At 46.8% G+C, this 140,313-nt stretch overlaps 11 protein-coding genes across 14 annotated transcripts in view; 6 read left to right on the top strand and 5 right to left on the bottom strand.

The window, feature by feature from the left end:
• Positions 1-708, bottom strand: part of BCL2L11 (BCL2 like 11) — an 11,748-nt gene extending 11,040 nt beyond the window's left edge. The window contains exon 1 of the mRNA XM_075706744.1: positions 354-708. Within this exon, the coding sequence (XP_075562859.1) occupies positions 354-708 (355 nt within the window). The remainder of the gene's footprint in view (positions 1-353) is intronic.
• Positions 709-14,511: 13,803 nt separating this feature from the next.
• Positions 14,512-32,619, bottom strand: BUB1 (BUB1 mitotic checkpoint serine/threonine kinase). Its single transcript, XM_075706760.1, is given in 25 exon segments — positions 14,512-14,707; positions 15,151-15,257; positions 15,506-15,683; positions 15,778-15,935; positions 16,145-16,306; positions 17,671-17,786; positions 18,436-18,576; positions 19,099-19,322; positions 19,852-19,930; positions 20,496-20,676; positions 21,352-21,433; positions 21,837-21,927; positions 22,599-22,694; positions 24,382-24,519; positions 25,052-25,104; positions 25,989-26,179; positions 26,675-26,835; positions 28,251-28,441; positions 28,547-28,599; positions 30,028-30,134; positions 30,397-30,437; positions 31,436-31,632; positions 32,002-32,147; positions 32,150-32,283; positions 32,603-32,619. Coding segments are annotated over 25 exon segments (3,240 nt in total).
• An 853-nt stretch (positions 32,620-33,472) lies between these two features.
• LOC104026581 (two pore channel protein 2) lies at positions 33,473-49,140 on the bottom strand. The gene is made up of 19 exons (XM_075707253.1): positions 49,120-49,140; positions 48,261-48,343; positions 45,700-45,814; positions 44,930-45,058; positions 44,553-44,669; positions 43,295-43,413; positions 43,013-43,114; positions 41,913-42,039; positions 40,677-40,878; positions 39,856-40,000; positions 37,667-37,852; positions 37,155-37,219; positions 36,802-36,889; positions 36,408-36,477; positions 35,623-35,842; positions 35,317-35,407; positions 34,891-35,004; positions 34,391-34,509; positions 33,473-33,627 (listed from the first exon to the last, which is right to left on the bottom strand). The coding sequence occupies exons 1-19, from the start codon at positions 49,138-49,140 to the stop codon at positions 33,482-33,484; spliced, it is 2,259 nt and encodes a 752-aa protein (XP_075563368.1). The 3' UTR covers positions 33,473-33,481.
• A 115-nt stretch (positions 49,141-49,255) lies between these two features.
• Positions 49,256-49,432, top strand: MTLN (mitoregulin). Its single transcript, XM_075706762.1, has one exon. The coding sequence runs from the start codon at positions 49,256-49,258 to the stop codon at positions 49,430-49,432; it is 177 nt and encodes a 58-aa protein (XP_075562877.1).
• A 1,674-nt stretch (positions 49,433-51,106) lies between these two features.
• NPHP1 (nephrocystin 1) lies at positions 51,107-69,822 on the top strand. 3 transcript variants are annotated; one of them, XM_075708547.1, is made up of 20 exons: positions 51,107-51,175; positions 51,262-51,326; positions 51,984-52,044; positions 52,530-52,666; positions 53,118-53,322; positions 53,662-53,763; positions 54,563-54,654; positions 55,099-55,141; positions 55,670-55,754; positions 56,396-56,490; positions 57,152-57,280; positions 58,460-58,534; positions 59,228-59,338; positions 61,048-61,130; positions 62,439-62,515; positions 63,375-63,474; positions 63,886-63,998; positions 66,510-66,583; positions 67,341-67,385; positions 69,179-69,822. In XM_075708547.1, the coding sequence occupies exons 1-20, from the start codon at positions 51,107-51,109 to the stop codon at positions 69,455-69,457; spliced, it is 2,040 nt and encodes a 679-aa protein (XP_075564662.1). In that variant the 3' UTR covers positions 69,458-69,822. The 3 variants fall into 3 exon arrangements, with proteins under 3 accessions (XP_075564662.1, XP_075564663.1, XP_075564664.1); XM_075708548.1 differs by having other exon boundaries at positions 52,530-52,646; positions 53,125-53,322; XM_075708549.1 differs by lacking the exons at positions 51,107-51,175; positions 51,262-51,326 and adding an exon at positions 51,716-51,769.
• A 1,493-nt stretch (positions 69,823-71,315) lies between these two features.
• On the top strand, positions 71,316-74,350 carry MALL (mal, T cell differentiation protein like). Its single transcript, XM_009477591.2, has 4 exons — positions 71,316-71,417; positions 72,537-72,704; positions 73,056-73,184; positions 73,536-74,350. The coding sequence occupies exons 1-4, from the start codon at positions 71,316-71,318 to the stop codon at positions 73,596-73,598; spliced, it is 462 nt and encodes a 153-aa protein (XP_009475866.1). The 3' UTR covers positions 73,599-74,350.
• On the bottom strand, positions 74,349-88,039 carry ASB3 (ankyrin repeat and SOCS box containing 3). 2 transcript variants are annotated; one of them, XM_075708550.1, is made up of 10 exons: positions 87,844-88,039; positions 87,283-87,441; positions 85,647-85,759; positions 84,935-85,070; positions 83,976-84,153; positions 82,390-82,587; positions 80,624-80,629; positions 79,017-79,268; positions 76,546-76,679; positions 74,349-74,629 (listed from the first exon to the last, which is right to left on the bottom strand). In XM_075708550.1, the coding sequence occupies exons 1-10, from the start codon at positions 88,037-88,039 to the stop codon at positions 74,361-74,363; spliced, it is 1,641 nt and encodes a 546-aa protein (XP_075564665.1). In that variant the 3' UTR covers positions 74,349-74,360. The 2 variants fall into 2 exon arrangements, with proteins under 2 accessions (XP_075564665.1, XP_009475868.2); XM_009477593.2 differs by lacking the exon at positions 80,624-80,629.
• Positions 88,040-89,325: 1,286 nt separating this feature from the next.
• Positions 89,326-101,419, top strand: CHAC2 (ChaC glutathione specific gamma-glutamylcyclotransferase 2). The gene is made up of 3 exons (XM_075708212.1): positions 89,326-89,460; positions 97,638-97,673; positions 101,036-101,419. Exons 1-3 carry the CDS (start codon positions 89,326-89,328, stop codon positions 101,417-101,419), a joined length of 555 nt encoding a protein of 184 aa, XP_075564327.1.
• Positions 101,420-108,733: 7,314 nt separating this feature from the next.
• ERLEC1 (endoplasmic reticulum lectin 1) lies at positions 108,734-122,509 on the top strand. The gene is made up of 14 exons (XM_009481463.2): positions 108,734-108,892; positions 109,636-109,740; positions 110,888-110,968; positions 111,870-111,947; positions 112,100-112,163; positions 114,103-114,143; positions 116,532-116,755; positions 119,161-119,290; positions 119,727-119,888; positions 120,540-120,599; positions 121,093-121,217; positions 121,500-121,577; positions 121,778-121,853; positions 122,231-122,509. Exons 1-14 carry the CDS (start codon positions 108,734-108,736, stop codon positions 122,300-122,302), a joined length of 1,455 nt encoding a protein of 484 aa, XP_009479738.2. The 3' UTR covers positions 122,303-122,509.
• Positions 122,510-129,662: 7,153 nt separating this feature from the next.
• On the top strand, positions 129,663-132,290 carry LOC104024225 (toll-like receptor 2 type-1). The gene has a single exon (XM_009492835.2). It carries the CDS (start codon positions 129,663-129,665, stop codon positions 132,288-132,290), a length of 2,628 nt encoding a protein of 875 aa, XP_009491110.1.
• A 6,714-nt stretch (positions 132,291-139,004) lies between these two features.
• GPR75 (G protein-coupled receptor 75) overlaps positions 139,005-140,313 on the bottom strand; it is a 1,623-nt gene continuing 314 nt past the window's right edge. The window contains exon 1 of the mRNA XM_009492836.2: positions 139,005-140,313. This exon is cut by the window's right edge and continues 314 nt beyond it. Coding sequence (XP_009491111.2) covers positions 139,005-140,313 — 1,309 coding nt within the window.

Genomic DNA, 140,313 nt, shown 5'->3' on the forward strand with positions numbered 1-140,313 from the left:
CTCGCCCACCACCAGCATCCCCAAAAGGCGACGGGGTCCAGCACGGGGGGGTGCTCGCCCACCACCAGCATCCCCAAAAGGTGAGGGGGTCCGGCACGGGGGGGGGGGTGCTCGCCCGCCGCCAGCATCCCCAAAAGGCGACGGCGGGATGCGGGAAGCGCTGCCGCAGGTGCGCGGCGTCGCCGGGAGGACGAGGAAAAGCTGCGTTTTGCGCCTCGGGAAGGAAGGACAGGCAGGTGGAGGCGCGGGAGGCGTCGCCGGCGGGCGGGGGGCGACGGCGGGGGCGGTTTTGCGCGCTCGGGCGGGCGCAGCCCCCCACTTTACCCCCCTTCCCCCCCAAAAAAGCACCTTACCCATGGCGCTGAGGCAGTGGTTGACGGCCTGGCAGGGCGGGCTGGGGGTCTGCGTGGCCTTGTCGCAGCTGAGGGGCGCGGGGCTGCGCTCGGCGTCGAAGGAGAAGTAGCCGCTGGAGGAGCGCGACAGCAGCGGCGACCTCCGCAGGAAGATGAAGAAGGGCGAGCGGGTGGCGATGGGGCCGGGGCTGGCGGGCGGGCCCCGCGGCGGAGGCCCCGCCGTGGCGCTGGCGGCGGAGCCGGGCAGGGCGGCGGGAGCCCCGGGGCGCAGCTGCGCGGCCGGGCCCGGCCCCTCCGCCGCCGCCAGCCGCTCGCCGTCGCGTCGCGCCTTCGCCTCAGGGGGCTGCTTGGCCATGGGGGCTGCCTGCGGGCGGAGCGGGGCGGCCTGAGGGCAGGCGACGGGCGGCGGGGCCGCCGCCACCGGCCCGGCCCCCCCCCGCCCCCTCGGCCGGCCCCATTGTTCTGCCGAAAGTGCTGAGGCGGCAGCTCCGCGCCGCGCCGCCCCCCGCCGCCGTCCCCCGCCGCCCCGCCCGCCCCCCGCCGCCCCCCCCCCCCCCCCGTTCCCCCCGGTCCCCCCGCCTCTGCTCACGGTGCTCCCCGCCGGCGGCCGCTGCAGCGGAGCAGGGGCGCCCGGCCGCGGGCTGGCGGCGGTGTGCGGCGGCCCCTGCGCCTGCCCCGGGCCCTGCGCCGCCCCCGCCGCCGCCCCGCCCCGTGTTTACAGCGGCCGCCGCCGCGCCCCGCCCGCCCGGCCCGGCCCGCACCGCCCCCGGCCCCGGCCCCGGCCCCGGCCCCGCCGCTGCCCGCCCCGCCGAGCGGGGACCGCCCGCACCGGGCCCGGCCCCCCGGAGCGCCTGGCTCTGCCCCCCTGCGCTCTGCTCCCTGCGCTCTGCTCCCTGCACACGCACCTTTACACACCGCCTGCACTCGCACCTTTACACACCCCTGCTCCCTGCACACGCACCTTTACACACCGCCTGCACTCGCACCTTTACACACCCCTGCTCCCTGCACTCGCACCTTTACACACCGCCTGCACACGCACCTTTACACACCCCCTGTACCCTGCACGCCTGGCTCTGCACCCCCTGCACCCTGCACTCGCACCTTTACACACCGCCTGCACATGCACCTTTACACACCCCTGCACCCTGCACTCGCACCTTTACACCCCCCTGCACCCTGCACACGCACCTTTACACACCCCCTGCACCCGCACCTTTACACACCCCTGCTCCCTGCACTCGCACCTTTACACACCGCCTGCACTCGCACCTTTACACACCCCTGCACCCTGCACTCGCACCTTTACACACCGCCTGCACTCGCACCTTTACACACCCCTGCTCCCTGCACACGCACCTTTACACACCGCCTGCACTCGCACCTTTACACACCCCTGCTCCCTGCACTCGCACCTTTACACACCGCCTGCACTCGCACCTTTACACACCCCTGCTCCCTGCACTCGCACCTTTACACACCGCCTGCACATGCACCTTTACACACCCCTGCTCCCTGCACTCGCACCTTTACACACCCCTGCACCCTGCACACGCACCTTTACACACCCCTGCTCCCTGCACACACACCTTTACACACCCCTGCACCCTGCACTCGCACCTTTACACACCCCTGCTCCCTGCACTCGCACCTTTACACACCCCTGCACCCTGCACTCGCACCTTTACACACCCCTGCTCCCTGCACTCGCACCTTTACACACCGCCTGCACACGCACCTTTACACACCCCTGCACCCTGCACACGCACCTTTACACACCGCCTGCACACGCACCTTTACACACCCCCTGTACCCTGCACGCCTGGCTCTGCACCCCCTGCACCCTGCACTCGCACCTTTACACACCGCCTGCACATGCACCTTTACACACCCCTGCACCCTGCACTCGCACCTTTACACCCCCCTGCACCCTGCACACGCACCTTTACACACCCCCTGCACCCGCACCTTTACACACCCCTGTGCCCTGCACTCGCACCTTTACACACCCCTGCACCCTGCACACGCACCTTTACACACCGCCTGCACCCGCACCTTTACACACCCCTGTGCCCTGCACTCGCACCTTTACACACCCCTGCACACGCACCTTTACACACCCCCTGCACCCTGCACGCCTGGCTCTGCACCCCCTGCACCCTGCACTCGCACCTTTACACACCTCCTGCACCCTGCACATGCACCTTTACACACCCCTGCACCCTGCACTCGCACCTTTACACACCCTCTGCACCCTGCACATGCACCTTTACACACCCCTGCACTCTGCACATGCACCTTTACACACCCCTGCACCCTGCACATGCACCTTTACACACCCCCTGCACCCTGCACGCCTGGCTTTGCACCCCCTGCACCCTGCACTCGCACCTTTACACACCTCCTGCACCCTGCACATGCACCTTTACACACCCCTGCACCCTGCACTCGCACCTTTACACCCCCCCTGCACACGCACCTTTAAACACCCCCTGCACCCTGCACGCCTGGCTCTGCACCCCCTGCACACTCACCTTTACACCCCCCCTGCACCCTGCACGCCTGGCTCTGCACCCCCTGCACCCTGCACACGCACCTTTACACACCCCCTGCACCCTGCACTCACACCTTTACACACCCCCTGCACCCTGCACATGCACCTTTACACACCCCTGTGCCCTGCACTCGCACCTTTACACACCCCTGCTCCCTGCACATGCACCTTTACACACCCCCTGCACCCTGCACACCTGGCTCTGCACCCCCTGCACCCTGCACTCGCACCTTTACACACCTCCTGCACCCTGCACATGCACCTTTACACACCCCTGCGCCCTGCACTCGCACCTTTACACACCCCCTGCACCCTGCACATGCACCTTTACACACCCCTGCACTCTGCACTTGCACCTTTACACACCCCCTGCACCCTGCACGCCTGGCTCTGCACCCCCTGCACCCTGCACTCGCACTTTTACACACCTCCTGCACCCTGCACTTGCACCTTTACACACCCCCTGCACCCTGCACATGCACCTTTACACACCCCCTGCACATGCACCTTTACACACCCCCTGCACCCTGCACTCGCACCTTTACACACCCCTGCACCCTGCACATGCACCTTTACACATCCCCTGCATCCTGCACTCGCACCTTTACACAGCCCCCTGCACCGTGCACACCCATCTTTACACACCCCCTGCACCCTGCACACGTGCCTTTACACAACCCCCTGCACCCTGCACACACGCAACTTTACACACACCCTGCACATGTGGCTCTGCACCCCTCTTGCACCCTGCACCATGCCCACGTGGTTCTGCACCCTGCACATGCACCTTTACAAACCCCCCTTGCACCTTTACACCCCCCTGCACCCTGCACACACGCAACTTTACACGCACCCTGCACACGTGGCTCTGCACCCCTCTTGCACCCTGCACCCTGCACGCACACCTTTACACAAACCCCTGCACTTGCACCTTTACACACCCCCTGCACCCTGCATGTGTGGCTCTGCACCCCCCTGCACCCTGCACACACATCTTTACACACCCCCTGCACCCTGCACTTGCACCTTTACACACCCCCCTGCACCCTGCACATGTGGCTCTGCACCCCGCTGCACCCTGCACAGGCACCTTTACACACCACCCTGCACCCTGCACGTGTGGCTCTACACACCCCTGCACCCTGCACACCACCTTTACACACCCCCTGTACCCTGCACTTGCACCTTTACACGCACCCTGCACACGTGGCTCTGCACCCCTCTTGCACCCTGCACCCTGCACACGTGGCTCTGCGTCCCGTGCACAGGCACCTTTACACGGTCCCTGCACCCTGCACACGTGGCTCTGCACCCCCCTGCACCCTGCACATGCACCTTTACAAACCCCCCCTTGCACCTTTACACCCCCCCTGCACCCTGCACACACGCAACTTTACACACCCCCCTGCACCCTGCACACACGCCTTTCCACCCCCCCTGCACCCTGCACTCGCACCTTTACACACACACGCACCCTGCACACGTGGCTCTGCACGCCCCTGCACCCTGCACTTGCACCTTTACACACCCCCTGCACCCTGCACGCGTGGCTCTGCACCACCCTGCACCCTGCACTTGCACCTTTACACACCCCCCCTGCACCCTGCACGCGTGGCTCTGCACCCCCCTGCACCCTGCACTTGCACCTTTACACAGCCCCTGCACCCTGCACGCGTGGCTCTGCACCCCCCTGCACCCTGCACTTGCACCTTTACACACCCCCCCTGCACCCTGCACTTGCACCTTTACACCCCCCCGCACCCTGCACGCGTGGCTCTGCACCCCCCTGCACCCTGCACTTGCACCTTTACACACCCCCCCTGCACCCTGCACTTGCACCTTTACACCCCCCCGCACCCTGCACTTGCACCTTTCCACCCCCCCTTGCACCGTGCACACTCAACCTTTACATATCCCCCCTTGCACCGTGCACTCGCACTTTTCCACACCCCGCTTGCACCCTGCACTTGCACTTTTACACCCCCCCGCGCCTTTACACACACCTTACGCACCCCCCGCGCACCTTCTTCCACCCCCCCCCCCGTGGGCAGCCCACCCTGCCCGCACCGCGCGCTGCGCTCGCACCCCTCCCATCCACGCCCTTGCTCCGCACGCACACGCGATGCACGCGCCTGTGTGCACCCCCCTGCGCGCACGCTGCCCCGGGCACACGCACCCCTTGGGCTGCACGCACCCCGCCGCGCGCCCTTTACAGAGCACCCGTAGCACCCGTAGCACCGCCGTGCCCTCTCCCACGACGGCCCTCGCCCCGCGCACACGCGCGGGCGTGCACGCTCCTCTGCCACCCCCACCTCGGCGCGCGGCTGTGGGTGCACGGCGTCCGCCCCGGCTGCAGCGCGGTGCCGGCGTCGCGGGGCGATGAAGGGTGGCCACGCACCCCGGCAATCCGTGTCACCAGGCGGCACCCAATTTTACCGTGGAAGACAAGAAAAAAACAAAACAAAAAAAAACTAGAAGAAGAAGAAAAAAAAAAAAAAAAAAACCACCCAGCAGCCTCATTTACGATATGTTTTGCATGAACAATCACAATATTATTTTGCGGTGACTAACTCAAACCTGCGCCCTGGCAGCCGGGAGCTGCCAACCACAGCTTCCTCCAGCCCCATTGCCCGTGCCGGGGTGCGTGGCCGGGCGTCCCGCCGGCAGCCGGGGAGACCCGCGGCCTCGCCGCCCCCCGCGCCGGCCCGGGGGCTGCAGCCTCCAGCCCCCGACCCAAGAGCCGTGGGGGGAAGCTTGGGCGAGGTTGGGAGCCGCTGGCGGCCCTGCGGCCGGGGCTGGAGCGTGGGGGGACACGGCCGGGGGTGGTTTTAGGGCTGGGGTGGTGCTGGGAGGTGGCTGGGGGTGCACAGCACCGTCGCCCGCCTCTCGTCCCGCCGGCGCATTGCGTGGGGGCAAAGCTCCGAATAAAGGTGCTGGCTGGAGAGGGGGGCGGCGCGGGGGGAGCACCCCGGGGCACCCCAGCACGGCGCGGCGAACGGGAGCGGGTGCATCCCTTCGAGCGGCAGCGGCATCGCCAGCCGCTGGACGAACGCCCGACCGCGGCGCGGAGGGGAAGGAGCCGGCACGGCCGCCCCAAGGGCTGAGCTTTGCTGATGGAGCGGGTGCTGGGGCGGCCCCCCATCACCCGGACCCCCCATCCCGCCCAGCGGCCCCTCTCCCCGGCCACCAGCACTTCCCCAGCCCAAAACCAGGAGGACTTTTCTCTCCGGCCAACGCCTCGCCTTTCAACGCCTCGCCCCCGGCTCCTGTGCAAATGTTGACTCGCCGCGTGAAGCCCGAGGACAGCGCCGGCGCCCGCTTCGACGTCCAGCCCTTGGGTGAGTCAATAAACACCCGTACGAAAACACAGGTGCCCGAGGCTTTTGCTAACTCCGGGGGCGGCTGGTGCCATTCGCCTTCCTCCACTTGCAAGGGATGGAGCGCGAGCGGGGCGATGAAAATAAGCCCCGGCGAAACCCCGAGGAGCCCCGGCGAAGCAGCCGGGCTTGCGGCGGGCGAGCTGTGGCGGCCGAGATCTCGGCGAGCAGCCCGTGGCTCCTGGGGACATCTTGTCCCGCAGCTGCCGCCGTGAGGGTGTGCCTTTATCAGCCGAGGCCGGGGCTCCCCTGCCCTGCCGCCGCCGCGGCCACCGGCGCCGAGACGGGCTGCGGGGAACGGCCCCGCTGCAAACCTCCGGGGAAGCGGCTCGGGTGCCCGCCGGCCTCGGCAGGGCTCGCGAGCCCGAAGGCCTCCTCCTCCTCCTCCTCGCTGCTGACGGGGTCGCGCGCCGCCCGAGCGCCCGGATGATGAACGTGCTCCTGGCTTTCGGGGTGATGAAAGCTGCTCCGTCCGCTGGCGCTGGAACCTCTCTGCCGGCGGCGAGGGCTGGGCAGAGCGCTGGGATTTCTCCAGATGGATCGCAAAAGTGGTTCAGAGAGAGACGGGAAGGCGGCCCCGGCTCCCAAAACCTTGCAGCGGGGTCGTAAGCCATCCCTTGCAGGAGGTCGCGGGGCTGAAATCCCCTTGCCCAGCCCCACAAGCAGCCCCGCGCGTGGCCGATGCGCGAGGGCCCAGGGTGGTCGCACACACTGGTCGTGCCCACTGCCAGAGCATCCCTGGCCGCCCTCCCGGCAGCCGCCCCGGCTCCGGCGCCTCTGTTCCCATCCCCATCACAGGGGACGGGAAGGAAAAGGGCCTGCGGGTGTTTGTGCGGGAGAAAATAATTTGGGAAATCGATCAGGAAAACTCATCGGGGAAAAATTGGAAGGCGGGGACCGGCAGCAGAAGGGAAAGGCTCGAGGGTCCCTCCTGGCGCCTCGGCAATGCCGTCGCCTTTCCGCGCTGGGGTCCCACTGCCGAGGCAGAAGCAGGGCTGGAAATTAAGCTTGCGCCTCCTTTCCCGGCCCTCCGGCAGCAGGTACCCGCGGCACAGAGCCGGCGCGGCTCTGCGAGGGACCACCTGCTTCCCAACCCCTTCCCTTCGGATCCGGGAGCCGCCCGAGGCTTCGCCGCTCCGTCGGGAAGCGCGGAGCGTCCCGGGGGGCCCCCGGTGCTGTGCAGAGCGCGGGGGGGGGGGGTCGCTTGCAGGGGCACCGGGGCTGCCGGGGGGCACAGGGCCGGCAGGCAGATGCTGCAGCTATTTTCTCCTCCTCGTTCATTTTGGTTTCTGCGTGGGTGGTTCATGTGAACAGAAAGGTGATGGGGAAAGCGTCGTGCGAGAACAGCCCGTCCTTTCAAACACCTAAATTTAAGCCGGCGATTTGGGTGCGTTTGCAGGGCTCACGCGTGCCCGCCATTTTTTGGAGAGCCACGACAGCCGCCGGCTTCACCCCCTCTTTCTCCGAGCGCATTTTTCTCCGGTGAATCACAGCACCAGCCTCCTGGAACAAATCTGTTTCGACTTTGTCCTCGTCCCTATTGTTGTGAACCATCTCAGAGGTATTTGCACCAAAGCCACATCCTGAAGGTCATCGAATTTTTGGCAGTCCGGCGCGGCGCTCGTCGGTGGCCGTGGATGGAGAGAGGTGGAGGTTGCAAACCCTCCTCTCCCCGCCGCCTCGGCCCCTGCGGCACCCGTACCCCAGCCCCTCGGGGACGCGGCGTCGGGGATGCCGCACCTCAGCCCTGCGGCACGGCACGCGCTAACGCCCAATTTGCAAAGCTCCGCTCGGACCCGCCGGCGTTGGCGTCGCAGAGATGCCACCAGCCCTAGGGCTCCTTCTTGCCTCCCACGTGGAAATGAGAAGGGAGAAATTGGAGAAATTAGGTGGAGGGGGATGAATGATGAGGACGGTGGGGATCCCGTGCCGCCGCGGCATCCCGGTCCCCCGGCGATGGGCAGCGCTGGCTGGGCTGCGTCTCCCACCCAGCGCTGTCCCAGCAGACCGCCGCTGCCACCGGGAAGCGTGCGGGGAGGAGGGATGGAGGAAAGGAGACAGTGCCGGGCTGGGGAGGAAGGACCCCTGACGCTGCCGGCACAGCCCCGGCAAGCTGAAACCCCCCCGGGGTCACCAAAAAAACCAACCCCCAAAACCCACCCCCGGCACGCAGCTGCTCACCAAACCCGTTTTTAATCGTACAACACACCAACGGAAAAAAATGACTTCTTCTTCTTCTTCTCCTCCAGCCCATTGTGATAAATGTTATTTCACTCGGCGCTGGCAGATAAAATCAAGTTGAAGCCACATGCCTTAAGTACGAGGCTTTATCTGAGCTGGGTTTGGAGCCTGACCTTTACTGCGGCGCGGTGCCGCGCGCTCTGCTGGCGTTCGGCGCCGGGAGCGCGGGAGCAGGTGCAGCAGCTGAGGTGCCTCCAAGGCGGCCCGGGGGCCGCGGGAGAAGAGAGAGGAGGGAGAGGAGAAGGGTTTCCTGGCCGGGGGTGGGTGGGAGGGCTGGAGGGGCTCGGGGATGGACGTGCTGCCCGGCGGAGCGGGATGAGCAGGAGGCACACGTGGGTTACGGCAGCCTGCGCCCCGAGCAGGCAGCTGGGCACAGATGTGGTGAGAGCAGCCGTGGGACGTGCACCGAGCTGCCACCGGGCTCAGGCACCTGCGGGTGACGCCAGCAGCGCCCAAAAGCCCCGAACCCTGCCCACCCTGACCCCTCTCCCACCCAAAGGGTGACTCTGTGGCAGCGACCGGGCGCCGCCTTCCCCGCGCCTCGGGTCCACGTCCCCTGCGCCGGGCAGGGACCAAACCTGGGTCCTCCACGCCCCAGGTGAGCACCGAGCCACTGAATTTAAAAGAAAAAAACGAAACAAAATAGAGCCATTAGTCCTCTGTCAGCTTGCTCCGTGTCCCTAGCGGCTCCTATAAACACACAAACGTTACATATATAAAAATAGGTGTGTTTTTCAATATCTCTATGTATGTGTTTGTTACAGAAACATCTAAACCACCTCTACGCGGGATATGACTATTCTTCCCCCACCCGCAGCGGCGATGGTGACGTGGTGATGGACCCAGGGACGGTCCCGCAGCAGCAGCAGCCTCCTCCGGAGGCAGCGGTGGCTGAGAACGGTCCCGTCGTGACACGAGTGGTCCCTGGGCCGGGGCTGGGGCCTCCCCCGGCGGCTGTGGCTGAAATTCTCTGCTGGCCCGGGGTGATTTGCTACCCGGTTAATGGGTGTTTCAAGCTGGGTGAAGTTATTTGTCATCCCTGATGGGGCTGAGTGACATTGCCTTGGGTGACATTAATGCCTCACCTGCAGGCGAACCAGGACCGCTGCTTCGTCAGCGTGCGTCTAACTAATTAGTGAGGTGTCTGCAACTTTTAACAACCTCAATTTTTTTTTTTTTAATGCCTTAAATACTGCAATTAAGAAATTCGGCTTCTGCTGAGCGATGGGAGGGAGATGTTACCGGCAGCCGGGGCTTGGCCAGGGCTACTCGGGGCTGGGTGGCCACCAGCAAGCGGTGAAGGACCTGGGCGAGGGCAAGCGCCAGACCCCGGCTCGCCACCGAGTCACGGCATGATGGCAAAGGGCGAAAAGTGAGTAAACTTGGGTTTTCTGCAGAAGAAAAAGCGAGCCACCCACGCGCCAGGAAATCTCTCCTCTCCGTGTGGGTGGTGGAGGCCCCAAGATGAGTTATCTCTAAAGGGCGACTCTGGGGATACCTAGAGATCTTCATCAGCGTGGATTCGGCGCGCGCCGAGGAGGAAATATCAGCGTCGCCAGCTGGGGCTTTGGGTTTTTGTGTTGTTTTTTTCAAAGCTCTTTTTTAGCAGCTCATTTTAAACACCGGTTAGAACAGAGGAGCCTCCACCCCTCCAGGCTGTCTCTCTGCGGACACGTTCCCGTGGCCATCACGCCGACCGGCCCCTCCGGGGATGATTTTCCCCTTTATCGCTCCTGCTTCCCCACGGGATGCTCGTGCAAGGGGATGGCAGGAGCAGGTGCCTGGCTCGGGGGCTTCTCTTTAAGGCTAGTTGATGGCAAATAGCAGGGCACGGGCAGCCTGAACCCGACCCCACGCTGGCACGGGCAGGCAGCGTCTCTTTAGCCATCCCCAGCAGCTACCCCAGCTCAGACCTCCGCTCCTCACCGGGGCTCAGCTACCATCATTCACAGCAAACCGAAGAGCCCAGAATGATAAAATCAAGGCGATTTTGCAAGCAAAAATCCCAGCCGGTGCATCCCTGCAGGCATCCTCGGAGCTCACGCCCGTGCCCGGCTTCCCTGGGATGCTCTGTTAGGCAGGAGCAGTGCTTGCAGGCAGACGGGTGCTTGCCAAGCGAGGAGGGGTGCGCGGCGTGTTATAGCTAACGCCTATCTACCATATATAACGATGTGAAACTCCTACACCCACGCGAGCTCCTTCTCCACTCGCAGGGGGGCTGACATTTAAGCTGCAGAGGCTCCCGCCCGGCTGGTGGCACAGCTGGCGGGGACACACCTGTACCACAGCCGCTGCCGAAAAAAAAAAAAAATCACTACCCCGAGGTGGGGCAGGCAGAAATTAGCATTAATTAGGGGCAAACACGCAGGTAAAAACTCCATCGTGTTCATAATGCGGCGTCATACGCCCCTCCGAAAGGCGCTCCGTGCTTTTTGACGGAGCGACGCATGATGCTGCATTATGAGGAACTAAACCTGTATGTATTTACTATATAGATAAAAACTTGAGCCTGGCAGAGATTTTTGCCTGGACAGAGACCAGCTGGCTCCAGCTCAGCTTGTAAGAAAATTAAACAAAGGAGGAAGGGAAGGGAAAAAAAATAAAAGCACCCCCAGCACTGAATGTTTGTATTTCCACCAGCTCCAAGGCGGTTTCTCCAGCTGATCTGCCTCACCGTGCAACTCGCTACAGCTGACTTGTTAACCAGCTGCTTCGTATCAGACCCCAAGGCTTTTCCATATGCCCCAGGAAGCCTAACAAGAGGCAAAGCAGGCTGCCTTAAAGGGTAATCCGAGAGTTATTTGCCATCAAGGCAGGCAGAGGAGCCCCAGCTGCGGGGAGGTGCTCCCTGCTGCTGGAAGGAAACACCCCGCAGCGCTGCGTGACATGGAAAAGGTTTTCCCAAAGCCAGGAAGGAGCGGTGCTGCCAGGTCTCCCAAAACCGCAGGCAGGTGGACAGGCAGTTGCAGAGCCCGGGCGCGCAGCACCGCATCCTACGGGGAGGCATCGGTCCGGGGCAGGTTTGCTGCCGGCAGCGGGGGGAAGAGCAAGAGCCCGATGCGAGACCTGGGAGGAACAGAGAAAGCAGCAGCGTAGCAGTGAATTACCCAAAATGACACATTCAGGGGTCAGCGCCCCGCCCGCCGACACGGGCTTTTCTACGGTGCAGTTGGATTTATGAAAACAACCCAACGAGCGTTTCCAGTACCTCTGCGCGCAGGGCAGCCTCCGATTCCAGCTCGCCTTCCCCTCTGCGGCCCCCAGGCCAGGACAGCAAACCCTACGAAAACCATCCCGCCCGTCCCTGCTTGCGGCGGACTCGGCATCCCTGCCCTTCCTCAGCATCCAGGGCTGGATGGGCTCAGCTCACCTCCCCAGCCGCTGGACGGTTTTCAAATGGAACAATTTACGTAGCGAAAAATACCCCTGAAATGCAGCGAGAGGGAGGGAGAGTTATGGGTCTGTTGTTTGTCTCCCTCCTGTGGATAGATGCACAAATAAAATTAATGCCCTGACACCCCGCCCCGGGGCTCTGCTGACAAACCATCCTTGTTTCCATCCGTTTCACAGGGTGATAAACCAGGGCACCGCACGAACGCGACTGCGAGCAGCATCGGATAACTGTGTCCCACGGGCTGCGAGCTCCGCTGGAGCCCCTGCGAAGCGTGCCACCGCAAGAGCGCTCTCCAGCTTCTCGACTGATTGGGTCCGCGCATCGCTCGTACGCGGTTTGAGCAGGGGGGATTTGCAGGCAGCAAAGCCAGGCTGACAAAGTCCAAATGCCGTGTTTTGGCGTGCCACACACGCGCTGAGCACAAATTTCCCCGTGCAGCGCTGCTGGCTCTCCTCTCCCCCATATGTTATCTTTAGAAATCACTCCAGGTCCCAGAACTCCTGGTTACGGCTCCGCATTTTATCCATGGATGGGAAGGTCCTCAGCGAGCATCTCGGTGCTGGGATCATCCTACAATCCTGGCTTGCTGGCAGCACACCGCACCACCGGCCATCCGTTATTCAGTTTGTAAGGCATCAACATAAAGTCCCCTACGTATTTATTCCCCGAGATCAATCGGCAGCCTTCAAGCAAAGGCAGCGATAAGCTGCAGCGCGACTTTCGGGCAAGCAGCCCCAGGAGCACCGGCGGCAGGCAGCCCCAGCTCCCCGGCACGCGTGGCAGCTCCCCCGGAGACGGGGCAGCCGGGGGGATTTCGCCACCGCATGGGAATCCCAGAAGAGGAGGAGGAGGAGGAGGAAGGCAGGTCAGATCCAGCTAGGAAGCCCTCCAACATGAGCGTAGTTGTGGCTCCAGAGAAAGGCCACAGGGACTAGTTGTAGCAGCAAGTCTCACCTTAGCGATGCCAAAGGATGCGGAGAAACAACAGGAAAAGTCGCTCCGTGGCAAGGGGAGCTCGAGAGGTGCCAGCCATCCTTCGCAGCGCCTGTCAGCCACATCCAGCAATTCCTGGCATCCTTTTAAACGCTCGGCTGCAAGAACGAACACAGGGAACAAGTTTTGCTTTGAAGCAAGGCGAGAAAACCTCCACCCGAGACGTCTGCTTGCTGTGAGTCCACGCGGAGACGCTGCTCCAAAGCGGCAATGTCTGTTCTCACCCAAGAGCGCAGCCTTTGCTCCCAAGGAATCAGCCCAGCGCAGATGCCGCCGTGGAGCTGGTGTGTTCAAGGTGCCTGCTAGATTTCTCTGGGGTTTGTGTAATTCAGGTAATTCAAGTTATTTTGATGTTTGACATTTGACAAAAGAGCTATAAAGTCAAGCCAGCCTCAGGCAAACTCAAGTGAGCGACTCGTGTAGGGCAGCGACGATTCGGTGCGTTGGTGTACGGCCGCTGTAATTAAGAAACACGTAAAAATAGATGAAAAGGAACAGGGGGCACTTTTAAAGGAACACTTTCCTGGCCTTTTCGCAGAGTATTTCCACGACATTCTGCCACAGGAAGGGAAAACAAAACCTCGTAACAAACAGAAAATAACCCTTTTGATTCCAGTAAGGAGAGAGATTTACCTCCTGGTTCTCCCCCCGTCTCTAATAATTGTTGTGGCTGGTCAGAAGTGAATGTAGCAAAAGGGCAAGTGTGATTTCAGTCCTAGCTGATCTAAATCTAACCTGTGAACCTCGGCTTCTTTCAGCCTAGAAGCTCCGGAGAGAAAGGGTAGAGCAGGAAGGCCGTGAAGGTAGGAGCCCCGAACCTCAAAGAATTGCAATACCAGCACTCGGAGCGTTGTTGCTCGTCTGCGCATTTGTCTTGTCACCGACTCAAAACAGCGTTTCCTCCTATTCATTAATTATCTGCCGTGGCTTTTTTGGGAGAAGAGACCTACAGAAAACTTGTCCTCCTTACACCTACCGCCGATGGGTTTTTTCCCTGGTCAGGCGTAGAAAGCTCCATGAGTTCACGCTCTCGCAGCCCATGTCACGTGCTATTTCACTCCCAATTGCTGTCTTCGCTGCTCTTGGAAGAGATGCCGGAGTCTTCCACGACAGTAGGGTCTCAGTCTGGAATTACCTTCCCGTTTCCAACAACTCGCTCCTCCCCAAAGGCTCTGTTCACCGTTTCTTCATATTGGGAGTCCGAACTCAGCACTGACCTTGCTTTCAGGTCAGAGCAGCTGACTTCCCAAGGTCCTTTCAACAGAGAACGATTCAATGGGCTTTATAAAAAAAATCCCAGGGGAACTTGAAAGCAATTACTTCATCCGTACGCTACTTTTCACCAGCTTTTTTCCCCCTCTTAGAAATACACAATATTATGACAACTGTCCACAGTCTCCAGCATGCCCATGCCTCCCAAACTGAACAAGTTAAATGAACAAGTCATTTTAGCGTAATTTTTTTCCACAAAAGCATAGAAAGATGCAAGTTATCATTCTTGAAGTTAACCCGAAGAACATTTATTTTTAAAACAAGTTAGTACAAAAAGATTTCACATCAATAAAACGCCAGTCCTCGGTAACTGTGCAAACTAAACGCTTATTTTCGTGACCGCTTGTGTTCTATAAGCAACACAACAAGTCTGTTCCGAAGGAACTTTATTTCCTTTGCATACGACTTGCAAAATAAGTCCTTCAGCCTTTTGCGCAAAACTCCTAGAGAAGGCAGGCTGTGGCAACTGGGGATGTTTAGCATGCTCTCGAAGAACTCTTTCCACAGGTCAGCGTTGGGAAGCCTGCAAAGGAACAAGAATGCATCAGAAAACATTTCTAAATTCAAGCTGTTAAAATACTATTTCCCCTATTTGCCCTGCTCCCTCCCCAGTTAGAGGCTGGAGCAACAGCAGAAATCGCCGTAACACAACGCAGCTTCCGTTGTGGCACGCTGCTGAGCGAACCAGTGGGATTTTTCCTCGTTAGTTGTTGTTTCCTCCTTCCAGGCAGTAAGTAGCCGAGGATGCCGTGCAATTCGCCTCGTGCGCTGCTGAAACGCTTCCTGTGCTTAAGTCGGTGGATTCCGTGAAGCAGTTCCCACACACTGAACCAAGTTTTTAGGGCATCAAGAAGCGCATGCAAGCAACGCTGAAAGCTGTGACAGAAACTAACCTCAAACAGACCCGGTACTAATGACGCATCTTTCTAGACAAGGGAAGGTTTTGAAAAGATTTTTGACACCAACCTTCTGAAGGCTCCCTCAGGCTTCCAGGTACCGTTTTCATTCTTCACTTGCATGTAGGTACCAAAGAGCATGCAGTAGACCGTTGCTGCAATGCCAAAGTAGTCTGTCTAAAAAAAAAAAGTATAAACAAGTTTCATACTAAAAGTGTATCGAGACCACTAAAAATTAGCTGAAAAACACTCTGCGGAGCCAGCGGGGCGAGCTCTGTAATAAGAGGGTTCAGGACTGCGTTTTTAAAGCAACAAGCTGAAGCTACAACTCTAGTGCAAAAGTCTGACGTTTCTGTGCTCCGTTTATTCACGCCAGATGTATGCAGTAAGCTCCAAACGTTCAGGCTATCTATGCAATCTCATACCTGGTAGTTCCACGGTTTCTGCGTCAGCATTTCAATACACTGAAATCCAGACGTTTCACATTTTGCAGTAAATGCCGTTCCTTCAGGAAAGAGTTTCATGTCTATACTCTGGCCCAAGTCGATGAGCGTCAAGCCGTGAGAGAGACCATCTATGTCACACGTATCATTGTCCAGAAACCTTCAACCGTGACGACAAAAAGCGATCAACGTAAGTATCAAGGCTACGGTATCACGATATGCTGGCATCTCAGGCAGCAAAGGGCAATACTTGCCTTTCTCCAAGTATGAAATTGTCAGGTTTAATGTCACCATGAATGATTTTGCAGCTGTGGAGCTCTTCCACCATATAAAGAATTTTTACAGCAAAGTAGATGACAAGTGCTTGAGGCATCACCTTTTCAGGAAGTTTTTTGTAAATGTTTATGGCATTCTGTAAACAAAAAGACAGCAAAGAACCATCAGCTACACAGAAAAAACTTGATATGGATTACAGGTCCACATAATGCATATATGTAATAAAGAGTATGTTCACAATGAAGGTCCATGAAGCGGAGAGTAGAGGAGACATCTGATTATTGTAAAATAATAGCACTCCAGAAAGAACATAGGTGTTCCAGAGCATAAGCCAATTACACTTACTAGCAACGTTCCATAGTTGTAGAGCTCACCAACCAAAATGCTTCCATTTTGGAAGAAATGAGCAGAATAAAAGTGGATGTAGAGATGGCGTATGCTTGGATCGAGCCTTTCTACCAGTTGTGTTGCTATGTAGAACTCCCAAGGGTTGGCAGGCTTCTGGACCTGTAATCAAAAAGTTGATTTACTAGGAAAATCTATTAGCATTAACACAGAAGGTTCTTCTCAGGTTGGGGTTTTTTTTTTGTTTGTTTTTTAAATGCCAGACTAGGCATTTTTCCTCTTGACTGAATAAAATACTTATATCTACAGTAATTAACCTCAGGTCAACACACTCAATGATTAATCCTCCTGAATCAAGACTTCAATTACACACCACAATTTCATTCTGGCATATACACTCTTTTGTGTTATTTAAAGTGTCAGTCTTTCTGCTGCATTGATGTCTCTGCTGGCCACAGACGTTTTGTGTAAGAGAGAAGGCTTTTGAAGTCAAAACAGGAAAACCCTTCCAATTCCTTCCTCTACTATTTCCCCTGCTGCACTGAACACCTGATCCTCAAAAAAAACCCCTTAAGTCACCTTTACGCACTAGAGAGCTCTCCGTTAAGGTGTTACGCTAAAAAGATTTTTGCTGAAAGATTAAGTGTTGCAGAAGAGATCTACAAAAAGATTCCAAAAGTAGGAAAAAAAGATGCGGAGAGGCTAAGGGTGTGTGTGCGTGTGCCAATTCAATCACGTAACCACGTTTCAGCCAGACTGCAGTAACTGTACACGTGCCCCCTCAGCCAGCAGCCGATGCAGGGATGCGTGACCTCGTACAACCCTCCTGGGCTAAGCTGACCTCGCCGTTGCACAGACTTTCCTTTTGGCAGCAGTTCCGATGTAAACACATGCTATCATCTGTTGCTCATTCCTGTCCTGAAGCAGCCTGGAAGAAGGCAGGGCAGAGCAGGGAGGGGACTGCTCAATCTACAGTTGCCATCAAGACAAGTGTGTTTATTAATAAAACTGTACCGGAGAGTACTGTACCCGGTGAAGTCTACTTAACAGCCAGCTGCCACCAAACAGGCTGGCCGCACAAAGTGCAAAAATGCTTGTGGAAAGCTAGCGGGCATGTATCTGGAACAAAGAGTGGCCCTTTCCGTGTGACCTCGTAGCAAGAGCCATTTTATCATCAACCCACACACATTTTCATTTGCTGTGGACTAAGAGCGCTTGCACAAGTAGCCGCCTTTGTTCAGCTGAGAAAGATAGCCTGGATGTAATCCTTATTCCTTAGGATACTTGTGACTACTTTATAAAGAAAAGATGAAGAGGCAAGTCGAGTCAAGAGGATAAATAACTTCCCACGTAGAATGAATCAGATATCACAGCATTCAGTCTGAACAAGGCTTTGAGGGTAGACCAATATGCTTTACTTCATATTTATGAATAAGAAAACTCAGCAGAATCCACCCAGGGTAGGTGTCATTACTACAAGACTCCAGAATTTGCCAGCAGAGCTATTCTGAATCGCCACTACTTACCTTGAATATTACTTTCTCGTTGTTCCTTGGGTTACTTGCATCCAGAACGGAAGCCTGATAGACTTGAGCAAAAGCGCCCTCTCCAACCAAGCAGTCCACATGGAATGAGCTGGAACCTTGAAGGGATTAACAACATTACTTCCTGCTTACAAACTTCACAGAAGAGACATTACCACTTGGAGAAGGAGGGGGGGGAAAAAAAAGGGGGGGGGGGGGGGGGGAACCCACCCCAAAAAGCACCAGCCATATACAAGTTATTGCTAGTCTTTCTCTACAGGTCTCTTCTTGCTAGCCAGCCTTTCCGCTGTACCCACTCTTGAGAACAAGAGCGCTGCGAAGTGCCACATACTAAAAATCAGTGTTTCTATTTTAGTCCGACTCCCTGGAAGTAATCAAATTCCAAAGTGCATTCCTTAAAAAGTAAACACTAATGTTTAAGTCACACAAGTATGTTGCAATTACTGTCATACAGATTTTGTTGACACAGGACTGCTGCCGTTCTATACAAAGTTTGAGAGTTGTGTCACAGATTACTAGGAAAAGAAAACTAGGAAAATTTCCTACTCAGAATGCCTAATCAAAAATGCTTACGCTACAACAAAAGACAAACAAAAAAAACCCAGGTCTAATTTCACATCTGACGTTTAGATAATCTGGAAACTATCTGGATATACGTGCAAGAAAACTGAATTAGAAAAATACTTCAGAGGTTCCCAGAAAAACTTCAAGATATGCTTTAAAGTGAAAGTTTGAAGTAGCTCTTACCCAGTGGGAGTTCAGCCTTCAGTTTGATGGACGGAAGAGTAGATTTCCATTCAAAGTAGTTGGCGTAGGTGTGGAGTGGTTTAGGAAGCTCTGATAAGAATTTGCAAATCAATTCCGTATCCCAAGGATTCTCAACAAGGACTTCATGGAAAGAAGAAAAATATTTAAGCTATAAGAAAAGTGTCATTTCAAAGAGGTAACACAAGCTTATACTTGAATGAGTATCACTGATTTAAAAACAAAAACAAAACCAAACAAAAAACAACCAAACCAAAAAAATATCCCCACAAAAATCAAAGAGGGCAAAGTTAAGTATTCCTCAATTTTGACAATCCAGCTTTTATACCTCTGTCTTCCCTGTTAAAGTTGCCCAGAAAGACAGATGTTTCCGAAACGATGTTTAATTTCCAGCAACGAACCCTTAGGCACTCCTGAGTACTCCTGTGTTTCAGAATATCTTTGGCATCGTGTAATACAGGTACAACCCCCGCTTGTCCTTCCTTACATCACTCATACATACACAGCAATCTCCTCGCAGGAGCCACAAGAGAGTTTGCTCACTGCAGTGACCACCTTCATGTTGGAACAAAGCACTGCTGCAAGAACAGGACACTGCTCTAATCTTGGACTTGATGGAAGAAAACTGTAGGCAATGCTCTGTACCTGCAGCTCTACCACTCCGGGCTGTCCTGTCCTGCCCAGTTCCAGACAGCTTTTCATGGGAAATTTTGTCTGCCCCAGCAGACGAGGAATATTCAGCTCTGCTCGTGGCAGTCTGCTCATATAATCTTTGAGAAGCAGCCGTAGCAATTCCTTGAATTCCATTTCCTTGTTTCAAGACATTTCCTTGAAGCTCTCCTTGTTCTGCAATGTGTTCAAGAGCAGGGCTACATATTTAAAACAAAATATTATTAATTGACAGTACTGCCACGGTATTTTTGTATCTTCAGTAAGCAAAAACGTGTCAAGTGTCCACGCTTGCAACTTTGGCCATAACCAACATTAAGATCAATAAAATGGAATTTTCTTAAGAAAATAAGATCTGGTCATGTCGTGCTAGCCATAGTCTAATAACTTTCAAGTTCATTGGCCAGCAAGTTCAGCCAATATTGAACAGAAAGCAGCAGGTTTACACACACAGCCATTAAAACTTTCTGGACAGTTAACTTTTAATTTAAACGTGTCAGGAAACTTAAATCATAGGAGCATTTTCAGGGGCATAATCACTATATCCAGGTTCACGTAACTCTGCAAAGCGGCGAGACGTATGCTAAGCAGAGTCAGTCTGACACAAATACGTCAGCTCTAGATTACTCAGAAAACTTTAATCAAGAGCAGCATAGCAGACCTGCCTGCTCTGGCATAGATTTGCCTAGCACTCTCAAGCCTTGAAAATCTCAGCAAGTCATGACATACCTTAGCTTCTTAGTTTTTGTCTGCTTGTGCAGTTCTTCGGAAAACTCCAAATCCATTTGCGGCAAGTCATCCCCACAGGCTGAACAAAGGGAGTAGCAACAATAACAAATGTTTATTTTCCCAAAGGCAAGCACATTTAGAGTATTCTTACCAAGACAAGAAGTCACACTGCAGCTGTGAAAGTTGCTAAGGTATCACAAGAGCTAGAACCGAACAAGCCTATTTTAAAAATATATAAGGAAAGACAACGGCTTGATTTCTTTAGGGAGCATATTCCAAGACTAAAGAGGAGCAGACAAGCATGAAGGTGTCCCCAGAAGGTGGTGCTGGGACTTCAGTCAATTTTTTTTGACTATTTACAACCCCTTGGAACAGCTCAGAACAGCAGTTCTATAGCACAGTCAAAGTCTCTTGTCCCTCGCCACCTCCTCTTATTCCCCCAATTAAAAATTCTTGGAAAGCTTATGTGCTGGCCAGCCCATGCTCCCAGCTGCTGTTCTGCAAAGATTTGCATTCAGAAGTGGCAGCGCTGGGAGCCATACCTATACACTATTTGGCAAGGCCCGGGAGGTAACCAGGGCACAGAAACAGAGTTACGTAGTACTGAATTAGATGCTCTCAACCCGAAGTATTAATTACTTTACCTTTGTGCTCCAAAGCTTGTCGCGAATGTGCCGACAGGTAATTAAACGGTGTTGATACAAGCTGGGCAGCTCGTGCAAAGTCTCTTGTGTTGTTTGGACTGGGAGCTAACGTTTTATTACTACTTGGTACATTCCACACCGTATAATCATCCCTCAAGAACTCCGCTGTCCCTGTTTCTTCCTAGACAGGAAAAAATATTTAAAGATTTAAAACTAAGCCATCAAAACTATCCTGCCAGAGCTGCACCGTAACCTACTAGCAGCCTCTGCAGTCAGTTTCAATAATGTTGAGTCTGCCTGTGTCAACTCACAATATTAGAAAAACAAAGGAATGCCAATATAAGCTAAATCACAGGCTTACATAGTTTTGTATCGGACCTGAACGTTGGCAATAATCAATACCACAGCAAAATGCTAGGCAACAAAAAATTGCCCTAAGAGTCAGAAAAAGCCTCTCTCGTTACTTAGTGATCGCTTATGTCCAAGCAGCCTGAAGTTTTATGCATCTCCTTGGCTACGAAAACTGTTAGATGGTTATTACGGCACTGTCTCTTGCTCCCTGTCCTTCCTCCCCCAAACAGATGCCAAATCTACACATCGACTGCAGTCGGATTTGTTCTAGAGATGGACGTCTCCGCTGTCAAGCTCCTAGAAGTTCTGCAAAAATTAACAACTGAAAAAGTTCATCCCATTGGCAGGAAATGGGAAAGGGTTTCTAGACTTCAGCTAGGTATCATTCATAAGAATGCTGCAGGATTGGGATAGAACAAAGGTAAATACAACCAACCTCCAATATCCCCTATAGCTATGCAACCCACTTTCAAGGCTAATTCTTGCAATAAGACCAAGCACTCACTTCTGTACCCGCTGCACAGTCAGTCAAGGGACGTTCTCCAATAGTTCTGGGCTCTTCTGGCTTGTTTTTATGTTGTGGGATCCTGACGAAACAGGTAGTTTAGAATAGCTTTTCCCCTCCAAACTTTCCCAGGCAGACTGATCATAACAACAACTTGTTGTTCTTAATGTTTTTTTAATTATTTTTTTTTAACGAATCCCATTTGCAGATACCGAGAGAAGTTGCAGTAGCTCAAAGAAACAAGCTATCCACAGTTATCCAGAAAATTAAGCATCTCAAGCATGCTGTCCAAACAGGAAAGTTGCGCAATTCCACAGAGAAGCAGCTACAGCTTTCTCATGCCACTTCCACACAGCTGCTAGTAATTGTACGCAAGCCAATCCCGGTACTGCAAATACAGTCACAGCAAAATGATATGGAATAGAATCAATCCTATAGGTAATTCTTAACAAACTGAACTCGGCTGTTTCTTTTTCCCTCCTTACCCGCTGTTCTCTTTTTCATTCTCATCTTCAAAGATAGAAAATGCAGGCGCGACAGGGGCAACAACATTAGCTCTCAGACTTCCATCAGGCTCTTAAAAACAAAAGATAACTAATATTATCTTCACTCAACAAAGACTATACAGTCACATTTTCACCCCTAACCAGGCAACCAATGGTCATGGCTACATCCAGCTGGACCAGGAGCATCCTCAGAATTGCCACTCAATTCATCTCCCCTTATAAGCTCCTGGCAACGGGGAAGATTTTTCCATCTCAAAACCAAGACTGGCCAGGAGTACAGAAGCCTTCTTGGCTGCATCTGACCAGTTCTGAAATATCTCTGTGCTCACTCTTGTAAGCCACTGCTACCGCCTGGTTTTCAGACAATTTTAACTGTTATGGTAAGATGGCAATTCAGATACTAACACCCAGCCTGCAAAACGTTTTAGAAGCAGCTTTACTCATATGAAGTACCACCTGTGCCCTTTTCAAAGTTTAAATACCAGAGAAGTCTCTACAGAGAAGCCACGTGTTTAATACACACATTAACAGGCTTGCTAACAGTAAAGTGCTTCTGCTGTTCTCAGACTGTGCGCCAAAATTTAGAACCTGTCAGCAAACTAAATTCATTATCAGGAAAGAAGTGGTTTCTTCACTCCACACCTAATCAAACAACTACTTATTTCAAAATTAAGAGGACTGGTGGGAGGGGTAAACAGGAAATAGAGTGAAATATCATGAACTGAAATAAGTAATATGTACCACTTTTTCTGCAAAAGACTTCAAATTGCTCCTCACTTTCTTCAAGGGGAGATGGTTCAGGCAAGATGGGTGTTTGAAACATATCCATAAGAAATCCTAAAAAAAGAAATAAAACCCACAAGAATATAAGTTTTCAGAGGTTCTTCCATTGTGTAGTAGTCAAGTCAAATGCCAATAAATCATTATCCTGTGTCAAATGCCAATAACCAATTATTCCTCCATATCACCTTTAAACACTCCAGACAACTGAACAAATACAGGAAGATCCAGCCTGGCCAACACATACTTGCTGGCGCCATGGCCTTTTTTTTTTCCGCCCCCCCCTCTCCAAGATGAGATTTCAAGTTCTCCTAAAGGAGCAAATTCTCCTTTATCTCCTTAGATATTTGGAAGACTAATGATATCATGAGCTTTTTTTTTTTAATTATTTTTACAGATAATGTATTCAGCTGCAGCAGTTTGCTACAGGTTTGCAGTTAGCAGGTTTACTATCAAAACAGGAGAACACAGCAGAAGAGTACAAAAGGGATAAAAGAGTATCAGGATATCATTACTCCACATCTGACCTCAGAAATACAATTGCAGTTTTCCTTTTAAGATTTGAAAAAGCAATGTTTAGAATTGACAGCGTCCGTTAAATAATCTGACCTTTTCATAGAACAGAATCATAGAATGATTTAGGTTGGAAAAGGCCTTTAAGATCATCCAGCCCAACCATTAACCCAACACTACCAAGTCCACCACTAAACCACTTAAGGGGAGAGGAATAATTTCATGTTTCCTGGCTTGGTGGCCAGATTATTCTTTAATGAAAGTAAAAACTAGGAATCATTAAGGTTGGAAAGGCCCTCCAAGACCATCAGTCCAACCGTCACCCCAACACCCCCATGCCCACTAAACCATGTCCCAAAGTGCCACGTCTGCCCGTTTTTTGAACACTTCCAGGGATGGGGACTCCCCCACCTCTCTGGGCAGCCTGTTCCAATGCTTGACTACCCTTTCCGTGACGAAATTTTTCCTAATATCCAATCTAAACCTCCCCTGGCGCAGCTTGAGCCCATTTCCTCTTGTCCTATTGCTTGTTACTTGGGAGAAGAGACCAACACCCACCTCACTACAACCTCCTTTCAGGTAGTTGTAGAGAGCGATCAGGTCTCCCCTCAGCCTCCTCTTCACCAGACTAAACAACCCCAGTTTCCTCAGGTGCTCCTCCTAAGACTTGTTCTCTAGACCCTTCACCAGCTTTGTTGCCCTTCTTTGGACACGCTCCAGCACCTCAATGTCCTTCTTGTACTGAGTGGCCCAAAACTGGACACAGTATTCCAGGTGCGGCCTTACCAGTGCCATAAAAGTCACCCTTGTTTCAGCTTTGGGAGAAGCTCAACGTCAACCAGAGTTGAATTGTTAACTTCCTAACATCCTTCCACATTAGTCTGTTGTAAGTCATCATCTCAGAAACAGGAGTCCCTGCCAGTATTGACAAGAGCAGCTCAGAGAACGTGCTGCCCAAAGCAGCCTGCCAGATGTACCACCAGTGGCTTATCCAGCAGTTTACAGGATGCGGCTGCTGGGACGTTATTAAAGCATCTATTTCTGGTCAAAAGCTTTGGATCATCCAGACAATTGCAAAAGAAGAGTACCAATTTAATTTTACTTTCCTCTTTGACTGAATGGTACACACGCCCATCTCTAGATAGCCTCCTTGTATATTTGGCTCCACTAAAATTACCAGGCAAGATCCCATTAACTCCAGTGAAACGAGCATGTTATTCCGGACGCTTACCCAACGCTTCCTTTGTATGAACTGTAGGTGAAGGCTGCACTTTGAACGGTGTTGCCTGCATTGCTCCTCCCAGCGAGGTGTTTGGGGTAGCTTGAGAAGCATTGCCAGAAGCAAAGGAAGAATTTCCAACTCTAGATGCTAGAAACAAGAACAGCGAAATCATTTTTGACATAGCCTAGGATTGTTTATTAACATTTGAGTAGCTAGCAAAACGTTAGTAAGAGAAGTAAACAAGATGAGTAGTGGAATGACAGCCCAGAATTTTGGGAAAGCAGATTTTGGCTTGTTCAGAGATCTGCTTGGCACATTCCCAAGGGAGACTGCCCTGAAGGGCAAGAGGGACCTTGCGCAGCTGGGTGGCCTCTGCGGTCTCTGTCTTCAATTCACACAAATGATCCATTCTGACACAGAAAGTCAAGCAGGCAGGAAGCCAACAAGGACAAACAGCAAACTCCCGACTGAGCTCAAACAAAAAGGAACTGCACAGAAGTTGGAAACAGGGACTGGCTATGTGGAAGGGATACAGAGACGTTGCCCAAACATGCAGGGGTGGAGTTAGGAAAGTCAAAAAGCTTAGCTAGCGTTGGAACTAGTAGCCACATGCTATTGATTGCCAGCCAGTAACAGTCATACCAATAGCATCAGTCTTTATCAAAATTTGGCTTATTACCTTCTTTCACATCCACAGAAGTAGTTAGTCCAGTGCATCTCTTGTTAGGGTGCCTTCAAAGGAAAGATTAAGAACATGAGCTTGAAATAAAAGCTATTATTTAAACTCCAGCTTCAGTTCAGGGCTTAGCAGTACTGCACTCTAAGCAGTTAAGGAGGCCTTTCCCAGTCTAAAACAAAGGAAGCATCCCAGACAGCCAGCAACTAGCGATCCTATTTTTATAGGCTTCGTATATTTATATTTTAAATGACTCTTTGTGGTCACACAAATGAAGCGAGAGATCCTTTTGTATATTGTCAGAGGCTGCCCCCAGAAAGTTTCTCATACAGTTGTTATAGGTATAAAACCCAAAAGGCAGAGTCCTTTAAAAAGGTTAATAATGCTGGCATTAAATACTCTTCTTGGATAGTTTGCCTCCATGTAACTCCGTAATAGGTGTGAACGACAACTGGTTCCATTTCCTCTTGTTGGCCAAGCCTACACAGCCATGCTTGCTTTGCCACCCTAGGTTTCTCCCCCTGCCCCCCCATTTTTTTGCTGTATTAGCCAAGTCACACAAACAAGAGTGCAGAAGATAAATACAAGCTTTCCCCCCCCAGAGACCTTTGTGGCCAAGATGTAACATATGGGATCTGCATGAAGTAAGCATATCCTGTCATTTATTTCAGGCATGCCACGGACAGCAATGCTGAATAATTACTTCAGTTACACACTGAATTTCCTCTTAGTTATCACCACGAAAACACAGCGTTAAAGGAATTAAAAACTAAAATGAGGACTGAAAGTTATACAACTTTGACATTGGTTTCCACAGGCTACTTCAGATTTTTTTTTCCAGAAGAGGAAGACTTTTTTTTTTTTAATTAATTCTCAGCTGCAGTGTAAACACGGAAGACTGCACAATTTGCAGAGTAAGAATTAGCCTGTTTATACGTACTGTTCTCCAGTGCTCCAATTAAGAGCCGAGTCAGGACGTGTCCGTTCCTGAGCTGAAACATTATTGAATGGAGGGTGTAACAAGCTCTTCTGGAGTTCTCCAAGTTCTAGCTGAGTTTTGACTGCATCCTTCTTAAATGTTACTTCCCACAGGGAGGTTGATGTCATCCGGTGGCCAACGGATTTCACTGACTGCAGCGTAAGAGCAGTGGATGATAAAGTACTTGATGGAGGCTGGTCTGGCACCAGACCTCGGGTGTTTTCCAGGTCTGAATTTGGACAAGATTCCATCCAGTTCTGCTGTGGAGCTGCACTGGGTGTCACATGTGGATGCACCTTTACAGATGAGAAATGTTCTTTTACATTCAGAAACCCACACACAAGTATAGCTATTGCCATTTTCCCTTTTATTTCTGCATAACTAGAACAGTTTTTCATGCATAAGAGAACTTTCATATGCAACTAAAACTCAATTGCAGAGAAGCAAAAACAAACTTTTGGGTTTAACAATTAAAATATATTTCATCAAACGTTTAAAGTTATGCCAGGTATCCATACTAATCGAGTATCGCAGCCTTGACTTCCAGGTTTGGTTAGCAAACTATTCTGGTTACCGTCTAAAGCATGGTTAAATTTTACGAGATAAGTTCATGAAGACTGCTCCTACTGATCACAGTACATACTTACCACTGTTTTATTTGGTCCAGCTGACGTTGTAGATGCTGGTTCCAGGCTAGTTTCCTCCAAGCTTTTGGTGAGCTGGGTGAGTTGTTCCAGCTTCTGCTGCAGGGCTTGCAGTTCAAGGACAGCTGACTCTTTCTTCCTTATGGAGTCTCTCTCTTCTTCTTCTAAGGATAAAACAACGACATTAAGTGAAACAGTTAATCAGCATCCAAATGAGTTGCTCAACACAGACGTTACAAGCTGCTTGAATTTAAAATTTAGATATAGATAGTCTGTGTAGCTGCAGGACAACATTCAGCTCTGGAGGCATAAGTTTGGGAGAAGCAGATGACGCAGTGTCTAACTTCTCAGGTCTGATCCCTCAAGGGAGGGCTACGCAACACTCTCAGCACTGGCCTGAGTGGCAACCAGTGGCAGCCCTAATAATGCTTTTTAGCAGAGGTCACAGGCTAGCCTACCTCCCGCCTGGTGTGCACCGGTGGTGCCAGGCTCAGCGCTACTGCACGCAGGCGAGCGGCACCCAGCTGCAGCACAAAAGGAAACCAACTCTGAAAGATTCTACCAACATGACCCTTTGGTAAAATTTGGGTGGGGATGGAACCTGCTGTCCCCAAAGAGAGAGCTGCCCCTGCTGGGAACAATCATATATTACTACTGGATTTAAGAACAAAAAAATCCAGATTCAAACACTTTTAAAAATACATCAGCATCTTCCCTCCCACTGAATCTCTCCCTATTCCACTGACTACAGTTTATCCATTTCTTCCTTTACCAAATGAGATAATTACTACTTTTGTCCAGCAACATCCTCCAGCAACATTTTTTTCCCCCTCCTATAAATGGTCAGATACACAACTAACTTCCAAGCAGCTGCTCTTTATTTGCCCTCAGTTTTGGTTTTGCTTCTCTAAGACCCAATTTGTCGACTTGAAAGCCCACCTACTTTTTCTCCAAGATGTCATCATTCGGCAAACAAAGGTATTACCTCCAATTAGAAACTTTGCCTTGAGACCACCCCAGCTACAAGTGTGCCATTGCTGACGATACAACGGGCATCCCACAGCTACATTTGCCAAGAAGGCCAAGTGAAAACAGTGCCACTCTTCCCTGCAGCATGCCTTTGATTGACTTGGGCCAAGGACAAAGTGTGGCATCACACATACCATATGACAGTTTAAAGCATACTCCGGGCTCTCTCAGATTACAGCCTACTGATAGGAACTAAGGTACTCTCAATCTTGAATTACAGGCAGCAGGGAGCCACAGCTAGAGCTCACATCAGGGTAACCAGTACCGCTAAGAGCTGCTCACACTTTCCTCCTATTTCCTCAGAAGAAACACCACTCTCTATGAAAATCTAGGTTTTAAAAGACAAACCCAAGGGACAAGCTTAAACAGTAAATATCGATGTCAGTCATTTGGCTTGTTACCCGATGCCTCCAAGCTCGCCCAACCCTGGGCCTTGAGAAAGTTTTCAGGATTCACTAGGGAGGTTGAAAAGAAATGAATGCAGCCAAGTACTAGTTTTCCAACAATATGAGAATGTTTCTGAAATAGCTAGATGGAAAGAGAAGAATACCCCATTCTTGCTGTCTTCTGAGGCGCTCATATTTCTTGAAGTATCTCTTGGCTCTTAGCTCCTCAAATGAAAGTTCAGAGCCTTCACACATGAGCAGGTTTTTATCGTACATTGCAACCTGCTCACATTCAACAACGGTAGATGACGACTTAGGAAGAACTTCAGATTTGGAGATGTACGTAACGTACTTTCTGTGAGGAAAAATAAGAAAAAGCTCTATTCAAGTTCATTGGATTTATTCTGGGAGCACATTAATTTTCCCCACAGTGTGACTTTAGAAAAACCCAAACACTTACACTTCTTCTTTTCCACCGGAAGAACAGGACTGAGTACCAGCAGAATCAGGACCCTAAAGCAGGGCAGGTGAAATAAAAAATAATAATAATAAAAAAAGAAATAATTCCCATATTGTAGTTAACCATCCATTTTGACGAGACCAGCAACCATGAAGCCCCTAATGTTTCATTCTGATTGAAGAGATGACAATTCACACCACGAGCATGGCAAGAACAGATGAGAAAGAGAGCTCTGTGCGTCATTAGAGCCTGAGGAAGTCCATCCCGAAGAATTAGCCATATAACAGTTTGCTGTAATCTCTCAGAGCTTTTGGAAGACAAACAAGATCCCAGAGAACTAAGAGAGACAGACATAGTTCTGGAAACTGCAGTCCAGAAGGGCACTTGAACTAACCGAACGGGTAGTTTCTATTCCAAAAAACAGGAACGTAAGCTATAGAAGGCTTGGGTTTGTTAAGAACAGACTGGGTAGCCTCATCCAACTTCTTTCTTTGACAAACTATCCAACCTGAGGGCTAAGGAACAGGCAGCAGACATAGCAAGTTTTAAGCTCTACTCCATCATGCAAGATCTCTTTCAGTATTTGCAGGCAATACCAACCTGAAAGAGTCACGAGCACTTTAGAAAACAGGACCAAGTTGAAAAGGTTACACTGGTTTCCTACCCACAGTCTTTCAGTCTTTAATTTCAGCCCCCGTTCACCTTTCATCTGACTGTGCCAGAAAGGCTGTGAAGAATTGTGACTAGCTTTGCCAAACCTCAGAAGAACGAGAGTGCTGCATTCTGGTACTCAGCTGAGTTACAAGGAGTACGGTTTCTTCTTTTGTTGTTTTATTGTGGGGAAGGGCGTGAGGGATGATGACTAGAGGGTGACAGGATTTAGACTGTAAAGTTAACTCAAGATCTCCACGACGTATGAACAGAACCTCAGCTGGAACTTGTCAGAGACTGACCTGGCAAGCTACAGAGGGACTTGTGAACTGCAATAAAGGCATGTCCTAGTCATTTCCCAGCTCAGCAGACTGACTTCTACAGGAAGCCACCATCCCACTGAGGACCAGCCCAGAAACTTCTCTTCTCCCTCTGGCATTGTCTTTTATTCATTCTTAAAGAGCGTATTTAAGAATTAACTTGAATGTCACCAAAATTCAGCATAGGTTATTTCCAAGGAACATGACTGGCACAGAATCTATTGATAATATTATTCCTCCAAAGAATGCTAACCAGCTGGACGGATCACTTTTTGCCTGTGATTCTGGAAATGTATTGAGTGACTAAAAAGTGCTTCCCAACTGAGATATTTCTATGAAATATCTATGCAATGCTTACAGCATAAAAACATCAGTAACATTTTTGAGATACACCAGATACAGTTAGTATTTTTTACCTTTCTTATTCAGTCAAGCTCATCAATCTAAACTTCATGTGAGGGCTCCGCATTTTCCCCACAATGTCTAAGTCACTTATTAATAGTCATTTACCTGATTTTTGTAAGCATGCACTGGGTCATTAAGATTTGAAACACCTTTTCGAGGAGCCATTTGATTTGCAGCATGCGAAGTTTGAAGTGGTTTTATAACAGCAGCACCTGGGACAGATAATATAGATTTGCATTAAGGAGTAGAAATCGCTTTCTCATTTATGAATTTCTATTAGCTTTAAGCACTGGAAAACCAATACCTCGTTTTGAATTCCCCTTAAGAATTTTAAATAAGGCCAGGAAAACAGGAAAAGAAAAAAAGATCAGTTTCTACAGGAAACTTATTTTCTTCAGTGACAAAACTCACTGATCAAGGTAAAAGATTCATCTAATTGAGCTACAGCTCACAGGCAGATATCTTTAGCCTCACCTTGCAAAGGAGGATTCCGAGGATCATAATTCTGCAGCCAGCTAAATTGCAAGAAATGTCAGTTACTATCATTAAGTCACCTGTCCCTCATTCCTCCCCACCCCCCAGGAACCTCTGGTTTCCCTGTACGGTCATCACACCATGAAATGTAACACCAAAAAACCTCAGGTTAGTTACAGGACAATTGTTACTGTATATGGGCGTATCCTGTTAGCTTCACATTCGCAAAAATAAAAAAGCCTGCAATAGGCAGCAGTGTATGGAAATTGGGTTCTTGTTTTATCATCACCAGAGGGAACACATATCATCGTGATAAGCACCAACTCTAGCGCTTCCAACAGCTAAATGCTAAATAACTCCAACAGGCACCCACTCTCAGCTAAGTACTGTGTGATAAGCACAAGAAACCAAATATATATATATATTGGTGTCTGATTTCACTGCAGGTCAGGAATTGATGTCCGATTTCACTGCAGTCCCAGCTACGGCCACAAACAAAATCACAGAGGGCCCAAATCAAGCAGCAGCTGAAGTATGCACTCATCTGGCAGTGTCAATAGAAGCACAGGCAGCTACAGGGTGAGCTACAGCCAATTAATACACTCTGGAAAGCATCCAGATGTCCCTAACTTGAAAAGCTGGGTATCATTAGCATGGCCAACTCGCTTGAGCTTCCAAATAATGAAACTCACACGGAGTATTTCCAAGGTAGACTGCTCAAAGCAGGCCAGGCTGTGCATCTTTAGAGTTTGGATCTATTTAACAGAGACCAGACAGGAAATGAATCAATTAAGGGATTTTCTTTCTGGGCCCTATTTCACTGAAGACACTCTGGTACAGTTTTTCTCAAAACACTCTCCAAAACATCCAACAAGTGTTGAACGGCAAAGAAGTATTGTTAAGCTCATATCTGCCTTTCACAGAAATAATCATTGGTCTCTGTCTGCTACAGCACAGGGTATACACACACAAGGAAAAAAAAAAACCTAGTGGCGTGCTATCTGAATAGCTCAGCAAGTAAAAGATACATCAGGATTACCAATACAGCTGTTGCAAGTTCTCTCGTGGCTGTGCCTGGTTGTGAAGTCCTTTTTGAAGGACAGCTCCTGCACACTGCACATTGCCTTCGTTTAAAAGCTGCTGAGCCCAAGCAACATAGAAGTGAGATGCCTTTGCACCGATTCCCTGTCCGTACAGGTAGTCAAAATACTGGCAAGGAGAAGTGATGAACTCTGCCTGTATAAGATAAAGATGCATAAGCACTTTCAAAACATCCAAGGAAGTTGCAGGCAAAAAAACCCCAATAACAATTTCTTAGTTACCATCATAGGAAAACATTATTTTCTAAAGATAAAACCAGCTGGTAGATAAGATACCCCTCACAAGCCGAACAGCTTAATAACACAGCTTTTAAAAAACACGCTATCCTTCAGCAAGACTGAAAAGCTCTCGGCACTCTGGCAGAGCACAGTACATCCAAATTCCATGCCACATCCCCGAGGGCTCCTTTTCCTCCCACAGCTCTTTGCAGTCACAAAACTACAGAATGGTGGGACAACTTTAATTTTTTGGGATAGCTTCATTCCCAGAAAAGCATATACCTACCAGCTTGACGCAGTAGTTAACAAATCTCGGATCTTGGTGGTACCTCTTGTCACTCAGGAACATCTTCACTAGCTGCTCCAGGAGACTGGGCAAGCAGTTTTGTTTTTCTTGAAGGGGAAGACATCCTTCTATCCACTGCACGTACCTGAAACACATTCAGGGGAGTTAGAAGCCTGCCGCGCACAGCAGCGATGCTAACAGCCGAGCCACGGGCGCGCTGACCTGTCCCACGGCTCCAGCGGGTCAGTCCCTTGGTAGTTCCGTATCTGAGCCTCGAAGCTCCTGCAAGGCAAAGGGCAGGTCAGGCTGGGACAAGGGGAGAGCGCTACAGCCCTGCCCGGGCCAGGGAACCGCTCAGGCCCAGCACAGCCTGGCGAGGGGCTGACCGGCTCCCCTGCCACCGCCCGCCGGCTCCTCAGAGGCCTTAACACCCCCACAGCGCAGGGGGCGAAGGTCGAGGCCTGCACCCCTCCCTGCGCACCCCAGCCCCGCTCCAGCACCCAGCCCTCTGCCCTAGCGCACCCCCCGCACGGCCCCGGCCCCCTCCCCGCTCACAGCGGCCCCCGGAGCCGCCCGGCCCGTGGCGGGGGTCCCCGCTCACCTGACGGCCGCCTCCATGGCCCGCCCAGCTCCAACCGCCGCCGATTCAAATGGGCCGCGCAGGCGCGCCGCGGGCCTCCGCCGCCCTCCCATTGGCCGTCCCGCTCCGCCAATCCCGTGCGCTTGGGCGGGGAGGCCGCGCCTCCTCTAGCATCCCATTGGGTGGGCGAGGCCCCGCCCCCTAGGGCGGATCTGCGCTGGGGTGTTCCTTGCCAGGCGAGGGGAAAGGGGGAAGGTGGTGGTGGGGGGGGAACCAACCAAAAATACACATCTAAAATAATAAATTGGGATTTAGCAAAGCTAAAGGCTGCCTAGGGCTGGTGTAGACAGCACTATTCACTGCGCCCAGGGCTTGGCGAGCAAGATTTGTCCCTGCAGAGGAAGTAACGCCAGCAAAGCAGAGGGCAAATCACGAAAGTTAGGAGAAAGGGTGAGAAGAGGCTTCGCGCCCAGCCACCTCCCATCATTAATTCTCCAATAATAGGTCATTTTTTCCAGTCTGCTCCGTTTAATGTACTAAAGAGGCATTTGACGCCGCTTACATTGGTCCATATACGCATATAGAAGTGCTGTAATACAAGATCCCAGTTACAAATAGATATTTCATAACATACTGACTACGGCACCGTTACTCGACTGGGACAGTCAGATACACCGACCCTCCCTCTGCTTCCCCGTGAGGGTAGTTCCAGTTTCAACATTTACGCGAGATAAAGCTCCTTTGCGCAACGAAGCCGCTCCCAGCGTCAGCCACCCCTTCCACTGCGTAATCTGTCCCCCACGCGCGCGTGAGCGCGGTGGCAGAAGGCAGCCAGCCAGGGAACGCACTGGAGACCCGGGCGGCTGAGAATTAGCTCCTCCTCGTCGTGGATCACCTCTGTTACGCGGCGCTCTCCGAAGGCAGGTTACTGGGTAGAGCAGCGGTCGGGGACAAGTTTAAGATCTCTTCAAATGAAGGGCCTTCCTCCTCAGGGGGTATCTCTGCCTCAAACATACGCTGGAGCAGAGCATCCACTGTCCTGTACCCTGCAGGTGGCCCAAAAAGGAAAAAAAAGAAGTCACTGTAAGCATCCATTCCTGTTCCTCAGCAGAAGTTAGGTAGCGGCTACCTTAGGGCAGCTCTTACTCAAAGTCTGCTCCCCATGTTTTACACTAAAGAGGCAAGAAAACAAATGCCCCAAGTGATGTTCCCTGGTATTTTACCCCGTATGCTTTCAAGCACTGTGAGCACTTGTAAAGGATAAGACTGTTATTTTAAGATTTTAAGCACTTCTGTTCCCACATGTCCTTCAACGGATTTATGATCCCCATCAGCTGCCATGCCGAGAAGCACAAGATTGGGGAACTGCTCAGGTACAGCAAGAAAGCCAGAAGAAAAGGTAAGCATTAAGCTAGAGGAAAGGAGCATATAGTCACCCCATGATCCAAGCCAGGAGGAACACAGAGTGCATAGAGGAAGGAGAAAAGCTGAAAAAACCCAGACTTCTCAGCAACAGCAGGACCTCAGCCACCAAGGCAGCGTCTTCACAGACTGGCTACTGAAGACAAGCGTGCACAGGAGGGCCTAGGTAGGGAAGAGGAAAAGGAGTTGCTGCAAAAATAGGAAAACAGCAAACATTAGAGTGTGCACAGTTCTCTCAAGCTCTCCAGCTGGGTTTTAGCTGCTTTTACAGCCCAAAGGAAGCAGAAGTACGTGGGAGCTTCCCCAGAGACAGGGCTACGATCAAGGACAGTTCAGAGCCTTGGCCTCTTAAACCAAAGACTGGGCATGCTGTAGGGCTGCACTTACGTTTGGAGGCAATTTTAAACATCAGCCCTTTAGACTGTGGCTTTGTTCCACCTTCCCCCTCGAGGTTGTGCTCAGCACTCTCCATGTTATCAAGGAGCTGTTCATCCTGGAGCTCATCCCTACACAAGAAGGAGCAGAAGTTACCCTGGGGGGGGGGGGGGGGGGCACATCTTACCCCAGGGCCCCACATGTACCCAGCAGCAACGGATCCTGCGGGACCACAGCCACGCTGTTGGTCTCCAGCATCTCCCCTGTCCTCCGGACAACAGCCCTGGGCTGGAGGAGCGGAGCGAGGCAGACACGGCCAACATGACTAGCCTTCTGCTAACATCTAGACCAAGCCTGCGTGGTCATGACAGACTAGCAAGAACTTTGTGACAAGGAAGAGGAGTCTCAGCTCAAAGCTCGGGACAGAGGGAGGCATTTTCCTGCAGTCCCACAGCCCTCATCGGATGTGCCAAGCCAGCCACATCCAGCACGACCCTTTTGGGGGAGCTTACTCTTGAACTCCCATTCCCAGCTCCTGGATTTTCTGTTCAATGGCTGTTTCTACTTCACTCTTCTCTAGGGAGTACTCCACAAAGAAAGCTTCCAAAATGAACGACACAAAGATACTGAAAGAAACGATAAGCAGAATTACACAGGAGCATTTCCGTACTGGCATCCCCCCTGCTTTTGGGCATCGGCTACTTTCTCAGCATTCCCAGGCTCATTCCCCAGCATGCTGTTCCCTCCTCTGCCGGACATGGGGAGCTCCAAGTCAGCCAGAGCACTCAGTAGAGATAAGAATGGATGCAGCAGATTCCTCTGTGACACATGTCCTGCCTGTCTCTAAGAGTCACACCCTGTGTGACCACCACTACCACCCTGGCAGGGGGCAGAGCCCCTCTTCCCTCCAAAATGGAGGGGAGCAACCCAAAACTTACTTGACAATAATTATCACCATCACAATGTGGAAGGCGATGAAATACAGCTTCGCAGGCTGAACCGTCACGTTGGCAAATCCGTTGGCAAAGAGTATAATGGGAGTCAAGGGCAAGAGTGCTAGAGGAAGAGAACATCTCGCTGCAGAGTAGCGCTAAGGGAGGAACCAGAGAACACTGCCCAGCCATGACCTTCGGAACAAAGCCCTCCGCAGCAACCATTTCTCTGTTTGCATAGGTGCGTGCAATACCAAGGGGGAGAGCACGGATCACCAAGCTCTAGTTTGGACCTTCCACCACAAAGGATATCATGCCACTGATTGACTACAGTGAGCTCCATCAGGACGATGAAGGATGACGCAAAGTTGTTGAAGTTGTTCTTGCAGTATTTTCCACGGGCAAACAGAGAATCCTTGAGGGCTGGGTTGCCGCATTCCAAGGCATGAGGAGCATTCGAGTTTGCAGGGAAGAACTGCACTTTCCCATGGAATAACTCCATGCCAACGATAGCAAACACACAGTACACAACCTGGGAAGAGAAATCCCATTGCCTGCTTCTCCATGCCAGCAAGCTCCATGGCAAGTTTAAGAGTTCCAGCGGGTTTTCCATTTTTTTACAGACACAGACTCTATGCTGCTCCTCAGCAGTTTGCCAAGAGACCCAACCCACTCAAGGGCAATTACCAGGCAGAACTAAGCCAAGAACTACAGCTCAAACACATGGAAATGAAATATTCTCAAGTCATAAGAGGAGAACTTATTTTTAGGAAGTTATTTGAGAAACAGGTTTCTCGTTCAGCTTCTTGCCCAAATCACAGTTTGATTCCTTACTGTGTGAAACCCAGACTGCACCGAACATCCTCACTGCCCCGTGGAGCAAAGAAGAACGTCCTGACCTGGCAACCGGCAGGAACCCAACCCCTTTGCACACATTTACATGTGCAATGACCAAGAATCAAATGGACACTTACAGTTTCAAAGGCCAGCCATCCAGATATTTGCATTTATCCTCTCGAAAACAGCATGAGCGTGACACTTAAGACACATTCCTGTAAAACTGGAGTGCTTTGAGCTAGGATACCAGGATTTCTTACCAGAGTCAGCCCACCAAATGTCAACATTGTCGGTACGATGTTTATCAGTGTGTTCATGATGACCCGGAACCTACAGCAAATGATTCATGACAACCCTGCTGTGGGGAGGCTCTTTTAAAGCCTACACTTGCTTATTGTCACATCCCATCCAGCACGTGCTCCCCACATGCCCTTATTTATAAGTAAGTCTCCAGAGAGGCTGCAGCAACTGGGCTCATCCCAGGCACGCTGGGACAAGGCCTTGGGATGCTTTGCTGTGTGGCTACGGCCAGTGCAAAGCAGCCACGCAGAGCAACTCAAGGCACTGTCTCAGCCAGCCTCTGACACAGCTTGCCCCAGAAAAAAAAAAACAAAAAAAACCCAAAACATACCCCTATCCCACTCTCCTCATTACCTTTGAATGCTGTCAACAATCCTTATTAGCCTGAGGACCCTTAAGATGAAGACAATGTCCAGGATCTGTTGGCTGTTGTACTTCGTGGCTGAGAAAGGGAAAAAAAAGATTTTTCTTCTGAAAAATAAGCAGGGAAGTGTAGAGATAAAGTGTGTTCTTACATTTGTTATGAGTTGTCCTTGTTAAACACTGTTTGTTAACAGGTAGTTATTAAAAAGACTGGGTTAGTTCTTAAACCCTATAGGAAATTCATTGCCTTGTCAAAAAGCCTCCCTAGCCCAAGGTGATGGCAAAAGATGACTCAAGACCACCACGTTTCCCAGATGCATGCAGACTGCTTAAGCTGCACTTACTCGATTTCAGGGTGGCATTGAGTATCGTTGCAGTCAAGGCAGCAAAGATGATGAGGGTATCAAACCTAGCATGAGGGAAGGCAGTGCTGTTAGATTTCTGGCAACAGAGAACGGGCGCTTAAGCTGCCACACAAGGCATGAAAGTAGTAATCCCTCTCCCTCACATCTGTGCCAGGCAGTCCTGCCTCATCTCAAACTATTTGCAGGGTGGGAAGATGGGAAAGCTTTGTTTAGCAAAACGCTTTCCCCTGCCCAGCCACTATCCTCACATGCTGCAGAGTCACCTTTCACTGAGCTAGCAGAGCAGGGCAGAGAACAGTAGTCTCTGTCAGAGCCAGGTTAGGCCAGGAAAGAGCACAATGTCCTCTGATGCACACAATCATTTTAATTACACCCTGGCACATGAGTTAGGCAGCCCATCTCTCCAAGAGACTTTCAGTTCTTGAGGGGCTGAACACAAAGATCTCATCACACTTCACACAAGCTTTCACACAAACATGCATCCTACTCACCAGTTCCAGAACTGATTTTTGCCAAAGAACACTCTCGGTTCATAAGTGTACACTTTCAGGAGTATCTCAATTATATACAAAGCCAGGAAGACCCACTCGGCATAAGAAATATAGGGGGTTTCCTCATCCAGAGCAATGAAGACAGCATTTATTAGAATGATCACATCATAAGTCCAAACAAATCCCCTGCAAGAAGAAAAAGAGAAATCAGTTTGCCACTCCCAAGCAGGTAAAAGTTAGTTATTTCAGGAGTTCTTTACCTCCTCTCTGAAACATTGCCATTTAGGTAAACTACCTTTACCCATCAGTTCTCCCCAAACCCAAGAGTTTAGGAAAGCTACTACAGAGTTTAGCTTTGCCCTTGAAGTCCGACACAAAGCAGAGCACAAGCCTTCCAGATACACCACTGCCAATGCTCCCAGCGTTAAACAAACTCTTAGAGACTGACTGCAGCTGTGTTTCTAACAAGCCAAGCAGCATTTCTCAAGCAAAAAGACTGGACGAGTAAAACAGAGGACTATGCAAAATTGGGAAGGGTGGCTGGTACACCAGATGAGCGTGCTGCAGTCAGAGGGACCTGGACAGGCTGGGAAAGCGGGCAATGAGCAATCCCAACATGTTCAAAGGAAAATGCAAAGTCCTGCTCCTAGGGAGGAATAACCTCAGGCACCAGTGCAGCTGGGGGTCAACCATCTGAAAAGCAGCTCTGCAGAGGATCTGCAGGGTGGGGGGTGTCTTGGAACAGGCTGCCCAGAGAGGTGGGGGAGTCCCCAGCCCTGGAGGTGTTAAAAAAACAGGCAGACATGGCACTCTGGGACATGGTTTAGTGGGCATGGGGGTGTTGGGTTGACAGTTGGGCTGATGATCTTAGAGATCCTTTCCAACCTTAGCGATTCCTAGCTTTGCTTTCATTAAAAAAATTAATCCAGCCACCAAGCCAGGAAACATGAAATTAATTACTCCTCTACCCTTAATTGGTTTAGTGGTGGACTTGGTAGTTTTAGGCTAATGGTTAGACTTGATGATCTTAAAGGTCTTTTCCAACCTAAACGAGTCCACAATTGGCTGTCAAGTTGAATGTGAGCCAGCAATGCACCCTGCTGGCAAAGGCAGCCAACAGCACCCTGGGCTACGTTAGGAAGAGCGTTGTGAACAGGTCCAGGGAAAAGATTTTTCCTCCATTTACTCAGTACTGGTGAGGCCACATTTGGAGTGCTGTGCCCACAGCTGGGCTCCCCAGTACAAAAGAGACATGACCATACTAGGGTGAGAGCAGCAAAGGGTCACAAAAACGATTAAAGCATAGGATAGTCTGACTCATTACACATTGAGAGAGCTGGGATTGTTCAGCCTGAAGGGGAGAAGAGCCAGGGGGATCTCAATACGTACATATAAATACCTGATGGGAAGGTGTAGAGAAGATGGAGCCAGACTCTTCTCAGTGGTATCCAGTGAAAGCACAAGAGGCAAGGGGCACAAGTTGAAATACCAGATTTTTCCATTTAGACAAAAGAGTTGGTTTCTTTTTTTTTTTTTTTTTTTTTAAACTGAAGATGATCAAACACTGGAACAGGTTGCAGAGAGGTTATGGAGTCTCCATCCTTGGAGATACTCAAAACCCAACTAGACATAGCCCTGAGTACCCTAGTATAGCTGACCTTGCTTTAAGCAGGGAGGTTACACTAGATGATCTCTAGATGTTCCTTCCGACCTCAGTGATTTTGCAATTCTGGGAAGACTCAGATGTGAAACAGAGCACTAGCAGCTCAGGGTACCAGCTCGGTAAGAGCTGATAAAGCAGCACGATATAGCTTTGCAGCAGAGACTGCTGATGTAAGACCACCTTTAAGTGAAGCATTTAATCTGGTCCTTTAAGGCAGGCCACAAAGCACTTCTTGCTTTCAGTAGAAACTATTTACACTCAGCACTGCTCTCACCCTTTGATCTGAACAAGCGGGACTGGAAGAGGTATGGACTCACCAACAGCCAAGTCTGGTTTCTCCGCACCACTGAAGGTAGACTCAGAGCACAGTTGGTCCACAAAACACTTAAAAACATAACCCCCAATGTTTGCCCAAATGCAGTTTGCACTTTCCAGCGTGACACCCAGATGAGCATTGGTTTGCAACACCACTGCTCTGCAGCCCTTTGAACATTAAGAGCTGCTTGTTCCACAGGCAGAGGCTTACCTGTGCCTAACCATGCTGCGCAGGAACCGGCTCACTGCTGACTGGTATACACGAGGCATCCAATGCCCCAGCGGATGGCTGCGTATTTTCAGGGTAATCACCTGGATGTTGAGGAGATCTGCCAGTTGTACAAAGGACTTCTTGTCTGCAGTGGGGAAAAGCACTACACGTCAGTCTGCTGTCATTAAAAAAAACAAATACAGTGTCTGGCAAATGCAAACCTGCAGGCACACCAGTCGCAGCAACCTGGACTCAGTACCTGTTCACAGCAGCAGGCAACACACATGCTCAAAGTGGTATCCACCACAGAAGAGGCTGAACTCAGTACTCCAACAGCTTCTCCGCCCCATTCCTGGGGGACTGGCTCAAGCCACAGGCCAACAACCAACACAAACCTTTAACGATCAGGATGGGCGTGATCTAGCATGAGGAGAACGACCCATCTCTCCTGATATTCTGTCTCCAGCAGGAGCAGAGCGAGAGGCTCCAGAAGACTATGTGGGGAAGCCACATTGCTTGGAGGAATCTGATAACAAGGGAGGCTTTCCTTGTCCCGTGCTGAGGACAGGAGGTCCCATTCTCCATGGCGAGCTTGGCCTGATGTCAAACAGCCAGGAACAGCTACCCACAGCATACATGACACGGGCTACAGCACAGGCAGAAAGAACAACCTTTCAGGACTTAAGCAATCCGGAGGGAAGCAGGAAGAGGGGCCCGGAGTCCCTCTGGGTCCATTACAGACCGTAAGTCCCAATGCCAAAACCCTTGAAGCATCAGGCTCCTTCCCAATCCCTTGAGCATAGCAGTGTGCCACTGCTTACCTATGAAACCCTTCTGCTCATCATCCGAGATGCACAGCAGCAGCTCTCGGTGGGAGTTGCTGATATCAGGAGCCACCAGCTTGACAAGCTGCTTCCATCGGGCTTCTCTAACGACAAACTGTGCTCCTTCCTCTTCCTTCAGGAGGTTGAAGGCCTCTATCATCTTGCGGTGCTTCATGTAAGCAAGCTTACGGATCTCATTCTAGAGAGAGTATTATGATTCAGGCAGCTTCAGTCACCCTTCCCCCCTCTTTTTTTAAAAAGAAAAAAAAAAAATCTTATTTTCACAGCACAGAGATGCAAGAAGAGACTCGGAGGAACACACTTGGAGTGATATTAGACACAAAGTACAGTACAGTGAGTGGGGGTGATGAGAAATGCTATTTAACAGGCAACCATGGGCTCCCTGCACAGCACTCTGGAAGGATCAATACATTGCTTGCTGCTGGGAGATGCATTGAAAAAACGGAAGAAAAGACAAAGGACAGTGTCTAACAGGAAGGAGATGACAAAGATCACAGGATCTGCATGTCCACAGGTCACAGGAGCAAAGAGGATGTGTCCACACATGCTTCCCATCCGTAAGGGAATACTGCTGACAGCAGGGGTGGAGATCCTCTTCTGCACACAATTACAAGCAGGCTAAAGAACCTTCTACCCTTGGGAGACCAGCCTCTGGGAAGACCTAGCAGACTGCTTACTGAGAAAGGGCCAATCCCCTCATGGGAGCACCCAGGAATTTCCTGCTCTCACCCTTTGATCAAAAGTACCAAACTGCACCTACTCAGTTTGGGTAGAAGCAGCAAGAGTTCCAATTTACTCAGACCTCCCTTTACATTTCCTTTAAGAGCACATGCAGTGGCCGAAAAAGTGTGCTGCATGTTTATAACCAACTGAAAACAGTCTCCTGCACAGAGGCAGAGTTTTTGAGCTAGGACTAAGCCTCTAACAGCAATAATGCAGAGACGTATGCTTCTATCTGTTGCAGCTTCTTGGGTCCACAGCACCATAGAATATTTCATTGTTAAATGCTAGAAGCAGAACTTGCAACAATCCTCCTGATATGAAAAGTGGACCTGTGCTTGTTATTGCAGAGCATCAAAGGCAAGAAGCTGTACCCCCTTCTCCACACTTTCCAGAAGCAGAAGCTTTCCAAGGGAAAGCCTGATATTTCATTATAAGATTATATAGAACAGCAGGCAGTCACCAGTCACAATTCACCCCTCCAAACATTACCTTCAGGTGTTTTTTGTAGTTGTTGTACACAACAGCCAGGAAGAGAGACATGAAGATGTAAGTGTTGACGATGACAAAGGCAATGAAGAACAGGGCATACCATGAGCTGAAGTCAAATGCCGGCATCCTAGAGAAGGGGAGAGAGGTTGTTGCTTGCTAGGCAGACAAACAGGGAAATAAAAGAAACCACATGAAAACAGTCTCCCAGGTGGATTTCTAAGTACTGGTTTAGATAGTCAGATAATACCCAAGCTAAAAACTGTGCATTAGTTCAGTTAGCAGTTTTCTTCCCCTGGGTTTTCATCCTAGTTTATCAGGCCCCGACTGAAGGGATGCAGAAGAGAAAGCACAGAGATTAAGCTTCTGTCAGCATGGCTAAGTTTAAGTGCAGTCTTGAGGTGCTGCCTCAGTCATAAGCTGTTTATTCGCTTCACAGACCCTCCCTGCACTCAGACCTCCTCTTCCACTTACCCTAGGAGGACTAGCGGCATTTCTCAGTCTAAATGCTCAGGGTCCCTGTAACGTCCCAGTACTGTTCAGTACATCTCCAGCACACACGTAAGTGTGCCATTCCTCCCCACACCCCCTCTTTGATGGCACCTTCATGGTACAAACTGAAATGGAAACCCAGTTAGAAGAATGAGGATGGAAAGCCCAACCCTCGCATAAGTTTAACACAGCTGTGCGAATTAAAAAATATCTGCATAGAAAGGCCTGCAAATATTACGAGAGAAAAAGACACTGATCACTAGAGCACGCCCTTCCTTTTCAGGAAAGGGTTTTAATCAAAGAGTGTGTGTGTGTATGTGTGTCCCCCTCTGGTTTAAGCCTTCATTAGCTGCTGGGTCATTGGGAAAGCAGTATTTTTAATGCATCTTTTCTAAAAGGCTTCCTAACCTCAGATTCTGGTTCAGAGCCATTTATAAAACAGATGCCTGAGAATTCATGAAACCCCTGCAGGCTGGAAAAGTAAAAGCCCTGTTGCTGCTCTGAAATACCCTGTTGTGCAAAAACACAGTATTGTTCTAACCAGAGATCCTGCCACAGGGAGCAGGGCACCAGCATTCACAACAGAAAGACTGCAAGCTCAGCATACATACATGACATCCGGGCTGTTTGCTGTCGTCACCAGCACATAGAGGTCAAACACAGTTTCTAGGTAGTTTTTGAAATACGGCAAACCTTCTGCTGTCTGGAGATTCCTAGGAGGAAAATGACAATCTGAAGTTAAGTACAAAGATCACACGTCCCACCGCAGGAACTGCATGTATCAGCAGTGCTTGTATTCGCTAGTAATCATTTGGAGGTGCCAGATTCCCTCCTGCCCAAAAGTATCATGCGCATTCTTCCCACCTAGCTCCGAGCAGAAGAAGTATTCACACCTCTCACCAAACAGCTTCAAGGCCATAAGGGAGAACATGAGAAGGCTAAACATGAAGAGCAAGAAGACGTAGGTGATCTCCGGCAGCGTGTTGCGGATGCTGCGGAAGGCTCTCCGAATCTGCCAGGGGGAAAGGAAGCATTTAGACGTAAGGTGGTACCCATTTTTCCCCCTCACCATCCCATCTGGATCAAACACCTACACAGGGACAGGCAAGCAAAGTGGTACCTACACAGGTACTTTTCTGTCGCCTGGCAGGAGAGATTTTGACCCAGATGTGCTAGCTCTGTTCTGCTAAAACCTGTGCAAGAGCACCAGGCCTTTGCTCCTCACTCCGCAGAGGAGATGCTAGAAGGAGAGACCCTATCTACATACCCTCACAACCTCACCTAGCCAAGGGACAGGGGGCCCTGTGGCACTGCTGAGATGCTCTTGCTGCAGGGGACTGGTCAGGGACAGAAGCCCATCACTCCAGGCCACAAAACACACGCTCTGAGCCTGAGAGTTCAGCTGCTCCCTCCCCCAGGCCTCCACACCCCAGTAGTTTATTCATTTCTAGGTCGGGACCAGAACGGTCTTGGGCAGCAGGGCAAAGATCACCCACCGCCCCCAGTGACAAGAGGAATCAGAGTCCAAATCACCCATCTGAACTACAAGTTCAGTTTCTGAGGACAGTGTGACACTTGTGCTTGTTTGCCTAGGAGACTTCCAGAAATAAGTAACCTGGCCCCTGACCCAGGGAGAAACAGTTTTCTCGTCTGTGGTGCTGCTCATGTTCACAGCTCCTGAGGACAGCACCTAACTCTGCTCGCAAACAGCAGCTGCTCCTCCACACAGGCTGGACCAAGCACAGCCCGTGGGCTGACCTTACGAGAAACGTTCTTCCTTCTCCGTACAGTCTTACGCTTTGTTAAGTGTGACCTTCCCTAAATCATCACAGCACCGTGTTTGGTGAGAAGCTCTAGTTCCGTCCCCAAGCACACTCAGGGCTCTGGACAGCAATAACCCAGGCCGTAAGTAAAAGGAGAAGCCTTTTGGTACTTTGCACAGAGCCCAAGCAGCACCGGTGCGAACCCTTTTCTCTATCTCAAATTCTTGCTTTGGGCCACCTCTGAGAGAAACCTTCACTCACAGGAACCTAGATTCTGCCATTTCTGCACAAGAACCTTCCTACTAAATCCCCTGGATCTCAGAAAGCAGCAGGCTGTCCAAAAACAGGACCCTGCACCAGGGGTACACCCCACCAGACCTCTTCTTACCTGGCGACTCTCTGCAAAGTTGATCAGGAAGATGGGCCTCACGATTCTTGACCATCGAATGCTCCTCACATTGTATATCCTGAGGACCCCATATATGGCCAAGTCTGTTAGTGATAACTGTAGAAAAAAAGAAGGAAAATTCCCAGAAGCAATGTTGGAAACGCATCCAGACAGCGAAGACGATAGGGTTAGCTGATACAAGACAGATGCACACATGACAAGTTTGCGAGAACAAGGCCGAGCTTTTGGTCGGTTTGGCCACGGCTCTTGTGGAGCCCTTGTGCATCGGGTCTACGTTACCAGGAAAGCAAGAGGAGGAAAAAGCCACCTCCACTTTGGCCACTTCAACCTCGAAGGCTCCCCAGGGCCTAACTCACCAGGATTGCAACCATAATGCAGATGTTCTTGGTATCCTTCCAAAATACGTTACGAAGGGTGACTTTTGCAAAATGCGTCAGTCGGCCAAAGAACACCAGAAGGCACAACACCTCGACCAGAGAAGTGACCTGCAAAGAGAGAGGGGGCCCAAATCAGGACAACCAAGAGCAGCGCTAGCCCTCTTCGCACAGATGAGGGTGTTCAGGCTGGGGTACAGGCAAAGAAAAACCAGACAGAGTCAGTATAAAAGTTTTTCCAGCAGGTTCTGCGGCCGGCTGTTTTACAGGCTCACATATCTGACACTGAGCAATAGTTTCAGGCTTCCTTTTGTGAAATTCCCTGCCACAGGCAGGTTAAAGCCAGTAAATTTGTACTTGCTTAGGATTCAAGGAGCAACCTCTCACAAACACACTAGTGCAGAACAAATAAAGGCTACAGAAAAAAGTCAGTCTTAAGGGCAACACTTCATTTCTGCTTTCAGACATGAGGTCTGGACTGGGGTCACATAAAAGGCTGGAATTGTTCTCCAAGATGCAGAAAAGCAACATGACTTTGTCCACGGTCACATCAGCCATTGCTGGTGGCCACAATGGCTCTCACAGTCTGTGTCTAGCTCCTATACCCCTTTTTTGTCAAAGATACCAACAGAAATATCAACATCAATTATCTCTTGACACCTTTAACAACTAGTTTCAAGCAAGAAACCCTTGCTTGCTCTAGCAAGCAATGCAATATTAGTTGCATTGCTGCTTGTACACCGAAAACTTACCAGGAAGGGGAGTGGATACACAGCAGGTTCTTCAAACACCGCAAGGGACAGGTTGAGAAAGATGAAGAAGTAGGTGGCTGTTCGCATAATCCAGTGGTTATAGAGATGATAAAGCCTGCAGAAAGAAGGCAGCGGCACCATAAATAAAGGCTTCGGTGCACATACCCATGGGGTCACCAAGTACATCTTGGCACGCTGTCCCAAACAGTCATGGAGGAGGAAGGGTAACAGTAGCACAATTTTTGCCAGCCAGAGATTTGGCAATTTGTTCCCTGGCCCTTCCTTATAGTCTCATAGCTGATGGACCCTACACTCCCCTTCATGGAGCAGAAAACCCAGGAAGGTGGAACACAGGTGTTCTTCAGTTCAGTTTAAGACTGCAACATACAGATTCAGCAAAGCTGCTTCCTTCTTGTAATTGCCTTGTTCCTTAATTTGATTGCAAACTTCTGCTAAGCTCAGGTATCCACATGACACGGAAACCAAGCCTGATTAGTTATCCAGTACCCTTTCTTTGCAGGTTAAAAAGCAAAGAGATAAGAAAAGCCACCAGAGAGAAGTATGGAGTTGCACAGTAACCTGGTTTTTATACAGAACTTAAGCAGTATTCTATCCCCTACGGCAGCAAAACCTCTGGTGAACGTTAGCAACAACCGTGAACACATCCAGCTCTAAGCCTCCCACAGGAGGTTTCACACAACAGCGGCTCCTCTGGGGAGACGCAGAGCAGGTCTGCAGAGCATATAATTTTTCTGCCAATAAAAAAGCTGCCAACATTGCCAAACAGTCATCTCATCTGCCCAGTAACCACCTGCACAAAGGCTACAGGGCAGGTGATTATACAGATGACAAGATATTACACCCTTAATAAGGCCATCAAGACACAACCACATAAAACCTGCTCATTTCTACTATTTATAGTAAGCATACTTGGGCAGGACAAAACTATATGCACACAGTCTGTTCTTCCAAAGCAGACAGACATTACAGCTACACAGCAGCACACACTTGCTCAAAGCCTTTGTAACAACCGTAATTAACCATACTTGTGTCTCCAAGATGCCTGAGAAACTTCATTGGCTAAGCCATGAGAACTAAGTAAAAGGCAAGGGTTTTGTGGGGAGGGCTCCAGGAGCCATTAGTGCTCACACACCGCTTTGCTGGCAGTCTGTTGTACCGCCTTTCCGTTCTACACCCCCTCTTAAGTTTTACACATGGAAACAGTTTGCCTAAAGCACTCCAAGCCTGAGGGAAAAAACCTCTCTGAAGCTGCTCAGCCTCTTACTAGCAACTAAAAGGGAAGAGAGTCGCCATGGCAGGCAAAGCATTCTTGACTTGGGGAATTTCACTTAACTTATTGCCAATTAACACAAGCTTTTAATTACTCCTGCCCTCTGGCAGCTACCACCCTTTCTGAAGTTCATCTGAGCAGAGGTGCCATACACTCCTTCGATCAGCTGAAGCTTTGGTGTGCAGCAGGTCGGTGTCACCCGCCGCCATGCTGGCTAGCGACGGCTGTGACTGCCTGGCACAGGGCTGCTCTCCCACACGGGCCAACCGTGCAGCCCCCTGCTACCAAAACCCTGCCGCCTACACCCGGCGTGGCCATGGCCGTGGTTTAACAACTCAGCACCACGCAGCCGCTCGCTCACTGCCCCTGCCCCGGTGGGATGGGGGAGAGAATCGGAGGAGTAAGAGTGAGAAACACTCCTGGGCTGGGATAAGAACAGGTTAATAATTGAAATAAAGTAAAATAGTAATGATAATAGTAACAGTATAATAATAATAGCAATAATAATATACAAAGCAAGTGATGCACAATGCAATTGCTCAACACCCGCCAACCGATGCCCAGCCAGTTCCCAGCAGCGATCGCTGCTCCCCGGCCAACCCCCCCAGTTTCCATACTGCCCATGACGCCGTATGGTATGGAATGGCCCTTGGGGCAGTTGGGATCAACTCTCCTGGCTGCGCCCCCTCCCAGTTTCTTGTGAACCTGGCAGAGCATGGGAAGCTGAAAAGTCCTTGCCTGGCATAAGCAGTGCTGAGCAACAACTAAACCATCAGTGTGTTATCAACATTCTTCTCCTACTAAATCCAAAACACAGCACTATGCCAGCTTCTAGGAAGAAAACTAACTCTATCCCAGCTGAAACCAGGACAGCGACACTCCCACACCCCCTTCCACACAGGCGAGGGCTGACCAAGCTTCCCTACTCTTCATCCCCACAGTATCCTACAGCTTCTGTCTCAAAAGATTTTTTTTTTTCTCCAGCAAAAACCAAGCTTTTATTTCCTTTCCCATCCTCAACCTACAGATGCACTAAGCCCCATTCAACATACACATTTCAGCCTAAACCCAGTTCTTTGCATCCCACCCAACCAATCTTAGCACCCAGTTGGTGAACCTGAAGCCCCCAGCCTTTGCTGGCTGTTGTTCTCCAGACACGGCTGTGGCTGGTTCTCCCCATCCCAGCCCGAGCACCCCACAGCACTGCATCACGCAGAGCCCTGCTCCAGCGTGATGGCGGGGGCATTCGTGAGGACGCAGACCTCCTTACCTGACCGCCTCCGGGGAGGTCTTAAAAGGAATATTTCGGTTGTACTGCGCATCGGAGACGAACGCTGCTGCCAGCAGGAGATCCTGCGGAAAGGGGAAAACGCACACAGGCAGCCGGTCAGTAGCGTTGGCGCTTGAAAGAAAATTGAGGTAGATTACCCAAAGGAGGCCCCTCACTGCAGGGCACGCCATGGAGGTGCGAAGCGCTACAAGGGGTGCCGCAATTTCGCACACCCGTGTTCCCTTTTCTGCTAGCGGGGACCCACCACCGGGCCGTGGGACCCCTGCCCTCCCGGAGGGGGAACAGGACGGGACAGGACCACTCTGCTACCTGCCGAGGACCCACCACCCGGCTGTGGGACCCCTGCCCTCCCAGGGGGGAGGAGGAACAGGACAGGACCGCTCTGCTGCCTGCCGAGGACCCACCACCGGGCCATGGGACCCCCACCCTCCCGGGGCGGGGGGGGGACAGAATGGGATGGGACAGGACAGGACCATTCTGCTACCTGCCGAGGACCCACCACCGGGCCATGGGACCTCCACCCTCCCGGGGGGGGACAGAATGGGATGGGACAGGACAGGACCGCTCTGCTACCTGCTGAGGACCCACCACCGGGCCGTGGGACCCCCGCCCTCCCGGGGTGGGGGGGGGAACAGGACAGGATGGGACAGGACAGGACCGCTCTGCTGCCTGCCGAGGACCCACCACAGGGCCGTGGGACCCCCGCCCTCCCGGGGGGGGACAGAATGGGATGGGACAGGACAGGACCGCTCTGCTGCCTGCCGAGGACCCACCACCGGGCCGTGGGACACCGGGCCGTGGGACCCCCGCCCTCCCGGGGGCACCACAGCACCGCTACCTGCGAGGCCGCCTCCGCCATGGCGCGGACCGACTCCGCTCCTCCCCGGCGCCGCCGCCTTTAACGGCGCCCGCCCCCGCCCCGGCGGAAGCGGGGGGCGGCGCCGGGCCCGAGCAGAGCGGGAGCGGGAGCGGGGATGGGCCCGGAGGCGCTGCGGCTGCGGGCCGTGCGCTGGGCGCTGCTGGCCGCCTTCGCGGCCGGGGTGCTGGTGGGCTGGCAGGCGGGCCGGGCCCGCCGCCGCTTCCTCCGCTGGCGCCAGCGCTGGCTCCAGCGCCGCCTCGCCGCCGCCCAGGAGGAGCTGGAGGCGGCCTGAGGCCAGGCCGAGCCCTCGGTGCGGCCCGGTGCTACCGGTAGCCGGCCTCCTTCCCCCCGCCGCCGGCCCCCGCAGCGGGTTTGGGAGGGCGGCGTGACCCCTCCGGTTGTCTCCTCCAGCAGCTTCGCCTCGGCGGACATCGCCTTCGCCCCGCTGCGGCGGCCGGTTTGAAGCGGGCTCGCCTCGAAGAGAACCGCACCGAAGCGCCGCTGGGAAAGGATGGCATCGGCGGGGTGGCAGGGCCCCTCTTCTGACCTTCAGAAGGCAAGATCGCCAGCCGCCGCAGACCCACCTAACGAAACGCTGAGGATACAGGAACACCGCTGCCGAACACATTTCCGTACCCTGGCTTGTCTGTATTTGTCTCGCTTTAAGTCCGCTACCGAGGTGTGCGGCTCTGCCTGCACCAAGAAGCGCTGCCGATACATTAAACTAGCCAAAATCATGATGTGACCTGCCTTGGTGTGCTTATTTCTCCGATAAGTGAAAACACGCCTTACGGGCGCTTGTAACGAGTGGCAAACCTCGTTGTTGAAAGCACAGGCGAAAAAGGCCTGCGCGGAACGTTAAGGCGTGAAATAGCTGCACGCGTAGATAGGATGAACAAGCAAATTAAGGATGTTCGCGCTTTGGACTCGGAATTCCTTCTTGTGCTTTGGACGAGGAGTTGCGGAGAGAGCTGTAGCGCGTTCCTGCTTCCCCTCCCATCGCTAGCAAATTCCAGAAGAGTGTTTTCTTTGAATCTGAGAGAAGGGGGTGCTCCTGCGTTGTGCCGGAAGATTGACCGCGCGCTGTGCAGGCTGCTGGTTCAACTGTGTTACTGAACTGTGCAAGTTCTAAAAATTTGGAGGAAAAAGAATAAAATACTGCCCAGCAGTCCTTGAGGTCACGAATTGCTGATGGGTAGCCAAATAAGTAGCGCGGTGGCTTTTTGGTAGGAACAGGGTCTCAGACCTTTGGAAGTCCCTTCAATGCAAACGCCGGGGCGCGCAGTATCGAGGGCCCACGTTCAGCAGAGCTGCTCTTTACGGGAGCGCGTGGTTCAAAGCGCATCGCCTCGGTCCAGATTGTGCGTGCTTTACCAGTGAAGCCTCGACGCCTTTTCACGGTGCGCCCGTTTGGTGTTTTTAACCTCGAGGCTGGCAGACGGTTCGAAGCGGGGGTTTCCCGTACAGCCGGCCTTGTCTGTGTGCAGGTGCCATTCTGGCGGGCCAGTGATTTAGGGGGAGCGATCACTGCGAAGCGTGCGCTTTTGGCGGCACAGGCTAGGAGCTGACGAAGCACAGCCTCAGGGGCTGCCCCGGGGAGGGCAGCAGCCGCAGGGTTTGCCGGCGGGCTGGCTGTCAGTCCTCGGGCCTGCCTGGCCGGCGGTGAGGCCAGCGGCTGGGCCGGGTGAGGCCCTTCTGGCCGCAGCCCACAGCGGCTGGGCCGGGGCCCGGTGAGGCCCTTCTGGCCACAGCCCAAAGCGGGGCCCGGCGAGTGCCCCCCGCGGCGGGGCAGCCCCGAGGGCGGCCGGGCCGCGCCCAGCCCGGAGCCCGGCGATGGCCGGCAGCTGCGCAGCCCCCGCTTCTCCCTCAGGCGCCGACGGCTGCCGGCGCGCCGGAAGTGACGCCATCAGGCAGCGCCCGTTGCCCCGGAAGTGGCGCCTCAGGCGGCACCGGTTGCCTAGCGACCATGTCGTGGCGGCGGGCGCGGGGCCCGCTCCAGCGGCTGCAGCGGCGGAGCCGGGAGCTGCGGGCGCAGGTAGCGGGGCGGGCGGGCGGCCCGGGCCGGCGCAGGGCGCGGCGGGGCTCTGCCGGCGGCTGACGGCGCCTGTGCTGTGTTCGCAGGTGGAGGCGCTGCGGGCGGAGAGCGCGGCCGCCGCCCCCGGGCAGCGGAGGGCCCTTTCGCGGAGGTGAGGCGCTGCCGGGGGGGTCCCCGCCCGGCCCCGGCCCCGGCCCTGGCCCTCAGCCTTCCCCCGCTCTTAGGAGCGCTCCGTGGCCGGGAGTCGCTTAGCTTAACCGTGTGCTGCGGAAAGAAGCCTCTCCCGTGAGCAAAGCCCCTGGCAGACTCACTCCGTTCCCCGTCACTTTTGAGTCGGAAGAAGGAGCAGACGGTTCCCTATACACCTTTCCTTTTTTCTCCTAATTTCTCCGATTTTTCCTCCTAATTTCTCCGATTTTTCCTCCTAATTTCTCCGATTTTTCCTCCTAATTTCTCCGATTTTTCCTCCTAATTTTCTCCGAATCCTAATCCTTCCCTGCCCGCTCATCTGTTTTCAAGGTGGAAGCAACAGGGTGGCTGCTTGCCAGTCCTCAAGGGCTGAGGTAGTTTTAAGTGGGAACTTGCACGTCACGGGTATGTAATAATCAGCTTAGCTGATTATTAATACAGATTATTACATTAATACAGTTTAGGCTCATCTTGGTACTTGTCAAGCTGTATGCACGCAGAGCTGGGTGAAGTTCTGAGTATCAAAACTTGCACGTTTCCGTAAGCACGCCATGATTCGGGTCACCCATCTATCAGAATTTTAAGAAAATGCTATCTATCCATTTTGCTTTCAATACAGATGTATGCAGCTGAAGACATTGGTGGATGAGAACACAAATGCTCTTCATAATTTGAAAAAAGTAAGTGTGGACATGGATTTGTTAATGGTTTTCTCCAAAATGCATCACAGAGAGCGTTTAGAGAACACCAGCTTCCTTCGACTTCAGACGCCTCAGGACAAGAGCAATGCCTAGCGCTGTGCAACCCCTGACTGGGATCTCTAAGATCCATTTATATTGGATTGGATTGGATTTTATTATATATTTGAAAGCACATTTTTAATGCTTTCTTGTGTACAAATTCCACACTTAAAATCTTTATCAACCCAATACGTTATAAAATGTTTATCAACCCAGTGCATTATATTGGAAGCGGAGAATGCAGATTTGAAATTTAACGCAAAATTTCCTCTTGGCAGAGTAAAAGGGCAAAAAAGATGTCACTAAACAGGGAGTGACAGCAGCCCAGGAAGGTGAAAGCTTGTAAGATGTGTCTGGAAAACTAACTTTATAGGGGAACTTCAACTTTGATCCTTTGAGCAATTTGTTGTGTTCTTCTTTCTCAGGCTGATGAGCCTGCGCCTGTGGGGAATTATAATCAGAGGAAAGAAGAAGAAGAAAAGCTATTGCTAAAACTCTCTCAGCAGCTGCAGAACCTTGTTCTTGTCTTGGATCAGGATAATGTGACTATGAATTACGCAGTGTAAGTAGCTTCAACAGATGATTGCAATCTGCACTTTAGTAGAATTGTACATGTACGGTTGGAAAGGACCCTGAAAAATTGTTGGCTCATCCCCTTTATTATCTTAACATACAGTTAAAAAACAAGTACTGAAGAGCCAGCTCTTTGGGGGCTTGTTTTCTTGATGCCGTCAAGAATGACTCGCTGGAATTTTCTGAGGGTGTCGGTTAATGGCTGAAATATAACGTGGCTGTTGAGAAGAGAGGATGCAATGTGGTCTGTACGCTTAGGGAGGAAACACCATTGGGATTTGGGAGGTTTTTCAGATCAGGACAAGAGAGTAAAACACGGGAATGAAAATTCTGTATCTGGATAATGTCCTTGCAGAGAAGCCCATATTGCAAGGCTTTACAGCAATTTCAAGAAGTTTCGTTAAAATAATAATAAAAAAAGTTTGATTTATTTTGGGTAGGGATGAGGAACATCAGAAAGGTCCTCAAACAGAAGATGAAAATGGAGAAGAGGATGAGAGTGAAGATGAAGAAAGCAGTGAGGAGGAAGACAGTGAAGAAACAGATGATGAAGACGAGGATAAATTGTTGGATGATCCAAACGTTAAAGAATGTATTGCAGTTGGAAACTTTAATGCACAGCAGGAAGGGGATCTCACATTTACGGTAAATATGTCTCTGTAAAAGTTTTTGGATGTGTCGGTACTGCAGATCATTCTGTAGTAAGCAATAACTATAATTAAATCCTACGCTTCTGGGATTCAGTCAGTTCCTTGTGGGATTCGGGGAGAAATGGCTTTTCCTGGTGTACATTTGGCTTGATGGAGTCCAGTGTCCTTTTGCCACCTTCTGCAGCGGCAGGGTCTGTCACGGTAGTCTGTGATCTCTGTTGTGGGAAAAATGAAGTTTTTGTGGTTTTTTTTTTTTTTTAATGGTGCCTGGAGCCGTTTTGAAATATTTGGTTGTCTTTTGTCTCTGTCTCTGTCTCTCCTTCGAATGGCAAAGAAAGGTGAAGTCCTACTTATACATGACAAGAAGGCGGATGGCTGGTGGGTAGCCGAAAACTCGAAAGGGGAGAGAGGCCTCGTTCCTAGAACCTATCTTGCGGTTAGTGTGCTGCAACCTTCTTCTGTTCTAGTCTCACCTCGGCTGTTTTATATATATCAATGATAACAGAGCTGCATAAAATTGATCATAATGCTAACATGGGGACATGAAGCAGTGTTTTGCCAGTTATTTGGAAGTAACTCCATGTTTGTATACGTGTGTGTGGAGATAGCTAGCAAAAGCAGCGGTTTTGTGCCTTGTGGAGATGTGACATGTAAGTGCAGAGAAGTTTCTTGAATATGGAAGTCATAATCTTTGTCACTAAAGGTCAACTCTGAAGACTCCAAGCTGCTATGGACTAATTCGGGCTTTTCATAATTTATATGAAATGTGAGTCCATGTAAATGTCGGAGTATTTTGTAATTTGACATGGAAGAACCTTTACAAACATAGATTTTAAAGTTTTGTAACTTTTAAGTTTTCATTTTTAGAGTGGCTTACACGTGTTAGTCCTGTTAGTCCAACCTTTACCCTGTGGAACAGAGCTTTTCACAGCGTAACTAAAGAGTGTGTTGAGCAGCTAACGCTTCACTTCATGATGCTGATGTATTTCTCTTTTTAAAGAATCTGCTTTGCAAATGCATTCTCTTGCTTACTTGTAGGAATACTCCGATCCCCTGCTGTAATTGCAGAACTAAGGGCAGTGTTGTCCAGTTACAGTGCCATGGAGCGATAGGTCATTGCAGACAGAAAATCTCCTCTTCTAAACTATTAACATGTGCGATGGTTGGAGGAAGCATTTTTAAGAACAGAACTGCGAAGAAATCATGCACTTCCCCTTTTTGAATCTGAATTACAGGTCCATAATGAAGATGTTGACAGCCAAGAACAAAGTGGAGAACACATAGAAGTGGTGGATGAAACAGCAGATGGAACTGAAATTAAAAAAAGGTAAATGGATGATGCAAAAGCAAGTAAGTATAAAATTATTCTTCCTCCTCCTTAAATCTGGCAGAATATTTCTTACAGTGAGAATATAGTATCTGGTTCTTTGTGACTGCATTTTTCTTTTCAGTACAGCACACACTTGCTTTTTTTTTTTTGAGCTTGCAAACACACTTTTACTTGAGTGGGTTTGTTTGGGAGTTTTGCTTTGGTTTGCTTTTCCCCCCCGCCATAAGATCAAAGAATGACTGGGTCATGTATCAAATTATGCTCCAGCTCATGAGATAGTCTAGCAGTTAGTCTTAGTAGCTGGAAATACATCATTATTAGTACCTTGGATAGATGTAGTTATTAAGCGGTTGGTATTTGAAGACAAACCTCTATTTAGTGTTTAAATTTTTGTCCACACGAGGATGATATATTATAAAAAATGCATTCTTTTTCTTCCAGAACAGATTCTCACTGGAGTGCTGTAAGAAGAGCTATGACCGAGGTAGGTGTATCTCTTACATAGCAACTTCATCTACCATAATGTTCGGTATTTTGTAGACGAGGGTTGCCTTTTACCGAACGCTGTTTCTCACAGTACAGGCCAATGCTTTGAACTGACATCTCTATCTTGGGTTTTGTAGCAAGAAATTCTAAGGTTCTCTAATGCTTTAGAAATAAGCTGCAGCCCAGTCCCTGTCTCTGAGTGAAGATGCAAATCAGACGTCTTTTGTTGGTTTTGCCACAGTAGTACGACACCATTTCTTTCAAGAGTGTGATTTTTGTTCTGTAACTGGCTGCTCTGCTGCTGCTTTGAAATGGAAGGGGGATTTAACAAAATGGGAGCCTGGCTGGGTTGATGCATGAAACAGAGTAAATGTAATTGCTGGAGATGGGCCAAACTAGCTTCTGATGAGCAGAGGTGACTGATGCCCCAGGTCTCTGATGCTGGTTGTGTGAGAGTTCTAAATTAGGATAGAATTAGATGTTAAATAGCAGGAATGCTAATATCTGTTTGTTTGGTTTTTAATAGAATGACACTGTAGAGGTATTGGCAACCATAGGAGCAGTTCCTGCAGGATTCCGCCTATCCACACTTTTCCAGCTCTTAGAGGGAGGTAAGGTTTTCTCCTAATAACTGCAGTGCAGGATTCTCAAGTTTCTGTGGTGAGTTTCTTATCCTGGTTACTAACCTATTGGACTAAAATCAGTATTGGTTAATTATAACTGGTAATCTGCACAGGCTGTATTTGACCTGTCAAATAATGTATAAAAGGCTTTTTTTTCTTCTTCAATTAAGCTTTAATTTACCTCTGTGAAATCCTGGCCACACGAAGGCAATGACAAGTTTCCTAATGATTTCAAAGATTTTCCTCTTTGGAAGATACTTCCGGTTGACATTGCAGAGAATGATGATTTTTTTAATCTTCCCTTTTTCTTGGAGATCTGTTGGGAGTCTTTCACCGACTATATTAGACATCTCATATTTTCTTAGCCTTTTGCTTAAAACTGTTTCAAGTCAATCGCTCTTTTTGTTAATTAAATGACTTTGCTTCGGGGATGAAATACTGCAGAATGCTTTTGCAAACAGTAAAAGTACCCTTTTAAAAGGGTGCTTGTAGAAGATACCTCCGTAGTTTTGTTTGGACCAGTCAAATATTCAAATGGACTCTAGCCACATCTGAATTTTGGGTGGTGTTCATTTTGTGGCAATAAAGATCATAAAAAAATTTAAGAATTTTAAAAATTACTCTTGTAGGCAATCAGTTTCGAGCAAGTTACTTTTTGCAGCCTGAACTTACGCCATCACAGTTGGCTTTCAAAGACTTGGTGTGGGACTCTGAAAAAAATACTGTGAGTATTACTGGTAAGAAAGCTATGATACTTTTGGTTTGAGAGAAATGACAGGATCTGTAGATGTGAATTGCTAGCAGTATTTCATATTGGTGGGTAAATATGGCTGTGAAACAGATGATAGATTTCGATGTCAATCCAGACTCCTTAGGCAGTAGATGTTATCACATCCTGCTCTGTAATGGGAAAAAATCGGTACAAATTGTCATGCTGGCTATCTCTTACGAGTCACATTTCACTGTAAGTTTGTGGGTTCCTTCCCTGTCTGGGGTGAAGCAGATCTGCATGGGTGACTAGTCTGAATTTTTAAACCGCAAACTTCTGCTAGGCACTGTGAAATCACCCATTTCATTTGTCATCTTTCATTTTGGCTAATGATTATTTCTTGATTTGCACCCTTTTTAGAATATTGCTTTCTTCTCAAACTCTGATAGGACCTTCTGTCTGTCACACTAAAATATTTGTAGCAATCTCCTTAGAAGAGAGCTAAAGGCTCATGAAGAAATTTTGTTGCTGCTGCTAATACTATACAAGCTTTGTGGTTAGAAGAATCCAGTCTAGTGAACGCTACGCTTTAGCATCTCTGTAAATAAAACCAAACTGATACCACATTCAGGAGGAGCCTGTAGATTTAATCCTTCTTCTGTGGTCTGTATTTCAGATCTATCCTAGACCAACTCGAGTATCCCTGATTGTAACTTTATGTAGCTGTAAAATGATTCCTCTCCCAGGCGTCAGTATACAGGTTCTCAGTAGACATGTTCGACTCTGCCTATTCGACGGCAATCGGGTAAGTTGTTTGGCTATCAACAAAAGTCTCGAGGTGTGGATATTCCAGGGTCTTTTGCGCTCTGGTCCCTCCAGTAGCCAACTCCTCCAGTTGTCTCGTTCAGAGAGACACACACACACTCTGCCTCCCAAGCTGCCTAATTCATTCTCCAATTTTTCTGGCGCGACACTCACCTGCGATCACACACTGACATGCGTACCCTCGCTCCCTCCAGCTGCCGTCACCACAGACATGTAGGCCCCGAGTGACCTGTGGTCTGGCTGCTTGCTGGCACCTAGACGTCCACACACACGTGCATTCAGAATAGAGAGCCCATTCACCCAGAAAAAATAGTTATAAATGGAGTTTAATGAAAAAACAGGACGGACTGCACTAATCAGGCACTGGGCATGGCCAGACATGCATACTTATCCCTCTATTTTCCCACCCTTGTTACTCTACAAAGCACCTTGACCCCTCCTTTTTTCTGCCTTTGGTTCCTCCCCTGAACATCCCATAATAAGTCATGTGCAGTCCCAAAATGCTCTTCCCCTGCATGCCCCAGTGTCCCTCATCCCTAAGCAGCAAGCCCTTTCAGTCTGTAAGGTGATCCGGAGAGCTGCTCCTTTTGACTCACGGCGCTGGGCGTCACACCCGGCCCCTGGGCCGCCCTGGGAGGGGCTGGGGCGAGAGCTCCTGTCCTCTGAGCCCGGAATTTCGGTTCCCCCGCCTGCCATTGTGCCTCTTTCCCGTTTGTGGAGATGAACCTCTTCTGCGCTGATTTCTCTCCTGTGATGCGCCTGGGAGTCGCTGGGTCAGGGCTGTATTCAGATTTCCCCACCTGCAGGTTGTTCCTCTGCGCTCCTTTGTGCGTACGTGTAGAGCAGCTTTTTATAACAGAATTTAACACTGACAATTCAGTAGTTTTCTTCCTGCTGCACTTGAACGCTCCTGCGGGCGAAGGGACTATTGCTGGCCTATATGAAGCAAGGATGGTTGGAGAGGGCTCTGCGGCTTCAGAGAAAACTTCCTCTGTAGTCCTTTAAACTGAAACCATCTGATAAAGTTGAAGAGAAAGCGTAATTTTATCTTTGTTGTCTGCAATGTTAGATTAATCTGCGATAATACTGCATTTTCTTAAAGCTGCGTTGCTTTCCAGAAAAACAACTCTTAGCTTTTTTCACCACTATCACGCTTTAGATGCTGAGTAACATTCACACAGTGAGAGCTACGTGGCAACCTAAAAATCCTCAAACGTGGACCTTTTCTCCAAGGGTAGGTATCTCGCTCAGGGAGTGACATAGCCAGTAAGTATCTATTTCCAGCTTCTTATTTAGTGACGTCTATTAATTCTGGTATTTGTGCTGAAATAAAACGTACTGCAACCAAAATGAACACGCAGAAAAGACAAGACTTGCTGAAGTGCATGAATTCAAACTAAACTAAGCGTCTTAGCAAATGGCGGGAGGGACTGGTGATCCAGCCAGTGGCACTGGTTAACTTTGAATTGATGTCAGGCACACGCTACGTAGTGTTCATGGAGAAGGGAAGACACTGGCCACTTTGCATGGGAGCTTTTGCTTTGATCTCATAAAAAAAAGAGCACGTGCTTTGTCCCATGTTTCAGGTGTCGTGCAGGGCCACGCTCAGAGCAGTAGTGTTGTCATGTTTTACCCCAGTTGTTGCTGTGTTCTCGGAGGGAATGAAGTGCTTTTTGACACCTAAAGTTATTTAATAGCTTGTCATCACACACACAAAAAATCCCTTGGTAATTGGCAAGATAAAGAATAAGGGGAGCAAGGTTTCCCCTGAAATTGATTCTGTACTCAACAAGTTTTTTTATATGCAATGGGATTGGGTCTGAGATCTTACATGAACAAGTGATGTGTTTGATGGCCTTTAAAAATTACAGGTGTTTTTAATAGGTACATTCACTTCTTTTTTTCTTTCCCCCCCTCTCTGTATTAGGTAACAGGCATTTTACCCAGTTTGCTGGATGGTGACTGTTTCGTCAGGTCCAACTCTCTGTCTTCAGACATCGGTCTCTTATTTGAACTTGGCATCACTTATATTCGCAACGTAAGCGTATAAAGTTGCAGTATAAATCATTCCAAGCACGTGCTTATAAAGTGAACCAGCTGTCCCATATCCGACGTTAAGCTGCAGTATCCCAGCAGCAAACTGTGAGATCCAAATGGAAATTTAGCTGAACTTTTCCTGGCTTACTATAAGATTGTCTTCCTTTTGGCTTCTGGGAGGGAGGAGAGAGATGTTGGGTTTGGGAACTTTTCGTTCTAGTCAATATTTAGAGAATAAAAGACTTTCTGACTAGTGGACATGAATGTACCTTTATGTACATTGAAATAATTTCTGTTAGTCTGCCAAAGATCTCGTGTAATTTGATCGCAAAGTACCAATTCTCTCTGCACTCCTGCACTGTTTTTCTCTCTTAGTGGTTTGTTTCAGACTACTGTGCTATGTAGTTTAGAAACTAAAATTTTAACTGGTTTAAATAGTATGGACACTGGTTCCTAGCTGCAACTGATGCAGATATATCCTATCCATCTAGGATATACTTCTGAAAAGTACAACGGGTAGTGACACAATAGATGGTAAGGCCCATAGGAACGACAGTAACAGAAGGTGGATGCACGCAGGAGCATAAGCAGCACTAATATTTGGAGGATACAGCGGCTTTTCGGAACAGGTCACTGTTCTGAAAGATCTCAGCCACTTTGTCTGCAAGACTGACTCGAGTCTTGCTGCCTCTTTCTGAACACTTACGTTTTCATTAAGGTCACAATCTTCCTGAGGTGAATCTTGGCAATCAAGTAAATCAGGGGTGGAAGATGAAAAGTGGGGTAACCACGACAGTTAGCGAGCAGGGTATTAAACGGCAGGCAACAGAATTTGGAAAACATGGATAGAGAAGTTGCAAAGGGGAGTATTTTTTCTTTCACTAACACCTGTATGAACGTAGGGTGCAAGAGTGCAGTGCCTGTGGAGAGGTGGAGGAGAGACGTGCTGATGGCGTGGTGGGGATGCAGAACTGTTGTGCGGGGAGATAAGTAGAGTGTACATCTGTAGGGAACTGGACTCTGTGAGTCCTGGTGATGAACAGCATGTTGGCAAGTGATGGTTCACAGAGACCAAAGGGAGCGTAACAGCCCTCCTCATGCTATGTGGAGTAGTCAAGACCATGCAAGAGTTAAGTTTAAATGAAGGATGGAGCGTTTACAAGTTCCTACCTGTTACTAGTGCTTTTGGGGTCTGGAAACAGATGGGCTGGCACACAGGATCAGCTCCCTCTCCCAGGCACTGCCTCTGGTACTCTGAATAAAGCCTTCCCGTGCACAGGGTCACTGGCTTGGAAACGGTTGACTCTGCAATCAGATGGGTAAATCCTCTGGGTATATTTTTTTTCCCCTCCTTTCTGTCCTGCATTCTTTAGAGTATCAGTGCAGGTTTGGGGGTTTTTACCTTTGTATCTGTGCATTTCTTCCTTTTCAGGAGCTTGACGTATGTAGGTTTCCCTTCAATGCATATTGCTTGGCTTTATAAATCCTCGTCTCCCAAATACATTCATGGATGATCAACTTCAGCATAACTGTGCGTGCTGTTTGGTAGAACGTCTTCAAGCACCTGTGAATGTGACATAGTCAGTGTTTGCTTACCACAGATCTGGGGCTATTACCATTTTAATGTGATTATTCTAAATAATTGTTTGTGATTCAGTTACTCGTTCTGGTTTAGCCGCTCCAGTTATTTACGTTTCTCTTTTTTCCTAGTCAACAGGTGAAAGAGGAGAGCTAAGCTGTGGCTGGGCATTTCTGAAGCTTTTTACTTCTGATGGAATGCCTGTTCCTTCCAAGTAAGTTTATTATGTTTTCCTTGTCTCTCTCTTTTGCACTCTGTATTTACATATGTATCTATATAGATATATTTTAGGCTAGGAGTAAAGTTGATATTTCATACTTAGACACTGACAGGGGCAGGCGTAATCCAGACTAACGTGCAGGTTGCACAGGGTCTTTCAGTGAGAATGCTGGTCCCGCTTCCACACCCAGTGTACGTTCTACTGAGTTTGTGTGGGAAAGGTGCTCCCTGGACCCAACATTCAGGTGTGAAAAGTTGCAAGTTAATGTGTTTAAAAATATTCTTCAGTGGCATTTTAAAACTATGGAAATATCTGAGTTAACAGGGAGTTATTGAGAGTTCTGTTTATATAAAATAGAATCACTACCTAAATTGAAGGTGACAACGTCCTTTTTGATTCTGGCTCTTCTTTATGTGCACTTTGCTGTATAACCCTTTCCCATGTAAAAATTAGGAGATTGGTTTCTAAGACTTGGAAGCAGGTAAGAGTTGTTGTGAATGAATCTCTTACCATTCACTTGGAGAGTAGGAATAAGCTTATATTTTGCAGCTCATTTATGATTAGTTGATGGGTCCAGCAATCTTAAAGAATAATAAAATGTACGTATTTCTGTTCTAGTAAATGTAGGAAAGCTTTCTGTTAATTTACAGAAATGATTCGTTGTAGATCAGACTTGCAATACTTGCGTTTTTTACCAAACATATATAGATATATAGATATATATGTGTATTCTGAATAGATTTGGATTACAGGGGAAAAAAAAACCCCACGGGAGATTTCTACTATTCTGTAAGTCTCTAAATCTCTTCTAAATCTGCTCTCTAACATTGTTTTTCTATTCCGTTAAGTTAAAGATGGTATCTAGAGAGTGAAATTGCATGACTGCTTCAACAGGGACTTACTCTTGACAGAACTAGGATTACATTATTCTTCAACATTTTAAATCTTCCATATCTGACATTTGATACTTAAGCAATGATTCCTTGAAAACATTTTAGTGAAACAGTTGCTAAATTTCATGTAAGAGAAATACTGGAGTCATGTGGAGGAGAATCGGTGTTGCTGATTTGTTTTAAAATAATTAACTAGTTTTCCAATATAATACAAGTTTCAAATTTATCATTTGAGGTTGGTTTACTTAGTAATTATGTATAGTCATTTCATACAAAATCCTAGTCATAGCCTCAAGCACCATGTCAGTTTTTGTTTGAGATAACAGGTTTGTTTCTTTCTCAGAGAGTAATTGTGAGAACACATATCCTTACATCTTTTTGTTTTAACTATGCTGCTGCTCTTTCACAGGATGTATGAGCTGCTATTAAATGGTGGTACTCCTTACGAGAGAGGCGTTGAGGTTGACCCATCAATATCAAGACGAGGTGTGGTTTCTCCTAAATTTTATATGAATGAAATGGTACGAGTGCTATACCTGTTTTACCACACGTGGTGCTCAGCCGGGGCTCTCATTAGCGTGCAGTCACCACAGCCTGGTTTTGTTTCGTGTGTTCTCATTTTGCATAAGAGAGAGCTGATCGTTAGGGCTGGTGGGATTCAGAACTATCTGCCAGTGCTAATGTTTCTGTAATTTCCAGTGTCTGCAGGTTGAGGATTATTTGTGGTAAACGTATTCAATTATTTCTTTAACTGCGCTTCATGCTTCTTGGCTGTGGGGTGATGGTACAAGGCTCACACTTACACTGGTCTAAATTGTTCCCAAGCCAGGCTGTTCAAGTCACATATTGTCAATCCCATATCCCTTATGCACAAGTTCCACACGCGCATAAATACGCTACAGAACATCTGCACTGGTTCTTCCCTGCGGGGCTGAATAAAGCTTCACTAAGAGCTGGTTCAGATGATAGACCACTTACGTTTGAAATAAGGGCGGCCACGGCTTTCCTCTGGAAGCTGTAATAACGTCATCTGCCAGTCGCACATGCTGTAAGCTATAGCAGGCCTTCACCTTTTGGGTTTGGACACTTCCTCCACATTACTCTGCGCATACTGTGAATCCGCCATCCTAGAGAGAGGTAATAACTTATGTTAGACCAAATGTTGATACAGCTGATATGTTGATATATTTTTCAGACGTTAGCTCCTCCTGGTTTTTAGACCATCCTTAAACTATTACAGTTTTAGCAAAACATCTCTTGCCAAATTTAAATGTCCGTTCTTGTAATATAATTCTTAATGTTCTTTCAAAGTTACGGATTTCATGTTGGGTATTTATTTCTTAAGCAGGCAGTGGCGTTTTTCATCAGCTTATAACACTCAAGAAACAGCCTGTGCTTACAGTGAAACTGAGGTCATTAAGTGCGCAGTCAAAAGACATCCTGAAGTAAGTATTTGTGTGTGCTGCCACAAAAGGAAAAAGTATTTCAGATAGCCTAGAATGGTTCCAGAGACCTAAAGCATTCCCCTTCCCTCGAACACTGGCTATGGAAAAATCCGAGGGTCGCGTCACCTGCATATTGTAATCGATCTCTGTTTGACACTTAGAGCTATTTTGCTGAAAACAAACAAAAAGTCTTTAAGTTTAGATAATATTGAAAACTGCAACAGCAGGAGTCTGGCTGTTACAGCTGTATCAATGCGCACCTTCAAAAGTTGTAATAGAGTCAGGGAGATGCTAATATGAGCTAATAATAATCTCCGTGAAACTGTGATTGTTCTCAAGTTTTGGTGAACAGTGCTTTGCAGGAAGTTTTGAATAAAAATCTCAACTGCATGTTCTTTATTTTCCCAATAGTTTGCTACCAGAAACGTTACTTGGCAGTATGTGCTACATCCATCTCTTGATATTTTATCGACAAATACTTGGTGATGCACTCCTGAAAGACAGAATAAGCATGCAAAGCACAGGTAAGAATTGCTGTTGTGGAGAAGGACTCAGTAGTGGAGAGCGTGTTGGAGAAAGATTGGGTTCCTAAGGAGAATGACTCTCTCCAGAGTCTCCATTTTGTAAGAGAAAGCCCGGGGTCTGCAGGAGCAACTCTCACTGATACAGGGTACTTGTAGAAATTTGTTCCCTGGTAGCGCTAGCATTGACCGACCATCTCACAAGGTTAAGAAGTCATGCTCCCTGTGTAGAGGATTTCAGCACTTTGGCTTGCAGTCTGCGGGTGTTGTGGGGACAAACAGAAAGCTGTTGTCCCTGCTGATAGAAGAGGACAGCCTCTTGCTGTTTGCTCCGTGTGTTTGCATTTCAAACTAGTAGTATTTCAGCTCACAGCTAATGTGTTGCCCTGTTTGACATCAGTTCACATAACAGAATGCAAACTCCACAAGAATAGTTTTGTTTCCTGTGAAGTATGAAGTACTTTCAGTGAAATGCTCATTAAAAAAAAAAGCCTGTGCAGGATAGGTAAAGGGTTTATTGCTAAATAAGTGAGTAAATAAAGGTAAAGGATTATTTGGAAATGTTTCCTTTTCACCACCCATGCAACAAGAGATTAGACATGCACACAGGTTTACTCATTCATTTCTAGTGTATGCATGTTCTCGTGAGTTATAGAAGAGATTAGGCAGATGTTTTTGTCATTGAGGCTAAGTCATCCTCCTTTTTAAAAATTATTATTTACTTATTGGCTAATGCAGCAGGGAGAGACAGAAGTGGAACAGTTCTGGTTTTAGAACTCAGTGTCTTGCTCTGATTTTGCAACTCTGTATTTTATTCCTTCCACATCTTTCCTTCAACAGAACTGTAATAGTTTATAGTCTGCTCCATTTTAAAATCAATTTGAAATATGGAAGAATCACATTTCTTAGCTGTACTACTACAGGTGAACGTATCTATTGTTACTGCAAAGTGATTTTCTTGTGTTTTCTCCCATCTTTTCTCCAGACTGAATTATGTATCATCTGTTGCTATGGCAAATAAATCTGCTTGTGCACTTACTAACATTTTAAACTTACAATCTTTAGCCATACTTAGGCATCTGAATTACAGGTTCGTCTTTCAAAGGTGCTCAGAACTTAACTCCCTTCCTGATTGTCTTGAACTTTAATATACATTCTGAGCATACTGATTACAGTATCTGAAAGTCAAACCATTTAATAAATTAATGCTTTATTTAATAAACTTAGCATGGAGAAACTGAAAATGCTTCGTTTTTAAAGGCCAGCTCAGAACTGCCATACTTACTTGATTTGATCTTTAAAATGTAGGATGACAGATCAGGCTGATGACCTCTCCTGGAGTTAAATTGCATCCATTTGGATTCAGACTTCATTTGAAATGGTTTAAAGGCTTTACCCCAGCATTTCAGAAGTTGTTCTGGTAGCCATTTTCTACTTTTTTTCTGGTGTAACAAAAGAAGATTTCTCTTATTTAAAAAATCAACTATCGCTTTGGAAATAGGCAACTTAAAATGTCTGTTACATTTCACAAAAGCAATCAGTTCTAGCTTCCTTCCCTGAAATGTTATTAGTAAACCGTTAGTGTTTACTAAACTTTCCATCAACTTCAACCTGAAGAAACAAGTGTATGTTAAATATTTAAAATCACAAGAGAAAGAAAACACTTCAACCAAAATTCCTCTATATGTCATTTGGAGCACTCTTGTAATCTTATCCACAATCTCATTAGCTAAAATAGAATCATCATGGAATCATAGAATGCTTTGGATTGGAAGGGACCCTTAGAGGTCATCTAGCTGAAAATAAATAAATAAGTAATAATTAAAAAATACTGCCAGGACCCCCGCGCCCCTGGGGTTCAAGACTTGCTGTGCTTGGTAACAGAGAGCTTCGATTCCTGCCAGGCACGGGGAGGCAGCTCTGCCCTGCCCGGTTTTGACACAGCCGGCCTCTTCAGCTCAAAGGGGAGACCCAGCTATTACCCGGCAGCTAACCTGAAAGGCACGCAGCAGACCTATGCGGTTTGATGGTGTGCCCCATTTGCTAAACTTACCATGCCTCATTACCCGGTTATCTTAAAATCGCCCACAACACAAGCCAGATTGAGATAGAACAAAGGTGTGTTTATTCATAACATCCAAATCAGGCAGCACGATTTCAACGTTTATAAAAAAGACAGGTGCAGAAACGAGGAAAAACACCTCAGTCTACCCCCAGGTTAAATCAGTAATGTCTCTTGCTTGCTGGCTTCTCCTAATAAACCAGCAATCATGCTTCGTGTGTCTCCTCTCTCAGGTTAGCTGTCTGTCAGCTCCTGAGAGTTTGCTACAGTTAGAGAATGCAGTTGTTAAAGAGCTTTTCTACTTTCCCTGCTGCTCTGGAGTACTATTACAGCTAATTTTCCCTTTGAAATATTCTGAGGGGAAGGGCTATGTTGAATACCTTGATGTGTTGATACCTTGAAAACCATCCTGTTTCCTCCTTAGCCTTGAATGTGTTTGTTTTCTGTTTCAGAATTAATCTGCAATCCTATTTTAGCAACTTTCCCTCAACTCATGGATCAGCCAGACCTGATGGATGCACTTCGCGTATGTTACCTACGTACCGTTCAATTACATCTGATGTGTCAGGATTTCTAGATAGCTTGCAAAATTTGAGCTTTTTTTTATCCTGTGAAAAGATAAATGGAAAAGCCAAACAGCAGAAAAGTTATAATCGTTTCGAGGACATGCTGATCTCTTGTGCCTTCAAAATTGCAAGAGGATGCTTGAGTACATTCAGAAGGCATGCAAAGACATGAGGATGCTCAGGGGGATTAGCTGCCTGCATGTTTGTCTGGCTTCTGGGACGGTGCTGCCTTCGTGACAGGTGATTTAGCTTCTGCGTGGCAGCTACAGGACAGTGCTGACCGCATTTACGCTGCAGTCCCTCGCAGGTGTCCCAGTACCAGGCAACAACAGCCGAGTTACTTCTGCCCGAAGGACGCTACTGTTAGAAGTTGTCAGCCTTTGGGGTTAGGCTATATTGCTCCATGCTTGCAGGGTGGGAAAAAATCAGCCTCAGTTGTGATTGATTTTTCTGAAAAGTGGATCCCCTTGATTTCATTTATATGGCTCTGACAGTTTCAAATCTCCAAATCCTCACATCTGTAAAGTTTGGTGGAATGGCTGTTTGCTTAAGTCAAGTAAACTGGCACAAGGGAGGAATGGGGAGTGTGAGGAAAGTGGGACTGCAACAGGAGCTTTAACTATGGTGGGATTGCAGCGAGAGATTTTTGCAGCTAAAAAGGGAATTGCTTTAGATCTCCACCATCTCAGTCTGATTTTATATCTCATTTCATTTCAGAGCGCTTGGGCAGATAGAGAAAGAACACTGAAGAGATCAGAGAAGGTAATGAACTACAGGTTTTTCTTTGACATATATTCAATCCAATTCGAACTAGAAGCTTTCTGTCAGTGTTACTGGTAGTTAGCTTCTCCTCTCACCATACATTTATTTAGAAAACGTAGATACGCTAAATGCCGTTCTTAACATTTCTTACCCGTATTTGTAACAGTAAACCAGAAGGAGGAATATGAAATTAACTTGTAACTTTTTGTCTCGGTGTCTGTATACAGTTGTTAGTGGGGAAGCTATTATAGGTTTGTGCCCAAAGTGTGGCTCCCTTTCATGATGTGCTTCCAATACTCGACTGGTAAAAGCTTTCCACTGGTACAAAAGGGGCTGTGTATGTCCACAAAATCATCTTTCCTCCTCCAGCCTCTGAGCTCCAGTCCTCCCACAGTCTGCCTGGAAAAAGGCCCCCAAATTCTGCAAATCTCCCTACCGCAGACAGTTGTAATCTCCCATTTTGGCGTGTAGACAGCTGGAGAAGAACTGAATTGGCCATGTCACCAGGCTTATCCATACCTTGTCCTACCTCCTGTCCTCTGGAGAAAGAGAAGCTGTAGGTAACTGGATGAGAAAGGCATTGGCTCTTGATCCAAGACACTTCACTTGGGAGCAGCAGCAGGATATTTCACTCATTGTGCACGCTACTGAGTAGATACACAAGGAGGTCTCCCCATTTATGCAAACAAAACAAAATGCTGTTGAGTCAGAATCGCTTTTTCAAGGCCATTCATCCCAAATGAAAGCTGATCTGCTCAAAGAATTCGTAACTCCTCAGTATCCCAGAACCATCCAGTTTTACCTGATTTGTCATGTGCCACTCCCATGGTAGGATTGCTGCCTGGTGAATTCTTACTCCTTCTTGCATGGTTATATGAAGCTTAGCTGCTAAATCTCCTGCCGAGATGTGAACTGTTCTATGCCAGTCATAGCGCTCAGGTTTCTGGAACATTTCTGGAAGACTCTCAGTGGTCAATGAGTTTCCCAGGAGGCAGCACTCTGTTGTGTGACCTTGCACGAAGGGGTTTTCTCGTGTGCATGCGGAAAACGAGGCACACAAATTTTGTCTAGTTAAAAGCGGTCGGGATCTTCTGATATTTGATAATCGACCAGGCTTGATTCTTAGTCTGTGGGTTTGCAAACTGCTCGTTACAGGGGAGGGCATAATTCTCGCCACGCACAGAATGTCCCGTCAAAGTGTGCAATAACAGTACTTACGGTGTGGCCTTACCTCCCGCTAGAAGCCACGCGCTGTGAGGAGCGTAGGATTGTTGCAATTCTCTGCCTAGGGCCGTAGAGAAACGAGCGGAGTTTGGGCTTCCAAGGCAGGGAAGATGTGGCACTTCCCCGGTGGTCGTGGCGCACTCAGTCCGTACCTGCAGAGGCTGTGGAGAACAGCTGCCACACACGCGTGTTTTTAGGAAGAAAGATAAATACCCCGTGAGCAAAGGGCTCTCGGTGGCTGTTGTACAGATTGCCATTTTGTGGCAACACTGGCATGGCTTGGCTGCGTATCGCTGCTCTTTGTCACTTGGAAAAGCAGGCGCGTTGGAGAGCAGATTTGTTGATCTATAGTTTATATCCTGTAGTTCTTGGTGGTGAGTTTGAGGCTCATCCGAGCTAACTGATGTTTGTTTAGGAAGGTCAAATCTCTTCCCGTTGTTATCCTGGGAACTGGGAGTTACTTGAATGTTTTCTTGTCTGTTTTTTTTCCTGTGTACAATACTTCTGTAGAAGTGCTTGGCAACACCGCATATTTGTACTGAAGTATTTTCAACTACTCTTCTCTGCAGAGAGATCGAGAATTTCTGAAGTCTCTGTTTGTCCTGGTGTACCACGACTCTGTCTTCCCTCTCCTCCATTCCACTTTCCTCCCTGACTACAAGTGGGCTGAGGAAGAGTCTGAAGCATCTCGCTGGAAGGTGATTGCTGACTTTTTGAAAAAGAGCCGAGAGAATGATGGTGCGCTTCAGTACCTGCTGTCGTCGGAAAACACTCACAAAGCCTTTGATATCTCAGAGCTGGCTTACGATTTCTTAGGAGAAGCGAGGGAAAACACTCCTGGAGTGTGAATGGATTATAGAAGAACACTTCAGGCTATATAAGAATGGGGTAACAATATAAATAAATTCTTACCAAAGAAAGAGAAACTGTGTACTATCTGAATTGTAATGAATATTTTAACATGTTTAACATTTTGAGAGATAAAACAGATACAAACCCAATTATTTTATCAGTTTAACTAATGGAAATTAAATTTTTGACTTTGCAATGTTAGACAAGGCTGTGGTTGTCTGTTGCTACACATACCTGTTGTAGCCACGTCGAGTGTCGTATTTTGCCTAAACTGAGCAAATGCCAAGGCAGCGCTCTCCTCCTCTCTTGCAGCTTCCAATTAATTTCCAGTTTTGTTTTAATCAGGGTGAACAAAAGACTCTTTGTCACAGTACCCCAGTAGACTGGTAACAGGCAAGGAAAATAGCAATGATCTTTAAGAATGCTGCTGAGCAAGGTCAGCCAGGTTAGGGGGGGAAAAACAAAAAAAAAAATCATCTCTTGTCCAACCAGTGGACAGCAGGTTGCCTCTGTATTTAGACTGTTTTACTGTTTTTCTTTCCCACTCAGGAAAAGGTTGGGTTATTCACAGGAATGTGCTTGACCCGCCTAATACAAATAAGAGCTGGTGAGAGTTCAGGACATGCTGCGTTTCCCCTGTGCGTGGCCGTGCCATACGGTAGCTCCCTCCGTGCTGACTTTCTAGGGCAGGCTAACGAGCTGCGGGGTATTCCTCAGCGGACCAGGACGTTAAAGGCTTCTTTTCCCTGAGCAGTTTGTAACCACAGGCCCTATGTGCTGCCCGCTCCCAGGGGGAAGTTATTAATCCAATTTCTCGTTTGTGCTGGAGTCTGGATGCTTTCTGCACGGTGATGGGTATGTCACCACCGTGTCCAATGAGGTAGGCAGGCACCGAGTCCCACGAGGATTTAAATCTGAGCCTAGCACTAGTTTTGTCTGGTGCGAGATGTTTTAAAACAAGATGTTCCAAAGACCACTGCATGGAGCCCGAAGCCAGCTCCCACTGACAGCATTTGTAAACTGGAGCCTCTAGAAATGCCACAAAACGCTTCCCCCCGGCCCAGGGCGGGGCTCGGACAATAAGAAACAACATGGATTTGACCTTTGTATTGCACAAGGCTTGGCACAGAAGCCGAATTCCTAGGGCATCACTTGGTCCCACCAATTATCGGTGAGTTATGGCGTGAGGGGGAGCCCTCTGGAAAAAATAGCGTGCGCTTGTCGAACCCAAAGTGCATCTGCAAGGAGGTAAAAATCAAAGCTGTCCCAGTAGCTTCCTTCAGACCTTTCTGGGGACATAGGAGCATGCAGGCAAACCCTCCCATCTTTTACCAGTGTGTTGAGCTATCTCTAAAAAATGTTTGGCTGCAAGTTTTCGAAGGCTGGACGTGCCCAGTGGGTGTGGGGGAGTCTTACGTGAACACGGAGCAGAAACCTGAACAGAAAGGGGAGGAGGCAACAACAGCAGAACCAAAAATATTTCAGGCTTGAAAGCGTGCCAAGGACAAAAATTGATTGTGGGAAACGTTTCTGCCCCGGCGTGGTGTAGGATTTTTTTTTTTTTTCTTTCCCCTCTCGTTAAAGACCTTGAATTGATTGCCTGCCAGCGGTGGGGCCGGGGTCCCGTTGCTCTCCCGTCCGTGTTGTCAGCAGGGTGTGCGAAGCCCGCCGCAATAACCGGAGGGCTGCCGAGGGCTCCTTCAGCTGGAGGAAGCGGCGCGGTGCCAGCCTGGGCTGGTTTCTGTGATTACGTCCCTGCGGGTGTGTCGGTTAAAAGCCCGCACAGGAGCGGCGCGGCACAGGCAAACGTGAGCGGAGCCGAGCCGGACCGGTCGTGGCATCAGCTGAGAAGACATGGCTTTGGCGTCCCCCTCTGCGTCCCCCACGCAGCCCGCCTTACCCTCCGGACCTGCCATCTTCAAAACCGTCCCCTACGCTTTCATACTACCGGAGATAGTGAGTATGCCGCGCTTTGCTGCGTTACGGCACCCCGCTAATGGCTCTAGCGAATAAAAATCAGGGAGCAGCCTCCAAAACGGTCCTGAAGACAGCGTTAATGGGAAATAACATCTTTTCTTTTAGCTTATACTGAATGTACAAAGGTGGTCTTTGTGATGTGGGTTTTTTTGGAACAGCTTGAGGACGAGATACGCTCCAGCTCCATCCCAGAGCCCGGGCAAGGGTTGCTGGCTGTCGTGGGGCTGGGAGAGGCTGAAGAGCTGCCGGTGCCTCCGGGGCAGAAGCGGCTCTAGTTATCGCATAGAAATTGCTTGAAAAATCAAGGGAATTTCGTTCTCTGTATTAAGTCTTTCCAAGGACTTGAAGGCAGTTGGGCGTCTTGTAACGTGTGACGTTCCATGAATCTTTCAATTACTTCTGGGTCCAGAGGGCATCTGGTGGGACCGGCAGAGATAACCATGGGTGTACTTTGACACACGACAGCACCGGCGACGCATACCACCCATGCTCCACGGGCGCAATCCCTGTGGCTGGGCTGTGCCGACGGGCTCAGCTCCCTGCTGCAAATCTGGGGGAGCTTCATCCTCCAGAGCTGGAGTGGCACAGGGCAGTGTGAGCTTAGCCAGATAACCCCGCGTGCTATTTGTGCACAGTAAATATTTTAGGTGGATCCAGAGCGAGCGACTCACTCCGGGCTGGTGCATGGAGTCAGGAGGAGACTTCCTCATGCCATGATTTCAAGCCCAGATTAATGAGCGGGCAGGGCTGGGCTGATGTGGCTGTTTGCCTTTCACAGATTAAAGCACATTTTCTGGCTTCTCTGCCAAAGCCCTCGAGGTGAGATGTTTCTTTGCGTCGAACATGGCAGCAAACCTTTCCCTTTTGTGAGAAACTTTTTGAAGTATTTTCCAAGAGCGTTCAGGGTCACTTGTGCCAGCTTGTGGTGCTGCTGTCATGCCGGGATGCTCCGGGAGGCTGGTCCACGCTGCCTGAAGATGCAGGGCTTCCCACGGCTGCTGGGACTGGCCTGGGAGGAAGGCGAGGAGGGATTTAGGGAGGAGAAGGGGCTTTCCCCATCCCACGCTCATCGGAGGCACCTGTGTTTGTCCCCGACAGGTCTGCGGGACCTGGGTGTGGATCCTTGTCGCTGCTACCTCCGTCTCCAGCCCGCTGCTGCAGGGATGGGTGATGTACGTGTCCATCAGCTCCTGCCTCATCTCCCTGATGCTCCTCTTCATCTACCTCTTTGGCTTGCACAAAAACAGTGAGAACTGGAAAGTGCTGGTAAGGAGGGGCTGGGACACCGGCAGATGTTGGCAGCAGCAGCGTGGGTGCAAGACCACCGTGGCTGGTGACGGGTTAGCCGGCCAGGTGCTGGCCCTTCTGCAAACAACCAGCCCTTTTTCCTCCTTTTGCCTTGACTGGAAACGCCGAGGGAAGCTGCGCTATGCTGTGGGTGCTGCGTGGGCACAGGGGAGGGTTCAGCATGGTGCAAGGGTTCGGTCCCTGCCCCTGTCTAGGCGCGTGAGCCGTTCGAGCGCTTGTACGTGCAGAGGATGGACCTCAACGTCAGGGTGAATCAGAGGAGGACAGCCCCGGGCAGGCTTTGATCCTTGCCGCTCCCTCGTTTTGCAGGACAGTTTGTACCACGGTGCCACGGCCATTCTGTACATGAGCGCTGCTGTCTTGCAAGCCAACGCAACCATCAACTCTGAGTTCAACTTGAACTCGCCGCTTTACTACCAGCTCAACAGCGCCGCATCGGTGAGTTGCTCCAGAAAACCCCAGGCAGGCCGGAGCACCCACAGTTCCCCTTGGGGAGATGCAAGAGCAAATATTAAAGCCACAGCAGAGCCATCCCAAGCCCAGTAGTTTCACACTGGTCAGAACTTCAGCTCCTCATCTCGGTTGCGTCATGCAGCCAGTGTGGCCTTCTCGGGGTCCAGCAGCTCATGGGCAGCCTTGCGTGGCTGCGTCTGGGGAAATGTGGGGTGCTTTGCCTCTTCTTTGAGGCTGGAGAGAGGCGTAGGCTGGGAGGTTTCGAGAGCACTGAGAGGAGATGGGGATAAACGCTACCAGCTGACTCCAGCTTTTGCTCTTCTTCCTCTCATGCAGTTCTTTGCCTTCATCACGACCTTCCTGTACATCCTCCATGCCTTCAGCATCTACTACCACTGAGCCCGGCAGTGCCAGCTTCGCCTCTGCAGGACGAGGGCTTTCCCAGCGCAAGGGATGCAGCTGTCTTCCACCGAGGTGTCCCTGCCCTGTCACCCACCCTGTGGGGACGGCAGTTGCTTTTTCACTTCACTGAAGGAGGGATTTTTGTACAGCGGTGTCATGTCTGTGTACTTTTGGGGACATTTTGTGCCTTGCCCATGGGCTACGCAAAGGGAGGGACTGGGTGCAGGCTCCAAGCCAGCCTCCCACTCCGACGTTCCGCCAAATATAGATGACCAAGGAAAGAAAAAAGAAAAAAACATCACTGTTCCTTCAGCAAAAAAATTCCTTTCTTATATTATTTTCCTATTTCTGGTTCAGCTAGATCATTCCCCAACACATAAATTCCTAACAATAATATAATATTGCGTTCCTTGACTTTCAGGTAATTTCATCTGGTATGTGTAGTACTTAGAATAAAGCATCTACTAACAGTGCCTGACCAAACAGATTTTGACTATATAAGCTATGTTCATTGAACAAGCTAATTTTACTCCGTAAGAGTTAAAGATTTCCTTTCAAAAACCAGAAAATGTTCACAGACTTAGAAAGCTACAACAGACTTTTTAAACAAGTAAATCATAGAACTTTTAACAAACTTGTAGATATGGTATAAAACTACAGCGTGAAAATACTTATTACTACAGTTATTTACAGTCGTTCTTCTCCGGTGTTTTCTAATTGCCATTACAAAATGGCAGAGTTCAGTTGCTGGCAGCGCCATCACCTAACACCGGCGTTACACGCGTCCCTCCTCTCTGCATCTTCAGCGCTGGAGTGACTGGTAGAGGGAGCTCCCTCCTCTCTCTGCCCCAGATAATCCTCTGCTTCTGGGATAGCGTTGACTCGCAGTACATCTAAGTAGAGAAGGTAGTCCTGGAGACAAGCTGGTAAGGGCAATTCCCGGATAAACCGGTCCGATCGTAGGCGTTCACTCGTCAAAATGGACCGGATCTCAAGACGACAAAGATGAGACAGGGAAGGAATGAAGGCTGAAAAATTAAAAAACAAGTCACACACTGAAGAGGACACCTGTTGGGATTACATCACTTGCCTACAGTTACCTGGTTTAGCTGGATCCCATCTGAACCCCCCAGTCTCTGGCAGATAACGAGGCAGAGTTCCCCATAGTGAAGGGCTGTTGCCTGCTAGAATCAGCATTTTCGGAATTTCCCTATAGGAGCTAGAAAAGTTACCTTAAACTTCTAGAAACAAAAAAATCATTTTATCCTTAATCAGAGCGTTTCATCTAACCGGTCTAGGACAGCTACCCGGCTTGGGGAGAGAGAGGCTCATGCCACCTTACAAGAAAAGAAAAATTAAGTCTAGAAGTAAATCCAGCAACAAAATAACACAAGGGAAAACACTTTTAGGATAAGTATTAAATGACAGCATGACTCAGTTGGCATACGATGCCAAATGTTCTACCATGTTGCTAAATAACTTGACTTAGAACAATCCCTGCCAAAAGATACACAAACGTGTCTGTAGATGTGCATTCACTCAAATGTGAACTTTCGCATTATAGATCAACTTATCCCGATACAGAACCCCACAGTCTCCAAACTCTCCTAGTGGCTTCTCCGTTTATTTTATTCACAAGGAATCTGTAATATTAACTGCAATCATTTCAGTATGGAAGGGTAAGTACGGCAGGTGCGTAACTCGATGGGACCATACATTTTGCAAGCCTGCAGCTGGAGGTGTGAACACCAGTTCTTGAACTTTTCCGCACGAACCCTTCATTTTTAATTTCCTAGGCTCACTCACATGACCAGCTTATCTCAGTTCAAGTGCTTGCTGTTCCTCAAGCGGGGAAGCCTGCCTCTCAGCACAGCAGCTGGCCTGCTTGCCCTGACTGCTCTTGGCTGAAAGAATGAAAAAGTAAAAACTTTCAAACTTCCACCTCCCCGGCTTTTTCCTCTCTGCTTTCTCTCTTCAGCTTCAGTTACTGGATGCTATTACAACACAAATATATTTACTAATAGCACAGGAAACAAAGAACAAACTTAATCTAAATTCCCCAAATAAAACCTTTTTTTTTTTTTAACTCCAAAAAGATATCCTAATTAGCTTCAAATATTCCAAAGGAAGTATTATTTAGTAACATTATCACTTAGACATTTTAAAAATTATTACAGATCCTCTTAAAGGAGACATTTGCTTTGAAATGAGTCACTAACAAAAGACACCTGAATGCAGTTTTTCAGTCACATAATGCACAGCTCACAGTGCATGACCTGTATGTTAAAGCTGCTTTTCCGAAGGGCGAATGCAGTGAGCTCTAGTGTTTTCCTGGACAATCAGTTATTGAATCTTTTTGGCTGACCACATTTCGATTACAGGAGTGACAATGAACAGCTAAATTTGTATGTATGTAATATGATGATTTATATGCTTTGTATTTTAATTACTGTCAAATGCTTACAGAACAGGATAGACACTTCATTGGAAATACAAATCAAATTAAAAAACATAAAAGCAGGGGGGATATTGTCTGGAAAACATAACCAAGTAACGTTGATCATCTTCCCTTAAATCTTCCAAGAGGCTGAACAAATCATTTCAGGAAGGTGCAATACTAATTTACAGTCACTACCCGTATTTTATAGCATATGCATTAATTTGAAGTGGACAAGATAGCCTAAACTGAGAATACCTACTTGAAACATACTAACTAGAAACTGAACAATGTAATGAGTAAAATTCATTCAAATACCCGAAACAACCAACCACGCAAACGTAACTGCTATTTCTGCTCCCCAGTTTCTGGACAAGCAATGTCTATCGACTGCTGAACCTTCTTCGCCATCGTGCATTAGCACACAGAGCTGCTTTCCGCTTACAGCCTGGAAGCTGACATACACAGAGACTTTTTTTTTTTCCCTCCCCTAACTGTATTGCTTACCAAAATGGCTCTTGGGAGTCCAAGTGAACTTCTCTTTGTAGTCTGAAAGGTCTTGCTCTACAGCTGGAGGAAGTCTCTTCCAGTTTGTGAACTCCAGGATGAAATTAAGGGCATTCTCGGTCACAGAGAAAATCCTGCATCACAAAAACTCTCATAAAATACCATTTTACACAATAGCATAAATATAATAATGGCAACAACACACAGAAAGCTTTACTATTTTCTAACAAATCCTTAACAACCTATATCCTAAGCCCAGAAACAGGAAACCATTAAAGAGAAACCCAAAGTAATTTGGACAGCACAAGCCTTTACTACTGTAATTTTATCTTCCTCCATTTCTTTTTAAAAGTAAGTTAGACTGTAAGAGAAAAATATCTGCTCTGAAATTTAAATGCCTCAGTAATAGGCAGAATTCTCCTCTGCACTAATTTCTTATTCCATTTCCACCTAAATTTTAATAAGGGGTCACAACACCAGAGCATTATAAGCATTACCATCACTTTTGGGGAAAAAATGCACATACTCAGCACACATTCAGCCACTTATTTGTTAAAACAAAACAAAAACCTCAAAATTTGCAAGTGTTTCAAACTCTCCTTCTACGGGAGACTGCACTTATATATATTCAGAAATAAGTATCATTTACATTTCAAATCTTTAGCATGTGTGAAGAACTTTTAACAATAGCTTAATTATATAAAATGTATAAGGAGTTTTAAGTAACAGCAGGTAAAGCAACTGTTTTAGTATTACACATGACGAAGAGCCATGCAATTTCACAGAACAGCTTCTCAGCTGGGTGTATACAACCCTGAATTTTCATCTGAATGGAAATCTAAATGCTCTAAACACACAAAAATACCAGACTAAAAAATTTTTAATACACTTGCTTTTTACAAGAGATTCATGTCAAAATTATTTTATGTCCCTTCTAGTTTTTATTAATGGTTGGACTGGATGATCTTAAAGGTCTTTTCCAACCTAAACAATTCTATGATTCTATGATTTTTCATATTTGACTGAACTCTCAAACATTCACTGAAAACCATAGAGGAGAGAGATCCGATTGCCTAGCTTTCTTTAAGAGAAAGGTGATTTTACTTTTCCCCACTGGTAATTAAAATTGTCAGTGCTCGACTGACCAGTTTATGACTGATTATACAGTTGTTTTGCACAAGGAGCCAGAGACAGTTAGTGAACCACATGCATAAGTCTCCTTTGCCAACTACTATCCTCCTGTTATCTTCCAGTTAACATCGAAGAGTTAACATCGAAGAGTTAACATCGAAGAGATAAAATTACGAAAACATTAGTTTTGTAGATTTTGTAGATTATGATGTGATAAGCATTGTTTTAAAAAGCGGATCTTTAAACAAAGGAAGTAATTGCTATGAAAGTATTTGTGGGTTATGTAACAAAATATGAAAAAGCATCACATATGATATACACGGACAGTGAGACTTGCTCACTCACTGAATTGCAATCTTGCAGCGTGTTTACTTTTGCAATCACTTAGTCTTCTACGAATAAACAGGATCTACAGAAGCACAGATATGCCATGCTTTACATATGCTCCTCTAATTACTGCTGAGAAAGCCATGGATGCTAATGATTAATAGAATCTCATCAAGTCATAAATGAATGCATTTAAAACTACCAATGGTATCTTAACCACGATATCTTAACAGTACCTGAAATACAAATAAATATTTAAGTAAACTTCAAAATCCTACTCCTTTCATACAGTTCAGTAATGCATGTAATGAGTTTATACATCTCGCATTATGTTGTTAACAGCTGAGACCTATGGTAGTAAAATCTAAGCGTCTAAGTTATGGTAGGGAAGTCTTCATGGACAAGAAAAAAACAGAAGAAAATACAAATACTTCATAATTTTAAACAGAAGTTTAATTCTGTATGCCTAATTAAATATAAAACATTACCAAGTGGTTATTTGTATGTGGAAGAATTAAAAAAAAAAACCAAAACAGGCTGGAATTTTTGCCACATTATTTTGTTTAACACAATCTCTAACCGCATCCGTTTCCTCTCCTCCTAGCCTTGGCTCAGCTTCACCTTACATTTGTTTCCCATCCCTCCTGACCTCTTTCTCGGTATTTGAAATTCTTCTTACCATTACTGTATTACACATATACATGCAATTCGCAATTAAATTTGGGGGCCAATAGGAGATGTTCGATCTAAAAATTGTGAAATGATGCCGTTCTCCAGGGTAGTGATAAAGCAATCTCCATTCTGGCTTTTTTCCTAAAAGAAATCTGTTTTACTGAATCCGGCCATCACCTGTCAATGTTTTATCTCAGACTTTTCGTAACCCTCACCATTCCTGATCATGGCAGCTGATTATCAAGTGCTATCCTCTGAAAGCACGCTTTCAATGACATTGGCAACAGCTCTGCAGATTAGCATACAATATTTAAGTAAACAAGATAACGTTATCTGCTTACCAGAATCTGCACATTAAATTCACCGGATTAAAACCGGCCAAGAGCAGATAAGGCAGCCATTCCTTGTACTCCTCATGCGCTTTAACCGAGTAACTTATGAACTCCAACAGCTGCTCCCCAGAAGGCAGTGAACAGCCCAGCTTCAAGAAGCGTTGAAACAAAGCGAACTTTTCATGGAACAGGCAATATCCCAAATTAATCTCAAGTAAGGTGATTCCATATTGCAGGAAAATATCGATGAAATAAAAAAACCTACGAACAGCACACAAGGAACAGGATATCCTGTTAGTTTTTCCCCAGAAAGCATCTACCATTTCGCATCTTACCTCTGAAAAAGCGAATTTCTTCTACCAAAAATCCCCCCAAATCAAAGAAAAACCCAGCATGCCATTCTGACTGCAGTTCTTCCTGGAAAGCACCAGTTTAAAATGGAGAACTAGTTCAGGAGACCCCAGTCCCTGCATTTAACTCATTTGCTCTTTTTGTCCTGAAAAACCTATGGTTCCAACCAGCTTCCAGCCCTTCAAAGCAAGCCTCTTGATCACAAACAGGAACTGCCCAAAGTCATCAACTCCTGGCATCTGTAACCCCGAGGTGTCACCGCACCGCTGATCCACCACGTGCTTGCTATAAGCACAAAGCACCGTGCCCACTTGATTAGGTTTCACCTTAAAAATACGCTACCCGCAATAGAAGGACAAGTATGTGAAAATATTCAACGATTGCACCCCAGAACTCGGGGACCAGCCTAACCTCCAAACTTCTTAAGGCTTGAATTTGCATCCAGCTGTGTTTGCAGGAAGCTCTGCAACCCACTGAACTACTGTAAACATTTTAAACTGCGTTTGCTAAAATAATTTTATCATTATCAATTATAATACAGTAATATGATAATGAATGAGATTATGACTGATAATTAGCATGTTGCTTTTTAGTTAGCAATTAGACTGCACATGACTTCATAGAAGTGGTTTTGAAGTGGTGATATATGTTACCTGCCTCATTTACAGCACATTTTACTAGTTGTCTGGTCTGCATCCCTCCCTAAATTATTTATTATATACTAAGAATAGGACAGAAGGGCAAAAAATTATGTCCAAGGATTTTTAAAGACAGCTTCCTAGGAGTGCGCGATGAAAATTAGTAATAACAAACCCTAGGTGCTGCTTCCCTGCGCAGCTTATGCGTCATTTATGGAGATACGGGAAAGTACGTTCTGCCTCGCACCCTGATGCGTGATTTCACGTGCGCTGTTTTGGATCTGGATGAGCTCCTGCCTCAAGCAATTCAAAATCACCTGCAGCCTGACCAGAGACACAAGAGGCTGCACCGGGCACAGTCACTGCGATGTATTTTCACTATTAAAAAAAAAAAACAAACCAAAACTCTGTCCTTGATTTCTCTCCTTGAAATAAGCCCTTTTAGTTCAAGTAGGATCAACTCAATCAGAGTATTACTGTAGCGTTTTCACTTCAGGAACATTATGAATGACTGGCAAGTTATTTAGTACAATTATGGCACTGTAAATTGATGGCATATATTTGGTAAAGTTTTTTAAAATTTTCCTAAGCCAACTGCAAGAATGCGCGATCCTATTAATTAATAGCATGCAACTAGTACACACTTTACAAACACATATATTCAAACATATTCAGCAAAGAATAGCCTGGCAAAGTTAATTCTTTCAACAGCTTTATCAGGGGTGGGAGGAAGTCCATCACCTCAAGACCATGATTTTTTATTGTAACAAGTCTTCTCGTAAAAAATAATTTCTCAAATAGCCTCTATACACCTGTGTACAAGCCTCAACTGCTCATAGGATTCAGGGCCCCAAGGCACATCCTCTAAATGTCAGTTTTTTGGCTAAAAGTGTTTGCAGGTCACAAACTTCTGGAATCTAAGAACTGTTAAAATATTGCATTTTTTTAATTTTTCTTCCTTAAATAATAGGAATCAGAGCAGGTCCCATGTGGAAGACAAGAGGCAAGAATGAGAAACTGAAATCATGATTCCCAAATGTCAGCCAGCCCCAAAAGCTATGTTTTTGCATCTGCTGGATAAACCGCTTTTTAATGGGGGTGAACTAAATTCACTACTGCCAAAACCTCACTCACTTAAATGGCATCACATAAGCAATAAATTTTGATCCATGTACATGAAATACTCTGTTAGAATCTGAGTTTTAAGAAGATTTAAAAGCCTTCACTGAAGATATTTTCCTTAATGCAGCACACTAGCCACATAACATTATTTCACGTTAGTATTCCCAAGGAGGAGTGTCTACAAAGGGTGAACTAATTAGAATTGTGGCAAAAGATTAAATGATAGACAGCAATCAGCTGAAGGAAAAAAAAAAGTTTTCAAGTGTGTTCTCTACCACATGAAATTTCTCCGTTGTTCTAAAGCATGAAGCAGTAACAGGTGACTCAGTTAAAATGTAAACCATAATGACATTACAGCTCTATACAAAGCTCAGAACTGCGAAGAGGTGGCTGAGATTTGATTCTCTATCTTGATTTGAGCTGTGCCAGTATTCAATCCTTTGAATGTTATTTTATATATTGAATTAGTTTGGGAGGAGCACAAGGTGAGCTTGGGGACAGCAACATCTAGATCTTTTACAGTAATAGCCCACTCCTCCATGAATTAATTTCCCACAGAAAAAAGAAGAAAGTTCTGTACTAAAGGAAAAAAAAATAAATCAACAATAAGGACGTGAAGAGCACCTCACTGACATACCATGTATGTATATACTTAGGAGTAAGGCTTTTATACCTTATTATTTTTCCTCCAAAATTAGAGCCTTTGCATTGTGAACTAAGCATTGTTTTATTTCATGTTGAATACCAGGGGTGCGCATCACTCACCAGGCATAAAAAGAAATGGGTCATGATCTATAAGAAGATAGCATTCAGTTTCCCAGTCCTCCTTAGAGCTACAGTGTTGGGCTGATCAATTCTGCTTGTCTTATGTACAAGACTGGCCTACAGCAAAAGAAAACACTATTTTCCTATAACTCATCCTTACTGAAAAGAATCTGGCTACTTAAGAGTCCTTTTGATCCAATTACAGCATCGAGTCACATTCCCAGAAGACAGAGACGTGTTGATAAGGCCTTTCAAAAGCAGGAAAACTGCAATTATGTTCTACAAGACTCTTGTTCAACGAGCCAAGCTTCCCCTCGGAGATTTCAGCGAGGTTCTTCAGCTCGTGCATGCAATCCAAACCCCACGCACCATTCAGATACTTACAGTTTAATTCCAGCAGCTCAAGAATTAAGGAAGGAGGGCAGAAAAACCGCACATTTAAAGAAAAAAAAAAATAAAGGCCAACATAATTATGAACAATTTCAAAATATAAGAGGTATACTTACTCTTTTTGGAAGACCATACACATGGGTGATCTGCAGTCGAAGTTAAGGCACTCTTGAGCATCCGGACTGTAACCTTCTTTAAGTAACATTTCCAAACATTCTTTATTACCACCATATACTGCTGAATACACAGGGCTCACTTTGCCTTTGCCTTTGTCACAGATCCGATCAGTAATTGGTATTAGCAGCTCTAATATCCTGCAAATATTTAAAACCACTATTTATTTTGTGATCTTATGCAATAATTAATTTTAAATGTATGGTCATTTTTCACACGGTCATTACAACTTAAGAAGAAAACCCTGCTTGTTTTTTCACTACCGAGTTTGCATAAAAGAACAACCTTTATCATTTCATACATAGACACATAACAAACGTCGTGCTTTGGCATGGATTTAGGCTGGCAATAAATATTTTAATCCCAGAGACAGGTATTTCCTATTATCCAACAATCCTTTTGACAACTATAGAGTACCTCTGCACATTAAATCCAGACTTCACAGAAGTTTGGAAGCAAACTGAAAATGTGAGTTGCAAATAAAATTAATACTTACGTCTGTTCAACAACACTCACTGAGATACTGAAAAATTCTGTTTCATAGCTCACACCTCCGGCCCACATCCTTTCCAGCTAACAAGGATTAGTGACAAACACTGATTCCTTTGCTACTGGAACTTACTGGTGCTGCTCAGAGGTCACCAGTTACATATTGTTGCAAAAGCTACGAAGGCAGCATTTGATTTAAAGACATTTCTAGTCTGACAGCTTTGCTAACCCATCTTCTGTTTCAGATAAAATGATCAAACCCCAGCTTCCTCAGTATCTACTACATCTGCCCTCCTCATCAGTTTGAGAAGAGGCATCAATTCGATGCACAAACTTTAATGACAACTCAGCCGATTACTTCCTTTTGCTAGGGGTTGAGATCAAGCACCTCCAAATAATTTTGCAGTTAGTATCGTTAATATATTTGATTTTAAATGCTGTCACACATGTGCAAGTCACGGGGTTCCTGAGAGATGCCTCTCCGCAATGACCTGCTACGCAGGGAACTTCCCTCCACTCTGGGTTTTCTGCTACGAAAGTGACTTAGATCATCGGGATTGGGCAGAGCTACGAACGCATTTCTGGAAGGATTAAAGGAGCTGGTTGGTGGCTTTGATTTTCTGGCTGGTTCAGCTAATTCATCACTTGCATATGATTACTTCTACTACTTAACGGTCAGGACTGTAACTCCAATTAAGAGCTGCTCAATTCATGTACAAAGCACATGCTATTGTTATTTCTATTTTAAAACGCAGAAGTAATATGGCTATTGAGTGAATTGGTATCTGATTCAGCACTGTGGAAACCTCTCTAAACTCATTAGGATGTCGATCAGACCCAGATTAGATGCTGAATTCAAAGTGGGTTTTCACTCTACTGGGACTACTAACAGACATTTACAATATAAAAACAATTAGAAATTCTAAACGACAAATCAGCTTGAGAACTCATTTTTCTTTCTTTTAGAGCTGAATATCTTCTTTGCGATTAGGTTTTTATTACCAGAATCTTTTGTCTGAATGTCTTTTTAATCACCTACTTTTTATGGCCCATTTCAGCCGCTGCATGAATAGGTAACTGCCAGTTATCCTCGTTGCAGTAGAGATTTGGATCTGCCCCTTTTGATAACAGCAGTTCCACACATTCGACGTGGCCCTCCTGCGCAGCAATCAGCAGGGGAGTGGCTCTGTCCTTGGCTTGACAGTTTACATCTGCACCTGACAAAAAAAGCCAATACTCTACATCACCGCTACACCACGCAAACAACAAATTCATCGGTAATTGGTTTTCACGGAGCGACTTCACAACACAACAGGGTTTCCACAGCAATAAGGAAACATTTGCTAGCTTGTTGCTAACTTTTTAAACAGTCAGTGCTTTAACATTAACTCCGTCAAAGATCAGCACAACACGAGATAAACACGCTGGAGGAAAGGCAATAGGCTAGGCAATCTTTTGATTGCAATTATTTTTTGCAATTCTCCCCCAGGTGTTGGTAGATTAGTTGGCACCATTTCTCTGGTCAGGTCACGGCACCCTCAGACTTAACAGTTACAGCAATTAGCTTTGGTTGCAAGGACACGTGCAATTAGACAGATAAAACGTGTTCATTATGTGAATGAAACTGTGTCTGTCACTTTATGACCAGAGAGAGATATCTTCACTTAGCCTGAAAAATACCCTGTTGCAAGAGCAACGTTATCAAAATTAGACCACTAATGTAGTGCTATTGAGGGCTTCTCAAAGACCCTGATGAACCTTAATCTTTTCATTGTTTTGATTTATTATTTCCTACCATCACTTGCTGAAAACGACATTAAATTGCTGAAACAAGATTTAAGCAGTTAAGATGGTTTTGCACGCCCATCTGAAACTACAATTACATTAAAAACACTACAATTTGAAGTTATGAAGTGTAAAACTAGAAGTAAAATTGTATCTGGTGACAGGTTGATGCAAGTTTAAGAACAATGAAGCTAAATGAATGATCACTATTACCATGGGATACAAGCAGCCGTAAACTCTCCAGCTTTCCATACTGAGCAGCAACAAACAAAGGTGTAATTCCAAAGTCATCCTTACATTCCTTGCTTGCCCCTTCCTCCAGGAGTATTTTCATTATCTCAGTGCATCCCTGAAATAAATATTTTTATTCTTAACCAACAAAAAAGTGGGGAATTGACATAATCTACTTTTTCCCCCACATTCCAAACAGAAATAAGAAAAAACGCAATATATTCACTGGTCTAAAGATGTACCGAAAAATTAACGGCAGAAAAAGTTAGACAAGTTTAATTTAATTTTTCACATTTGCTCATTTACACGATACATACAAATGGAAAATAAATTGGTTTTAGAACCGTTAAGCTAACATATTTCTCTTCCGGAAACAGGTCATACACCTCACTGATGATGAGATACTAAACAGAACTCTCTCTCAAAAAAATCTTTTAAGAGATTCAACTCCCAAATACAACACGTGAGTCGCGCGTACGTGCAATACTTATCGTACTTAAATAATTCTTGCTTCCCAACATCTCATGTAGTTTCACATACACTCTTCAGTGCATTGTAAGCCCTTCAGCATTTAGACAACCTTATGACTGCTAGGGTAGGTTAGGAAAAAATACCCAATAAAAAGGCAAAGCAATAAATTATCACTCAGAATACACCAGTTACATGGAAGTGATATGACACACTTACAGGTTACCTGAAAAGAAGCTTGGTGCAAAGAATTCCATCCAGACCAAGAATGAGGTCCTTTAACATTTGCTCCGTGTTGGAGCAGAAACTTTACAATGTCTGCATGTCCATTTTCAACAGCTTCAAATAGAACAGTAAAAAAAGAAAGGGGGGGGGGGGGAACATCTTATTAACTGGATTTAAAGAACTCATCGAAAAACTCACATGGTCTCACTGCTAACTTCCTGACACAATTATCATAATTCTTTTAAACTTGCCTTATACATGCTTACTTGCCTTTTACACTTACACCCCCAAAACAGAGTTGGAGAACGGAAATTTAACCAGAAAAATTTTAGTTAGACTTGTTAAAATTCCACCTTCACTGTGCTAACACAGATAACAAAAGCAAGTTTCTCTCCTCCCTCTTTTCCATGGAGCATGGAGACAATTCTGCAGCAGGCACCTAACTGCAAGGCAGTTGCAACGGCCTCCCAAACTCATGAAGCCCAGTGGTTATCTTATAACAAATTCCCCCAAACTTAAACTTTTTTTAAAAAGCTTAAAACCATTTTAAACGCCTATATAGCATTCATTTAGAATGTGTACATTTAATTTATGCTAATGCATTCATCAACAAAGCCTCCTTTAGCATTCCCATTCATCCTCAAGTTTTTGCCAACAACAGTTCTCCCAAGGCACATGTCCTGTGGAACAGTAAAAACGCGATATGGTGACAAATGACCTACGAATAGTTGCTATGAACTGAATAATTTTTAGAGTATTAGCATACGAGCTCGCCAAAGGAGTGCCTTTGGCTTGTAGTACTCAGTGTCCAACACGGAGCTGTGCCGTAACCCCATTATCTAGTCTGGAATAACCTGACCATGAACTTTTTCCTTTTTAAAAAAATCTCTTGGATACATAGCCCTAGGACCGTTCCTTGGTCCTGTCTAATCTATGTAAGCACTTATACATAGTGCTAATTATCAATATCCAGTATGCTTTTAATGATAAGTTCCCCACAAGTGCTACCTGTTACCAATTGTTTTAAGCAAATAAGCTATTTAGTTGCTTAACAATAAAATTTGAACAGACTTGTAAACAAAGGTAACGTGGCAGCCATGATGTTTGCCTGGGTATGGAGGTGAGTAAAACAATAAGCGTATTGAATCAGATCATTTAGGTTCTGAGGATTCACTAGAGCAGAAGTTTTAAGCATTTAATTATGTCAAACATAAATCATGGAAAACATACAAAAATAACGGACCTTAACTGCTAAACTAGGAACTGCAAAAAGAATAAGAGGTCTTTTCACATAAGTCGGGAGGAATTAAAAAAAAAAAGACTTGAAACACCCTCATGCAGATGTAATTCTATACCTCCTAGACCTTTTCTGTGCTAGAAAGAAACAAAAGGTGATGCAAAAACCCAATTTGTTTTTACAATTTTGTTTTAAAGCATAGTCTGAAGCAGGTTTATCCATAAATAAAAAGTAATATGTAGACCCACTCCATCTCCGAGTCTAAAGCCTAGTATTTAGGCTACAAAAATAGGAAACGCGATAAGCATTTCATTGAATGAACTCTGGTGAGCTTAAATGCGGTGAATAAGCTATTCCCCACTCATCGGTTGTTCCGAGATTTCAAGAAGGCTCGCGTCACCTAGGAACAGTGCGGTGGTTGCTTCAGTGGTAACTTCATTGGGGTCAGCCCCAGCTTCCAGAAGAACACGAACACTTTCCAAAGACCCGTGGCGTGCCGAAAGGTGCAGCGCACACATCCCTTCAAACGTCTTCGAGTTTATGTAGTCATCAGATGGAGCTACAAATGAGAATAACGAAAAAAGGCAGACTTGGGAATAAATTACAAGACATAGTTATTTTCTTTAAAATTTTCTTAAAATAACTTGAGTTATTTGAGATGCGTGGCCTGCAGAGTATCCATGAATGTGCTGTTGTCAACTCTTTCAAACAGCAGTGTCAATTATTGCTGGCCCTACACAGATACCTGCCCTGGACGGAGAAGGTAAAGTACTATCAAACGTCATTCACAGGCTACAACACGCCAATTTCTCTTTACCATAGCCGGTCGGTATCTATGAAACCACACAGAAATTCATAAACCAAGTAAGGATATGGTGAGAGAAATCTATTTAATTTGTATTTTATATCGCAGGGGAATTTCGCAGAAAAATCACACTATTTCACATGGGATTTTCCTTACCTGCGCGAACTAGCAGCCTCAGACACTCACTCGAATCGCGAGCTGCCGCTTCGTGGATTGGCACCCACCCCCTGTTATCTGCAACATCGATGCTGTACCCCTGCTTAATTAGTTTCCTCAGCATTTTAACATTTCCTTCTCTGGCTGCAAGCCCCACGGCGGAACATCGATCGGAATAGGCCTCCGTGAAATCCATCCTTGTGTACGGCAAAATCTGCAGGAGGGAGAGGAAAAAAGGGAAGAGGGGCGGGGGGGGAGAAGACTGTTAGTACAGAATATATATATTGGGGGGGGGGGGGGTGTTTGTTTTGGTTTTTTTGCAGAGGTTTTTGATTGGGTTGAGGGTTTTTTGGGGGGGGGGAGGACAAAATATATATATACTGGGGGGGTTGTTTGTTTTGGGTTTTTTTGCAGAGGTTTTTGGTTGGGTTGGGGTTTTTTGGGGGGGGGGGGGGAGTACAGAATATATATATTGGGGTTGTTTTTGGTTTTTTTTGCAGAGGTTTTTGGTTGGGTTGCGGGGTTTTTTTTGGGGGGAGGACAGAATATGTATATTGGGGGGGTGTGTGTTTTGGTTTTTTTGCAGAGGTTTTTGGTTGGGTTGTGGGTTTTTTTGGTGGGGGGAAGTACAGAATATGTATATTGTGTGTGTGTGTGTTTATTTTGGTTTTTTTTTGCAGAGGTTTTTGATTGGGTTGGGTTTTTTTTTTGGTGGGGGGAGTACAGAATATGTATATTGGGGGCATGTGTGTTTATTTTGGTTTTTTTTGCAGAGGTTTTTGATTGGGTTGGGGTTTTTTTTGGGGGGGGGGAGTACAGAATATATATATTGGGGGGGTGTTTGGGTATTTTGCAGAGGTTTTTGATTGGGTTGGGGGTTTTTTTGGAGGGGGGGAGTACAGAATATATATATTGGGGGGGGGGTGTTTGGGTATTTTGCAGAGGTTTTTGATTGGGTTGGGGTTTTTTTTTTGGGGGGGGGAGTACAGAATATATATATTGGGGGGGTGTTTGGGTATTTTGCAGAGGTTTTTGATTGGGTTGGGGGTTTTTTTGGAGGGGGGGAGTACAGAATATATATATTGGGGGGGTGTTTGGGTTTTTTGCAGAGGTTCTTGATTGGGCTGGGGGTTTTTTGGGGGGGGTTCGTTTGTTTGTGGGGTTTGGGGGGCCAGCTGCTGCCCTGCTGCTCCCCAGCAGCTCCCGGGCAGGCCCAGCCACCCGGGTCCGCGGCCCCTTTCCCTGGGCCAGCTGACCCCACTCCGAAGCCCACCCCCCCCGCACCAGCCGGGCTCGCCCGGCCACCTCGCCCAAGCCCAAACCCAAGCCCCAAGCCGGCCGCGGCAGGGCCAGGGGCCCCTCCGCAGCCAGCCCCGAGGGGCAGGCCCGCCGCGGCGGGAGGGCAGCCGCTCCCCGGGGCCGCCCCGCCGGCAGTGCGCAGGCCCGCGGCGGCCGGGCCGGGCCGGGGCCAGTCGGTCGGCCATGTGGGTGTTCGGCTACGGCTCCCTCATCTGGAAGGTGGATTTCCCCTACGAGGAGAAGATGGTGGGGCGCATCCTGGGCTACAGCCGCCGCTTCTGGCAGGGCAGCACCGACCACCGCGGCGTGCCGGGCAAGGTGAGGCGGGCGGGCCCGGCAGCGCGGCCCCTCACCGCGGCGGCGGGGCGGGCGGGCCTGGCCTCCCCCCGCGGGCACCTCCAGCCCCCCGGCCCCGCGGCCGGGCCGAACCGGCCTGCCCCCGGGCGCGGCCCGGGGCGGGGACTCTGCACAAGGCACCGGCGGCGGCCCTCAGCCCCCCCTCCCCGAGCCCCGGTGGCGGCCCTCAGCCCCCCCCGGAGCCCCGGTGGCCCTCAGCCGGGTACCCCTGAGCCGGGTACCCCTGAGCCCCTGAGCCGGGCCCCCCCGGAGCCCCGGTGGCCCTCAGCCAGGCCCCTCCGGAGCGCCCGAGCCGGATACCCTGGAGCCCCTGAGCTGGGCACCCCCGGAGCCCCGGTGGCCCTCAGCCGGGTACCCCTGAGCCGGGTACCCCTGAGCCGGGCCCCCCCGGAGCCCCGGTGGTCCTCAGCCGGGTACCCCTGAGCCGGGTACCCCTGAGCCGGGCCCCCCCGGAGCCCCGGTGGCCCTCAGCCGGGCACCCCTGAGCCGGGTACCCTGGAGCCCCTGAGCTGGGCACCCCCGGAGCCCCGGTGGTCCTCAGCTGGGTACCCCTGAGCCGGGTACCCCTGAGCCGGGCCCCCCCGGAGCCCCGGTGGTCCTCAGCTGGGTACCCCTGAGCCGGGTACCCCTGAGCCGGGCCCCCCAGAGCCCCGGTGGTCCTCAGCTGGGTACCCCTGAGCCGGATACCCTGGAGCCCCTGAGCCGGGCTCCCCCGGAGCCCCAGTGGTCCTCAGCCGGGTACCCCTGAGCCGGGTACCCTGGAGCCCCTGAGCTGGGCACCCCCGGAGCCCCGGTGGTCCTCAGCTGGGTACCCCTGAGCCGGGTACCCCTGAGCCGGGTACCCCTGAGCCGGGCCCCCCCGGAGCCCCGGTGGTCCTCAGCCGGGTACCCCTGAGCCGGGTACCCTGGAGCCCCTGAGCCGGGCTCCCCCGGAGCCCCAGTGGTCCTCAGCCGGGTACCCCTGAGCCAGGTACCCCTGAGCTGGGCCCCCCCGGAGCCCCAGTGGTCCTCAGCTGGGTACCCCTGAGCCGGGTACCCTGGAGCCCCTGAGCTGGGCACCCCTGGGGCCCCGGTGGCCCTCAGCAGGGTACCCCCGAGCCGGGCCCCCCCGGAGCCCCGGTGGCCCTCAGCCAGGCCCCTCCGGAGCGCCCGAGCCGGATACCCTGGAGCCCCTGAGCTGGGCACCCCCGGAGCCCCGGTGGTCCTCAGCTGGGTACCCCTGAGCCGGGTACCCTGGAGCCCCTGAGCCGGGCTCCCCCAGAGCCCCAGTGGTCCTCAGCCGGGTACCCCTGAGCCAGGTACCCCTGAGCTGGGCCCCCCCGGAGCCCCAGTGGTCCTCAGCCAGGTACCCCTGAGCCCCTGAGCCGGGTACCCCGAAGGCCCTGAGCCGGGCTCCTCCAGAGCCCCTGAGCCGGGTACCCTAGAGCCCCAGCGGCCCTCAGACAGGTAGCCCTGAGCTGGGCCCCTCCAGAGACCATCAGCTGGATACCCTGGAGCCCCTGAGCCGGAGCCCCCCAGAACCCCTGAGCCGGGTACCCCAGAGCCCTGGAGCCCCTGAGCCGGGTACCCCAGAGCTCCGGAGCCCCTGAGCCCTTGCAAGTGCCCTTTCTTTTTTCAACTTAACTTCAATAAGCCTTAACAGCACCCGCTGCTTGCTGATGCCAGTTATTCCAGTCCTCTCTCGCAAAGTACTGAGGCTGTGTTTCCACTTTGACTTCTAATTTATTTCATTGTGGCGAGAAGTATTTCCGACAGCGCGAGGATTCATTTCGTTCTGTACTATCACTTAAAAAAAAAAAAAAAAAAACCAACCAACAAAACCCAACCAGCCAACATAATGAACTTCAAAGAGGAGAAGAATGGTAACATAACCATCTCTCCATTTTGGTACCTCAAAAAAGAACTGATTCAGTTCCTATAGACATTCATCTAAATAAGGGAAAATACCTCTGTGTGGATAATCAGGCTTTGAAGAGAAAGTCTGGTTAATAAGTAAAGGCCAGAAGTGGTGATCTGAGTAACTGCCTCACCATTTTTCAGCTTTTTTGGCTTTCGAATGAAAACTCACAGAGGAGGAAATATTTACTGTTTGGAAAAGGGCAGGGGGAAGCCACCAAGTAAAAGAAACTAAAATTCCAGAAGGGAGCATGTGCAATTTCATGCTAACATATGTATTTTTCCAACCTAAACGCTTCTGTGATTCTATTTTTAAGCCACAGGAGCGAGAATAACAGAGGCTTGCTCTGCTTTGAAAGCCCGTACCACCCTCTCCACAGAAGAGCCATCACCCTTAGATAATTCTAAATAGCTCAACAAATGTTAAAGAAACAACAGGTTAGAGAAGCACCCAGCGCGTTAGGTGAATGACTTTGATGTGACTGTTCTTTACGCCTGCAGATGCTGCTCACAATTTAGCCATGAGAAATGCAAACGGATCATAAATGTACAGAAACTGATACTTGGATACAGCTCTCTTTGAATGCTGATTTTGTATCGTGAAAATATGTTTTCCTGTTTCCTAAAGCAGTCATCTAACCTGCACCCTGCTAACTCCACTCTTAAAACTGCAGTACGGCTTTAAAAGAACTCCTCCAGAAAAGGCATAAGGATTCTTTTTAAAAATAAACCACAGCACACTACGTGTAGCACGGAAGAAATTTTCATCTAGTTCTAAATAGCACTAGTTAGAACCTCAAACGCCATAAAATAACTTGCAGAGTACTTAAAGATAATACAAGCCTGCCCTTGCATTTAGTTTTTTGCAAAGCAAATCACCATGCTTCAGGTATTAGCACACGTTGGACATCTAGTATGTAAAAAAACCCCAAACATATTTACTGTAAAGAAGCAAATTATGTGCAAGCAGGCTTGGGCTCGGCAGGCATGTTTTTCAGGTTGGAGCAGTGCTGTGCAAATGCAGCTGTCCTGGTTCTGAACTCCAGCCCCAAACGCTTTGCCGCCTTGCTTTTAAGATCGAGTCGAAAGCCTCGCTGCGTCAGCCGGCTTACATGCTGTCATATGCACAATTCTGTCTCCAAACCCGCCGCCTCACCTGGCTGGAGAGACGCAGCGTGCCCTGCGGCTGGCTCAGGTCTGCTGACTGGACAGCTATCGTTCGCTTTCTCGGTGGGAAGGCTAATTTCTCGTCTACCGGTCATTCCTTTTCAAAGATGATGTTTGTATGAGCATTGGGAAGTTTCTGTTCTTCTCTTGAATTTGGATGAATTGAAAAGCACGTGCAAAGGTTGTTAGGCTGGGGCATAAAAGAGTGTGATCCCATCAGCCTCCCCTACTTAGGAAACCAGGCTTCAAAAAAAAAAAACCCATTTAAAAAACCTAATCAGTCAATAGAGAGTCTAACTCTTGGGGCTGCAGAAAGGAATAAAACCCACACCAGCCAGTTTTTCTTCCTTTTTGCAAGTATCCTTGGTGACCTCATTGCCGGGCTAGCTGAAATTCAGGGGAATGCTCAGAGTGACTGTTTTTGTGCAGATACTGAAAATCTTGCAAAATGGCCACGCCAGGTTACTACCCACCAGCATATACTTGGTTTCAAGAAGCTTAGACGTTTGTATTTCTGCCAAGGTCACACCCAGAACCATCACCTGCAGGCATACAGAGCCTTAAAACAACACCCACACAACCCCCCCCCCCCAAGCCCATGCTTTGTTCTGTTTCTATTTAGATGCTTGTTTGGACAGATTGAGGGCACAGGTGATTATTTATGTAAACTGGTTAATGCATTTTGTGGCTTATATAAACCACTTAGCATTAACAAAATACACTTTTTCTCAGCATCCACAAGTTAATGCCTTTTTGTATTCCTGCAGTCTATGAGTTGTTACTCCTACTTGCAAGGCAAAAAGGCTCCCTCAGCATACACTGAGAAAACACACAGCTGGGACCTCCCATTTCACCATGCCAAAGCTCTCTGCTATAAAATCTTTACAGTCCTTGACGTCAGAGATGAATTTCATCTCTTGTGGGTGAGCTACAAGTGCAACTGGGCCTTCAGTACTAACACATTTTAAGGAACAGCAATAAACCAGTAGCCAACAAGTTAAAAAAAACTTCCTGAAAACACTAGTTGCTCCAACATTCCATGGTCAGCACAACAAAAACATACAGAGCACTTTTACGTACAATGGCCGCAAGCTTTTAGTACGAAACTCAGTTGACCTTGTAATTGTACTTTGAACTGCTCAACTCGTACTGTAATAAGACAGTTAACTAGTTATAAAGTGCTGCTTAATCATGGGGCCGTATTTTATAGTTTACAGGATGTGAAATTGGAAAAAGTTTTGTTAGAATGGATTAAGAATGCAAAAACAGGAATAACCATTTCTTGAAAAATACTTACACATTAGCTGTACTTCAAAATAAGATTTTCAGAGGATTATTCCGAATAGTAAATTAAAGCAGCTTGAATTTTACCAGGCAATAACAATGTTCCCTGAAAAAAGTGCTACTGGCTTAGAAAGACCTGAATAAGTAACAAAAATGTTTTCATAAATGGTGTATTCAAATTTCTGAGTGCAGGCTTAAAAAAAGAAAAAAAAAAAAACAACCAGCATCAGAAATGCAAACCTGCATGATTCACATAAACCACCTCAAACATTAAAGTCTGGGGGGTTGGTTTTGCACGGAAGCGTAAATGCATTCGAGGGTTGAAGCCATTATTATCACAACATGGTTGGAACCGAACTAATCGCTTGCTGCTGCCAAAACAGTGAAGTTTGGCTGCTGCTTCTCCTTACAGTCCTCCTCCCTCCCAGCTTCAGACTGCTTGCTTTAGCCGTGCTCCTTGATCTGGCGCTGGCACTCGCCTGACCGCACGGCACACCGACGGGCCTGACGTTTGGGGAATCTCTGCTCTGGCTCTGCCAGAGACTGTCTTTGTTCCTAGCCCTCCAATGTGCTTAGAAAAAAAATCCGGGGAAACTTGATGACATGATTAATCTAGCTCCAGCTGTCCGCTGCCACTGTCCAAACAGTGTCCAAACAGAAAGCTCTTGAGTTTCTGCATGCATAGAATTACTGGGTCAACTTAAGGTTAAATCATTTTAAGATAATGAAGGACTTTTAGTTTGTTAAAGGTGAAATGGGGAAAAAAAGGAGGTCGGACTAGAGGATCTCCAGAGGTGCCTTCCCACATCTGCGGTTCCCTGATTTACTGTGGCAGTTTTTCCCCGTCGGATGGCTGCCGGCGAGGGAGCTATAGGGAAGAGGATGGATAGATAGGCTCCTGTTATGCCATCGTGAGCCGCAGGAAAAGGAAGCAGAAAAGGCTATGCTTTGTTTAAATAAACTTGTGCTTTTAAGGAAAGCCATTTTAAATTATTACATTCCTACTTACTAGCAAACTTACGCCTCCCTTTCTGAAAAAAAATTAAGAGCAATCAAGCTAAAATTATTTCTAAGGTCATATTTCCTTTTATTCCATCTTACTTTCATATCCAGATGCAAAAATTAATCGATTCCTCTATTGGTAAATATTTAGTAATTTTAGTAGCTGAGCAGTTTATGGTACCACTGAAAACAATCCTAACAGCGGAAGCTCTTATTTCAGTTTACCCCGCTATTTCATAGCACACATCAGCTAGTCCTCAGACTGTCCCGAGGAGCTTTATCTCCACGCAGGTAGACAAAGTCCCCACGCCAGGAGAACGCCATAGCCTCTAGCGCAGACTCTGCACCACACTAATGCTATCTTCCCTTTTTTACTGAACCTGGAACGGTAAAACCTAGAAGAATCTCCCGTCACATGCGCTCTAAGACAGGAGCATGTTTGGGAGCTCTCATGTACAGCACAGCTGAGGCCTTGAAGCGAAGTATGATGCTACGAGCTGAAACAACGTGTATTTAATTTTCCGCAATGGCTTCCCTTCTGATTCAGAGGGGCGATGGCCCTTCGCACTACAGATGCCTTGGAAAACTCCCGCGTGGCCACAGGCCACGCTGCTGCTCCGGCGTGACCCCATGCAGGGTTGCCTTTGGCAGCCTTCCTGGCAGTAGGCTGCGCAGAACTGACACAAATCCCCTCAAAGACATCCGATTTAGGAGATCATTCAGGTTTGCCCTTGCCAGTACTTGGGCAGGAGAAAAATGGGTTTGGTTTCTATTATACAGCCGGTCATTTATAGGTGTGTTATTTTCTTCACTTAGCTAGCAGAGGTAATACCCATGGTTTCTTAATGGTGTTTGGTTTCGGTAGTTCCATGGAAGACAAGGACTCTGCAAACCAATACACTAAATATCCTGTCCTTCCCTAGTCAAACAGATCGTTCTTTCATCACACAACCAACCTGAAGATTAAGTACTCTTCAGAACTTCACTTTCATTCAGTATTTAGGCTTCAGATACAGCCATTCCTGGTAATAAAGTTTTTTCCCACCACAGAATGTGTCTTCAGTCCGTAATTTACAAAATCTTAGTGACCAGTATTGAGTACCCAAGTCAGGGAAGTATTAATGGTTGTGGAAAAAACTTCGCAAAAGGAACACCTAAGTTATCTTGATTAATCATGGGTACAGACCTGTGTCCTCAAAGTACTCAAATAGCAATCATTTAGTATTCATTTAGTTTTGTTGCCTTATTTTATCAATCAGATCAGGAATAGATGGCTGATGCTGGGAAAGAACGGGCATAAAAATGAAAAAACGCACACCTCGGAGCTTATAAATAAACAGCCTTTAAGGTTATAAAAGATCTGACACTGAATAAATAGTATCTACAGTTGATGGTATCTAGAAAGCGCTCTGCAAAAACTAGATTTCACATGTGGCTTGTTACCAAAAGAACGTGTGGCTTGCCAATGACTGGGTGCAGGAGAAAACCCTGCAGCGTTACTGTGTGAGAGACACAAACAAGTACAGGCTTACCGAACAGAAAAGCACGGACATGTCAGTGGAACCATTAGTGACGAGTCATAAAAGGACTGAAATGTAGTAGCCCAAGACCGAAAGTTAGCTAAGACTAAACGAAAGGCATGCATCCAAGTACGTCAAGTTCAGATTATCTTTGTAACTCCTACGAGAATTAATTCCTATCCTACACTAAAATTGAACGAATGCTAGTACCTCTGCTTTCCCTTACCTCTAATCAGACACACCTGTACACCAATTTGATGCCAAAATTAGCGATTTTAAACTACAGATGTCCATAGGGTTTTATGGTTTAAAATTTTATTCTCCAGGTTATACAACAAATTTCAACAATTTTCTTTTCAGTATTTACAAACTGGCTTCGTACTCTTCCTGCAAGAAGTAACTCACTGGAAAAATAAGCCATTACCGAGGTATCCTCCATCTGCCCAGTAAGGGAGAGTGAGCTGGGAGGGGGAAAAGAAGGGGAAAAACATCTTTTGCACAATAAACTTCTTTTTTCAACTTTGAATAACATGGTGCTAACACAGTACTCACTAAAAACTACTAGCAGATTTCTTTGCTCTGTGTTTTCAAAAACATCTAATTAGCTAGGAGCTTCTAAACCTAGGAGTTGCCACGTGTGATCGTGTGTAATTAACATTTGCTAAAATCCAGTTAGTGCAAACCAAGCCAGAAGTGGTAATATCTTGCTTAGTTCTACGCAAACTAGATTTCTGCATTGCGTTATTTTCCATGCCTGCGTATAAGCTTTTTGAATACAAGTGAGAAGGTTCACCTCATTGTCACTCCGGAGATTAAAAAAATTGCATAGTGCTTGTGGAGAAACAACATGACCGAGGAAGGTGCACTCCTCAAGGATAGTTTTACATTAATGAATTACTGTCACCATTTTAAACAGGAATAGAATTCAGTCTGGACAACACAGAGAAAGCAAGGACATTCAAAACCTTCCTGTTTATGACTGCCCTTAATTTAACTTCGATGTTGCAAGCACTTTCCACTCAGAATTTAACCTTTTGTTTATCACAGTTTACCTAATACAGATCAAAAGCTATTCTCGGAAAATATTTATACTGGATCTCAAAGAAATAGACTTTATTGAGGCTGTCCTGGATTAGTTCTCTGACCCTTTAATTACTTTGCATTGTTTTTGTTTTTTTCTTTCTTGTTTTGCTCTGGGTTTGCTCATGATTTATGGTAAAAGCCTCTAACTGAACCGTGATTTCTTTTTTTCTTTTTTTTAAATTTTAGCCTGGAAGAGTTGTGACTCTGGTTGAAGATCCTGAGGTATAGTACTCCTGTTCTGTCTCTGTAGTGTGCAGAATGTCCTGTTGCATTCCCAGCCTGTGTAGTAAGTCTCTATTCATAATTTTTGCTTCTCTTCAAGCAAATTAAGTTATCTTTAGTGCAATGAAAAGGTCTCTCAAAATTTCCTGGAGTTACACCAATGACTCTTGATTGTTTCAAATAAACCGATCAATCTAAACTAAGATACTGGAAGTAGTTTGGGTCTGTTATTGCCGAAGATATATTTTAAAGTATTTTTCTGGAATAGTCACTTCACCTATCCAGTTATAAGATGCAGAATTTTACTTTCAGCACATGTGTAGTGTAGACCCCAGACATCGTGTCAGAACTGCAATCTTGCCCTCCCAAAATAAAAACTGAAACAAATCAAGATTACATTGCAGTGATAGAAAGGGAGATACCCTTGCTTTATTTTTTGCTACACAGATAAAATGCTTAAGGAATAAAATGCCACAACCGTGCTTTTGGTTTCTATGTAATATTGTGAAATTAGCTCCTGTTTAGAGAAAACAGTCATGGGCCCGAGTCTACCATTCTCACTTATCTTCTGACCTTTTCCCTAAGTCTCAGTGCAGTGGAAGCGTTTGCAAGGGGAGTGCCTGGGCTGGGGAGGGAGGGAGATGAAACAAGGCCTAGGCTTACAGTCACGTAAGCTGCAGGAAAATCAAGACTTTTTCTGCTTATAGAAGTACTTAGACTTACATTTTACCCATTTCTAATTCGTTTTGATAGTAAAGAAGCTATCTTAGAGCTACCCACAATTTTTTCTAGGGATCTTGCCCACTAGAGCGCTCTCGGTTGGACTGCTCACCAGCTAGGACAAAAGCACTGAGCCAGGCTGGGGAAAGCCCGGGGCGGCTATTGCGGGATACACCTTGGATGCGATCGCTTCCCGCTCCCTGCTGATCCCCCGGGCCCCCCACACCCAGCAGCGCGCTCTGTTCTGGCACCTTGCTGGGAATGGCTGCGGTGTCCGTCCAGCTTCACACCCTCCAGGAGAGGGAATCCCTGCAGGCAGTAGTGCCTCCGGAGGGGCGGGAGGGAAGAAAGGATGGCATGGAAGCAGAGGGAGAGCAAAGCCGCACGACACAAGGCCGTAAGACGCGGAGGATGGGCATTTTGGTAGTAGTGAGTTTTTATTTACAGTTGCTTATCTATACAGTTATGATATTGCTGTCTTGCCGATCTATTTCCCTGAAATAGCAGCCAGAGAGAGGTAAGTTTAGCAGTAATCAAAAACTTACGCTGTTTTTTGAAGTTAGCAAAACCAGCAAAATGCAATGCACTGTCTCTCACTGTGATTTTCTGTACCTTTCTAGTACGGGGTTTTTTTTCACATTACTGTACTGCTGGGTAACATTATGTTACACAGATGCCTATAGAGACAAAGAATGCTTATGTTTGTTGTCACTCAGTTTGTCTTGTTAAGCAAACTTATTCATTACCATAGAAACTTTTTTCCCCTTAGCAAACCAGTTTTGTTTGGTTGGGTTGTTTTCCCTTTTCTCCAGAATTTGGTGTGGCCAGATAATCACAGTTTACACATAAACATCAAATGGTATGACAAGTCATTTGCTTTAGCTTCAGTTACTCATTCTGCCCTTTAAAAAGGTAATCTTATTTTGAAGATATCTTAGCAGACTACAGCAATTATTCCCCTGCACGCAGACACCAAATACAGTGGTGACAACAGCAGCAGTGCTTTTGCTGGCAATGCCAGCTCTCGGCTCTGTGCTAGCCCGCACGTCCTTTTTCACCAGCGATATGCGTAGCGCAGCTTGGAAACATCTAGTTCAGAGAGTTATTTTAACTTGCTCCGTCTGAATTTCTTTGCCAGTTAAGAGGAAACCACAGAACATCATGGTCCTTGTCTGATTTCTGAATTATAATTTTCCATCATCTGAAATAGGAAACCTCTACACTGAAAACTAAATGAATTAAGTAGTGGTAACACTTAAAGTGTCTGCTTTAAATCCCTATCTCTGCCACACCCATATATATTTTCCTATCAACACCAAAGTAGGTCTGAGTGGCAGATTTAAGCCAAGAGAGTAACAGGCAGAGAAGAGGCTGTTTTTTAAAACTGACACGTTTCCTGCAGACTGGAGTGAACCTGCATCCCAGATGGCTGGGGGAAAGCAAGGAACCCATTTCTGTACTCGTTAGTGCTGTTCCTGGCCACAGCACATCAAATGCTGTAACCATCTACAAAGGATGCAATAGAAAATGACTCCTGATTTTTTTAATAAAATGCCTTTGACCAGCGCGTAGTCTGACTGCAAAATTCAATGCTCATGAATTAACCCCACCACTCCACCATCATCTGAGATCATGACTGAATACTAAGATCCAGTTTTAGGGGGAAAAACCCACAACGTTGATTGCTTTGTCACTGCTTTGTAGCACCGATATGTATACCTACTTAGCTGCAGGAAGAATCGGCATTTGATGTTGCCAGCAGACACAACAGACTACCATTTGTTTTAAAACTGCACTCATAAGAAACAATATGTAGCCCTTAGCGGATAACTGATCATTATCATTTTTCTGTGCTACTTCAAAACAAAAACCTATGCAAATCAACCCCAACACAGATCTCACCGATTTGTTTATATAAACCTTGGTAAGGGAGTATAACTAATTCACACCACAGTTAAATACTTTTCCAGATGTTATCTGTGAAGAGGATGAAGAAATATTCAGGTTCTCAAAGACAGTAATGAAAATTATCCTAACTGTTTGCTGAGGTGCTAGATACGCCACGTTTATTTATGCAAAATGAAGGCTCCTCTCTCAGCTTTTTCTTCTCCGATTCAGTTTCAGTGCAGTAACGTTACCCCACTCATCCCTCCAAGTACACGTAACAGATGTGACACCCAGGTCCTTAGAAATGTGACTACAACTAAACAGAAAAAGGACCAGATCAAAATTACTTTGAATTTGGCACCATTTAAAATTTTAATTTTCAGACACAAATTTTACGAGGTCGGGAAGATACTTTGTATCCTTTTTGCCAGCGCCGTAGTAGTCGCCCATGCCAAGGCTATTTACTACTTCAAACTTAACTGCAACAAGAAATTGTTTTGCAAGAAAGGCCTCAGCATTAGCAAGAAAGTGGATGATCAATCTGCATAATTACCGTTTTGACTGAAGATTTCCTAAAGAAAACAACCCTTTTAATTTGGGACTCCTTCTACAAACAGTGTGAGAAATAGCTATAAACAGATTGAAAATTGAAGACATTTTTAAGAGAGTTTTGCCTAAATGCAATGGAAATACATTAATTTGTGAGTATCTTTATGAGTGCTGCTTGGATTTTCTTTTCTTATGTCCTTCCACAGGGGTGTGTATGGGGTGTTGCTTACAGATTGCCGGCTGGACAAGAATGTGAAGTAAAGGCATACCTGGACTTCAGAGAGAAAGGAGGCTACAGGACCACAACTGTCATCTTCTATCCAAAAGACTCGTCCGTAAAACCGTTTGATGTGCTGTTGTACATTGGAACTTGTGACAACCCTAACTACCTTGGGCCGGCACCTCTAGAAGAAATCGCTGAACAGATTTTTAATGCCGTTGGTCCTAGCGGAAGGAACACGGAATACCTGTTTGAACTTGCTAATTCTATCAGAAATCTCGTACCGGAAGATGCAGATGAGCATCTCTTTTCCTTAGAGAAACTAGTAAAGGAACGCCTGGAAAAGCATCAAAACCTAAACTGTCTATAAAATAACTTCTTACTTTTAGCGGTCTTGCCTCACCTTCAGAGGAACGGTTTCGTTGCACAGTGGCTATATGACTTGGAGGCATGTTTCTCTGTACTACGCTATCTTATTTATTTTAATATTGCATTCAAAGTAGTAGTTGGTCATTAAAACATACTGTTAGAAAAATCATTCTTTCAGGAGTCTATAGAAAGGGGAGCAGGGGAAGCGTTTTACATTTAAATTTGGTATATTGGGTTTTTATCCAAAGACTACATCTTTATGAAAGTCTCAAGAGAACCACTTAAGCTTCTCTTTTTGTTTGAAGATTTATTTTTTATTATTATTTCAGGTTTAAAAGAAATCTTTAGAATATTTTTAACATCAAAATCTGCATTCAGATACAACTCCCACTGATTTAAGTGATAGTTCTTTCTGATTCAGGACCACAGGCATGGACCTCAGTGCGGCTAAAGAGATAAACGTTAAGCAGTTGTTGTAAATTGCATAGTAAATGCATAGAGGAGCATTTATATCATCAACGTTCAACTTCCCTGAAATTAAGTTATTCCACTGAATTAGTCATCTTTCCCTTTATATATTAGTTCTTAAATGCAGAGGATAAACCATGTCATTGTCAAGGAAATAATTCTTTCCCTTGGCTCATTAGGTCAAGCCCCTGAAAACCACAGCACAGCGTACTTTGACACAAACAAGCCATAACGTATCAGTGCCTCATTTTATTTTTTAAGATTAATATAAAGAATAAAGCCAAAATGTTAAAATTAACTAAGAGTATGACTTGAAGTCACAATGCAGCAAGAATGTTCAGAAACTCTCATCTTTGTTATTTGCCTTTAGATGATGTTATAACCCCATCTCTTAAAAAAAATCAGGATAGATTTTAAGCCAGTAATTTTCAACCACTGTTTCAGGGATTCACGGACAAAAGGTAGTTAAGAAGGGAACCCTCTTTTCAGTAGCCTTACATGTGTTGTATGGACATCCAAAGAGGGTTGGAAAGCCACCGGTTTAGGCTAGTAGGCTTACTTCATGCAAAACATAAGCAAATGGAGTTTCCGTCCCAACAAGGACTTGTCTTGCTTCTCAAAAATTTAAGTTATTTTTGTTAACTTTTAACAAAGTATATTTTTGTACATGAATGTAGGAAAGGTCCTATTTCAAACACCATGTAATGTCACATTTTCTCATACAGAGAATGTAAGAGCGTTTAGGAGTAGCTTGGAAGTCTGTGTTTTGTGTCAGTAATTGCAAAACCCGTATGTTTCTACTATACAGGCTGTCCCTTTCTCTTCTTTACATTTTCCTGTGTTATATTTCTAATTGCTTGAAAATATCAGGTTTATCAAAATAACAAGCTGCTATTATTTCACTTGGCCACCTACAAAAGCCAGCAGGAACATAAACGAATGTTAATAGGAGACATTTGAGAAAGGCAGCTAGGTGAGTAGAAAATATCAGAATTCAAACCTAAACTTGAGATAATGAGACCACTTAAAATACTTAACCAAGAAAGCTGTATTTTTTTACACACCAGATTATAATTTTATTGTGCCTCTGGCATCTCTCAAGCGTTGATTCATTGTGGGAAAAAAAAAGTGTGTTAGTTTTTAGAAGCTACTGTTTACTATTAATAGTTGAATGCCACTATTTTAAGAGTACATGATGGGGCATCACTTGATGGACTACTCTGAACTGCAGAAGCAAATCCTCTGATCATATTAGCAAAATAATCGTATGTATTGAGGCCCCATTTTTCCATTAGTGCACGTCAGTGACTTGCAAACTGACGGACTGTCCTTCAAAGGTCTTGATTCTCCACTGCACTGCACTGGTTTAAGAGTGACACAACTGAGTGGAAAAGCAACCCTAACTAATTCAGCTGTACAGTGGGAGAGAGCTATAAGCAGAACTTCCAGGCGCCTGTACGTAATGACAGTCGTTACGATGCCCAAAGCTGGAGCTGAGTGACTTCACACACCAGAGATGGACAGTGATAACCATCACCCAAATCAACATTAATAAACATGACCCGTTACACGCGCATTTATTCACCTTGACGTAACGAGTAACTCTTAAGTGTTACTGAATACGTAACTGTTACTAAAAATGTTATGTATGATTCATTTCCAGAATATTTAAGTGTTGAAAAGAATAGTACCCTCAAAAAAACCCAACCAACAACAGGACTTCCTTTCTTGTGCTTACTTCAGATTTAAGCAAGCTGTAGTAAAGTTAAAACGTGTACAATGGTATGTCCACTCTATGCATTTTTAAAAATTCTTTCCTCAAAGACTTATCCTTGTTCATTACACTCACTAATGATCCAGAAACATCAATGATGATTCCCTCTTTAAAACTCTAATTCTTTAAGCACTGTGTTGGGGCACTGTGATTATGTATGGCTCTACATTTTGTATCTTTAATTATACTCAGGACATTGTTGGTTCATTTACTTTCTAGATTCATGAAACTTGCAATAATATCTGTAACGATACATTTCAGGTTGTGCATACAACTTCAGCACAATAAAAATGCATCGCATTTACTAATAGTGTCGGAGAAAGAAGTTTCCAGAAATGTTATGTTTATTTAAAGTGTGTCCATATTAGGATGGACATCAATGTGCGTCTTAATTGCATCTTGTTATAAAATGCTGTTAGATCTAATGTTGAAAAACAATATACAAGAGCTAGCTCCTATTATGCAGTCTTAAACTGTGTCAAAATTAGGAATTAATTAAAGTACTGGAAATACACATTTGTTCTTGCCATTGGGGATTTGAGCCACGACTCTTCTTACAGCTTCAATCACCAACAAAAGCCCAGTATGCTTTCAGATCTGTTACTCACCACACAAAAAATTAACATGCACTTTTTATATGCCATATATACTTTTTTTTTTCCCTACTGGTTAGAACTAAATCTAAAATTGTGACCATATAGAGAGATTTTAGATGCGGTTTCATTATACCACCACACACATGAAGCTACCTCTAAACTTGTTTCCAAACAGTGTTTGAGGAAACAATAGTCATTTCCATGTTGTCAGATTTTACTCCCTGGGATCCACAGGCTCAGATCACTGAGCAGGCAGCGTAGACCTCTGTCCTTCCATGCGTGAAGGAAGCAGTACGTAGCGGTATGCAGCCTTGGTCTTTCCTGGTGTGACTGCACAGTAGGATTTCTAAGGCCATTTGTAGGAAAAGGAATTCTCCCAGCAGTTGGTCAAGATGCACCCTCCCTATGATGCTGAAAGGGATTACCACTGAGCAGTATATAAACTGATATATCGGTAAATGATTTTGGAATCTCCCAAATAAAAAGTCCTATATTCATTTACGTTACAGGAAAAAAAAGTAAGGTTTGTACAAAGACTGCAGTAAGACAGTTTAGTTTGATTGTGCTATGATGAGAATTAAAATAAAAAAGCAGCTACTAAAAAGTAGCTTATGTAATATCTGATACTCCTTAGTATGATCAATTAACCATTTGATAGCAACAGTCATTAAATATGCAATCATCTGCCATGAATATGTGACCTGAATATGCAACATTTTAATTAATTTCATCTAGCTTTTGGTAATAAGCACACTTCATACCCATTTTGACTGCCACTGACAAAATTAATGTGTCACCTGACTTAATCATAAAGCTTCTGTACACAAATTTGCATTTCTTAATGCAAGAAAACTCATGGACAAGGGAAACCAAAACAGTCTGTAATTACCAGATTCTTTGTAGCATCCCCAATAACGACTTCTGTCTTTCCTTCTTCAGCCATTTATCTGCTCTGTATTTCCCATAGATGAGCAAACAACAAAGATCAGATGGGACTGGCCTAACCTGCTCTAATTTGGAAATTGTGCTGGACCATTCAGATATTCACGTTATGTGTGTGTTTATATATATATATACACGCACACACACGGAGAGAACCCTTAGAGTTCTTTTTTTTATACACATAAACCTCGATTTGCTTTTATGCATTGGTTACGTTTAACAGCTTTGTGCATAAACTAATTACCAAAGTTTGGAGGGTCACAGACTTTTTCGAAGCAAAACGAAGCTAACTGTCATGCCCTCACTACACAAAAAGAGGAAGTGTTAATGATTTCCTTACTTTTGTATCATTACATCTTTATCCCCACTTCCACGCTCTCAAATTTCTTTTTTCACAAGGGTACATAAAGACCAGACTCTTCCTAGACTAGGCTGCTTTCTAGAAACTCAAATTTGATTAAAATCCTTCACAAAGATAACTAAAGTGCAGTTTAGTCACGCAGAAGAATGCAATGTTTGGTAATTCTTACAATCACTTTAACACATTCGGTAAAACAATTTTCACCACAAATGCAAGAATAGCATCCTGTCATACTGCAGTTCTTTAACAGCTGACAAAAAAAGGAAAACATACAGTCTTAACAGAAGCTCTACAAGCCTGAACATTTCAGGCAGTTTTTCTAAGAAGCATAAGAAGAAAACCATACTTGTTTGCTTAAAATATCATGGATAACTTACCCCTTACAAGCAGGAAAAAACCAACATTTTGAACACCACCTACCCTTAAAAGCTAAAGCAACCCAGTTACAAAATTGATTGCAGCATCCCCCATCAGTATTGTATCAGTACTTTGTATCATTATTTCCTGAAGTTTGTCAGGTTGAACTCTGATTTGTACCCCTTCCCATCCCTTCTTTCTGGTATGCATGTGGATACAGGCTTTACTCAGACCAAGGAGCTGAGGATGTTGAAAAAACTCAAATGCTACAGCTCCCCCATCCGATCTATTCCTGTATGTCTGTTCTGTGTAACAATAAAGAGTTCTTCGGAGGTGATTTTCCACTCTGTTCAGCCAAGCTACTGACTGGCAGAGGGGATGCAAACGGACACCAGGATAGCAAGTGCTCAGCAGGGCCCTGTATCTTGGTTTTCTACTCTGCAAGTGTGTAATTGTCACAAGATCAGAAAGAGACTTTTTCAAGTCATTAGGCTTCCCTAACAGTCTTCTCCAAAAGCTGGACATGGACTATACACTTACTTTGATTACCAGCTACAGTACAGCCCTGGTTATTCCAACTTCACACTCCCTCAGTATTCTTACTTTAAAGTAATTTCCTTGCTCCTCCGGCTTTCCCTTTAATTGTTGCCCTCCTTTGCCTCAAACAAATGTCTTGCCTGCATCTTTCTGACCTTTTGCAACTTAGGTCTCTTCTCTGCAGCTATTCTGGCACTTTCCTCTCATTGTGCACGTGCTTGAACTGGAAGAATAATTCTCCCAGTACAGCCATATCTACTTTGGCACCAGTTTAACAGGAAAAAAAAAAAAAATTGCACTCTTAAACAAGAAAATTATGGCAGCAAAGCTCAAAAGTATTGACTAAACCCCATGCAGCCATTTAGTAAAGTTTTAAGCCATCTCACCTCTATTATCCCCATCTGGAAATTGTTCTTCTGCTCAGGGCAAAAGTCAACCAAGGGATTACAAACCGTTTACTTGAACAGTTCAGACTCAGCCAGTTTTACCCAATGTAAACGTGAAAGCGCGCGTACACATCGCTCTACTGGCAAAACAGCAATGAAGAACGGCCCAAAACAAAACATCTTAAACCAAACCACCTGAATTCGCGACACATCATCCAGAGTTATCTTTCTCCGATGCCACTAGGATTCTTCCTGGTACCATCTGCTTCCTTTGCCTTTATGTAACTTCTCCCAGTAAACATTTCAGTGCCCACTCTATGCATTAGGGTTTATTAAGAACCACCGTACACTGCCAAAACATTACCGTTATCCCCGTATGTCACCCCATCACCAACTGCAAAGCAAACGGTACACTGCCCCACTCTTCTCCTTCCTCCAGAGCCTCCACTCCACTCCAGCTGTGTCTCAACTTACAGTTCAGTCTTAATCGGAGATAAAAGGAAGCGCTTTGTTATGCTTATTGCAATATTAAATGGAGTCCCTTACTTTTTTGTGTCTCCCAGACTCACTCTGTACCATAGAAACCTTCCTGGCACTACTCTATCAGTAAAAACCTGTGAAAAAAAGAGGAGAGCGCAACACAACCTAGCCACAGGAGTACACCAGCACTCCGGCTGCGTACTCGGTTGATGTAAAAGCCCAGGGCCCAGCCGAGCACGCTGCCAAGCCATTCCTGCAGCGTGGGGTAGCGGCGGCACACCTGGCTTTGCTGCAGCGATGCATCGGGGCAGGGCCTCTTTTCTGGGATGAATTCCAGGGGCTTGGCTCCAGAGGAGCTGCAGCAGAGGCGCAAAGTACCAAGGAGCTCCTCCGAGTTGGCGCCTGACAGACTGCGTTCGGAAGAGACAGACTTACCACTCTCTACAACTACCTGAAAGGAGGTTGTAGTGAGGGGGGTGTTGGTCTCTTCTCCCAAGTAACTAGCGATAGGACAAGAGGAAATGGCCTCGAGTTGCACTGGGGAGGTTTAGATTGGGTATTAGGAAAAATTTCTTTACTGAAAGAGTGGTCAAGCATTGGAACAGGCTGCCCAGAGAGGTGGGGGAGTCACCATCCCTGGAGGGGTTCAAAAAATGGGCAGAGGTGGCACTGGGGGACATGGTTTAGTGGGCATGGGGGTGTTGGGTTGATGGTTGGGCTGATGGTCTTAGAGATCCTTTCCAACCTTAATGATAGTTTTGCTTTCACTAAAAAGCAATCCAGCCACCAAGCCAGGAAACATGAGATTAATTCTTACTCTCCCCTGAATTGGTTTAGTGTGGACTTGGCAGTGTTAGGTTAATGGTTGGACTGGATGATCGTAAAGGGCTTTTCCAACCTAAACGATTCGATGATTCTATGACTAAACCGGGTCGGGTCCTTCGTTTTCTTCGAAGCCCATGCTACAGCGTTTTTAAATCCGTTACAGAACGGCTGCAGCCGCTGCCCTCTGAGGGCCTCCTGCTCAGCCCGCGAACGCACCACAGGGCGGGGGGGGGGGGGCCCTAAAGCGCTCCCCGTTAACGAGCCCGGCGCCGCCGCGACCCCCTCACCCCCCTTTGCGGGGCAGGGCGGGGGTTTCCACACAGAATCGGCGGCTCCTCGCACCCCGGGCCCCCGCCACGTCCCCTGTGCGTGTCCCGTCCCGTCCCGTCCCGTCCCGTCCCGTCCCGTCCCGTCCCCCTCCCGCCGCCGCCGCCGCCCCTCACTCACCGGCCGCCTCCCGCCACAGGGCCCGGGCAGCGCGCGGCCGCTGCCCCGGATGTTGATGCGCGGCGGCCCGCCCCTCCCGCCGGAAGCAGACGTGGCGGCGGCGCTGCCCGCCCCTGCCCGCTGCCCGCCGCTGCCCGCCGGCATGAGGGGGTGCCGGCACCGGGCGCCCACCCCGCGGGCGCTGCTCTGCGGTCTGCTGGCGGCCGTAGCGGCGGCGGCGGCGGCGGGCGGCCGGGCTCTCCCTCAGCTCAGCGACGACATCCCCTTCAGGGTGAACTGGCCCGGCACCGAGTTCAGCCTGGTCGGTACCGGCGCGGGGGGTGTGTGTCTGTCTGTCCGTCCGTCTGTCTGAGGGGTCTCTCTCCTCACGCCTCCTCTGGAATCTCCCTCCCTCGAGGGGCAGGACCCTTGTAACTATTAAAGTGCAGCCCGGGCGGCGGGAGTTCGGCCCGGCCGCCGGCCCCCCCCTCAGGGGTGGTGGTGATTTTTGAAGCCCCCGCGCCACAAAAAGGGTATTTTCGGGGTGTTCTCAGCGTAGCCGTGCTGGTGCGGGCCTCGAACGTTGTGTTTTGGCCCGGTTGGCGATAAGCGGGCACGCAGGCAGCGGGCCGGAGGGCGAGCGGTAGGCCGTGGCCTGGGTCTGGCAGCTTGGGAAAATCCAAGGAAAATCCAAGGAAAATCTGGCCTGAAAGTCGACGTGGGAACGGCTGGTTGCAAAATGTAATGGTTGGGGGGTGGGGTGGGGTGTTCTTTAATAAAAGTCTTCCATAAGAACGGGAAATATGTCATCAGGAGCAGGATGAGCGTGGAGGAGAGCAGGAATGCGGCCGGAGGTAGAAGGATCGAAGCAAAGGAGAAGGCAAGCAAGCCACTGCACGCTTAAATGCCAAAGCCCAGTCTTGTGGTATAATTAAGACCCAGGGTATACTCTGGACCGCCTGCCCTGCGAATTAACTCGTGTACTGCTCATGAATTCAGCAATATTTCTAACAAGTAGCGTTAAAAATACCCCCTGACTAATCCGTAGGTTGGTTGTTTTCTTAGCCTGCAACTGGTGTCCTGTACAAAGAGGATAACTACATTATAATGACCACTGTGGATAAAGAAAAATATAAGTGTATACTTCCGCTGATAGCAAGCGGCAATGAGGTAAGTTCGGTCAAGTCTTTTTTGTAATTATAAGCTGTAGACAAGTCTTTACAGTATCTTTTCAGTTCCTTTTTTTTTTTTTCAAAATAAAGACTTTTTTTTTCCCCCCTGTAAAAGGAAAATCGTCTGTAGAATGCATCACAGTTTCACAGTTAATAGTAGATGCCTTCAGTTCATATTACATACTAGCTCTATACTAAGTGGGGCTAGTCTGAACAATCTTGAAGTCCCTATTTGGCAACAAACCATCGCTGTAATGTTCTGTTTATTGCTAGGTCTGTGACTGATTGGGAGATTCTTGTATTTGAAGTAATATTGTCAAAATTCTAGGTCAGTAAACAGCTATAAAGGTTGTTAACGCTGCTATCGTCACTGCTGTATCTGAAAACACTATCTCAGTAGGGATTCTACCACTGGTAATATAAGCTTTATTCTCTGTCATCTGTTCCTTAATTGGAAGTCTGAATGCCCAATGTGGGGTTAACATTAAAAAAAAAGAAAAAAGGTATATAAGTACAGTTGTTTGTACAAGAGAAAGTAGGCTGAGGAGGCGTTTGGTGAGGTTTGTTGTTGGTCGGAGCGCTTCAGCGTAGGTGAGAAACCTTTAGTACTGAAGAACTTCGTGTGGAAATTTCTTCAACAGCATGCACATTTATAGAGCAGAAATTACGCAGAAATAAACTTCCACAGTATTGCTTACGCTTTTTTGATGGATTTTTTTGAAATGACATAAAAGCTGTGTGATGTTCCAATTATACTGCATCAGTACGGCATCAGCATTGACTAATGAATGAAAAGATTAATGATGCTGTTTTCCTAGTCACACCCCAAGCTGCCACTCTGGGCGTGAGCAAGTTGAGAGCTCTTACTGTTTTGCCACGTGTGTATTTTTTAAACCACAAAACTTTCCGGTTTTGACTACTTTATTTGGGACTTTTATTTGCCCCTTCTTACTAAACTAAATTGTCTGGGGTTTTTTTTTTTTTTTTCCTAATCACCACACAGCTCCTTCAGGGCAGGAATTAATGAGGTTTTGTACCTTTTAATTTTGTGATAGGATTTTTTTTTTCTTTTTACTATTGCAAATGAATATTAACTAACGAAACTACTGTTAATTTTAATGTAATGAAATATCCTTCTATTCTAGGAAGAAGAAAAGGACTATAAAGGTCCTACTCCCGGAGAACTGCTGGAACCTCTTTTTAAGCAAAGTAGCTGTTCATATAGAGTATGTTACTTCTATGTTGAAATTTAAATGCTAATCAACAGTTTACAGTCCGGTCCATTTCAAGATTTAGCATAGTAAACTGTTTGGATAAATATGTCTCGGACTTCAGGTACTAATTTGATCCAAAATAAGGTCTCTACAACTTTATGACAGTTATCTTAATGTTGCTGATAAAATTTTATATAATTGGAGATGTCAGGATTCAGATAAATGGGGTTGCTATAGTAGCAGTTTAAAAATGTGGATTTAAAACACTTACTTCCAGGAGTCAGGCCATAATGTGTGACAGTTGAATGAAAAGCATTTCTCCAGAAAGTGTTAGAAGACCAGAACAAACGTGTTTTTAGATGTTCTGAAAATTTTCCAGTTTTTCATCAACTGTCGTCCCACTTCAAAGACTCCTGTCTTGCATTATGAGAACAAGCCTAGTACCAAACAAGTATTGGTTGGTACTGGGAACCAGAGAGTGCAAAAGTGGCCAAATATTATACCCGTGCAACATCCCACACAAGTCCTTGAGGAAGGAAGAGTGGGTGAAGGGCGACTGGTGAACAGCCCGTATCTACGGCAGTTGCCAAAATGCTGTGACTGTGCTGAGTCACTACAGCTTAGCCCTAGCGATTTTGGGGCAAATTTAGTCTTTACATCTTAGTTAATTTTTTTTCCTTTGTTTTATCTGTGTGAAATTTAAGGAAACTTTGCCTGTTGTGTTTATTTGGAACATCACCAAAATGCTTGGGGAACACTCAGACCACTCACAGTGCTATTGTTTTTGAGGGTGCCCAAGCTCACCTGCTTGGGCTGCGTTTCACTGCTGCAAAAGTCAAAATTTTGAGGGAAATTTTTTTGGGACGGGGTAATGTAGCTAAACAGTTTTGTCTTTTTTTTTTTTTTTTTTAAGATTGAGTCTTACTGGACTTACGAGGTCTGCCACGGAAAACACATCCGTCAGTATCACGAGGAGAAGGAAACAGGACAGGTAGGCTTCTTACAATCTAGTAGTAACTAAAGTAACCCCCTTTTCCACTGGCATGTTCGTGCTTAACTCCTCTAGAAGACTTGAATTCCTGTACACTTGAAAAAGTATGGAAAAAGGTAACTAAAATTTATTTTAACTTCTTTTGGTTGTAGAAAATAAACATCCAAGAATACTATCTGGGGAATATGATGATGAAGAACCCATTATCAGAACCAGGTTTGTCTTACTTTGTTTTATTTTGCTGATGTTAATTAATTGTTTGGTTTTTAATTATTGCTGTCTGAGAAACATGGTGTGGAAAACTGATTCCCAGTGCAGTAGAGTAGAATTTTGTAGATTACTTTTTTTTTTTTAAGCAAAAATGTATTCTTTCCAATTCCTTTTCAGCAGCTTACATTGCATACATCCTGTCAGTTTTGCCATGCTGTCTAACTAATCAGATTACCTGATCTGCAATAGTTGGTGTCAGGAAAAGAAAATACATAATATAAGGGATGGAACCAACATGGGCCAGACTGGGCTTTGATAATGTAGCCTGTTGTCACTCTTTTTTTGGGTGGTGAGAAGCATTCAAACTGTGAGCAGAAGGCAGAGCATGTAGCACATCTTGGGCTCTGCTATTCTGTAATAAAACATAGTCTGCAAACCCGAACACTTACAGCCTTTGCAGGCAGAGCTGATCCTTGGAACTGTTTGAGTCTTTTTTTGGGGATTCTGGCACAGACCTCCAGAAATACTGACGTGCCTAAAGTGGGACTTTCAGTGGAAATTAGGTAGCTGAGCCCCAAACTCAAACTGCAGCTTAGAATAACTAATTTTCTGAGCGCTCGCATCTTTTGCCCGTAAATTATTGTAGATGCTGGAAGTTCTTGTGGTCGCACCTGCCAATATCTGCTTTCCTGGGTAAGCACTTTGGCGGTATATTAGTCCAAAGAACTCTTAAAAATCCACAGACTAAGCGTTCATTTGTCAGAGTTGATAGAACAATAGAAAAAACATTTGGGTTTTTTTAATTCTAGGCTAGTATGTAGAAGGTGGGCACCACCGTTTTTTCTCTTCCTAGAAGTGATTAACTTGAACGCCTCAGTCTTGGAGGGGATTTAGCGCTATTAGTCCCATTCCTTTGAACTCCTGCCTACAGCCTTCAGTTAGGTATCTTAGTCCTGAAAAGAAACACGGCTTCAGAAAGTGCATTGTTTGGCATTTCTTTGTTAGTGAGTGACAGCGCTTGTTCGTGCTGTCATTAATCCTGTGCAGAGATGCCCAATTCTCCCTAGCTGTTGCTGTACAGAAAACAAAACGTTTGATTTGAGTTACCGATCCTTTTGCAGGGCTAGATGCTGAAGTTACATGTGATGGTGCTTCAAGTCTGAGTCTTTTAGGATGTTGACCCTCTGTCCTCTCCGCTTAGGTGGCAGACTGTATTTTTTCTGTGCTTCCTATCCAGCAATTCACGCCACTTATCTTAAAAAAAAAAAAAAAAAAAAAAATAGATGGTTTCTCAAACCATTGTGAGCTGAACCCACAAGTGTGCTACAGTAAACTTGGACCAGCTGAATGGGTGACAGCAAAGCAGGGTGGCCCTTTGCTCGCCTAATCCTGAATGGATCCAGGCTGTCCTGAAGCAGTTCACAAGGCTAAGGGTAGCTCCCAGCTGGGACAGCTTGCAACCCCTGCCCCGTAAGAAGGTTTACTCTCATGATCATTAGCGTGGCACGCGGTCTGGCCTCACTTCTTCCTACAACAAGTGTACCCTCTGAGGGTGGCTAGTGGGTGGGCTGAAGCACTTGCCTGTAGTTTGCTCGCTTTGAGAAGAGTGGTCAGCTATGCCTCGCGGAACAGCAGTAGTAACGTGTTCTCCTGCCCTCACTGGCCTTCCTGTGGTGCTAGGGCTGGATTTGGCCTGTCCTGCAAACTCAAAATTGTTTCAAGACGATGCTAGCTCCTGTTTTGTTCTGTTTGCTCTGGACCCCAGGTCACTGTTTTATTTCCTTTCTTTCCTCTTTTGCACCTGCAAGTTCATGAAATTGACTCTTGGCAGTGTATATGCAAAGTCCTAGCAAATACACAAAACATACAAACTTCTCTGTATATAATTTCATTTTATTTCAAGTTCACAGACTTTATGCTTACCTCATTCTTAATTATTCCCCAGATCAAGAAGAGAAGGAAAATCCAAAAGAGAGTGCAAAAGAGGCAAGTGAAAAACATCTATTTTAACTTTTGCTGTCAATAGTGGAGGCAATTTATATATGATGAGAGTATGTAATTAGTTCCCTACCAAAATGAGTACCAAAACATGAAACTGTTCCTGAGCTGCACTCTACTCACTTGATTATCAGTCCCAGCTCAGAAAGCTTATTTAGTCCAGCTAGTTAAATTTCTCGCCCTTCTACTTACTTACATTGAAGTTACGCTAATCTTAAATGAGATGAATTATATACTCTTCTTCTATGAAGACAATACACATAATCACAAAGTCACGTTATGGCCTAGCAACAGTTATTTTTCCAGCTACAGCAGAGATCCCAATTCCCTTAATGATACTTTCATGCATTTTGAGCAGGGAGAAGTGCTTAACAGAATCCTACAGCACAAAATCCCTAAAAGATTTCTTAGCTGACTTGATGCCCCATCCCATAAAACTCTGTGCTTCCCTTTCCCGTTAGGCAACTTTTCTATTTGTTTAGGCCCCAAAACTCAATTCTGAGTTACTAACTTTGTAGCAAATCAATGGAAGTACCTGAAGCACGTTGGAGTTTGGAATTGGCAACAGCAGATTTGACCTGTGGGCAGACATGCACTTACCTTATTTCCAGTTATCCTTCATTTTAATTCTGAAACAAAAATTTTGTCTATGTGATCTTTGTAATGCTGATTTACACAGCACAGAGCGGTTCTTCTGCAGTGGATCTCAGAAAACATACATGCCTGATGAGCGTTTTGGAGGGAGGTGGGGGAGCAGACCCAAGTCCAAATGTGGCCCATTCTGATGGCAGTGGCAGTTATGCCTCTTTGAAATTAAAGACAACTAGGTTCTTTGTGGTGTAACTTTTTTTTTTCTTTTTTTTTTAAATTTCAGAGGAAGTTAAGTCTTTTACTGACTTTTTTTTTTTTTTGACAGTATTTATGATGTACATACACTGTCTTGGTTTTAGTCCATAAAGAATTTAGACTTGCAATTTCCATGGAATCTCTAGTCATGAAAGGGAAACCGTGCATAGCACAGCTGGGTGGTGCTTAAAGTAACCAAACCCTGCTGCGACTAGAGATTTATCTTAAGTCCTACTGGTTGTGTGCAAAGCCTTCCAGTTGCATACCAACAACAGCTATTTCTATTTTGATTTCTTGAATAGTTACCTTCAATGAAATGCATAGGCATAATTTTTCAATTTTTAAGGAAAAAAAACAGTTGTTTCATTCAGAAAAATAGGAAGGAAAAGCACTGGTACCTTTTTTGTCAGCTCCGTTGTACACAACCAGAATATATCTTCATTTCCCACCTTTGAGTATTGAAGTAGAGAGTGGATAAGTGACTGGAAGCCAAGGAGCGCCCGAGCAATTAAGCTGCCGGCATGTTCATTCTTTAACCTCATGAATGTCTCATCGCTTCATTCATGATGCAACAGTTTTCAGGAGGAGAGAGTCAGTGGCTTGTGACAGGGTAACATGGTTTGAAGACCAGCATAGGTGAGAGATAGAAGGGTCTCGGGTCCCCGGGTTAGTGTCCTGACCACAGAAGGCACCACCACCTTTTAGCACAGAGCCCGACTTACTGTGCGCTGAAAACCTTTACTAGCTCAAGCGACATGGGTTGATAAAGGTCTAATTTGTGGGTTCCAGTGTGGCTTTTGCACAAATGGAGCTTTTGGTATCCAGGAACTTTAGCTGCTTCTGAGATAGGAGCCAGGAGAGGGACTTTGACCAGTTTGGGGAATTGATTTCTTAAAGTGGAAGCTGGATGAAACACATGACGGAACAAGTTTGAAGAGAGCTGACTTAAAAGCGTGTACAAAAGTGGGATTTACTTTGTATATATCGTTCACTTTGTTAGCCACACCAACGGGTGGTATGGGATACTCCGGATAAGGAACAACCCAGGCTGGGTATGCTGAGAGGCGCAGCGCGGGCATTGGGATGACTTTGCAGGGGCGTTTTTAGATTCTTCTTGGCCTGGCACTGAAGTGAAGGGAACGTGCCTGGCCAGACCTGAGCCGAGCCTGGCAGAGCTACTCGCATCTCCCTGTCTCCTAGGCTGCAGGGCAAACGCAGCTGGCTTGGTGCTCTTCCAAAACATTGCACCCAGCTGGCAAGCTTTCTTAGAACCGAAACATCGGGCAGCCTGCGCAGAGAAACCAGCTGCTTTTTGCAGCTGGAGCTCGTGTGGCTCGGCGCATTTGTGCGGTGCTGTGCTGGAGGTAATAAACCAGAACGTGTTTGGAAGTTGCAGAAACACCAAGTAACTACGCAGGGGCTGGTTTCAGTCCAGTAATGCTGGCTCTGCTCAGCATGATAGTATTTTTCATTTCGGAAGAGTCAAAGGACCTTTACTGTGATTCTTAACTTTTACTTTCTTTCACCTAGATACCTACAAAAAATATAGAAGGGCAGATGACCCCGTACTATCCTGTAGAAATGGGAAACGGCACGCCTTGTAGCTTGAGACAAAACCTGCCCAGATCAAGTACAGTGATGTACATCTGTCACCCAGAAGCTAAGCATGAGATTCTTTCAGTAGCAGAAGTTACAACCTGTGAATATGAAGTGGTTATACTGACACCTCTGTTATGCAGCCATCCTAAATATAGGTACGGTACTCAAATGTTGCCTAACGTTATCACTTCAGATTTTCCTCGGTTTCCATGCATGTACGTGCTTATAGAAGTCACATATCCAGCTGTGGTTTCTGGTGCAGAGCTGTGACACTTGTATGTACTTACTTTGGCAGGCGCAGTCTTGCCAAATCTTAAGTTTTTATGTTAAGTTGCACAATATTTGCGTTTTGTAAGTCTCTAGTGATTGACCCCATATGAGAAGCAGCTGGGAAGTATAACTTTTTTCAACAGGTAAGTTTCTAGCCCTGTCATTCTGGAGAAACACAAACTGGGGCGTTAAGGCTGCAGGCAGATTAAGAACACCCGGTCTCCTCTTAGTTTATGATTACAAGGGCTTGGGGGATCATCTTCACGGTATGCAGAGACTGCAGATTGCATATGCGCGTTATATGTGCGCACAGACTTCAGCTTCTCCAATTTCAGAAGACAAAAGTATGGTCTTCAGCCATAACCTTAATATATATTTTAGCAGTTCTCCCGACTTAAGGAGTTCTCACCTGTCTCTGTCCTGCTTTATTGCCTTACCTTCAGCTGTATGAGTCATTTTCCTATGAAGAATTCCCAATTTCAATGTTTTTTTCCAAAAATCAAGTTTAGGATTCTTCCCCCCCCTCCATGAATGGTACCATGGATGTAAGGGATACCCTTAGTCTCAATAGTAGAGACTTTCGACCTTTCAAGGGGTGTAAACAGAATTGCAAAGTGAATATGACATACAAGTAATGGGGAAATAATGGGCAGGAGTTCTGCATTTCCCATGTACACAGATGTCAGAACAAGTGAGTATTTAATCACTGCTCTGAAATAGGTAACAAGGTCTAAATAGGGACAAAATCCTCAGTCATGCATTTTATAAACACTTGCCAGGTGGAGTAGATAAGTTATGCTATTGCCAAATATTTAGCATCAATTATAAATTTTCTCATGTAGATGGGTTTGGGAATACTCTGTTATCTGTTGCACTTATCTCTTGCAGTATTATCTGTTTATTGTATGAGTCTTTTAAGCCTCTGTATCAGTAGAAAAATAGAAAGTGCACAGGGAAATTGTTCTATTGTTTGACAAGAATACAATCTTGAGCTGCTGCCTCCTTCCAGAGGGAAGGCATGGAAGGCTTCCGGGCCACTAGCAGGAAATACTTAAAACAAACATGCAAGATCTTTATTCTTCCACTTAGGTCATCTTCGTAAATAGAGGTGGAGATAGCAGGCTGGAAACGCAGCTCAGGGTCAGCAGAGGTTAACAACAAACAAACCTCATCCGAAGTGAAGCGCGCTTTTCCCGTCGTGTGTTCCTGAAACAGCACTGAGCAGTACTTGAGCCGCCGGCGCTTTTCCTCTACGCCCACCATCTTATCCAATAATGCACTCGCATTAACTTAGCAAAAGTCTGTCTGTTAGTTCTAGTTGCCGTTCTTGTTTGGATACAATTTGACTTTTTTTTAAATTGGTGGGAATGGGGACAGGGAGGCAGTGAAAGGTAATATTTGTCTACTGTAACTATTAGTCTTAGCGTTATTTAAATAAAATTCAGATAAAACTAGGCTGCTTTGGTACAGGGCTTGTTTAATCCAGAGTGCAGTTACTATGTAGGAAATGTTTTCAGATTAACTGCTGTGGTGATTATTATACACCTACTGCTGTGGACTACAGACTCTTCCTAGGAGGACATCACAAAAAGCCTCTGAAGCATTTTTGTTTTGTAAATAAGCTTTCTCTCAGGAGGACCTTTTCAATGAGACGAGCAATGAAAACTGAACAACTGCTTCATTTGTCAGTACGATTTTCATTTTGATGTTCGCTTTCCGTTAAGGCTTATTTGGTGTTTTAATGAGGCCTTCTTTTGTGTAAACTAAGGAGAAAGCTGTGTTAACTCTGCTTCATCTGTTTGCTTTTTCTTTCCTGAAATAAGCTGCTTTTTGCAGACATAGCTCATGAAGACAGTGAGAAAGGAATAATAGGTATATATGCAGTAGGAAAAGCCATACATGTCAGATAATATAGGGATGTATTATTTTAATTATATAGGAACTGCATCTATCAAGTTTTTAACCTTTGCCATTTCCTAGCTTCCGAAAGAGTTTTGCGGAGCCTCGACACGGCGTTCATGGTACGCGTACAGTGCAGTTTGCCTTCTAATATGTGGCTTTTTCCTTTTGACCGAGGGGGGGCCAGGCTGCATTGCCAGTTTTAGGAGTGAGACTATGCTGGGCAAAAAGCGTATTTACTTCAATCGTAAGAACCGTGTCGCTTTGGCTGAAGTGGTGCAAGTACAAGAAAAAAAAATGCACACCTCAGCTCGGTCAGAAACTGAGAGCAATAAAAACCAGCAGGTCTTTAAGGCATAATAAGTGATGTGTTGCTGGCTTGTTTGGGCAGGTTCAGGGCTTCCCCTGTGAATGACATCTTTTGCCAGTCTCTGCCTGGATCCCCACTGAAACCCCATAATCTGGAACAGCTGGAGAAACAGCAAGAAATGATGAAGATGCCTTTCAGAAGGGTGAAGGAGGTAGGATTTCTTTAATTTTAAATAGAAAAAAATAACTTATTTTCCATTTTGGAACACACACAACTTTCAGTTCTGTGGAATAAGTTCTCTTACCCAACTTTATAAGACCATGTCAATCTTTCAAACGGTCTTTAAGCTTGTTGAAATCATCTGTAACTTACCTTAATTGAAAGGAAAACAAAGCAAGTAAGTTTGGGCTACTGATGTAAAACTCTTGTAGCCTCTGTAGCCTACAGTTTACAAACATGTTAAGTTCTTGACTTTCAATCTTTTTCTTCCAGCTATGCTGAAGGCAGTGAAAACAAGGCCAGAATGCTTTCATACTTCTTCCCACCGCCCGCTTCGCTTAGTATTAAGTAACTTCAGATAGTTTCCACGACTTTGCAGGGGACATATAAAATCTAAATGGGTGTATTTGTGTATACTTCCATTTCAGGAAGAAATGCAGTCAACAAAAGAAGAGAAATTTTCTTCCATTCATAAGCCTGTTGCTGTTGGAAGCCATCAACTATTAACTGTGGGAACAACCCACATCTCCAAATTGACCGATGACCAACTTATAAAGGAATTTCTCAGTGGTTCCTACTGCTTCCATGGGGTGAGAAATAAAGCTATGCGTAATAAAAGAGCTACTCCTTAATTGCACCTGTATTATGTCTTTGTTTAGTTTTTCCATGAATGTTCTTACACACGTACTAATTGCCTTTCTCTGCGTTGGTATAGGGAAGGCTTATATACCAAAGTCTACGCCAGAAAGGAATCTTTAACCTTTCTGTTGAAATTCCATTTGTTTGAGCAGACAGTGAAATGGAAGTAGATCATGAGAATTGTTCAGTGCTAATTTTGATACTGAGAAGAGAAAAAAAAAAAATCTGATAAAACTTATCGAGAGAACAGCCAGCACAGAAAAGGCGTCTGAAGTTTTCCCTGTCTTTTAAAGAGGAAAATATTTCTTTAAAAGATGAATAGGGGGTGTACAAATAGTTTAAGGAATTTAGTCCTCTGTGGCTCTTTCAAGAGTCTTTGCTTAAACTCTATTCCATCCCTTGCCGAAGTCAGTTAGCTAATAAGAGATTCTCTCTCAGTGCAAAGCTCGAATCGGCATGTCTAATTAATAGGCATGGAGTTTTATAGCTAAAATAGCCAGTGGTTTAGGGCCTGGAGGGACACGGAGGTGGGGTTTTTGGGGCGTTTGGTTTGGTTTGGGGGTTTTGTTCTGGTTTAACGCTGAGATTATACCTCTACCTAGGGTGTCGGTTGGTGGAAGTACGAATTCTGCTACGGCAAATACGTTCATCAGTATCATGAGGTACGTTTAGATAATTTTATCTTCTGCCACTAGATGGCTGTGGGAGGAAAAAGGGTTAGAGAATCTGCCTACGGTTTGAAAAAAGCAGCATCCTTTTCTCGGCTGATCAACAGCTTGGGTTTAAGAAGTTGGATTTCAGAAAAGAAATCCTCCGCGTGCTGCCTGAGTTCATGCAGGGGTGTGTAGGTACCGTGTCAGGTCAAGCACAGCGATAATCAAAGCTGAAAAGATGTGGGGGTGTTTGTGGGAGCGCTCTTCTGGTCATTGAAACGCTTTTATCGGCTCACACAGCCTGGGTGGCTGTTCTGAAGAGACCGTCACCTTGACTCTTGACCCTAATACAAGACCAGTCATAGTTTGTCCCAAATGCAAGAACATGTTCCACTGACAGCAGCAGCCTTGCTCTAGAAATGACATTCTACGCATCATTAAAAATCCCCTCGCTGCTCATTGTGTAATACAAGGTGTAATTAGCAGCTTTTTCCTTTTTTAGGATAAGGAAAGTGGCAAGACTTCCGTGGTTGTGGGTACCTGGAGCAAGGAGGAACACATTGAGTGGTCCAGGAAGAACGCTGCTAGAACCTACTACCTTCGAGAAGACGGCACACAGACAGTCAGGTACGGTTACGGGCACCATGGCTGCTGCTCTGGCTCTCTGCTCCTGAATCGGTCTCACACTTGCGATAGAGAAGAATGGATGTGATGCAGAGAAAAAAAATCTTCAGTAATGAAGAACTGTTTGCTTCCGCAATACCTGAAATACAGCTTGTTACTACTTTGTTTTGGATATTCAAGTTAAATATTTGAAGAACGGTGAGACGCTGCCTGACGCAAGTCAGCTGCGCGCTTAAGAATGGTGTTTAGTATTTCAAACCTTTTCACTCCTATCTTTTGTGGCAGGATGGTGTCTCATTTCTACGGAAATGGAGATGTTTGCGACTTAACGGACAAGCCAAGGCAGGTGACTGTGAAATTGAAGTAAGTTAGCTTTTTTAGTAAACTGATGTTTTGCGTCTCTGTTCCCTGTGTCCGAGGGGAAAGCCTCTGTCGTCTTCGGGAAGCTCAGAAAGCCATGACTGTTAGCTTAGTAAAAAGGCCGTAGATACGAGGGAAATGTGCATTTCAGTTTTGCGCTTACTGCCTGCTAAACGCTACAAAATGTCTCTCTCCCTTTTCAGATGTAAAGAATCCGATTCCCCTCACGCCGTGACCGTGTACATGTTAGAGCCTCATTCTTGCCAATACATCCTTGGGGTACGTAGAGACGTGCATGGGTTCCCCGAGTGCCACCTCGCAGGGGACGTCTCTGGGTGCACGTCTAAAATAGCCCCTTGCTTCCAGCGACTCGTCACAAAAGCTTCCTGTGGCGTCCTTTAGCCCTGGCGCTGCTAAACAAGTACTGCTTTCTGTTCCTTTGCATTTGCGTAGAGGAAGGAGGGGCGTTATTAAAAATTAGTGTTAATAAGCCTCAGAGGTCATACCCAAAAGTAAAAAGCGCTTACCTGATTTTACAGAGCAATGCTCGAGTACTGCGCCTCTTGCAATCAGTTGCCATTAACCTCACGAGCTCTGTTGCAATCTCTCCATCGATGATTTTGTGGTCTTCAGTGTTTTCATCTCTTACGTTCAAGGTGGAGTCTCCGGTCATCTGTAAAATTCTGGATACAGCAGACGAATACGGGCTCCTCTCGGTGCCCAGCTAGAGACCCGCGGAGCCCCGAAGCGAGCCATACCTGCCCACAGCCCCGCCGGCGTTTTCCACCTGACCATCCCGTCTGCGAGAGGACAAAGGCGGAGAGAAGCTTCCGGCCAGCCGACCTCACCAGCAGCATTCTCTGAGGGACTCGTGAACCACTTTGTGTATAACTATGTGTATATAAGAGGTTATCGAGAAACTTTTAATGATTAAAATCTTGTCTTGCACTCCCGGTTTGCCTTGTGTGTGACACGTTCTACGACGATTGCCCGTCGTTGTGAAGGTGTAACTCAGCAGCTTTAAAAAGGCAAAATAAACAAGGGCCAGCTTCGAGCGAGGAGCTCAGCTGCCCACAGAATGGAAAAGTGAACCAGCGCTTCTCACGCAGGAGCCGTCAGCCGCCACTGCAGCACTGCGTCCTCCTCCTGCCGCAACTCGCTTGGCCCGAACACAGCTGTGACCTCAGGTTGAGTGCTTGGAACCGCGTGAATGTCGCGGGCCTTCCTCCCGCTACCTCACCCTGCTTCAACTGTTGCTTCTTCCCCCAGCCTGGGCTGCTTCCCAGCACTTTTTTTTTTTTTTTTTTAATATTAACACTGTAGCATTCATCTATTTATTTTGCCGAATGTTCTTACTGACATCGGTCAGATTTGTTGTTTTGTTTCTAAGGATGCTAAGGTATGCTAGCGATCTACAATCAGCATTTTTTGTGGCAGAGTCGTCACTGTTAGCTAGATGTTGTCACTGTTAGCTAGATGTTGTCACTGTTAGCTAGATGTTGTCACTATCAGCTAGATGTTGTCACTGTTAGCTAGACCTCTGGCCTCCCACTCGCCCGTATTGAGCCACGTGCGCCGTATGCGTGCCGCAGTGGTTTCCCTGTCGGGATGAGGACTCGGTACCTCCACCTGCCTCTTAACGGGCAATACCAGGACGGAGGTCTGTTTTCTGGTAGCACGCCTACCTTGCAAGTAAGATTTTTGGTGCAGGCAGGTGAAGTTTTAGTCTGCTGGCAATATATATTCCTAGAAGATAACTGAAATATGACTTAACAGCAGTATCTCAAGTAGATTTCCATTATAATTTTAAAATAGTAGTTTCCAAATAGGTGAGGAAAAAAAAGTTTGCAGATCACTGGTTTCTAGCCAACGCCCGCCAGACCCTCAAGGATTCCCTTCCCTCGGGAAAAGGTCGTCGGGCTGGCGGAAAGCCGTGTCCGTGCTTTTACCAGCTGCGGCAGCGCTCACTCTTTTTGTGGAACAGACAAGATCAGGCGTGCGTCCTTCAGTCACAGTGCCGGCACGAGCCCTGTGCTGAGCACCCAGTGGAAGAAGTCCAGAAAATAGCGAGTTTGCGGCCAAGAAAGCGTAGGGAACGCTCGCGCTCGGTGCAGTTCCACCACAGCGAGCTTGAGAGGGTTTTTTTTTTGTAATGAGGCATGGGCTGGAGGGGGCACAAGCTGGGCAGCGCTAACGCGGTACGTCCAGCCTGTTGATCACATATGTAAGCCCACAACCTTTCCTCCTTTCTAAAGCTATTGCGCAAGGTATAGGAATTTCATAACCGATGTCAGACGGAACTCCACCAGCCATTTGGCATATGACTAGCTGAAAACTACCGAAAATACCAAGTTAAAACTGCTTAGGCTGTTGCAATATGCGCACCCATTGTATTGGCTCATACGGTAGAAGAAAACCAAAACAGCAGCAGCAGGATGAGACAGCATTTAAATTCCAAGTCAGTGGTCCTGATCACATCCTTATTTCCGATGGCTTAGCGGTGTGACAGAGGAAACTGGAAAAGCGGGAAGAGAGTCTTGTACTTAGATTTTTATTTTTTTCCCCTGGGAAGGGAGTCTTTATGCAGATTTTCTCCCTCCCAGTCTTCTTGTGAAGCATTAGATAGATAAGCAAAAGTTAACTTAAGTTTTAACCCTTTACTTAGCCGGTAGCTTTTAGAAAAGAGAAGACATTAAAAGCAGTGTTCTCCTGACTTTATATCTTTAACTTAGTTTCCCTAAAGTTCTTTTACTTGCCCGAACAGTCAACTGGACCCATCTTCTCATTAAGCGTCCGGTATGAGTCTGGGCCCTGTGCTGACTGAGGTTTGTCAAAGGTGCATCCCAAGTCAGCATAGAGTAAGAAAAAAAAAAAAAAAAAATCTCGTGTAGCCTTAGCTAACCTAACCCGTCTTTGTGATGGGCTGGCTGCATCCTCTCGTGAGGGCCCTGGCAGCAGGTGGAAGGACTCGATTTGTAAAATCCCTTGCGATATATTTAGAGTTGAGGCTGCCCCGTATCTACTCTTAGGAAAGGCACCACAGACGCAGCCAGCGCCGGGCCGAGGGCTCAAGGCCCGGGTTTGATGCGGACGTCTGTGCCGCGGTGCCCCGCTGCAGAACGCAGACAGACGGCGTGGGCTGGGACGGTGTCGGACTTCCTCAGCATCCATATTAAAAGGAAGAGAAACCACAACACGCTAAACCTTCCTGCACACCCCTCCGTTGTGGTAATTAGATCAGAGGAAGAGATAAGAATAGTTATTTTCCAGAATGTAAAGAATTCCACTTCCCCACAGAGGAGGGAAGCACAACCTCTTTGACTGAGCAGCCACGGCACCTCAGTGTGCCACTGAAGCCAACTTTTGCTGTTTTATGAGCAAACCACGCTGTTGCCAAACCCATAAAATCTGTACCCTGTTTTCCATCTTCCTCAGCCTCTACTTCCCCTTGCACAGGCAGCAACACGCTCAAGGATGTTCCTACCCTGCGTCCAGACTGCCCGCAAGCATACAAATGTAGTTAGTGATAGGACGAGAGGAAATGGGCTCAAGCTGCGCCAGGGGAGGTTTAGGTTGGAAATTAGGAAAAATTTCTTTACGGAAAGGGTGGTCAAGCATTGGAACAGGCTGCCCACAGAGGTGGTGGAGTCCCCATCCCTGGAAAGTGTTCAAAAAATGGGCAGAGGTGGCACTGGAGGACATGGTTTAGTCTGGTCTACCCTTGATTGGCTTAGTAGTGTAGGTTGGCAGTGTAGGTTAATGGTTGGACTGGATGATCTTAAAGGGCTTTTCCAACCTAAACGATTCTATGATTCTATGGAATCCACCAAGATAAACCACGTGCTTTTCCCTTCCGCCCTCTCCCCGACCGACAGCTGATTTGGGGGAGAACCGCCGCGGCGAGGGTGAGGGGAGCAGGGAAGATGCGCGCCAAAAACCCCACAGGGCGTGACAGACCATGAGCCGATGCGGCTAAAAACAATTAATTCCAACACCATCTTACGTTCTAGCGCATTTGAATCTAATCTAAAAGAAATGTGCAACTGAGAGGAACTTGCTGCTTCGACCCTGCCCCAGACAAGCCCTGAGGTGCAGGAACCTCAGGTCAGTAGCAAAAATGAGGAAAAACCAAGCCTCTTCTGGTACGCAGAAAGCACAAAGCAGAACTGGAGGGCTGAAGGTTTCTGTGCTGGTCTGCTTAGATTTACGCCCCAGATACTACGCAGGTTTGCTTCTCAGCCCGAGAGGCAGAGTTGTTTCCATGCTCATTTAAGAATCAGCAACGTGGAAAATAACGTGAGTGGCAGACAGCAAATTCGCAGCAACGGTGCTGATGTCGTCTGCAATTACTCAAGAGGAATTACATCAAAGGAAAATAGATTTGGGATGGTGAAACTTGCCACTTACCCAAGATATTTACTACTATGAGGAGAGGAGTTCAAAGCATGAGCTGGTTTAGGTCCCAAAAACCAGGATTTATCCCCACGGAAAGAACAAAAATCAGTAACAAGCACTTAACAAAGCCCCCACCTTACCTGCCCAGGAATGCTTAAAACTCACTTGTGGGCTCCTCCTACACAACCCAAACCAGCGTAGGAACGGCAGCGCTCGCTTCTTGCCAAGACCTGCTGACTGAATATCAGAAAATGATATGAATTTTCTATAGAAGAGTCATGGCGTTACTGCTATGTCTTTATTTGCATTTCCACTCAAAAGGCACTGCTCGAATATAGCAGCCGTTAGACTTCAGACAACAGGGATTCATTCTAGAGCTAATTTTTAATTGTCATTTAAACTCAAAAATTATTAATTGGCTGCAAGACCGGACCAAAAAGCAGCGAGGGTATCTCTGTCAGACGTCCACGCGGCTGAGATGAGTCAGCGGCTCAGCGTGCGAGGCGGGACAGTCCCTGGGAAGTTTCACTTAGCTGAAGGGGTGAAAGAAGATGATCGGTCTCGGACAGATCTTCTCAAGTGGTAAAGCGCTGCCGGGTATTATTCCCTCTCCCTGCGCAGAGGCAGATAAGTGCATTTCCTGGTCATAAACACCGTAACTTGTATAGCTATACAGATGTGACTTACAGCTGCCATCCAGCACCCAAATCATAGAATGCTTTGGGTTGGAAGGGACCTTGAGAGATCATCGAGCCCAACCCCCCTGCAGTGAGCAGGGATTGCACCTGTGAACTTGGCGTCGTTAGCGCCGTGTTCTAACCAACTGAGCTAACTCGAAGGCCACCTTAATAAAAGAAGCCCCTTTGAGGTCTGGTCTCCTGAAGGCTGGTGCATATCTGCTGCGGATTTGAGCGGCTCTCGCACAGGTTCAGCTCTCCTCCCCGAAATTACATTTCCAGCACCAAAAAAAAATAATCTCCCCTGCAGAGAGACAGCGAACAAGTGGAAGATGACCCGCTTCAGGAACAAAATCTCTTTATCGAGTCCTTGTGGGGAACCACAACCCTGCCTTGGTTCTGCTCCCAGCCGCGTTGCGTCTACTTTCCCCACTCGCTCACACAGACCTTTCTCGTGCGCTGCTCTTCCTCCGCAATCCCCAAAATAAGAGGCTGCCTTCAAAAGAGCGAAAAGGAGAATACATGAATACACAGAATGCGTGCTGGATGAAGCAAATGTTAGAATAATGCCGGCACGGCGTCTCGGTAGAATAACTATTCTTGTACTGAAAAATATTCTTTCTCACTTTGTCACTTCCAACCGTGATTTCCTCTCACAGCCAGCCGAAGAGACGCGCTTTGATGGGCCCTGTGCTAGAACACAGCTGAGCTGCTCCATCTTCCCGAGGAGGCAGCTACAGACTGAGTTTCGAGAGCAGCACAGCTCTGTTTAGGTGAAGGAAGGAAGACTCATCGGGGAGAAATGGCTTTCTGCAGGGGGTCACCCCAAGTTGAAAGCAGGAGCAAGAATCCTTCCCGACATGTCCAAAATGCTCTTCATTTCCTCTCCCTTCTACTAAAGCAAGTCAGGATCTGTCTGAAGAATGGATGACTTCAGGGCAATTCCCAGAACCTGCCGGGACAGGGAAGTGCCCCGTCAGACTAGAAAGGCAGCATAAACAACGTTGGGGTGTTCCAGCCCCCCAGCACTGTACAGGGGAGCCTCTGGGCTACTGCAAGAGTTTCCAGTCACTGGCAGTTACGAAAGAGTCGGGGGGAAAAAAAAAAATCAATAGCGGAAAAAGCAGAGCAGATGACAGAGCTCTACACCTTGCACAATCTGTTGGCATCCCAAATTAAACCAGCTGCAAACAAAGAGCGCATCTTTTAAGGCAGCGCTACAAACACTGAGAAAATCCCGTTACAGGGGTTTTTTTTCCCCCCTAGTTAAAGTGCGCAAAAGGTAGGATTGCTCGCTTGGCGGGAGCGCTTCTGGCGCGCGAGACCTCGTATTCACACGCAAGAGAGCCCGGTACGAAAACCTCCCCATCTTAGGAAACACATCCCCCAACAAATCACATTACGGGAGTAAATCAGTTTTATAACCCCGCCGTCACGCTTGGCGCTTCCAGACCTTCCCTGCGACGCTCAGGTCGGAGCGAGGCCAGCAGATCCCTTGGGACGACACCATTCCCTTGGGATGACGCCGTTCCCTTGGGACGACGCTGTTCCCTTGGGACGCCGCCGTTCCCAGCGTCTAAGCCTTAAAACAAGCAACTTCCACCTTCGATCTTCCTGCTGCTGGTCCCGGCAGGATGGGGAAAGCGTTACAGATTTCACCGGGGAGAAGCATCTGCGGCGGAAGCCCCCTCCGCCAGCCCAGCAGCGGGGAGCGGGGCTGCCGATGCCGCTGGTCCCGGCGGGGCCGGGCGGTTCCCGGGGGTGTCCCTGCCCGGCCCGCCCCGCTCCCAGCCCTACAAAAGGCGGCGGCAGCGGCAGCAGGTACCGGCGGGGAAGCGGCGCCGAGGAGAGCGGGTAACGGAGGGGAAGGGGGGACGCGGAGGGTCGCTGGAAGTACGAGGGAGCTGTTAGCCGTCTTCCAGCCTGCCATCTGCAACGCTTGCAACGCCCCGCGGGCTCGCTTACCCCTGTGGCGCAGCGGGTCCCGGCCGCGGGGTATTCCTGCTGGGTGCGAGGTAGGGATGCCGGGGGGGGCTGGCGGGGTCCTGCCGGCGGCCGAGGGTCCAGGGGACAGAGCTGGGAAGTGGCTGGGGTCCCTTCTCTTCGGTTCAGCTTGACGGTCCAAGCCCGGTGGGTGGCGGAGGGGACCGCGATGACACCAGGTTGCTCACCCCAAGGTCTACACCCACGTTTTCACGTAATGAATGGAAGAACGTGGACTGTAGGTGTCAGGGAACTGGTGAGCGACAGAGCCGGGGCAGGAGAGGAGCTGGGCAGCGACGCTACCAGGCAGTGGGAAGGCTCCAAACATGAGCGATGCACCGGCAGTGACCTCTCCTGGCGCAGGCTGCCCTCACGCAAGCCTCTCAAATTGTACTTCAAACCAAACTTACTCTTGTCCTTACCCCGACAGGCAAGGCTAGATGAATGGTCACTGGTAAATTCTTGGCAGAGAGCGAACCACCGAGGGGATGGGATCGCAAGGAGATAGGTGATCCTGCAGTCACACGGAGCTCCCCGCCACGTTACTCTTTAATACGTTACTTAAATAAATGGCCAAGCAGGTTTTGGATGGGTCAAGCCTTGCCTGTGGTTGCGCGCCAGGACGAGAGACATAAAGCCCGAGCCGCAAGCAGTGGTCACGGAAGTGCGGTTCAGATTATGCGACGGAAGGATGCTATTGCAGAGGCTGCTCACTGCCTGCCTGGGGCGGGAGGGAAGGAATAATAAAAGAAAGTATTAAAAAAAAAAAAATTATTCGGACTTTATCAACAATGACCTGAAATGAATAGTGTGCTCATTCAAATCGTTCTCCGGCACCATCTTTTAGCATTGCCTCTTGAAAATAATAATGAAGCAAGATGTATTTTTTTATGTAGATAAAGAGGGATTCATAGATACGACTAATGAAACAATTTCTGTACTGGCAAGTAAACTAGGATTTTTTTTTTCTTTAAGGGTATTCATTAACACAGAGCATAGTATAATGATGGATTTTACATTTCTTTTCTCCAGGATGAGGATCCTTATTGGAAGCCTTCATTTCTACTTCATTTCTTTCTTACTCAGTAGAGCAAATGGATTCCTAACTCCAAGAACACCTACAGCCTATGCCTTCCCATTTTATAACTACTCCTATTTAAACCTCTCTTCGGTATCAGAAGCACAAGCTCCAAAAACAGCAAGAGCTCTCAATTTCTCACATAATGTAATTGAAAAAATAACCAAGAGAGACTTGGAAGGTTTTGACATGCTGGAAGTTTTAGACCTTTCCTACAATCGCATTAAGGGCATTGAACCTGGTGCGTTTGAGAGCCTGCTCAGCCTTGTTTCGGTGAATTTATCATTTAATGATAAGAAACTTCTTGTATCGGGTCTTCCACCCCACCTGAAGCTCTTGCCCACGAGCAAAGCCCCAGGGTCTTTACGGCTTTCTAAGTATTTTGACAAATCACCAGAGCCTGCTCTGCAGCCTTCTGCACCCGCCGAGGAGCTGCCGCCTTCGGGAGGTCCATCTGCCCCGCGGAACGTGAACCCCAGGCTCAGACGAAGCACAGAGAATCTTCTTCGAAGAGCAGAGAAAGACGACGTAACCGTCTCTGCAACAGCCACAGCAAGGCCTAATTTCTGCGGAACACCAATAAACGGGACACTCGATCTGTCAAACAGCAAACTCTCCGAGGAAGAGCTGACGTTAATACTGGATCCGGATATCTGCCAAGCCCAGCTGGACGGTATTTTGGAGCTTGACATTAGTCACAGCGACCTGGAAATGGATCTGCTGTCGCTGTTCGTTCTGTTTTTGCCAATGAAAAACGTGCAGTCCATTGATGCCAGTTACAACAAATTAACAATTAACATCCTAGACGTTGAGGGGATCTGTAAATTCCCATTCGACAAGCTTTCGTTTTTAAATATTAGCAACAATCCCATAAACAGCTTGGATACGCTGTGTCTCCCTCCAACCATCAAGGTAATTGATTTGTCCTTCACAAACATAAGTCAAATACCCCAAAATTTTGCTGAAAAAATGTTTAACTTGGAGAACATGTACGTTCAAGGAAATCACTTCATATATACTGTACGCCCAGAAATCGCCAATGCGGTTCCAAAATTACCCCCTGGAACTGTACATATTAATGCCATTTCATTTGTCAGAAACCAGGCCGGTACACCCATCGAAAGCCTTCCGAAGAAAGTAAAACACCTGAAAATGTCCAACTGCTCCATCGTAGAACTGCCAGAGTGGTTTGCTGGCACAATGGAAGAATTACTATTTTTGGATCTCAGCAGCAACCGGATTTCTGTGCTTCCCGACTTACCTACCTCCCTGCAGCATCTCGACATAAGCAACAGCGATATTAAAATAATACCCCCTAGTTTTAAATCTGTCTCCAACTTAACGACATTTAATATTCAAAATAATAAAATTACGGATCTGCATCCTGAGTATTTCCCGCTGACTTTAAGAAAATGCGATATTAGTAAAAATAAGTTGAACCTGTTGTCATTGTCTGATGCCCTGGAGAAACTCGAGTATCTTAATGTTTCCGGAAACCTCATCACCAGACTGGAACCCGCCAGCCGCCTTTCTGCGCTCACTAACCTGGACAGTAGTCACAACCTAATTTCAGAACTCCCCGATCACTTTGGGAAATCCCTTCCGATGCTGAAATATTTTAATTTATCAGGGAATAAGATCTCCTTTCTACAGCGTGGCTCTCTCCCAGCTTCTCTGATCGAGCTCGACATCAGCGACAACGCCATTACTACCATAGTGGAGGACACTTTCGGCCCGTTGACGAGTTTGAGTGTTTTGACCGTTCAAGGGAAACACTTTTTTTGTAACTGCGACCTGTACTGGTTTGTGAACGTGTATATCCACAACCCGTGCTTGCAGATAAACGGCAAAGGAAACCTCAGGTGCAGCTTCCCACCAGACAGAAGGGGCTCGCTGGTGGAGAGCAGTAACCTCACGCTTGTGCACTGCTCCCTGGGAATCCAGATGGCTATTACAGCTTGCGTTGCCGTCCTGGCTGTTTTGGTGTTGACGGGCTTATGCTGGCGGTTCGATGGGCTGTGGTACGTGCGAATGGGTTGGTACTGGTGCATGGTGAAGAGGAAGCAGTATGAGAAGAGGCCAGAGAACAAGCCCTTTGATGCCTTCGTTTCATACAGCGAACAAGACGCCAACTGGACGAAAGAGAATCTACTGAAAAAACTGGACGCTGACGGGTTCAAGATATGTTACCACGAGCGGGATTTCAAACCGGGGCATCCTGTACTGGGTAACATTTTCTACTGCATAGAAAACAGCCATAAAGTCCTTTTTGTTCTCTCTCCCAGTTTTGTAAATAGCTGCTGGTGTCAGTACGAACTGTATTTTGCTGAACATCGGGTCCTGAATGAAAATCAGGATTCCCTCATCATGATCGTGCTGGAAGACCTCCCGCCCAACAGCGTGCCGCAAAAGTTCAGCAAACTCAGGAAACTGCTGAAAAGAAAAACCTACTTGAAGTGGAGCCCCGAGGAACACAAACAGAAAATGTTCTGGCATCAGCTAGCAGCCGTCTTAAAAACAACCAACGAACCACTTGTGAGAGCAGAAAATGGATGCGCTCAGGAGATGTACGAGATGGAATGAGATGCAAGAACGCGTAGAGGTTGCGGCCGGAAAGTCTGCGGTCAAATAAAAGCGTTTCTGTGCTTACCTCCTGCAAAGGCTGCTGTGTTGCGATGGGGGTTTGTCTGGGATGAGTCCCAGGAGAGGTTACTAGCGGGTCTGCAGCACGCGCGTTAGTCCCTCTGATAAAAGAATCTGTTATCTGAAGGGCTGAGACCCGAGCGCTGATAAACAGCCTCTTCTTCCTGGGTGCTTGATTTTCTTCAGCTATTTCCAGCATTTCTTAAAACGCTGCGGGTGTCACCTGAAAGGAAGAACAGCTCGAGGCACACCGCATGTCCTAACCCTCTTTTTGAGATTATTGCAGAAACGGAAAAGCGGCGTCATTCAAAGGCGAAGTCGTATTTCAGATTCGCGGTTCTAGTACAGCTTAAGGCAGGAACACAGAGTGCGTACACATAAGAAAAACACAAACCTTGACACTACACAGGTATCGTGTTCCTTCTGTGGGTTAGTGAGAAAAGATTAAAGACTGACTTAACGCAGCCATGAGAGATGCAATTGCAAATCCGCACCGCTACATCATTTAAGTAACTGGTGGAAGAGATCAGACCTTAAAATCTTTTATAATTACAGATTAACATAAAGAACCAGACAATCATGAGCCAGCTGAGCGTGCCAGTCTCTACTGTTAAATAATTGGTGTGAGCTTTATTTAAATGCTGTTATCACAAACCTCTGAAGAATAAGCAAGAAAGTTCTGTATAATATTATTTAGATGTAGGAAAGTGTCACTTGACATAATCAGCCTGACCCATTTCAAATTAATTCAGCGCTCCCTCTGCATAGCCCTTGTCACCACCTAGTGCTACTTAATTCTATTTATTGTATTTGAAAAAATAATAAGAAATCAACTGATCTAATGTCCACTTTCAAGAAAACTCAACAGACTGTGACACTAAATAAATACCAGGTGAGAACAGATCATATAGCGTGGCAAAATCTGGACTCGCTCCTAAGATGAGCGAATCCAAATGACTTACCAGCAGAAGACCACAGACCCAGGAACGCAGAACGTCGATGTACAACACATGGAACAGCACGTTTGAAACCCGTACTCTGAAAAGGAGCTAGCTCTGCCGTGACAAAGCAAGACCAATGCCATCCTATTTGATGCTGAAAGGGGAAACGTGAAACAAACATAAAGAGACAGCAGCAAATACAGCAACTCTTCCGCGACGTATTTCGAAAAGGAAAAGATGCAGCTGGAGCAGAAAAGGAAAAAAAGGAAAAGATGCAGCTGGAGCAGTGCATGGCTTTCGCCCTCCCTGCGCTGCTTCCTAGTGAAAAGGAAAAACCCCACATTGCAGCACGTAGCACGTCTGACTCTCGGAACCATGGTTCAGGGACAGCTTTTGTAATGAATGAAAGCATTTTTCTAGCACTAAACATAAACCCATTTTAAATTGGAACTGACAACGACCTGTTGTCAGCATTTATTAGCACGCAGTAAACGACATTTTTAAGTCAATTTGCCAGTACTGATTAAACTTTAGGATACTGCACTTGGTATATGCCTGAAGCGCGGCGCTTGAAGTTGACAATAACCAAAGAGCTATTCAAACCAAAGAAATCTGCACCAATTGCGCCGCAGGACAGAACCGGTGCTCACAAACCCCCGACGTGCTTTGACATTGCCTCCTTCCCCTTGTCCCATGGTGCCGATTCTCCGGTTTTCCACCAGTGCAAATTATAAGAAGCAGAGTAGGGCTTCCCCTCCTCTACCATCTCCATTCATGGAGAGATCTCTTGGTACTCTGTGCAAACTGACCTTTCCTCAGCAAGCACGAGGAGTCACGTACGCTGACTGTCGTGAAAACAGAATTATTTTCCCGCTCTTTAAATAGCTGGCTGCCAGGCTGACAGCTAACTGATGAAAGAGAGAGCTGGGACATTTTTTCCTGGTATGTGCAGCACGAGCAGAATTGCTGACCAGCGCTCAGCAGCAGGACCCTTTGTGTAATGCTCCATCTACCTGTGGCATCGGTGCAAATACGCTCCTCTTAAACACTTTAAAAAAAAATTAAAAAAAAACCCAAACCCATTCGAAACAGACAGAAGGCAAACCTAGAAAACAGCCATAGGACTCCACCTTCATCCCTGCGAGACTCTTCTATTATTTTAAGATATTACACCGCCTGCCTTCTCCGTTTCCATCGTGAACATCTCGCGTTGCTCCCTGTAGCCCTGCTTCGCTACCTCGTGCAAGAAGGTGAAGAGAGAATGGGGCAGGCAAGCGCAACCCTCGCCGTTCTTTACTTTTTATTCCATGCTGCAGGTGGAGGGGTACTGAAGATTACATGGGGGATAATTTTCACAGCTTTCCTAACAAGTGACAAATTACACACCTAAACCGTACATACCATAAAAAAACCACAAAATTATTAGGCACTGATCCTTCTTGCCTACTGTCTGTGCAATTTTTGCATCTTGCCCTCCCCAGCTTATTGAAGCCTTACTGGCAAGGCAGACTGGCTCTGTGACTTGGAAAAAAAAAGTATGCTGCCTTACAGAAATCTAATCTCTAGTCTAAAAAGTTCTCAGGTGGTGCCCCACTGCTGAACATTCTTTAGCAACTTTTTGAGGCTGTGTAGATACTGTTTTAAGATTATTTGGCATCAGCAGCTTCTAGGTTTTGTATATAAAGGATAAAACCCGCAATACTGCAGGCCACCAGCTGAAAGTCAACTCTTACCACCATAAAGCAAGATCTATGACCTAAAAAGACTGTGAATTACAGTCTTTCAAATATTTTTGTTCATGCAAACAACCAGAAGTCACTTGTTAGTGAGATCAGCCCCAACTAATTCTTCAGCTGTTTTTCTAATAAGCTTCCTTACGCTTTCTTTGAGGCTGCTCCTTATTTCATGAGATACCCTGGTCAAACTGTTAGGAGTACACCCAACACCGCGAACGCAGATTTTCAGTAATTAAGCATAAACAGTCCTCAGGCCAAATATTGTGACAGCAGCCAACACCAGCAACGTCAAAAGAATCATCAAATCATTTAGGTTGGAAAAGCCCTTTAAGCTCATCCAGTCCAACCGTTAACCTAACACTGCCAAGTCCACACTAAACCAGTTCAGGGGAGAGTAGCAATTTCGTGTTTCCTGGCTTGGTGGCTGGATTATTTTTAATGAAAGTAAAAACTAGGAATCATTAAGGTTGGAAAGGATCTCCAAGACCATCAGTCCAACCATCAACCCAACACCCCCATGCCCACTAAACCATGTCCCCAAGTGCCACCTCTGCCTGTTTTTTGAACCCCTCCAGGGATGGGGACTCGCCCACCTCTCTGGGCAGCCTGTTCCAATGCTTGACTACCCTATCCGTGAAGAAATTTTTCCTGATATCCAATCCAAACCTCCCCTGATGCCGCTTGAGGCCAAGCCGAAAAGCACACCGAGAACGTACATTGGATAACATGTTCCACCATGATAGGTTCATCCTAACCCCAGAAAGCAGAGACTGCTTTAATTCCCGGAGTATAAAATTGTACGTATATTCCATAACATGTCAGTATGAATTGTCAGGCTGCTGATACTCGTATTACCCACGGGAAGTACCTGTTAAACCTTCCTAGTTTTTTCTGAACAGTTCTGCAGCAGCGAGGTCCACAGCGTACGTGCAGGCAGTAAGGGAAGCACAGCTCTTTACGAGTCTTGGATTTGCCGCCTTGCATATTCCTGAGATGCTTTCTTGCTCTTGTGTTACGGACTGCATTAACTACAGACCTGCTTCTTCCAAACCATTCAGTATTCAGATACTTTTATTGCTTGCTCTCTTACCCAGCTCCTCTCTTCCCATGTATTTTCCATCTCCTTCCTCCAGCACTCTGGTGCTTCCCCTCTCAATTAGACTGCTGCTTTTTTAACCTCGCAGTCACGCTTTACTGGTTCTGTGCTCAGCAGAAGGGGGTTCTGATACAACAAGGGGGCTAAAGGCAAAAAAGAGAAGTTACACGCCAGAAGAGCCTAAACCAATTATTTTATCATATGATAATTGATTACTTCAGTTTATGAGTCACTTCAAAGAAACGGTACCTACATATTTTCAAAACCAATTATTTCATCATATGATAATTGATTACTTCAGTTTATGAGTCACTTCAAAGAAACGGTACCTACATATTTTCAAAACCAATTATTTCATCATATGATAATTGATTACTTCAGTTTATGAGTCACTTCAAAGAAATGGTACCTACATATTTTCAAAATCCAAACTCTATTTACTACCTCCATAAACCTCCCCCAAAACAGTTATTTAGTACAATTGACAATTTAAATCAGATTTTGCTCCTGCTGCAGAGTAAAAGGCCTTGCACCTTGCTATCTGACACTATAAACTTGTTAACGCATTGGTTGTATTAAGAATACAACTGGCACCGGGAGTTAACAGAAGAGCAATATTACAAAGTGCTTTGAAGGGTCTTCAGTCCTTTTGCCTTAATAATAGATCACATAAAGGCAAATCAAACCTCCTCCTACCCTAAAGCTCTACCCTTCTTGCTTCACTCCCACATGAACGCTCAATGCAAATTACTTTCATGAATAAGGTGCGAGGGGTTTCATCTTCATGTGATGAAGCCCATGTGATCCAAACCAAGAGCACAGCAGGAGTCGTGCACACATGCAGCAAACCCCAAAACCGCTTAATGTTAAAACCAGTCTTAACGCATACCTTCAACTCCCTTACAGTACATACGGGACCCCATCTTGCAACGCTTTTGGGGTTCTGTCCTACACGCCCTGCGATCTGAAACTGTAATTGCTGCTAAGAATGTATCGTTTGAGACAAAATGACAGGATCCCATTTTTTCCCTCCAAAGTAGCATGCTTTGTACCGAAGAGAAATGCCAAGACAGAAAAACCAAACAAGACAGATCTTTTAGTTATCTTTTATAATTACTTTAGAAAGAACCATGTTATTCGTTCGTAGAGAAAAATATCTGGGCAGAGAGAAAAGACTTAGGGAAATAATTTCAATTTTTGTATTTGTATTAGAAAGTTGTTCACATCCATTTTATTGCAAGAAAGCTGTCTTGAATTATTCAAAATTAATTAAAATTCAGAGTGTTAAACAAAGAACAGTGTTCATGATGTAATAGTCTTCCAGGAAAATCTCGAAAATAGTTTAGTTAACAAAGAGCCTAAACCAACAACAACTCACACATGGCAACGATGTGAATGTTTTTTGTTTCTAAAATAACAAGTCATCTTTCTATCACTGTAATTTTGCTAAAGATGTGGCATTTTCCTATAATGAGGCACCAAGAGCCTGTGGCACAATTATTTTGGAGATACTAAGGCTCTGCTGAAGTCCACAGAAGTTGAAAGGTGATTGCTTGTTTTGAAAAGATCTGGCCACTTAAAGCGATATTTGTCAGGAATTGAAATGCCTCCGAATCATTCCATTTCATAAGGAATTCCCACAACATGTGACACAACACAGATGGTCGGATTTATAAAAAAATATTTAACTTCTGTTATTTGCTCGCTATGTAGACCAACAGATAAAGTTTACAAGTAGACCGATTATTAATCTTTAAATCAAACCGATGTTAGACTCAAGAAAACCTCAAAAACCTGCAGTCATCTTGTTACGTGGTCATTCTGGTTTTAAAAATGTTAACAGCTGTCAGTTCTACCTGTCAGGAATACCACAGCCAAATCCCCCCAATTCCCACTTTTATACAAAGTCATAGACAAAAAAGCAACCAGCAACGCTACTCTTTGCGTAACAGTTTATGAATTAGAAAATTCTGGAGATGACTGCATTACTAATAGTGTATCAGTACTGTGAATATTGCAATATTCATCTTTATCCTCAAGTAAGACCTAGAATTAGGTATTGCACAGTTATTTCTATCAGATGTAGAATACTTCTCCAAATATATTATTTTGGGATATATAATGCCACCGATCCTTAAAATAAATGTACAGCGGAAATGAATACATACATACTTCGGAGGTTTATTACAGTGCCACAACACTGCTCAAAAGTCCTTCCCCGGTGCCAATACAACACTTTGTAAAATGCCTTGTCCTGCTTTAGGAAGCCGAGACAGAAATCCTAAACTTCATGAAGTTCATGGAAATTTTGCCCTTTACCTCAACGGGACTAGGATGCCACCCTGTGAATAGAAGGGACTTTTGTTATTACCGACACTCGCCACAACAAAACATCCCAGAGTCTTTCAATGTTCTGCAACGGGAAGAGTTTAAACTTAAGTATCGTAATACCAAGCATCCTCCCAATTCTTCCTTCTTGAAAATACAGCAAGTATACAATTTAACAGGTAATACTTCTAGTGCAGCCTCAGATTGTTCTCTGAGATACTCTGCCCCGTGACGTAATGAATCACATTGCTACAGCACTTACTTATTTTTCTTTTTACTTGCCCAGCAGTAAAATTTAGTAACAAAACCAGCCTCAGGTAACAGTTCCAAATACGAATCTAAAATACTGCCCTTTTTGACTTGCCGCAGAAATTCAAGAAAGCATCACTGGAAGTAATATCCTAGCATTCACTTCAAACGCAAATAGCTGGATATTAACACGAGTGGCATTTTTCTGAACTGGCAGCAGTACGGTATCACTGAGTTCGGAACAATCGTTAACAGCAACGAAGGGCGCCCGCTCGGTCGGCTGGATGGGAACCCGCTGCTCAGGTTAGACGGAGGGCACCGGTATCTGCTTAGTCGAAGCGCTGTCATAGTCTCGCACCAAGTCGTTGGTGGTGTGATAGTGCATGGCAATGTAGGATTTGGCAAACCCGAAAGTCGAGTTCACCGGCTGTAAGCTATTTGGGGTGCTGACCTCCTGGGAGGGGCTGCTGTTATAGATACTGTAATAGGGCTCGATTCGGGTGTTCATGGGGGTGGAGCTGCTGTGTGCATAGTGCTGATGCCCGACAGAAGCCTTGGGGCTCAGCGCGCTCTCCTTGGAGTGACTAGGACCACAGGCTTGGTCCACAAACTTTTTCTGAGGTTTTGGAGACAACATGTACGCTGAATTGGTCTCGTGGTGGGATGACTTGTTCCTGTTGACTTCCAGGCTGCCTTTGCCCACGGCCCGCAGCCTCGTCTTCTGCTTGCAGCAGAAAAAGACCAGGGTTACGTACTGCAGGCACCAGAGGACTCGTCTCCGAAGTCCGGCGCTGTTGCGGGAATATATAAAAGGATTTAACCCAGATTTGAAAAAAATGAGGGTAAATCCACACAGCTCGAACTGGTAGAGAACAAAGCCACCGCTGCTAGACAGCACGTCCTGCACCAGCGAGATGCCCAGGGGCAGGCAGCAAACCAAGACGGAGAGCACGATGACGACGCACGTCACCACCGCCCTGGAGTCTTTGGCCGTGGCCAGGTTGACCGCCGACGCCAGCTGGAGCCGGCCTGCAGCGGTGGCCGGCGGCTGGCCGGGATGTTTGGCGTAGCCGTGCGCCTGGACGTGCTGCGCCTTGCCGTAGCTCTGGTTCCTGTACAAGGCGGGCACGGCGCTCTGCACGCCGGCCCCGGCGGCCGGGGGCCCCACGAAGGGCTGCGGTCTGGAGGCGTCGACGGCCGCCACGGGCGGGCACTTCCTCGCCCGGGCGTTCCTGCGCAGGGCCTGGGCGATCATGACGTACGAGACGGACACCACGGCCACGCAGCAGATGAAGTCGGTGACGTAGAGGTAGAGGATGACCTTCCCCTCGCCGCTGGCGAAGCTGGACATGGGCAGGCAGAGGCGGGAGCCGCGGGTTTTCAGGGTGGCCAAGGTGGCCAGCGTGAAGCTGGTGGCCCAGAGGAGCAGGGTGAGGAGCAGCGTGCAGGGGAAGGAGGCGGCGCGGTGCGGCTGCTTCCCCAGCACCATGCGCAGCCGGTGCAGGGCGATGACCGCCACCGTCTTGAGCGACATGATGATGAAGCCGGAGCTGGTGAGGTGGAAGGTGAAGCAGAAGGCGGCCGGGACGCCTCGGGCCGAGTCGAAGAAGAGG

The sequence above is a fragment of the Pelecanus crispus genome, chromosome 3 (assembly GCF_030463565.1).
Source record: "Pelecanus crispus isolate bPelCri1 chromosome 3, bPelCri1.pri, whole genome shotgun sequence".
NCBI classification, from domain to species: domain Eukaryota; kingdom Metazoa; phylum Chordata; class Aves; order Pelecaniformes; family Pelecanidae; genus Pelecanus; species Pelecanus crispus.

Coding starts and splice junctions, on each gene's coding strand:
- LOC104026581 (XM_075707253.1), bottom strand. CDS start 49,140: ATGGCGGAGGCGGCCTCGCAG. Junction 43,414..44,552: donor ACTTTGCAGAGAGTCGCCAG/GTAAGAAGAGGT, acceptor TCCCCCTGGCAG/ATTCGGAGAGCCTTCCGCAG. Junction 43,115..43,294: donor TTGAAGCTGTTTGGTGAGAG/GTGTGAATACTT, acceptor TTTTCCTCCTAG/GAATCTCCAGACAGCAGAAG.
- MTLN (XM_075706762.1), top strand. CDS start 49,256: ATGGGCCCGGAGGCGCTGCGGCTGCGGGCCGTGCGCTGGGCGCTGCTG.
- NPHP1 (XM_075708547.1), top strand. CDS start 51,107: ATGTCGTGGCGGCGGGCGCGGGGCCCGCTCCAGCGGCTGCAGCGGCGG. Junction 54,655..55,098: donor GGAACTGAAATTAAAAAAAG/GTAAATGGATGA, acceptor TTTTTCTTCCAG/AACAGATTCTCACTGGAGTG. Junction 61,131..62,438: donor GGAATGCCTGTTCCTTCCAA/GTAAGTTTATTA, acceptor GCTCTTTCACAG/GATGTATGAGCTGCTATTAA.
- MALL (XM_009477591.2), top strand. CDS start 71,316: ATGGCTTTGGCGTCCCCCTCTGCGTCCCCCACGCAGCCCGCCTTACCC. Junction 71,418..72,536: donor CTTTCATACTACCGGAGATA/GTGAGTATGCCG, acceptor TGTCCCCGACAG/GTCTGCGGGACCTGGGTGTG. Junction 73,185..73,535: donor AGCTCAACAGCGCCGCATCG/GTGAGTTGCTCC, acceptor CCTCTCATGCAG/TTCTTTGCCTTCATCACGAC.
- ASB3 (XM_075708550.1), bottom strand. CDS start 88,039: ATGGATTTCACGGAGGCCTATTCCGATCGATGTTCCGCCGTGGGGCTT. Junction 84,154..84,934: donor ACGGCTGCTTGTATCCCATG/GTAATAGTGATC, acceptor TTTTTTTGTCAG/GTGCAGATGTAAACTGTCAA. Junction 76,680..79,016: donor AATTTAATGTGCAGATTCTG/GTAAGCAGATAA, acceptor TTTGTGATGCAG/GATTTTCTCTGTGACCGAGA.
- CHAC2 (XM_075708212.1), top strand. CDS start 89,326: ATGTGGGTGTTCGGCTACGGCTCCCTCATCTGGAAGGTGGATTTCCCC. Junction 89,461..97,637: donor ACCGCGGCGTGCCGGGCAAG/GTGAGGCGGGCG, acceptor TTTAAATTTTAG/CCTGGAAGAGTTGTGACTCT. Junction 97,674..101,035: donor CTCTGGTTGAAGATCCTGAG/GTATAGTACTCC, acceptor GTCCTTCCACAG/GGGTGTGTATGGGGTGTTGC.
- ERLEC1 (XM_009481463.2), top strand. CDS start 108,734: ATGAGGGGGTGCCGGCACCGGGCGCCCACCCCGCGGGCGCTGCTCTGC. Junction 109,741..110,887: donor TGATAGCAAGCGGCAATGAG/GTAAGTTCGGTC, acceptor CTTCTATTCTAG/GAAGAAGAAAAGGACTATAA. Junction 121,578..121,777: donor CAGGTGACTGTGAAATTGAA/GTAAGTTAGCTT, acceptor CTCCCTTTTCAG/ATGTAAAGAATCCGATTCCC.
- LOC104024225 (XM_009492835.2), top strand. CDS start 129,663: ATGAGGATCCTTATTGGAAGCCTTCATTTCTACTTCATTTCTTTCTTA.